At 38.1% G+C, this 144,179-nt stretch overlaps 2 protein-coding genes across 5 annotated transcripts in view; both read right to left on the bottom strand.

Moving 5' to 3' along the window:
- tbc1d1 (TBC1 (tre-2/USP6, BUB2, cdc16) domain family, member 1) overlaps positions 1-31,580 on the bottom strand; it is a 294,800-nt gene extending 263,220 nt beyond the window's left edge. For 2 of the 4 annotated variants that reach the window (XM_039751281.1, XM_039751283.1), the window contains exons 1-2: positions 31,328-31,580; positions 27,426-27,919 (exon numbers count right to left, since the gene is read on the bottom strand). In XM_039751281.1, the coding sequence (XP_039607215.1) occupies positions 27,426-27,890 (465 nt within the window). In that variant the 5' untranslated portion in view covers positions 27,891-27,919; positions 31,328-31,580. Of the gene's footprint in view, positions 1-4,582; positions 4,703-27,425; positions 27,920-31,327 lie in introns of those variants that run through there. The other 2 variants (XM_039751284.1, XM_039751285.1) reach the window with 2 other exon arrangements.
- Positions 31,581-51,204: 19,624 nt separating this feature from the next.
- pgm2 (phosphoglucomutase 2) lies at positions 51,205-86,318 on the bottom strand. Its single transcript, XM_039751280.1, has 14 exons — positions 86,074-86,318; positions 81,778-81,945; positions 77,771-77,877; positions 74,837-74,921; positions 74,470-74,553; positions 72,456-72,649; positions 69,264-69,453; positions 68,462-68,559; positions 66,129-66,309; positions 62,427-62,520; positions 59,861-59,990; positions 57,609-57,798; positions 55,673-55,806; positions 51,205-52,825 (listed from the first exon to the last, which is right to left on the bottom strand). The coding sequence occupies exons 1-14, from the start codon at positions 86,146-86,148 to the stop codon at positions 52,723-52,725; spliced, it is 1,833 nt and encodes a 610-aa protein (XP_039607214.1). The 5' UTR covers positions 86,149-86,318; the 3' UTR covers positions 51,205-52,722.
- Positions 86,319-144,179: the final 57,861 nt, after the last annotated feature.

Genomic DNA, 144,179 nt, shown 5'->3' with positions numbered 1-144,179 from the left:
AGAGTAGAAACTGTTAATTGGTCAGTTTCTTTGTATAGGAGCATGCTTAACGCAGGTTCCTCGTGGTATTCTAGATTAAAATACAGCATATTTGGTGCACATTATTATTAAACTCTGTATAATTCAGTTAATTCGGAGAAATAAAACAAGAAGAAAAAAAGTTTTATTTCATTCAAGGCGTCTGGGTGGTACATTTACTACAAATAACATTTTTAAAAGGAATTAAAGTAATTAATGCATAGCAATAATAAAATTATTTTAAAAAAAAATAATACTGCTAGGCAAAGCTTATACAATGTACGCCAACACGTAGATGTGGAACACAGGAGAAGAACATTAGAAAATCTGTATAAATAGCAGAACAATGTTCAACTCCATGGGCAAGCAGAAAATGGCAGCAAGATTAGTCTTTGTTTAACCTTTTATTTCATATGTCTATACATCTTTTAACACACTTGCTACATCCCTTTCTGACTAATTAGGTCCCAGAGAGTAGCCTTGCACCATTGGGCACAAGAAGGGTACAAGCTGCCAACTACTGACAGGGCAACAATCCATCGCTTGCCATGCTTCACAAACTCATACACACTCAAATGTGTCCAGTTAAATTTACCAAGAAACACAGAAATAAAACTGGAGCAATCTTTACAAAACTTTCAGACAAAATGTGTAAATTCTACACTGAAGGCAACTGGGGCAGGATTCAAACCCAGGAGTCTGGAGTTATAAGGCAACAGTGCTAACCAGTATGCCACAGCACTGCCCTTATTGTTTCATACAGAGAGGGAGAAAAAGATTGAATTATTTAGTGTTTTTCAAATTAAAATTAGATGATAAATACACGGCAATCACAATCTCTATTTTTTAGTTCAAGTAATACGAACTGTTTTAAATGCAAGTAGTTTTATTACTTGAATGCAAGTAGTTTTATTATTACTACAGTAACAAAACACTATAAAATATCACAACTGCAAGTGAGTACTTTCAGTTATAGTACTAGAAAACATGTTTTTACATCTATCAATCTTCTAAAATAAAAAAATGAAAAAATTCAGACTGCAAGGTCCTCAAAGACAGTGCTTTTCAGTCCATCTCATCAAAATATCATACTATTTGCAGGCGTTCCCCACAGGTAACATTTAATAAAGAAAATAATTTACCTTAAAATTACTATTTTGTGCACTAATTATATAACTATTAGAAAATTCTAAGAGTTTGGTAAAAGTTTCAATCCAAAGTAAGCCACTTTCACTGTGTACAAAAATACAAAAAAAATCTAACCCCTTTATTCAGATTTAGTGAAGTCATTCTCTCTTTTTTTGAAATAGCAGCTTTCAAGGACCATGTGCAGCATCCCAAAAATGTTTTGCCAACAACTATTATGCAAAATAATAATAATAATAATAATAATAATTGCAGGCTATACAGAAATACCAACAACTAGTAAGTACTGTATATGAAAAGGGCAGGAGCTAATTTTTGTTTCAGATAAGGAAGATGAGACTGAAAGGAATAAAGGAAAATCTTCAGTTATAACAACCAAAGCCTACATACCCCCAATATATATATTTATTATATGTTATATATATATATATATATAAAATAAATATATATAAAATATATATATAAAATATATATAAAATAAATATATATAAAATATATATATAATATATATGTATATATTTTAATTAATTGATTATGTTTAATTGAACATGCATGGAAAACATTGTTTAAACCCTTTACAATGAAGATCTGTAAAGTTATTTGGATTTTTAAAACATTATTGTTGAAATACACAGTCCTGAAAAAGGGACGTTTCTTTTTTTGCTGAGTATATATATATATATACACACACACACACAAAACACAAACCTACCCCACAATCTGAAGCTGTGGATAAATAATGAGGTATGCCTGCTATTAAAATGTAATGCTGCTTTAAGATCTGGCAGTGCAAAGGCCCTTAGCCCATTCAGAACCAAGTTAAGAAGAGGCATCAGGAGAGCCAAACATGACCACACTTTGAGACAGCATGACTCTTTGATGAACCAGACAAAGGATGATGATAGAAAAAGGGAGGAGGACACAGATTTGTCTCATGTCTCTACTGTCTCCAGATCAATGGTTCAAGTATTAATCTTTTCAGCCAACTAATGTCACAAAGATACCCTCTCATTTTAAGTGATTATGTATAGCTATCATATAGTGTTTACTGTGTAACAGAATTAAGGTGGAGACCTGTTGCACAAAGCGTTGTAGTAACTTTAAATGCCTCAGTGAACAAAAGTGACTATATTAGTTTAGCTCTACAGACTAGTAGAGCCCTTGAAATTCAAATCTGAGAATTGGTAAATAAAAGAAAGAATTAAGTCCAGATATTTATATGCATATGATCTCTAAAAAACTTAAAACCAGAAAAAAATCAGAACATCCTATTGCTTCCCTAAGCAATGTATTCAGTGAAACAGGATTATCCAGAATCTACACTGTGTGTTAGTTCTTTGCAAAATGTAAATGAATAGAAAGAAGCAGAAGGAGTCACAATTTCCTAGGTTCAAATGCCACAGCTTTTTAGTGTCCTTAAAAAAGTTGCTATCACTTTTAATTGTCTGACCTTAAACTGTATTTCTTGAAGAGAGACCTTCAGTCATTTCGAATACTGTAAGGTTCTATATAAAACAGGCGTCTTTAGCATTACTTTCAAGGCATTTTTAATACTTTAAAAATATCTCAAAACAAGCATTTTCTGTTAAAATTAAACTAGGCATTCTTCAATGTAGAACAATATAGACTCTATGCTTAAGAAATGCATTTATATCACAAATAAAACATGACTATATTAAAACAGTTCATTTCAGGCAAGTTTCATGACAATACATCACTAGGTTTCCACAACTGACATGGCAGAAAACATTCAATGTTTACATTCTTGGCAACTTTGAAAAAGCCAGTGTCATTCCCTTTTCAGTTCAGGGACAGAGGAGACTCCCTAATCCAAAACCCAATTCAGTTACTTACGACAATACAGGTACAGATCTGCTATTAGCAATTGAATGAGAATTTTACTTAACAGTGGGGATTGACCTCAAATTAAGAACATTAATGGAACAAACACATACAACTACTAGTGATTCTATATCAACATGTGTACCTACCCTTATTTAGTCTATATGTTGGTAAATTTTTCGCATGATGGCGTAACTGTGCATTTTTGTTTCATGCATTCAGCCATTTGACTGAAAAAACTGGAGATCAGATTTCTTTAAATGCATTACAAATAACCTATAAATGTGAATTATGGCTTTCTACAAAATATCAGACGAGATTTCTATTACTTTTGAAAATCAAGTGCTATACAGTACTGAATCATTTCAATGACATGTATATAACGTATTTGATTAGCTGAGAGCATACCGATTGAAATTTTCCATATTTACACCAGTTTATGCTGATCAAAAATTCACCATTCAGAAAAAAGTAGCCAGCCCCAAAATGGAACATAAAAAAGCATCAAGAAAAACTTACAATATTAAAACTAGGAAATAAATAAATCACAGGTTCAGTGTCATACATACATATATACAAAAGTATAATCTTGCTTCCGATTATAAGATTGACTGGGATGAAACTCTGTGCCTAACTGTAAAATGTAATTGTCAAAGGGTGGTTGGTGAAATGCCATTTAATGCTGTCTATCACCCTGAAATAAAATGTGTATTCCAAGATATGATCTTTTTCACCATCGCAGTATAAAAGTGAACCAGAAAAATTCAGAAAGTGGCCTGTCCACAAGCTAAAAACTAAAATAGACATCTTGTTAATGTCGTTTGTAATGTAGTTTGGATTTTTTTCTCCCAGTAAAAAGGTGGCATGTGACAGAAACGATTCTGGCAATGGTCAATCCTAAATGGATTACCAACATATGACTTGGCATACTTAAACACGCAGTGTCTGGCCAAAGAACAACTCAAGTACTGTGCATGTGAGAAGTACTGATTGATCAATGAAAAGGCAAGATTTGCTTACCCTTTACATTCCTTCTTTCCACTATTCTCGTCAATCGAATGTACATTAACATTAGACTGTACAACTTACACAGCCCCATGACGTAACTCCAGGTTATTCTAAAGATTGATTAATTTTAAAGTAATGCAATTTAAAAATGTATAAGTTACTTAAAACCATCATGAGGGGGGCAAGAACTTTTGCCATGCCACCTTTAATAGAGCGATTACTCTTACAAGCCTGCTGGTTTATTCTGAGAACTTACCAAATGGCAGGAGGGTGTGGACAAGTAGTTTGGGCAGCAAAAAGCTTTGGAGAGGAAAATCGCCTATCATTCTAACAGAGTTAAAAATTTCTACAGCTAGATGATACTGGGTTATGGATGGACGAATAGTATGCAAGTAGAAAAGAAGTAAACAATCCCAAAAGACAAGACATAGCTGGAAAAATGGGCACGTGAGTCCGCAAGTATATAAAGTAGCATATCATAGTCTGTCAACAAATCAGTGCCGGAGGGCGCGAGAATCCAACACCGGCCACAATCGAATGAAAATACAACGTTCCAAATTTGACTTACGGACGACTGCTTCAGTTTCCCACTGTCCAACTTCAAGAAATTAAGTTTCTGCCAGGCAGCTTTCATATCCAAGCTTTCGCGGCTATTCGTCCAAGAACGAAACATTACAAGTTTCCGTGCACCTCCTCACCCCGCGTTCTCTCACGAGCTGTGAACCAATCGTTAAGGAGAGCTGGTTGCATGGGCCAATGAAAAGCAAGTAGACCCCGCCCATTCGGATTCTGCCGTGTTACTCTTTTGACCGGTGTTTGATGTCACATTAGTTCTCCGCCCAGTCTGTGCGTAGTGGGTTTGTGTCCCTCAAAACTTTGTCCAATTTTCTTCAGAAATCTTACTCATAGTAAGTGTTACTGATAAAAGTTAAGCGGAAGCGTAGACGAAATGGATAAAGTATAATGTGATTAAAAAGAAGGAAGACGAAAGCTGTGTTGCCAAACTTAAGGTAGATCGTTATGCTAGCTTATTAGACTCTTTCACTAAAACTATGTAATGGTTATATCCACACGGAAAAAAACAACTTAGAAACATCATCTTTCGATTGCACATTCTCCTTCAAAAGTCTGTGTTTCTATTCTTTTTGCTGTTGTCAGTGTTATTTAATGTGAAAATAACTATTACTTATTTTTTAGTTTTAGGTGAAAACTAAACAATTCTACTTTACAGTCCCAGATAAACATTACTAAAATGATATCACAGAAATAAACGTGGCTTTGTCACTGCACTGCCTCACACCTTTGGAAGTCATTGTTCAAATCGTTGCCATTCACCATGTTTGCCTGGGTTTTTATTTCAGGTTCCCTAGTTTTCCTCTCACACATCAAACGTGTGTCTTAATCTAAAATGGCACAGTATGCATAAATGTGCATTGCAATGAACTGATCCCCTGTCCAGCTTTAGTATCCATCTTTATTCCTGCTTCCTTGAACAGAATAACTGTTTTAAAAAAACTTAAGTTTAGATGGTCAGCAATTCTGCTGGAAGCACTAGTGTAAGTTTTGGTCCAGTCAGTATCATAATCATAAGCAACTTTTCAGCTTTAATTTAATGGCTTGTTTACTTAGTTGGCCTTATTCTGCTTCTGTTCTATAAGCAGAAATACACTACTGTGTATGATTTGAGCTGATCGGACATTTTACAGCTGGAGCAAAGGCAGATTTTATTTTCGATATACAAAATGTGTGCTTAAGAGTTAACTCCTTAAGCTGTTTTCAGCTACTGAAATTATTAAAGGGTACACAGGGATCAGACAAAAAAAACTAAGGATGAGGCACATTAGTACAGTTTCCTCCTGTGTACGCAAATGTAAGTGCTTAGGTCACACTGGACAAGGGAGATTTTACTTCCTGAACACTTTTGGGTTTAACTTATAGTTTTAGTCCACTGATCCCAGAAACCATCTGTAAATTTTCCTATCACATACAATTTTATAGCAGTAACCCATTTTTACTATTTCTGGTAATTATACAGTACATTTGCAGTGCAACACCTACAACAAAAATATCTGTGGAGATTTAAAAACATTGGTGCTGCTACTTGCAGTATGGATATTCTAAGTATTGTTTCATTTGCAAATGCAACAGCCATGCTAAAGAGTTTCATTCCAATAAAAATAACTGCCCACATGATAAGCATTTGGTCCCAGGGCAGAAAATTGTGGCACATAAACCACTTGTCACCCCAACATAGATATTTGTGCCTCCTCTTCATACAAAACTTGGAGTGATGAAAAATTTAATTAAAGTATTGAACAAAGAAGGTGAAGGATTTCAATAATTGAGATATATGTTTCAACACCTAACTGATGACAAGATTAACAATGGCATTTTTGTTGTTGCACAATTCAGACCTGTCATCAGTGATGAGCAGTGGGGCCACATACAGTTGTGCTTGAAAGTTTCTGAACCCTTTAGAATTTTCTATATTTCTGCAGAAATATGACCTAAACTTCATCAAATTTTTACTCGTCCTCAAACTAGATAAAGAGAAACCAGTTAAACAAATGAGACAAAAATATTATACTTGGTCATTTATTTATTAAGCAAAATGATTGAATATTACATATTTGTGAGTGGCAAAATATGTGAACCTTTGCTTTCAGTATCTGGTGTGACCCCCCTTTGCAGCAATAACTGCAACTAAACGTTTCCGGTACTTTTGATCGTCCCTGCACACCGGCTTGGAGGAATTTTAGCCCATTCCTCCGTACAGAACAGCTTCAGCTCTGGGATGTTGGTGGGTTTCCTCACTTTAACTGCTCGCTTCAGGTCCTTCCACAACATTTTGATTGAATTAAGGTCAGGACTTTGACTTGGCCATTCCAAAATATTAACTTTATTCTTCTTTAACCATTCTTTGGTAGAACGACTTGTGTGCTTAGGGTCATTGTCTTGCTGCATGACCCACCTTCTCTTGAGATTCAGTTCATGGACAGATGTCCTGACATTTTCCTTTAGAATTCTCTGATATAATTCAGAATTCATTGTTTCATCAATGAAAGCAAAACAGGGCCAAACCATGATACTACCACCACCATGTTTCACAGATGTCATAAGGTTCTTATGCTGGAATGCAGTGTTTTCCTTTCTCCAAACATAACACTTTTCATTTAAACCAAAAAGTTCTATTTTGGTCTCATCCATCCAGAAAACATTTTTCCAATAGCCTTCTGGTTTGTCCACGTGATCTTTAGCAAACTGCAGATGAGCAGAAATGTTTTTTTTGGAGAACAGTGGCTTTCTCCTTGCAATCCTGCCATGCACACCATTGTAGTTCAGTGTTCTCCCGATGGTGGACTCATGAACATGAACATTAGCCAGTGTGAGAGAGGCCTTCAGTTGCTTAGACGTTACCCTGGGGTCCTTTGTGACCTCGCCGACTATTACACACCTTGTACTTGGAGTGATCTTTGTTGGTCGACCACTCCTGGGGAGGGTAACAATGGTCTTGAATTTCCTCCATTTGCACACAGTCTGTCTGACTGTGGATTGGTGGAGTACAAACTCTTCAGAGATGGTTTTGTGACCTTTTCCAGCATGATGGGCATCAACAACTCTTTTTCTGAGGTCCTCAGAAATCTCCTTTGTTCGTGCCATGATACACTTCCACAAACGTGTTGTGAGGAGCAGACTTTGATAGATCCCTTTCTGTAAATAACACAGGGTGCCCACTCACACCTGATTGTCATCCCATTGATTGAAAACACCTGACTCGAATTTCACCTTCACACTAACTGCTAATCCTAGAGTTTAACATACTTTTGCCACTCACAAATATGTAATATTCAATCATTTTCCTCAATAAATAAATGACCAAGTATAATATTTTTGTCTCAGTTGTTTAACTGGTTTCTCTTTATCTACTTTTAGGACTTGAATGAAAATCTGATGATGTTTTAGGTCATATTTATTCATAAATATATAAAATTTTAAAGGGGTCACAAACTTTCAAGCACAACTGTAAAAGTCATTCAAGGATATTGAGAATTGTCTAGGCAATTACAGTGTACTAAACTATATATAGCGAGTTGACAACATGCTTCATGCATACAAAACCATGAAGTGCAACATATCACTAACTAACTAACACGCAGACTTCCAAACTAATAATCCTGGTGCAGTCAGTGACCCTAAAATGCATAAGCAGAACTCTTAGCTGTGTATGAAAGTAACTACTTAAATTATTATAAACTTAGTAAGTATAGTAAGTAAAACAAAAAGTACTTGATAAATTCCTTTCAAAAGTGAAGAAAATGTTTTCAGTATTTCTGGAGTAACAAGATGGTGGTAGAAAAACTTTAAAATGAAAGCATCATCCTTAATAAAAGGGCAAGTGTCTGTGTATGTGTGTGTCCATCTATTTGCTATGTCTTTGTTATATGCCATTTGGTATAGGGTTCGTAAAAGCAGTGTAATGTTTGTGATGTCCTACCTGTTGGAATGACAAATACAATGTATTTATTACTACAAGTGTTTGCGATGCACCATTTGTTGAAATAACAAATGCAGTGCATTTTATTACTGCAAGCAATTCAAAATACATTGCAGTAGATGGTGCTCTGCAAATGTTAACGCTGAGGTCTGTCTTGATTTACTTACATTTTATCCAGTCTTAGTTTATCCTTTGTTTAATAAAAAGGGAATGGTCTAACTAAATGCAGGAACATGTATTTGATTAGAAAATTAGAAATAAACACAAATCTGAAACTTAGTAAGGGCCCTCAGGACTCAGGAACAGTGGATAAAGGACATTTACATGGTCACCAGAATTATCCATCCTATCATTTTCTAGTCCCATTTTATCCCAGTACAAGGTCTCAGGGAGGCAAAGCCTAACCTAATACAATGAAGAAACTAACCTTTCTCATGATATCAATCCATCTCAGTAAACACACACACACCCAACCACACCTGGCACATTAAGTGTTGCCCATTAGCCTAATTATCCTTACGATATCATTTCTTGTGCATTCCTTATAAAACATTACAGTATTAGCATTAGTTCTACGTTAAATACATCACTTTGTTCATTGTATTCCTGTAATTGTAGCATACCTCTTCAACCAGTACATAAGGAACAGTTCTAAATAGTGCAAGTTGTTTAATGTTTAAACTTCACACTTGTATATATCTTTGTACTTGTATCTTTTTTAAATTTAATTTGGATTATAAAAACTTCTACTAAATAGATGCATATGAAATGAATTAGTATCATTAAGCATGGTCTAATCCTACAGAGGTGATCAAGCTGTGGAAAAAATACAAATTATACAGCACAGTTACAATGGGAACTTGTCTTAGAAATCTTCAGAGTCACAGGTTTTAATTGTAATTCTTTTTTGTAGTTTCACCAGGGCTTTTTCCCTTGTAATGAGTAAACATATTAATCTAGTCTTTGAGCCATAAAAACTGCTGTCTCAGCAGGCTCCTCGATTCCATAAACACAAAACAAAAGGAGACAATTTTACAGGCAGTGAACTGCACTAAACTCAAAGGTCATTTCTTGTTGTCATGGACAGTTCATAAGATGAGTCTTTTTTTGCATTTATTAACTAACAGGATTTTTATATCCATTTAACCATCCACCCAGCAGAGCCCAGTTTCATTAGTTTTAAAATTTCTCATTGATGTGTTTTAATATGCTGTCATATAATGAAAAACATTTTAACAACCACAGATTTTAATTGTAACAGGCACTTTCTGAAATTTGATTGATGTTAATAGGTCTATACAATTTTTAATCGCAAAGCCCATGATAGAAACCATTATATACTTGTGTTCATCGAAATCCAACCTATCTCACTCAAGTGATGGTTGACTTTGTTGACTTTAATTTTGCTCACTTCTTGCAGGCCTTTTGCTACTAGTATGACTCATGCAAATGAGATGATTTTCATTAGCTGTTTGGATAGTCTTGATAATTGCTTTTAGATACAGAGCCATTGCATATTACAGGGTTTTAAATACCCTAAATATTTATTCCAATTTAACCATTTACCTATTGGCTTTTTTAATTAGGCCACAAAAACATCCAGATACTGTAATTCCAAAGTTTCCACCTGACAACACTGTATTTGAAGGACATTAGAGGTAATGCTTCATTTACCTCCTAAAGTCAAATATTTAAAATAATAGAAAACTGTAACAAAAAGCAATATAACTTGACTCTTTATAAACAGTTCTCCTTTGTGTCAACAGATTATATCTTTGAAATAAATATTTAATAAATCTACATTTCAGAAACTTTAAACTTTCTAACTGAACTGTAGATTATGATGTCTTATTTTTGTAAAAAGAATCATTTTGAGGAAGGAGACATATGCAGTTACATTATTACTTTTTGTATTTCTTAAAACTTTATTATAAGATTGGGAAGAATTACATTTATATGTTGCAATACCTTTTGAGTTTAAATTTGTGAATGCTTTAGCAGTGCTATTACATTCACTTTTTTGTTGTAGTTATAGTTTTTTGTCTGCCATTTAAGCCCCAAATAAGCTGTTTTTGACCATTCAGTTCCTTGACTTTATTACATAAAGAAATTACTTGATTTTATATAATGTCTTGCCACAGTACACAGAGGTCTCACTTTTAGTCAATTCAGGGGTCATCTTGTGCCCCGTAGTGCTTGCAGTGTAGCAGTGAATGCATACTTTTAATGTTAAAGGTTAATATCAGTTGTTCACTTTTTCATTTTCTTAAGTGTCATCTGGACTGCAATGCATGCTGACTGGTTGTGTGGGTGGTGTGCTTGGAAATAAGGTCCACCAAAAACTTTTAAACAAAGGCAAGTAAAGGTTTGTAACTTGTTTTTATGAACTTGTGTTTTTACTGATTGCCTGGCACTGCATTTTTGATAAAGACGTCTCCCTGTTGAGCTTCCCAATCAGAGGAGCACATGAAAATAGAACTTTAAGATAGATTTGGCATCTTTTGTCCTCCAGGACATTTCTGACACTCATACACATAGATTCCTGCTGAAATGCTTAAGCACTGAAGCCCAGCACATTTTCAACATGCTCAGACACTGTGTAGGCAGCACATAGTTTTGATGCTTTGGAAACTCGCATTTCAAACTTCTCACAGCATCATGCTAATTCAGTTTCATGGAAGGTCAGCAGTCAAATTTGTTCCAAAAATTTGCTTTTCAGATATGTTCAGGATCGTGCAAGACAACATACAGTAATTATATACCTCATAATAGAATATAAGTAATTTTAAAAAATGAGAGAAGACCATTTTGCCCATCAAGATCTCTAATCCAGAAAAATAAGACCTTTTAGATGGAGATTGATGCCATCACACTAATCAAGCATCCCAAGAGTGTTGTACAGATTGAAACTGTGGCAGACACTGTTGCAAAATGTTTTTTCTTGGCTGTATTTTCAGGCAATGTGGTGTAGTGATTAAGGCATTATACTTTCAACTGTAAAGTTGTTGGTTCATTTCTTGCCTGTTATTCACTGTGTGAACCTGAGCAAGTTTAACCTGCCTTTGCTCCAGCTGTAAAAATAACAGCTGTAATATATCCTGATCTTCTTAGTCACCTTGGATAAAGGCATATGGAATATAATAAATCTCCAATCATTATAGTACTATCAAGTTTAGAGTCTGCTAAATCCTACAGTTGTCTGGGCTTGTTGGAGAGGTCCATCTCCACATTTCAATTTTTAGCATAAGCTTCAAACATAAAGGTCTGGACCAGTGTTTGGGACTTGGTTTCTCCTTGACTTACAGTGTCAGCTCAAATATATTACCTTTTTCCCAGATATAAATGTGGATTGCTGTTTTTTTCATGGCACAGACTTTCTATACATCTTTTATATTTCAGATGCAAGGTGTCTAAAAATTCCGTCTTCTCCAGATGCTACTCCACAGCCTTTCTTCTTTGTGATGAGGTTCTGTGTTATTGAGTTACCCTTGCTGTAAGTGTCAATTCTGAGTGAGAATAAAATGAGTATCTTGCTTGTCTGTGTTTATGCAGCCACAGTTACTGTTTTTCATAATGAGTATAACAGCATCAGGTTCAAAGTGTGTACAAAAATAACTGCTTTCAAAATGCATTTCATGTATGTTATCATGCATTGGAAGTTTTCACTCTTTATTATTGTTCAATATTGAATCACAGTACATTTAATTTGGCTTTTTTGGCACTAATTAACAGAAAAAGACGTTCATGTCAAAGTGATCCCTGCAAAGTGATCTAAATTAACTACAAATGTAAAACACAAAATATTTGATCATTGAATAAGTATTTATATTAATATAACACACCTAAATCATCACTAGTGCAGCCAATTGGTGTTAGAAGTCCCATCATTAGTTAAATGGAGATCACCTGTCTGTAGTCATATGTCAGGGGTTAGATACAAGAAAATATCAAGGTCATTGAATATTCTTTGGAGTGTAGTTAAATCAGTCATTACGAAATGGAAAGAGTATGGTACAGCTGTAAATCTGCCAAGAGCAGGCTATGCACAAAAAATGAGTGGTCATGCAAGAAGACGACTAGTGAGGGAGGTCTACAAGAGACCTAGGACAACTCTGAAGGACTTAGAAGCTACAGCAGCAGAGACTGGTGGGATTGCGCATACAATTGCCTGTGGTACATCAATGTAAGAGTGGCCAAGAGAAAGCTACTATTAAAAAAAACAAAAAAACTGAACAACTCAGAAGGCATATGAGAGACTATAATCATCTGGAAAGATGGTGTAAAATTACAGTGTGCACGTGTGCAAAGCTGACAGAGACCTGTCCAAATAAACCAATGAGTGTAATTGCTGCCAAAGGCACATCTGCTAAATTCTGACTTGAAGGGACAGAATACATACACAATTCATGATTTTCTGTTTCATGTTTGTAATTAATTTAGATCACTTTGAAGAAATATGTTTTCACTTAGAGATAAAAATCTTTTACTGTTAATCAATGACAAAAAAGCCACATTAAATCCACTGTGATTTAATGTTGTATAAAAAGAAAATGTGAAAACTTCCAAGGGGTTGAATACTTTTTATAGTCACTGTATATTCTTCAAAGTTAACATTTTTTTGCCATATGCAACTTGTTAATATCGTTAAAGCATGCTCCACAGTGAAATGATAGTTATTATGTCAGCTTTGAGTTGTGTTATTCTAACATATTCCTGTGTAAATGCCTGTTATATTATAGCCTGTGGTGGCTATACTATTTCTGGGGAAAAAGTGGCATGAATACCTAATTAATAAATCCTCCTAATGTGTGATGCATATGTAAAAAAAACACCTGCATATATAATAATATTTTGCATCTGAAGAATATGTTATTATAGTTTAAGGATGTCTCAGTGCTTGTTATCTTTACATTTCATTATAATTATTATTCCATACAGATTATAATAACAGTGAGGTTAGTTTTGCCTGCCTTTTGTGCTTTTGGTCATAATCAGGGCTAATAGTAATTACTTTCAGGTTGTCATAAAAACCCTGAGTCATTTTATCATGTATTTCTTTGCTCATTCACTTTGCTCTGCAAAACAACATTTCTCCCCATACTTTCACTGGGCAGACTTCTGGGAAAGTCATGTTGGAGGATTGTGAGCTTCATCATGTGAATGAAAAACTCAGGACCTTAGGAAGACAGTTCCAGCAGCTCCTTAAACAACAGTCCGAACTCAGGGAATAGAAAGCTTTCTGGCAAACCATACAATAGGAGTCCTCTAAAGGTTATCGTGCAACACTGACTCTGTGGCATGCCACTTGGACCATAGGCTGAATCAGCTTTACTATCACTTCTATCCAAGAAAGAGTCTGTGATTATCAGCAACATAAACCTATATCACCTTGCCAACAGATCATAGAGAAATCCTTGCTATTGAAACTTCTTTTGTTCACATCTAAGCTTTCTACCGTCTTACAACAAAACCTTGGTACTCTGCTTTCTTTATGCTTGTGTTTTAGATATTAAACTGACAGCTCCTTTGGTCTTTAAGAAACAAAGGAATTGGATTTCCGGGACTTATTTTTGCATGCTTAGGAAAACAGTATTTGCTCCTGCCAGTTGGAGGTACTGAAGATAGATGATGTTTTATTAATTCAAGAGACAAAATTGGATGGAGCCTACAGCAGACCCCAAGCACTGAACAAATGGATGAAATCCTTCTGTAAGAAGCAAAGCATCAACTTTCTGACAGTTTAGGACTGAAACAATCTCACTTTTTATAATGGAGTGGCCTGCACCCTTGTGGATTTGGTGTCAAGGGCATCTCCAGAAACATTACAAAGGTAGCAGAGTTATTTATGACTATATACCTTTATGTATATTTTTGCCACAAACTAGAATTAAAATATGATTCTTTTACAGTGGCTTTATCTAAACAGGTACATTAGATTATCCATATAATAATGAAATATAGATTCACTAAAAATATAAAGAGACTGGTATAAATTCAAATAACCTAACTGGTATCCTTAGTTGTCCTAATCTTTCAGTGCAACCATGTCTTTCTGAGACCCTTAATATGGCTTTAGTTAATATAATATCTTTAACTACTAAGAAGTTTACATAAATAATATTTTCACTGATGGGAAAATATAATTAATTAAATAGCCCTGTTATAATAGTAATGGTGCTGTCATGCTAACTGAAGCAGTCCCTTTAAAATTATAATTTTGTTCATTCTGTCTGTCAGAACAGGTGGTGCCTTGGTAAGCATTTTATCAAGTTTTTTTAATCTGTAAAAATATCACTCTTGGCAGTGTTGCATCTTTTGAATGTCTTGTCATTGTTATTCAAGAGGTTTCACATTCTGTCCTACTTACAATTTATCATCCCCAAAAAATATAATACTTCTTTTAGCATCTGATTTTCAGATTTATTACCTATAATAATACCTAGATATTTCAGGTTTTCTAATAACGGTAGTGAGTAATTTCAGTTTTCATATAGATAATTAGTGCAACTTCAAAGCAAGAAAGTTTTAAACATTTTGCTTTGTTTTGATCTCAGTCAAGATGCCACTTAACTAGTACATAAAGGAAGTGACATAATAGATTTAATTATTTAAAAGGGCTTAGTATTGACGTGATGCATATTCTGGACACTGGCATGTCAGATCATTTATGTATTCTCTTTGGCATAACAATATCTGTAACTAGAACTAAAGAGCAGTGCATTGTTAAAATAAGTTATTTGAATGCTACAGCTGCTTCTAGGTTTTCACAACTTCGTAGTAAGTTAGTTTGAACTTAGTGGTTATTCTGAAACAGCACTTTGTTTTTTAAATCATGTCTTGCATTTTTATTACAACTTTATATTTATTATTTTTACAATTTATGGAAGGCACTTTAAGCTGCATTTTTATGTATGAAAGAAAGAATATAAAGTTATTATTATTACTACTATTATTAACAAGCTTTATATAAGAAGAGCAAAAAGCAGAAAAACTAAAAAGCTGGCATAGCTGTTAGTGCACCATTACACTTAAATTCCACACAAGAATGTATACTGAATTAGTGCAAACCTTTTACTAATAATGATTACCGATACAAATACAAACCAAAAAAAACTATCACAGTAATTAAAGTCCCTTTAGTAACAATGTTCTTCTTGGGGTGATTTGGGGGCTTTCATCTTACTTGTCTATGATGTGGATAATCTCATGGTTCTGTCAGATTGCCCTCTTTGCTCTCCATTTTAAGTTCTTTTTTATGTCTTCTTTGTGTAATTTTATGTATGTTTCATATGTTTATCATGTGTATTTATGTTTTGTTTATAGTATTTCATTATTGTCTAGTTTATTTTCTATATGTGGTCATGTGGTCTGCTATGTCCCTTGTGCTTTGTCATTAGACAGGCAGGGCCACTTCTCTGTCTCAGAGTGGAACCACGCACAGTTCTATATGAGTTTCATTGAATGTGCTTGGTCATTTTGGTAAATTCTCCTGTGATTATTGTTTACTTTTCATTCCTTAAATTTTGAGCATTTGGCTCAGTATTTTGACCTCTCTATTGGATTGTGTTTTGGGACTTTGTTTGCTTTGGGATTGTCTGTTTCAACAACTCTTACTGTGCCTTCTGCACTTCTTGGAGCTTTTGTTAAAAAGAACATTTTTTGAAATAAATATTTTTATTAATAAAGAATCTTCGTCTGCCCTTTATGTTTACAAGCTGAAGGTTGACGGATTCTTCCACTTGTGTGGGTTTTTGCTACAGTTTGTCAACACTTATTGTTAAGATACTCCCAAGTTTATGACACATACTGGCCTGTTTGTTCAATAGAATCTGTCTTTGTCTCACTATCTACCACAATAGTTCAGTTAATTTAAATGTTCAACATTAAAGTATGAATTATAGAGAACTTTGTGTAAACAAATAATATCATAAAACAGTATCAAACAGAAGCTAATGAAAAGAAATGCATTTTGTAAAAACATGGTACAAGCAAAAATCTAGTCTGTTCTGGACCATCTTCAGAAAAGTTGCTAATTCTAGGACAATGGTCCTCTGCTTTTCTCAGAAGAGGTATATTTGTGGAAGAAATTGTGATACAGTGCCATATTGCACAAATCACCGTATAGCTCGTGTCAGCTTTTGTTTACCCACATCACATAGTACACTATTTGACTTATGTATACTAGATGAGAATATTTTTACATGACAACTAACAACACTTCAACCCGAAATAGGCCTACCTTACTTTTAACATGAGAAGTATGCATGTACAGTGGGATGCAAAAGTTTGGGCAACCTTGTTAATAGTCATTATTTTCCTGTATAAATCGTTGGTTGTTATGATAAAAAATGTCAGTTAAATATATCATATAGGAGACACACACAGTGATATTTGAGAAGTGAAATGAAGTTTATTGGATTTACATAAAGTGTGCAATAATTATTCAAACAAAATCAGGCAGGTGCATAAATTTAGGCACCACAAAAAAGAAATGAAATCAATATTTAGTAGATCCGCCTTTTGCAGAAATTACAGCCTCTAAACGCTTCCTGTAGGTTCCAATGAGAGTCTGGATTGTGGTTGAAGGTATTTTGGACCATTCCTCTTTACAAAACATCTCTAGTTCATTCAGGTTTGATGGCTTCCGAGCATAGACAGCTCTCTTTAACTCACACCACAGATTTTCAATTATATTCAGTTCCCGGGACTGAGATGGCCATTCCAGAATGTTGTACTTGTTCCTCTGCATGAATGCCTTAGTGGATTTTGAGCAGTGTTCGGGTCATTGTCTTGTTGAAAGATCCAGCCCCGGCGCAGCTTCAGCTTTGTCACTGATTCCTGGACATTGGTCTCCAGAATCTGCTGATACTGAGTGGAATCCATGCGTCCCTCAACTTTGACAAGATTCCCAGTCCCTACACTGGCCACACAGCCCCACAGCATGATGGAACCACCACCATATTTTACTGTAGGTAGCAGGTGTTTTTCTTGGAATGCTGTGTTCTTTTTCCTCCATGCATAACGCCTCTTGTTATGCCCAAATAACTCAATTTTAGTTTCATCAGTCCACAGCACCTTATTCCAAAATGAAGCTGGCTTGTCCAGATGTGCTTGAGCATACCTCAAGCGGCTCTGTTTGTGCTGTGGGCGGAGAAAAGGCTTCCTCTGCATCACTCTCGCATACAGCATCTCCTTGTGTAAAGTGCGCGAATGGATGAACGATGCACAGTGACTCCATCTGCTGCAAGATGATGTTGTAGGTCTTTGGTGCTGGTCTGTGGGTTGACTCTGACTGTTCTCACCATTCGTCGCTTCTGTCTATCTGAAATCCTTCTTGGTCTGCCACTTCGAGCCTTAACTTGAACTGAGCCTATGGTCTTCCATTTCCTCAATATGTTCCTAACTGTGGAAACAGACAGCTTAAATCTCTGGGACAGCTTTCTGTATCCTTCCCCTAAACCATGATGGTGAACAATCTTTGTCTTCAGGTCATTTGAGAGTTGTTTTGTGACCCCCATGTTGCTACTCTTCAGAGAAAATTAGAAAATTACACTTTCTGTAAATCCAATAAATTTCATTTCACTTCTCAAAAATCACTGTGTGTGTCTCCTATATGATATATTTAACTGACATTTTTTACCGTAACAACCAACGATTTATACAGGAAAATAATGACTATTAACAAGGTTGCCTAAACTTTTGCATCCCACTGTATCTGCTTGTCAACCACTGTAGCATTTCTTGTTGATTAACATATGTATATTGGTTATTTAGTTCCTTTGTTTTGTTTCTAGTATGTTAGAAGAAAATGTGGATTCACAATTTAAATGACAATAAAAGGCATCCCATTTGCACACATTATTAGGAAATTGACTCACAGACTGTGCTCCATAAAAAATCAATACCTGTTCTGAGTGGGAATGCCATCTCATTTGCAGCTTATACATTTGACTTTCCTCCACTGTACACTCAGCATTGTATAACCAAGTGGTGACGGATCAGTAATTACACAGTCACATGAAAATAGTTATAATTGATGCTGAAAAACTCCTTGTACGTCATTATTTTCTGGGAGCTTAATTCAGACTAGCCCTCAGCTACTAGGATGCCTCCACAAATGTATTTTACCTGAAGTGGGTTATTTGTGGTCACTGCACTCAGTTTCAAAAAATTGGGAATGTTCTTTGGGCCAAGTGACACTAAATGTTTAACATAAATATCAGTCTTTGGTGGGACCTTTAGAAGACTGGTGATAGATTTTTAGCTTATACGTGAGAATGCAGAAATGCTGGTACCTTGCAATTGCATTAGCAATTTATCTGGATAATTAATTTGAGACAGGGTCTTTTTTTCCCCATCAAAGCAATATTATGCATAATATTGTCAGCTTGCATAATTAAATGAGGACTATCACTGAAAGACTGGTGAGATGCTCATCTAGTAACACGGCTAATTCACCTCAGTTTAGGTTCACCTGCCAGTTTAAACAACTTTCACTTACATTTTTATTTAAATGATTTATATAAATTAGAAAGAGTAGTGGCCCAATATTTGAAATCATCAAATTCCATGGAGGATCATGGCATCATAACCTATTGTTTTCTGTGATTAACCTAATTCTTGCTGTATTTTCATAATTAAAAGTAACCAATATGTTATATAGTATAGTGGTATACATACACAGTTTCATTCCAAGCAACTTCAGCTAATACATTTAAGATATTTGTAATTTCTTAATCAAAATAAATTCAGCACTGCATTAATTTAATTCGGGAAATTTATTTTTTTATTTCTCTATTTAGTAATTTGTAAAATATGTATTTGCATTTTAATTGTGAACTTGCTCTGCATCTGAATTCAATGCAGAGCAATACACAGAAATAAACTGAATTAAACTGAATTTAAATGGACAAAATGTGACTTTAAAATTGGCATAAAAATTAAGGCGTAAATAAAAAAAATTAACCTCAACTGTTTTTTTAAAGATACAACTTACTATAACTTTATTATCAACAAGTCAACATTAATTAATTTTGGCCACCAGAGGTCAACAAAGCATTTTGTAGTTGCAGTGTGACAGTTGTTATGATACATTATGATTATATTAAGGGCAGAGAATTTTTGGAGACAGGAGGACTTGTGAAGAATTGAAACAAGAATTTACATTATTTTAATGGTTTTACGTTAGTATTTTTCCTATTGTTTCCCATAACGGTTACATGGTTAATGTTTCAGGTTTTCTAAAATGTTAATGTTTTAAAAAATGTAAAAAATTATTTATGTATAAATGACATAATGATGGTTGTAGTCATTTAATTCCATATTGTTTCTGTAGTCTTAGGAATTGCAATGTCAACATGCAGTAGTTTTTGTAAAAATGAATGTAGTAACTTTAAGGTAGCTTTGTGTTATTGTTTTTACAAAGGTAGTGATCCTCTTCTCCTGGGACAGTCCTATTTTTTGCATATGTAAAATAATGCTGTATATAAAGCCTATTTTTGCAACAGTATTATTAATGATATACAGTAAATATGATTGTTTTCCTTTCTAAATGAGTAACTGAATATTTTATTTAAATAATATCTACCACAAGATTATGCATAAGGTTAGTGGCTTTAGAAAACAATGCCGCCACCACCCACTTCCACCTGAGAAAGCATTGATTTTATTTGTGCATCTGCACTTAGTCAGTAATTGTAGTGTTATTCTAGAGTGGTAGCAGAAAAGTGTGGGACCTGAAAACCTGACGTGCTCTTACCATACGTGAAGGAATAAAAATAATAATAATTCATTACATTTATTTAGCGCTTTTCTCATAATATAGAGTTCTGCTGGGTTTACTGAGGTTATTGCTGTGTGTGCCTACTGACATTATGATCTTAAGCCTAATTCAAATTTCTGCTAATATTTTCAAAGGAATCTTGCTCTTGGGATGGGAAATATTACTTTAGTCTTGGAGAGGGAGCCAAAAATTGTGTGAGAGTTCAAAGAGAATAGGCTAGGTATTGTCAGACTCATTTGTGTATGGGACTTTTTTGCATAAGGTATTCATATTTTTACCCATGCACTTTGATTGGTTTTAGGTTATGTCTTATTACTTACATTCTTATTAGTTTCTTTTCCTCCAGATTGTGTGTAATCACTTTATGGAGTCATTGCACAAACTGTAGCTATAGTTCTTTGAAGTCATGTTTGTCACTGAGCTATTTTTGGACAACAAAGTTGCTACTGAACCCTGTGTACACATTTTGCCATTTAAAATGTTTAAATGGCATAGGATGAAACAACTTGCAGTGACTAATACCAACTGTCCTTTTATCTTCTATTCTGAATACTTGCTGATGTTTTCTTTCAGATTTACAGCTTTTGTAACACTGAAGATGAGGCTGTCTTAAAGGTGAAGTAAAACAAAAATATCTGGAATATAAGATTTCAAGATAGTATAGATCTTGAATAGCAATTTGTATTTAGTCTCTGTCAGTATATTTTAGTCAGCAGTTATGATATTTTATAATTGTAATAACAAAAATGTTCTTCTGCATGAAAATACTGTATATTAAAAGAGTTGAAACCCATAGAAATCCACAAAGACACAGGGTACAGATTTTGCATGCAGTGACTGGGATCTCATGTAACTGTGAGGCAGCAGTTCTATCTAGAACTCTTTCTTGACATCCCATAGGTTTGTGACTGGGTAATATTTGGAGGAATTTTGTATAAAATTCTACTCACTATTGTACTATAATATCATTAATTATAAAGATACAGTGCTGGACTAATTAAACTTGGGAAGCTACTGATGATTTCACACAGTTCAGTTTTTATTGTTGGGAAGCATATCTTTAAATGGTACCATTATGACACAGAGGCTGAGCTTTTAATTCTTTTTATTTTGTTGTCACAGGAAAGTAGTAGGATAGTGAGGATCTAGTGAGTCTGCCAGTACTGTGGTTTTTATCAGAAAGACCAATCAAATTTACTTGAATCTAACAAGGAATTTGTGCTTTTATTTTTTTCCTTGAAGAAAATCGATGGAATAAGTGACACAGTTTTAAAACTGTAGTCTAGTGGTTTCCAATTCAGTTAACTGAACATTTCTCCCTTTCAGAACAAGGCACTCTTCCACATTAAAGGAAAGGAGGAAGGAATATAGCTGATAAAGAGAAAGATTAGGTCAGATTCTTTCAGTATTTTAGTAGTAAAAGAACAATCAAGGAAGAGGTGAAGTGCATCAGTAATATTAAAGTGGAATTAAAAAATATATAAAAAAACAATATGGAAAAATATTTTTTGGAGGTATTTACATGTGAGGAAGTAGATAATGTCCCAGCGGTAATAGGAACTACTATGGTAGTACTGAGTGATTTAGAAATTGTAGAGAGGGAGGTACTGCCCAAATTAAATAGGCTGAAATCAAACAAATCACCAGAACCAGATAATATTTATCCTCAAGTTCTTAAAGAGGTTAACGACTACATATGTAACCCCTGCCACATATTTTTCGAAGTCACTGAGCACTGGGGAATTTTCAGAGGACTGGAAAATGGCAAATATTATCACATTATATAAAAACAGTGACCGGGCAGATCCAAACAACTGTAGAGCAGTAAACTTGATGTGCATTACAGGTACATTAATGGAAGGAATTATTAAGGATAAAATTAAGCAACACAAGGCAAGAACAAGAGTTTTACTGAGCAGTCAGCATGGGTTCAGAAGCAACAAAAGGATATGATCAAAGTGCAGCATATCATATTATTTATCTTGACTTTAAGAAAGCATTTGATATGGTGCCAAATTAGAGGTTGGGCATCAGAATTAAAGTTATGAGAGTTCAGAGTGCTGTTTGTAGATGGGGGAAAAATTGGCTGAGACACAGGAAGCAGAGGTCGATGGTGCGAGGAACCTCTTCAGAATTGACTGATATTAAGAGTGATGATTGAAGTGTTTAAAATTATGAAGGGAATTAGTACAGTGGATGGAGACTTTTATTTTAAAATTGAGTTGACCAAGAATATGGGGGCACAGTTGGGAACTTGTTAAGAGTAAATTTTGCACACACACATATGACGTTTTCTTTACATCAGAGAACCATAGGCACATGAAATAAGCTACCAAGCAGTGTGGTAGGCTGTAGGATTTTAGGGACTTTCAAAACTTGACTTGTTATCTTAGAAGAATTAAGTGGATAGGACTGGTGAGTGGCTTGTTCTCATCTAGATTGTAAAAAAAAAAACATATGGCACTGCAGTGGTCATGCCTTGGTTTGAATCCAGGCCTGGCCACTGCCTTTGTGGAGTTTGAATGTTCTCCTCAGGTTTCCTCCTGGTTATCTCAGATTTTCATCTCATCCTGCTGAGGTGTCACCCATTGCACTCGGGTCCCATTCCAGGTGGTTTGTTGTGTGGTGGGCATGTGCAGTGCATTCTCCCAACCTCGCTCTCTATATAGGCAAACTGATTATTCTAAATTAAGCCTGAGTATGGGCATGTACATGTGTGTACCTTGTGATGGTCTGACACCCTTTTGTTTAAGTTACAAACAAGTATGTGTTAGTGTACAAACATTTCTACTTGACAAAATAATTTATCCAGAACTAAATGTTAAGGGTGTTCATCGCCCTCTGTTCTGTGTATCTAAATATCAAAACAAATACTTGCGCGTTCACTTCACACTAACTTATCTTTATATAGAATAGTGACTAAGGTCAGGCGTGGAGCTACTAATCTCTGCAGTCACGCTTGCTGGCTCAGATTGAGATCCCAAATTCATAGCCACACTCTGTCCATTAGTTTGACCTTTAGGAATGTTTCCTTCAGCTCATGCAGCTGTGCTCTGTGATCTGACTGCTTTTGACTTCTTTGCTGGTAGGAGAATGAAGTGATAACTTGATGCTTCAACATTCAGAGTAGCAATAGATAGTTGTTTTTGATTAATACATCATTTACAGTATACCAGAAATCTGCTTTAAAGAGAGAAAGAAATGAATGAACAAATCTAGTGTCCCAGAGTTACAATATGATTAGTAGTTTCAAATACTAGGGAAACAGTACCTCAAGGAAAAGCGTCAAACATTATCACTTTACTGTAATACTCTTAAAATGACTGGAACAATGTGATGGAGGGGAATTTAATAGATAGATAGATAGATAGATAGATAGATAGATAGATAGATAGATAGATAGATAGATAGATAGATAGATAGATAGATAGATAGATAGATAGATAGATAGATAGATAGATAGATAGATAGATAGATAGATAGATAGATAGATAGATACTTTATTAATCCCAAGGGGAAATTCACATAATCCAGCAGCAGTATACTGATACAAAGAAACAATATTAAATTAAATAGTAATAAAAATGAAAAAAATTAAAATAAAATTAATGTTAGCATTTACTCCCCCGGGTGGAATTGAAGAGTCGCATAGTTTGGGGCAGGAATGATCTCCTCAGTCTGTCAGTGGAACAGGACAGTGACAAAAGTCTGTCACTGAAGCTACTCCTCTGTCTGGAGATGATCCTGTTAAGTGGATGCAGTGGATTATTTATGATTGACAGGAGTTTGCTTACTGCCCGTCTCTCTGCCACAGATGTTAAACTGTCCAACTTTAATCCTACAATGGAGCCTGTCTTCTTAACAAGTTTATCCAGGCGTGAGGCGTCTTTCATCTTTATGCTATTTATTTATATATATATTTATAATATATATATTTATTTATATATATGTATTTTTGGGGATAACCAATCAAACTTTATAAACCAGGGTAATATTTGGAAATCTGACAGTGAACACATAATAAAATTAAGTTAGTTATGTTGTTAGTAGGAGGCTGTGAATTGCCACCAGTAGTCTTCTGCTCATTCAAAACAATTGAGAAGAAGAGCGAGAAAGACAAGGAAGAATTTAATTCTGGTAAGTAATTCCAGAATTCATACTATGTGAGTGAAAGAAGGTTGTGTTCAAAGTGTTAATTGCATAGGTCAGTCAGTCAAGAATTAAATGCATTAACATAAGTACATTTTTAATGAGAGAAGTGTTTTCAAACTGATATGAAAAGCTGCTCCATTTCAGTTCACTCAGTGTTTCTAAAATAATGTTGAGTTGTAATTTTAAGGTTCCTGGCATTGTTGTTTCCACCTATACTACTTGGTTTCTTGTTTCAGGCCTTCACTGTATATAATGCCTTGATTCAGACTCCTGAGTGCTTGTATCAAATCCCAGTCCAGAGGGTTAGTTAGTTAGATTTAAAGTGCACCTACTGTATGACCTCATATGTTTGTTGTACATCATGAGTGTTTCTATGGTCATCTGCTCTCCAAGTTGAAAATCATTAAAAATATAGTTTTAGTTGCCCTTCCTACATATCCAAATGCCCACCTCAGGATGACATCCTAGTAATGCCACTTTTATACAGACCCCACACAATGCAGGCTCTATAAAGCTGAAAACATTTTTTTTACTTTGCTTTTGCACTCGATTTGGTCAAGGACAGTAATGAAAACACTCTTACAGGCGATACTTTCTCAACATAAACCCCGCACTGTATAGCAGTGTTTAATTTAGTTACCTCATTTGGAAAAGACTTTACCAACTACTGTATTTTATCCAGTAAAACTTTACTAACTCTGAGTAGTTTGTTAATCCACCTAAATAAGCCAAATAACAAGCTATTCTGCACAGTGCACTGCACTATAACCCTAATGCTATGTGATATTCTATGTGATAGTCAGTCTAGGACTTATGTGACACTCAGATATAATACAGTATAATCGTTGTTTGTACTAGTTTGCATTAATAAACAAAGAAAATGAAAAATGGATTTGGACTGTGTAGTCATTAGTGCTTTAAAGACCTGGGTTCGAATCCCAGGTGTGTGGAGTTTGCATGTTCTCCCTATGTCGGTATTTTTTTAACTCTAGGTACTCCAGTTTTCCTTCCACTTCTCCAATCATGTGTTTGGATATTAGGCATTTCAAAATTGGCCCTGTGTGTTGTCCCTGTGATTGACTGGTACCTTGTCTAGATGTTGATCCCCACCTGCACTTAGTATTGTTGGGAAAGACCCTGAAATCAACAAGCTCTTCAGAAAATAGGATGGATGGATGAGTGGATTATGACAGTCATTACTGCTGAGATGGGTTTTGAAAATATTTAGGTGAATAATACATTTTATTTATATAGCGCCTTTCCCATGCTGAAGTATAGTGTAGAATAGTGCAGAGATCAGCAAAGGCAGATGACTGCTTATCAGTTTTGACATTTGGGACATTGAATGTAGTGGTGTACAGGCTTGGTGGGCTCAAAGTTAAGATGTGCTTTATCACTGTGCTTAGATATAGACAGGAATCTTGTAAATGCAGGAAACACAGAATGTGAAAGAGAAATGGAAGAATTTGTATCAGTAAATGAAAAGCTGGATGTGACAGGTTTTAAGGTCAACATGGAAGAAAGAAAACAACATAAATAAGCAGCCATTTCCAAAGAAAACTGGAAAACAGAAGTTATCACCCATTTCTATTATAGACTGAACTCCATTTCCACTTCACTGATACATACAGTTGTGCATGAAATATGCTGCACCTGAAAACATCACATGGTCACACAAATGTCTGAGCAAGCCGACAATTGCACAGCCGCTCTGATCTTTTGCTTTCTGTCCTCTGTAGTGAAACCACTTCCTTTATGAGAGGTTGCATACTTGCTTTTGTGAAGACAGGGAGTCCAAGGGGAGTGCCACATCTAAGTTGATGTTTCTTGTTTAAGGCCCCTCACTGTATGATTATATCTAATAATTCAGCTTTACATTTATGGACAATAAACGTTATTTGTGACATTTCTGCCTAGAAATTAATTTTGTTCACATTCATCTGTAGGGGCTTTAGGGACAAGATAAGAAATCCCCTTAGTAAATTCTATAGGGTTGTACAACGTGGTACAAGCATGGTTTAGAAAAGATAGCAATATGAGACATGGAGACATATCATAACTTTTTTTAACTCTCTTTATCCAGTTCTGGGTTGTGTGGGTTTAAAGCCTGACCTAGCACCACTGAACCCAGCCTTGTACAAGGCAACAGTCCATTTCAGGGCCCACTCACGTTCATAACCATGCTGACTCTAGGTCAATTTAGAAGGTCCCTTTAGTTTAAAACACAAGGCTTTGAGGTGTGTGAGAAAACCCAAGCAGCAAACTCCACAGAGACAACAACTGGCCATTAGGATTAGAATCCAGGAAATGGGATCTGAGAGTCAGTAGTGCAATGCAGTGCCTCTCAAGAATGCTTTCCAAGGGTAGCTATATCACATAACAATTGTTTTCTTGTTTTGTCAAATGGATTGATGAGATGTTAATTGACACAGCAAGGCTTGCACAGTAAATCACCACTGGAACTAAGTTAACTTTAGGCTTCATAGCTCAACACCTCAATCACTAAGCCACTTTATCTTTTTATTCATCCTTCCATTTTTTTTTCTAATCTGTTTAGATCAATTGCAGAGTCCCAGGAGCTAGAATTTAAGTCAGCAGCACTGGGTATAAGAAAGGAACTAAGTCTGGACTAGCATCTGGATTGTCGCTAGTCAATCTAAACAACATGTCTTTGGCATTAACAATGAAAATGTTAGTACTGAGAGAAACACCAGAGCGACAGTGATTCTGGAGGTGCGCTATCCACGGTGCCTCTTAAGAGAAAACATAAATGTCTCTGTTTTGATCTTGAGCACATCCATCACTATAACAGCAAAGATAGAACATCTGCCAGCCTGACCACAGATGGGTTCTCATGCCATTTGTTAATCAAAGACATCAATATAAGTGAGGCTACCGTCCAGACTGAGAGAGTTGTGAAAAACTGCGGTGAAGGGGAAACCCAAAATCTTTACCATAATGTACATGATATTTAACACTTACTTTGGTCTCCTCCACTGAGCGAAACACATAGCAAATGCTTCTCTTTTCAGGTTGTTTGGGCACCTCTTCTTTGATAAGACAGGCAAAGTAGCTGGGTTCATTGCTGTTGTGAATAAGCTTGTAGATGCTCTGAGGCGAGTGTTCAAAGACAACATTATAGTGCAAGGGGTCCCACTGCTGTTGGCAGCCTGTGTCCAGAACACAACGGACTACTGTCTGCGAAATGTAGAGGTTAACCCAGAAGGGTCTGGTTGCCTCACTTTTGTCCTTAGTGCTTTGGCGGCAAATGTCGGCTACAATCCAAGGCAGCATGGGCATAGTGGTGAGGATGTGTACTGGTAAGGAGCCAACCAGCTGGAGTCTGTACGGGGAAGCACAGAGGTTGTCTTTTTGGGAACTTGCATCTTTTGGGTAGATGTGGTTTGTCTTCCTCTTCACCTCAAAGCAAATGCCTTCAGAATCCATTGTTTTAGGGAGGCTTTAGGGAGAATTTACTGTACAAAAAAGATAAAGGCACACAGTGAACATCTCATGAACTACATTTACTCCTTGGGTGAATAATTGATTAGAATTTGTACTGTGATTTTTGCAAAACCTTGAATAGATTTGATCTATGTGCTCAACACAAGTGTGGTTGTTCTTCAAAAAGACCAAAAGCTTCACAGAAGTAAGTTGATTTACCATCCATATTTTCATCTTATGATCTTTTAATCCACAGTATCATTAGGGCTGGAGTCCATATGATAACAACAACATTTATTTATATAGCACATTTTCATACAAAAAGTAGCTCAAAGTGCTTTACATAATGAAGAATAGAAAAATAAAAGACACAGTAAGAAAATAAAATAAGTCAACATTAATTAACATAGAATAAGAGTAAGGTCCAATGGCCAGGGTGGACAGAAAAAACAAAAAAAAAATCCAGACGGCTGAAGAAAAAAATAAAATCTGTAGGGATTCCAGACCATTAGACTGCCCAGTCCCCTCTGATAATATCTGTTCATGGTAGAATCCGGCCCTAGACAAGTCACTAGCTTGTACACATTTCCCCAGCAAGCTTGGTTCCTGCCATCCATTTTAAATATCTTCAGGCCCATGACCACTGTACTTATTCTGCCTGTTGTGATAGATAGACAGACAGACAGATAGACAGATCGATCGATCTTTATTTGTCTCTGAGGGATCTCAGTAAAACAAGGAGTTCATAGTTCAGTACATTGGTGGTCCTGTGGAGGCCTTGGGGTTATTCATGAGTTAGGTTTACCATTTGAAAAGGTGAGGGAATCTTGTAGTGTAAAACCTTTTACCTCAGACGTGCTTCCATTCATGTCTTTAAGCATTTTAATATTCTGTACTGACTGTCTCAGTAGCAAATGGAGGATACAACACTGAGCGTACAAAAAAGTGTGAGATGGACAAAACATTCAGTTTTAGATCAGATCAATATTGAGATCATCTATAGATTAAACACAAATATTTTTGCCACATCAGGCGATGGCCTACTTGGTGTAAAAAGTAAGATGGCAAAGATGAAGCAGGAAAAAGAAAGAAAAATACATGGATACTGTCATGGAAGGCACTGAAGTGCAGCTCAAGCAATTATCACAAACAAACAAAAAAAAAAGAGAAAGCTATTATATTGCAAAAGGTTCACTCCAGCAAGATGGTCATGTCTGTGAGGTAACTCCCAGAATTGTCTGAAACTGCTTCTCAAACTTGTTAAAAGCATGCCATGGAAATGGCATCCCATCCAGGGTTGGTTCCTGTCTTGGCACTAGTCCCCCAATTATGTGGATAATTAAGGAAACAATGGCAATCAAAATTTCCTGTTGATGATTTTATACAGATGAGCTTGGAGAGTATGCACATTGATAAGGATAAAATTCTCTTCGTCCAATGCAAGCAGTAGGAAACAGTTCTGGGTGGCTGGACCCTCACAGATCCTATACACTGTAGTCTCACCTGTTCACCTAACAGGCCATGTGGGGAGAAAACCAGACTACCTAGAATGAACTAGACTCCCCATATGAACATGAGGATAACATGCAAATTCTACACAAGCAGCAAAGGGATGTGGGATTTGAACCCAGGGTGCTGGATTCCTAAGGCATTAGTAATAAGCCAATGTGCCACCCATGAGGATGAGTGCATCAGGAATAAATGAAAGTATCTGAAACATTGTTTTGAAAAACATCCTGTCGACAGATGATTGAGTAGCCTGGTTTTGGGATGCACCTGTTTGAAATCCCCCTCACAGAGGTTTGAAGACCAGCTCTGAGGATTTGGAGAATGACGATGAGAAGGTTGTCATGTTTAGACTGCTGGGTAAAGAGGCGTCCTTTTCTTACAAGCCTCCCTTTCTTTAAAGGAACAATACCTTAATATGAGGACCATTCAAGGCTGCACTATAATTGCCTCTTTATGAAATATAGATTTCTTGATTTTTTTCTTACATAAACTAATGGCACATGAAAAAAATCACTTTGAGTTCTGATGCTTTGAAATAGAAATATCCCAAAAAAAAAAAATTTTCAATGTAGGAGTTGTTATTCAGTAAAATTGGATGCTTGAATGAGAATTTGAATACGTCTGTAAGTCACTATTTATAAATATGACAAGATTGTTCTAGATTGGGAACAAATCTATAAAATATTGAAAATTACTAATAGATTATTTGTTGTTTTTGCTAGTTTGCACAATGAAAGCCACTGTAAAAAATTAAGTCTGATTGTGAATGAACTGCGTTTAAGGGAGTGGATTTGTTTGTGAGTGTGCTCAATGGTGGACTGGTGTACTATCCAGGATCAGGTCCTGCTTTGTGCACAGTTAGAGACCCTGAATTTGGACTAAGTAGGTTTGATAATGAGTGGATGGATAAGAAATGTAAGATGTATTCGGGTTTTCGTCAAACATGGCGCTATATAATAAGGAGCTTGTTGGATTATTGACTAGAGAATTGTATTAGAAATACTGACTGTTGTAAAGCAATTTGTGATGTTGCTTACGAAGTGTACTTAAAATTTTGCATCTTTTGAGTGTGGGCACACCATGCAGTGGCCTAGTACACTAATAATAATAATGCATTTTTATATAGTGGCTTTCCCAGGCGTAAAACACTTAAAATTGTCCAATGTTGATTCCTGTTGCGGCCAAAATAAACAGCAGACGCTGTAATCCAGAATTGGGCTAAGTAGATTTGAGAATGCTGTGTTATTTACACTGTTTGTAAAGCCTTTGAATGTTACTATATAAAGCAAAGGTTTGAGAAGCAAGTTGGCTGATCTGCTGTTAGTATTGTCTCCTAATGACCCTCACTCATCTACTGCAAGTCATCACTTCAGATTCTTATTGTGGATGTGGGGCTGTAAAATCTGTAAATTTCTTTTTGTTTTGTACTTTTAACCTTCCCACCCCACCCCCCTTAGTCAAATGCTATAGCTGTATTTGCTTGTACTGCTGTGACATTATATTAACTGGGGCAGGAAATGGCCAAATGACAGCACCATCTGCCGGTGCAGGGAGGCCATCTGAGCTTGTGCACGTTTTAATGGAGCCTTGGATTCCTTCCAGTAAAATCTAGGGTCTCCCTCATGCCATTGCCTCTCTCTCTAGCTGCTCATATTGCTGTTTTGACCTTGCTCAGAGCATAAGTGGCAGGGATGGACAAGCGACGACGACTAAAAATAAGATCTTTCTCCAGTCTGCAGAAAGCAGGTACTTTTAAAACAAAGTTGCTTACAGTCATTGCACTACTGATTTCAAAAGTCGGGTATTTTCACTTCTGTATGGTGTGGCCAGTCAGCACAAATAACAACTGAACACACAGAATTACTTGAAAAACTCTAATTGAATTTCTGTTGGTAGTTCAGAGTGTAGAGCAAATGTTGAAAAACACTCACCTGTCACTGGAGGCTCTTGCTCCTTCTAGTAAAGCCCACCATGCACCATAAGCTGACACAGTAATGGGGTTGCCTTCTGAGTTCCCTGCAGCTTTAAGTAAAGAGTTGTTTGTCTTTTAACTTCCTCTCTTTACTCTTGAGAATTCAGGTGAAACATTCTTGTCGCAGCATCCTGCATCTGCTACACCGCAAAGCCAGTGCAGTGTGTATTCAAGGCTCGCCTGCCTAAGCGCAATGAAGCTGTAGAAGTTGCAGAGCCACCCCCACGTGCTGGCAAAGCAGCAGCTCAGTATCAGTTGGAGCTCGTCTATAAATACTGCGAGAATAGCTGAAGCCTCTCACTCTCTGACCACTTCCTGAATAAATGATCTAAAAAGTCAAATCCAAAACTGAACAAAGATACGGTGGCATAGCAAGGTCATAGTGACAGTAGGTTTCAAAAAGTGGGACGAAAGAGAGGGAAGCAAACTTATTTGTTTGTTTTAATTTGTGACATGGCACATTTGTGTGTAAATCTAAAATAAAAAATAAAAATCAAAATGAACGTTCTTATTGTTATATTAGAGAAGATTTAATGGAAGGTTAATTAAAAAGAGGAAACACAATCTATTTAATATTGTATAAACCAATTTCTATCTGTCCAACAGTTACATTCTGATGGTGTATTTAACTTTAAGGTTTGTGATGTGCCATCTGTTAGATTATATATTTTGTCATGCATGTAAGTAATAAAATGCATTGCATTTTTGAGTCCAGCAGATAAGGCATTGTAAACTTCAGCAATACTGTTAAGAATGCTGTATAACAAACAACTGACACAATGGCACTACTGTATACATTAATAAAGGAAAATTTAAATAAAAAAATCTAGTATAGGAAAGAATGATGCAGAGTGTACTAATCTCATTCAAGTCCATTTTGTGTAAAGAAATGCTTCTGGGACTTCTTCATACTTACAGCCAGATACCTATATAGTGCTTCACTATGACTGACTGTTCTTTTCATCTTTAGCCAAGGCAAAAGTTTTTCTTTCTTTTTAGTCATTCTGGTGTGTATTTGTTGTTTTTCATAATATTATCATATTTATTTTTTGAGTTTCTGTAAAAAGTCAAAATTCCCCTGTGGACAAATTAAGTGCTATCTATCTATGAGAGAGAGAGAAAAAAAATTTGGGAGCATGTTCTGATAATGTTGCTGCACCCACCACACGACAAACCAACTCAGGATCCCAGATAGGACCCGAGTGCAGCCAGGCAACAGGTGACACCTCAGCACCACACTAGTTCAGATGGAATGGAACAGTGTGTTTTTCTATGGTGGCTAGAGTGCCAATTCTGCCATCAACCCCCATGTTTTTCCCTGCAGGTTGGAGGGCCTACTTGTCAGGCTGGAAGCAGATTAATGTCATACCCAGGACGGGGCAACTGCAGATTAAGGGCCTTGCTCAAGGGCTAAATGGAGTAGAGTCACTTCTGGTGTTTACAGGATTTGAACCAGCAACCTTCCGATTCCCAGTGCAGATCCCTACCTCAGAGCCACCACTCCACCCAGATTAAATCAAAAAGTAATTTGAAAATTACACAGTAACCACATTGGATTGAAGCTGATGCAATACAACATGGTCACAATGGCTTTTGGGTAGTGCAGCACTCAGCCGTTAGCCTAGTTTAAGCCAAAGTCAGATGAACATGGGCACTCCACTTTGGGATTGCACCATTGTTGGACAAAATGACTTAGGGAGAATTTCTTTGGAAAGAGGAAGTGAAACTTGTTGAAATTTACAGAAGGATGTTAACTCAATTTAGTTTACTGCCTTCCATGACTTTATTAATGTATTTTTCTTTCCTTCTGCTAGCTGCTGCCAGCTAGTGGGCAATATACCATTATACTGTGAAAAATCTTGTTTCTATGTGTTTTATCACTCAAAGGTAAATCATCAAAATTCTTGAGTGGCATGGTGCCTTCAACCAAATCAGAGTGGCGTGTAGGTATGAAACTGTAAAACCAGTTTTAGAACAGAGTGCAAATAAATTATTAGTTGAATCAAGTGATAGTGATGGCAATGTGAATTGGTTGTCAGACACAGATAGCGAAGCTGATATATACAGCACTGTATGATTGAACTGCCGTGATATGCATGGCGAGTGTGGTTCAGTGAAGGTTTAATGTGGTTCAAGTAGCTCCGTGACAAAAAAGGGCACAATGATTGTGATCATGTAGAAGGACAAGAAAGACTTCAGCCTTCTAAGCACTGTTCACAATGCAGCAGCTATTCACTATGGCCTTGCACTGTGGTAGCCTACAATAACACAAGGGCCACGTCGATCGTGCAGATGAGGCACTGATATTCCACCATCTTATGCGCAAACAACAGAAAAAAAAATCTAAGAAAAATGCCGAAAGAAACACACTTCTTCTGTCCCAGTTGCAACATCGAGCTATGCGTGGGTGACTGTTTCATAACATATCACACAAAAGACGTACACTAAACCTGCATCACTACAGCACTGGACACGACATACCTTTTATGCTGACATTTTGTTGTTTACATATTTCTGTTCTTGTTGAAAAAATGTAACATTTTTTGGCTTGTTTTTCCAGGGATAAACATAACAGTAAGGAGGCTACATAGGATCAGGAGATAAATAAAGTCAGGATGGCTAGGAACAGTCAACACCAGGAGGACAATAATCAGTGGCAACAAAACAAAAACAACAAGAATCAAAGTAAAAAACCACAGCAGTAGGTTAGAATGCCTAGAGTACTAACTGAGAGTATCAGCACATGTTTTTTTGGATGGCTTTGGTTGACCCTGATTCTTTGACAATGGATTTAATGCTGTTGTGTTTATGATTGTCTAACCTTTGGGGCCACACTGCTAGCAACAGACAGTTGCCTTATAATAATTTTACAACAAAATAGCTACATAGTAAATATCTAACAAAAAGAAAATAAACCTGGACTTTGTTAAACATACATTTAGACATTGCTAGGTTTCAGATTAAATGTATGTGCTATTGTTATTTTTGAGTTATTATTTGTTATTTTTATCTATTTTCTATTATGTACTGTCTTTTTAAATGTGCCTATGTTCCTTGTGTTTTGTGGCTGGTTCCCCAAGAGGCGGGGCCACCCAGATGTCAGAGTTTGTTTTTCCAGCCAGATGTAGGATTTAGCAGTCAAGCATTTTGTTTTCTGAGTGGAGTATCAGTGGGTATTGTGTTTTCTGTGCTTGATTTTCTGGCTTTTTTGGTTATTTTTGCCCAGTTTAAAGGATTTAGATTTTTGGTAAATGAATCTTTTTATTCATAAAAATTTCTTTGTTTGCCCTATTAATACAAACCAGAGTTTCTAATTATCCTTCCCTTGTGGGGATTTAGTTTTACTTTCTGATTAATATAGTTGTTTATAACAGCTCCCTATTTCTAGGCCAGCTCCGGGTGAAGCCGACAGATAGTAATTGGGGACTGGCTGAGTTTCGGTGAGTCAGTGAAAATCCTGTCCTCACACACTGTGTTGCCATGTATGGAACTCCATGCATATGGAAAAAAGAAGAAAAACAAAATTGAAACTTACATCTCCATAGTCAAAAAATCCAAAAAACACAATTAGAAGTTGAGAGAAAAAAAATTGTACAGAAATACATTCTTAATGTACCTGGAATCATAACAAAACTGTATATTAAGCCAGCTAGTAAATCTATAATAATAAAAGGCAAAGCCCTCACTGACTGACTGACTGACGCACTGACTGACTCACTGACTCACTGACTCATCACTAATTCTCCAACTTCCCATGTCGGTAGAAAGCTGATATTTGGCAGGCTTATTCCTTACAGCTTACTTACAAAAGTTAAGCAGGTTTCATTTCGAAATTCTACACGTAACAGTCATAACGGTCGATAACGGTCAACAACATCTGCCATGTTGAACTTTCTTATTTATGGCCCCATCTTCACAAAATTTGGTAGGCGGCTTCCCTGCGCTAACCGAAACCGATGTACTTACTTATTTCGATGGTATGACGCCACTGTCGGCTGCCATATTGAACTTTCCAACGTCACCAATTTTCAAACTTCCCGTGTAGGTAGAAGGCTGACCCCATCTTCACAAAATTTGGTAGGTGGCTTCCCTGCGCTAACCAAAACCGATGAGCGTACTTATTTCGGTGGTATGACGCCACTGCCGGCCGCCATATTAAATTTTCCAAACATCACTAATTCTCCAACTTCCTGTGTAGGTAGAAGGCTGAAATTTTGTACTTATTTCGTTGGTATGATGCCACTGTCGGCCGCCATATTGAACTTTGAATGGAAACCGATGGCCGTACTGACTTCGTTGGTATAACACCACTGTCGGCTGCCATATTGAACTTTCCAACGTCACTAATTCTCCAACTTCCAGTGTAGGTAGAAGGCTGAAATTTGGCAGGCTCATTCCTTACTGCTTACTTACAACAGTTAAGCAGGTTTCATTTCGAAATTCTACGCATAACGATCATAACGGTCAACAACGTCCGCCATGTTGAACTTTCTTATTTATGGCCCCATCTTCTCAAAATTTGGTAGGCGGCTTCCCTGCACTAACCAAAACCAATGTACGTACTTGTTTCGGTGGTATGATGCCACTGTTGGCTGCCATATTGAACTTTTCAACAGTCTTTGTTACTTGGGCCCATCTTCAAGAAATTTGGTACACGGGTTCCCAACGCTAACTGAATCCTACTTACGTACATATATACGTCCATAGCCTGCACCTCGGTCACCATGTGAGGTGGCGTTGGGTCCCCCATCCCAACGCCTCCCACGTTGTTGGCTGCCTGCCTATATAAGGCCGTCCGTCGCTCCGGTCTCTACATTCCCTTCCTTGCTTCGCCACGGGATTCACGTCTCCCTACTGATAACTACAGCCTTTTTGTTTAATCCATGGCTTCTCCGCTGTTTTATTGTTCATTTATTACGATTATACAGGTAGTTATTGTGTAGGTATTTTAGACTTACTTTACATTGCTCAGGTACCCATTTCCTTTGTCATTCCAACCCCCATTACCATATCTATTGAGGTGATCACTATCGATCAAAGAACTGTCACTTACTGAGTGGTTTCCATGCCCGTAGATAGCACCTACCTTTTCCATTCTTTTTGTTACATATTGCACGGCCATATCAGGCTCACTCTTGATATCCGGAGGAACATTCTGTCTTATGTATTGAATGACAGGTTAAATGTGTGGACTGATGACGGTACAGGAGATAATTAGACTACACAGGAGCACTAGAAGAGTGAAATGCTTAAGCCCTTCACCTATGGTTCTGCATGTGAATTGATGGCTGCCGCTGAATTGTTCGGTTGTCGCTTTCAAGTGTACCGAAATGGCCAAATATTTTACACCTTTCGACACCGCCAATCCCACTTAAACATCATAGATTGACAGGTGACGATTTCAATAGTGGACACTTTGATGTTTATGAATGTTTAAACTCTCAAAAGCTGGATGTGATTTTATCGATGAAACCGGTTGTGTGCTTACAACGCTTGACAGATGCCAAATGTCACTTCAACACAACAAATCCTGCAAATACTGTCGTAATTCAAACAAACCATGAAACTCAAAGCGATTATGACAGCAGCAATCCAAGCTGTGAGATCTGAGACAAGATTACTGTTCACATGGCCATCTGTAAGTTACATGCTCAAGAGTAAGCTCAGCGCACAGCTTGGTCATGTTACAACCGGAGGGCCGAACTGACAACATGGTATACAAAGAGATCCTTAACAAATAATTATTGGTATATTTTCCCTCAGTTTAAAAAGGTTTAATTTTCTTCTTAATAAAAATTTTAATGCAGTACTTCGCCGCTGCAAAGCGCGGGTATTTTGCTAGTAAAATATAAAACAAATCAAAGTCACTCCCTATCTTGTGGGGTGGTTCACCCACATGCCCACCAACCAGTTACAATCCTTCTCTGATTTTCCTACAACCAGGCCAGTCAAATGATTCCCTAAACTGTTCTTCCATGTCCACACTTAGTCAGTCACTTGAAGGGAGTAGCCTTTAGCCCTCAACATGGGGCTACTTTCTGGGCAAACACCAAACATTCTACTCCTTCTAAAGGTCCTGGGCTTGTCTGTCTAAGGCTCCCTGTGGTACTCCCATATACTCATATATCCCTAAATATCAGCAGACAGTTGAAAGGCTAGAGTATCTGATACCATCTGTTCAATGTGCTGCCTAAAACAACCAAAGGGTTCTGGGGAATAGTTTTATCTATCCATACCCAGACACTTGTGCTTTAGTGCCTGCACTGTATTTCCTTCTGTGACATTCTTCAGGTGGATATAGCACAATGTTTTCTGGTTGCTGCTTACCTGCAAGGGCACTTCAAGTGCCTTTCAGTTACAAGTATGGCTTCCTGTTTTGCAATCTGAATTTGGCGTGTGTAGTTTAAACTCTCAACTTGGGCTTTCTTTTAACTAAGGCACATGCTTACCAGGTCCACAATTTTTCATAGATTCTATTCATGTTACAGTACCCTACAAAAATATTCATAGCCTTTACCCGCTCTTTAATATTATTAAATTCCTAAAATGAAATGCTCATCATTGTCATTTTTTACAACAAAGCACAGGAATTCACCATTTTATGTGTCATTTTTTCTATGATAGAAAAAAAAAACTAGTAAAAAGGAAACATATTCAATTATTTATGAAGTTCTAACTTTACACAGGTCTTACGAACAAAGAACATAAGAAATTTGACAAACAAGCATACTTTTTTCAAACTGACTCTTAATATGCAGAATTTATTACCTCCTCTAATCAACTAATGCCACCAGTATTTTCTGACTCATTTTGAGTCTAACTATCTATCTACAGTCATATGAAAAAGTTTGTGAATCCCTCTCAACCTGCATAATAATTTACTCCACTTTCAACAAAAATATAACAGTGGTATGTCTTTCATTTCCTAGGAACATCTGAGTACTGGGGTGTTTTCCGAACAAAGATTTTTAGTGAAGCAGCATTTAGTTGTATGAAATTAAATCAAATGTGAAAAACTGGCTGTGCAAAAATGTGGGTACCCTTGTAATTTTGCTGATTTGAATGCATGTAACTGCTCAATACTGATTACTCGCAACACCAAATTGGTTGGATTAGCTTGTTAAGTCTTGAACTTCATAGACAGATGTGCCCAATCATGAGAAAAGGTATTTAAGGTGGTCAGTTGCAAGTTGTGCTTCCCTTTGACTCTCCTCTGAAGAGTGACAGCATGGGATCCTCAAAGCAACTCTCAATAGATCTGAAAACAAAGATTGTTCAGTATCATGGTTTAGAGCAGTGCTTCTCAATTATTTTCTGTCATGCCCCCCCTAGGAAGAAGAAAACATCTCGCGCCCCCCGCACAACTATAAATAGTATCATTTGTCTATAAAATTGTTATAAGTACACCTCTGCATAACACTGTATCCTTAATAACGTATAAGAGAATAAAAAAAGAAAGAAATATGGACCAATTTACAACAAAGAATAGCTTTATTAAATGTAACAGAAAAGATTAAAAGTGCATTCTAAATTAAAAAAAAATGTAAAAGAAAAATAAAAAAGCATGTTCCCCGAGGTCAAAGGGGCGCGCCCCACTTTTTGAGAAACACTGGTTTAGGGGAAGGCTACAAAAAGATATCTCAGAAGTTTAAGCTGTCAGTTTCAACTGTAAGGAATGTAATCGGGAAATGGAAGGCTGCAGGCACAGTTGCTGGTCAGGCAGGCCAAGAAAAATACAGGAGCGGCATATGCACAGGATTGTGAGAATAGTTACAGACAACCCACAAATCTTTTTTGACCCTTGCATTTCCTGTCAGCCCCTCTTTCCTGTTTCTCGACCAGAACTGTTTATTGCCACATTATTTTAAAGCAATTTGGTAAATATCAGTTTACTGGTAGTGCGAAAGACATGTTTGTTAGACTGCTGAGAATTGTAAGAACACCAGAAAATATTAAAAGGGTAAGACAAGCAATAGACATTCAACACGATGTTAGTCAGTAGAGTTAAACATTTCAAACTGGACTGCTCACTGAATTATTCTGCAAGATTTATCCTATCCCCATATAAAGTACATACAGTGTATTTATTTTTTAGGAATGATTTAGCATTTTTATTCAGTTATTGGAACTGTTAAATGGAAATCCCAATATTTGAAACTACCGTATACTGTATACTCATGTACAAGTTGGGTCTTGAAAACCGAAAAATCTATCATAAAACTAAACCGTGACTTACACCCATTCAAAAATGCAACACTTTTATTTATTTTTTTTTTACATTTTCTTGCCCTCCTCCAAGCTCACACCAGTTTCTCAGACACATCGAAATTTTTGCAGCAGCACAGTTACCAATTTCTAGCGCTACTTCAACAATGTTAAATTTAAAACCAGCCTTATATTTTCTTTTAATCGAATGCTCCATCGTAGATAAGAGATGCTCTCACATAAAGGGGTATGAGGGTGTGAGATATAAAACAGTGCAAACGTCGCTTCGGAATAGTTCGGGTATTTGGGCAAAATAGAGAGATAGAGAGAGGTTAGGAGCATGAGTCGATACAGCGCATTGCTGCACCCACGTAGAAAAAAAGGGGCAGTGTGCTCTGTGGTCACTCTCTCAGGTGGGCATTAGCATATCATAATATCTTGAACCAATGGTGTGAGTTTTCCGCATTTGACTTATACGACCGACATTATAGAAAACCAGAAATTATACGATAAATCAAGTCCCAACTTATCCACGGGAGAACGTATCCGGGAGTATACAAAGTCAATTAGAAAAATGTATTGTTAATAGTGGAGCTCATTTGAAAAACAAGGTAAATTGTTTAAAAGTAACAGTAACAGAGTTAAATGACCTTTATACTGTCAAAACTCATCTCATCCTCATACCACATCCCAAGAAATTCTCTCTCTCTCAACTTTAATGAATTTAAACTAAGCACTTCCACTGGCAGTGATGCCCCTCAGAAATCTTTTCCTGTTTTGAATGATAAAAGCTCTTCTAGGTTGAAGCCCCGGATGTTCGCTGTGTGGAGTTTGCATGTTCTCCCCATGTACATGTGAGTTTCCTCCTGGTGCTCCAGTTTTCTCCCACAGTCCAGACATGCATGTTAAGTGGATTGGTGGTGCTAATTGGGCTTTACTGTGTGTGTGTGTGTGTGTGTGTGTGTGTTCACCCTGTGATGGGATGGCATCCTGTCCAGGGATCATTCCTGCCTTGCACCCTATGGTTGCTGGGATAGACTCCAGCTTCCCCATCATCCTGCACTGAATAAGCATATTTGGAATATGAATAAACAGAGTACTGGTTTAACAATACGTTAGTGTCACATTTTTCTCTTTTAATACTATTCAAGGGAAAAAAGATGCTTGAAAGGAAACAAAAACATTTACTTTAATTATATGGCCATTATTATTTGTCTGTGACTCTGTTGTCATTATGATAATAATCCTCTTCTTGGGTCACATTACGGTCCCGATCTTCTAATTTAGGTCATCTGATTAAAAAGTTTAAGAACCCCTGCTGTATTTGAGTTTATCAACAATTTATACAACTGAAAAACTGATCCAAATAATTTAACTACAGTCATCATTTGGTATTTTTCTCTATAAAAATACATTCATTAACATTTTTAAACAAAGCACAGTATTGCCAACTTTTATAAACATTTAGTGAATAAGCAGTTACCAAGAAAGTCACAAAGGCACAATCATGTGAAATATGCAGCTAGTGACATTTCAAGTAAAATCAAAACTATTTCCCACTCAAGTAAAATTTTAATGAGAATATTGAATATGTAGAAGCTTTTAAAACTGAACTAAGCAACCTTGGGATATTAGCATGGTTATGATATTGATCGGCGACACTGCTCTGGACAAGTGCATTTGGAAACTGGATATTGTAACATAATATTATAACAAATGTATTGACCAACTTTTCTAACTATAGACAAAGGTATCCTCTAGTGCTGATTTTCCAACAATTTGGAAATTTTAAATAATTTGGCCAACAATTATATCCCGCGTACAACTCTGTGAATTATAAGGCTGAGGCGTTTATAGTGCATAGAATATTTCTTGTTTCAGAGCCATGCTGTTGTGGATGCTAAAAACTGCAAAAACAAGTACTGTATCTTGCTATCATGAAATTTGATGCAGTAGAGGAAAATATGCCCGGTCAACGCAGACAAGGACCAGTCGTCATCATGTGCTGCAGTCAAGAGAGCGGTTGTTGCTTTTCATAACAGCAGGGGGTCTCTCAAAGATGACGTAAGATGTGACCAGCCTGCTACATCAAATACAGTAGAAACTGTTGCCTCATTGAATCAAGCGGTCAAAGAGGATGGTGCATGAAACCACAGACAGTTCAGGGTTTAGTTATGGATCGGCAGTCCTTAATGAACAGTTAAACATGAACAGCTTCGGTGCCAGTTGACTCTTAAAAAGAAACATCAATGCAGTATGATTTGGTTTATATTCATATTTTTATTTGCTTTTCTCCATAGTTTCTAGAGACCTGGCACTTGTTTGCAGGATTTTGTTTGGGTTGCACATTTTGACACTGATATTTATTTTTTAATTCCCGTTTATTTTACATGATCTCTCTTTATTTACGGCCATTTTTTTGCTGCCGTTGTCAGGGCAGTGTCACACATTGTGAGTGGTGTGTCCTTGGTGGTTGTGGCCTTTAGGTAATGACACAAAGGGTTAAAAGGTCATCCAAGCTGTCGGTGCAAAACCCTTTTCTAAATGGTCTTTGCTGAAGAACTTTCATTTTAAAAGTGACCTTCTGGTTTAAAATATTTGACCATAATTTTTGAGTCTTGTTTTCACCCTTGATCTCCCAGTTTAAACATCTATCTCCTGATTCTCCCTTAAATCCTTATTCAGTTCAGTGACATAACACAATGTATCTGATGTTTCAAATAGAACCTCAGGTTAGAGAATTTTGACTGGGAGTAATTTAGGAAACATTTCATACAGCACCTGGGGATAACTCTTGGATCTGTTACTATTAGTCTGATATCCATACAATAATTGAAACAACTAAAACATAGAGATCCTCTAACACCAAAGACATTTAAAGTCTGAGTGAGTAATTACAAAATCTATTATCCATTCTCCAACCCACTACAGCCTAACACAGGGTCACGGGGGTCTGCTGGAGCCAATCCCAGCCAACACAGAGCACAAGGGAGGAACAAATCCCTGGGCAGGGCGGCAGCCCACCGCAGGGGGCACACACACCGATACACCAAGCACACACTAGGGACAATTTAAGATCACCAATGCACCTAACCTGCATGTCTTTGGACTGTGGGAGGAAACCGGAGTAAACCCGCGCAGACACAGGGAGAACATGCAAACTCCATGCAGGGAGGACCTGGGAAGTGAACCCGGGTCTCCTAACTGTGAGGCAGCAGTGCTACCCACTGTGCCACCGTGCCAAACGACAAAATCATGCACGCAATTTTTTATGATGTTGAAGATGCCAAAAGCCCTTTATAATCAGTAAATGTTATACCAGTTTGGCCAGTCTGGGAAGATGATAAAGAAATCCGTTGACCATCCACCTTCTACTTCATTATAATGCCTCATTCATAATGCATATGTTGCACAGGTTAGATTAAATAATATAAATATATACATATACAAATACATATACTATACCAGTCAAAAGTGTTAGAACACCTCAGTTTTTCTTCAAATGTAATTATTTGAAATACAAAGAATGACCTAAAGTGGTGAAAAGGTAAGCAGTAAACTGCCAGGGGTTAAATTTAAAGTTTAAGTTGGTAAAAACCGAAAAAAATGAAAGTTCAGAATATTACAAATGAGCCTTCTTCATGGAACAACTAATAGGTTACAACCTACAAGTGTTCAGCAGCTATTAGAATAAATTAAGCCTTGTAAGTTGAAGCAGACTATTTGCACAGGTGTCCCAACTTCTGTTGATCGCTTCAAAACCCTCAGTCTGTCTTAAAGCAGAGTTGGGACAGACTGTGTCACTACATCCTCTGAAGTACTACTTGGACCATGGCACACTGTAGAAAGTTATAAATTCCAGTGGTAATGGCAAGAAAATTGGAATTAAGAAATGAAATGCAACAGAGTATTATTACCCTTAGAAGTGTAGGCTTTTCATTTAGACAAACTGCAGACAAAAAGTGTCTGTGAATACATAGTCCTACTCAATCCAAAGGCAATTAGAAACTGGAGGAAACTCTGATAGGAAGAGATCTGGCAGACTCAAAAGTCCTAATCAGAAGACAAGTTTCTGAGGGTCACCAGCTTGCATAATACGCGCAAAACGAAAAAAGCAAGTCTCAGTTTCTACTGTGAAGAGGAGACTTTGTGCTTCAGGTTTGACAGGGAGAGTGGCAAGAAAAATGCCATTCCTTAAAGGACAAAATGGGGTCTTGAAATACCAGCTGTGGACTACTGCAGACTAGAAGAAAAACATAAACCTGTTTAAACCCACATACATTCATGTTAAAGCACTCCAACATGTGCAGGAGCAATCATTGCTACATATTCATGGGTGTGAATACAACATATTACTTTTAAAATAATACTTACCATAAAGAGTTGAGGGCTCCCGCCTCAAAAATATAGAATTACACAAATTACAGTTTGATGTGAACACCTTGTAATGAGAATTCAAGCAGAGCAACACCTTTTATTGGCTAACTGAAAAGATTACAATATGCAGCCTTTTGAGGCAACTCAGGCCCCTACTTTAGGAAAATGTAATCAAAAAATTCCATGTAGCCATGTGAACACTTTGCAGGTAAACAAAAGACTATTAGTAATGCTCAGAGTCATAATGGTCTTGCTTGCAAAGATGGCACAATTGTATTATGCAATGCAGGAATAAACTGTTTGTGGATAACTTATTAATAAACTATCGTGAATACACTCACTTTCTTAATCTCTGCACATTTCATCCTAAATATAAGTAGAACATCACTTCTTGTTTCCATTGTGTGACTTGTGTATCAAAAAAAGAAAGTCTCTATGTTGTATTTTAGAAAGAGAACCAAATTTAAACTCACCTTTAGTCTGAATAGGAAAACTTGTTACTTTGTCTTTGCACTGTCATGCTATACATGCTTAGAATGAAACCATAACCACATTAAAATAATGGAGTACAGTTGTGCTTGAAAGTTTGTGAACCCTTTAGAATTTTCTATATTTCTGCATAAATATGACCTAAAATATCCACAGATTTTCACTCAAGTCTTAAAAGTAGATAAAGAGAAACCAGTTAAACAAATGAGACAAAAATATTATACTTGGTCATTTATTTATTGAGGAAAATAATCAAATATTACATATTTGTGAGTGGCAAAAGTATGTGAACCTCTAGGATTAGGAGTTAGTTTGAAGGTGAAATTAGAGTCAGGTGTTTTCAATCAATGGGATGACAATCAGGTGTGAGTGGGCACCCTGTGTTATTTAAAGAACAGGGATCTATCAAAGTCGGCTCCTCACAACACATGTTTGTGGAAGTGTATCATGGCAGGAACAAAAGAGATTTCTGAGGACCTCAGAAAAAGAGTTGTTGATGCTCATCAGACTGGAAAAGGTTACAAAACCATCTTTAAAGAATTTGGACTCCAGCAATCCACAGTCAGACAGATTGTGTACAAATGGAAGAAATTCAAGGCCATTGTTACCCTCCCCAGGAGTGTTCGACCAACAAAGATGACTCCAAGAGCAAGGCATGTAATAGTCGGCGAGGTCACAAAGGACCCCAGGGTAACTTCTAAGCAACTGAAGGCCTTTCTCACGTTGGCTAATGTTCATGATCATGAGTCCACCATCAGGAGAACTCTGAACAACAATGGTGTGCATGGCAGGGTTGCAAGGAGAAAGCCACTGCTCTCCAAAAAAAACATTGCTGCTCGTCTGCAGTTTGCTAAAGATCACGTGGATAAACCAGAAGGCCATTGGAAGACTGTTTTGTGGACAGATGAGACCAAAATAGACCTTTTTGGTTTAAATGAAAAGTGTTATGTTTGGAGAAAGTAAAACATTGCATTCCAGCATAAGAACCTTATCCCATCTGTGAAACACGGTGGTGGTAGTATCATGGTTTGGCCCTGTTTAGCTGCATTTGGGCCAGGACGGCTTGCCTTCATTGATGGAACAATGAATTCCGAATTATATCAGAGAATTCTAAAGGAAAATGTCAGGACATCTGTCCATGAACTGAATCTCAAGAGAAGGTGGGTCATGCAGCAAGACAACGACCCTAAGCACACAAGTCGTTCTACCAAAGAATGGTTAAAGAAGAATAAAGTTAATGTTTTGGAATGGCCAAGTCAAAGTCCTGACCTTAATCCAATTGAAATGTTGTGGAAGGACCTGAAGCGAGCAGTTAATGTGAGGAAACCCACCAACATCCCATTTGAAGCTGTTTTGTACGGAGGAATGGGCTAAAATTCCTCCAAGCCGGTGTGCAGGAATGATCAAAAGTTACCGGAAACGTTTAGTTGCAGTTATTCCTGCAAAGGGGGGTCACACCAGATACTGAAAGCAAAAGTTCACATATTTTTGCCACTCACAAATATGTAATATTCAATCATTTTGCTTAATAAATAAATGACCAAGTATAATATTTTTGTCTCATTTGTTTAACTGGTTTCTCTTTATCTTCTTTTAGGATGAGTGAAAATCTGATGATGTTTTAGGTTATATTTATGCAGAAATATAGAAAATTCTAAAGGGTTCACAAACGTTCAAGTACAACTGTAGAACACTGAAACTGAATATACTGACCACACACCCATTCAGCTATGAAGACTACACTGGCTTCTTTTATTTTTAATTCATGTGCAATACTCTAACTCCAGAAAAGAAAATGTAACCCTTTAGTTCAGATATGAACCTGTTGCACATTTACTATTTTGTAGTACTAGCTGTATAAGTCTGTGCTGTAAAAAGCCTGGGGTCCTAGAAACTATTAAAATTATCAGGAAAAAACCTGAAATGTAGAGATGTCAGGTAATTGAAAGGAACAACTCTGGGCATCTCTCTCCTAGGAGGATTCATTTTGAGGATGAGCTTGCTTCGCATGTGTATTAGTGGCGGGAGGACAAGTAAAAGGGATACTGTTTTGTCAATATTAGCGGATAAGCGACTTTGTCTTTCTTCTGAGGTTTTGTTTTGCTGATGTGCTAACCCCACTTGTGTTATTAGCGGCTAAGCGAGTTTTCCATTTCCACGGAGGTAAAGCCCGTACCCTGCCTCCACCTCACACTTCCGGGCCAGACAGGCACACACACTTCCACACATTGATGTTTATATATAAGAAGGTGTTACCAAAATACTTCTTTTGGTCTTCTTAACACTTATAAAGCATCAGTAAAGTGGTCATTCATCTCTGCACCCAGTAAGAAAGCTTCACCTTTGAGTGCTCTAAGGTGACTTAACGGAGACATTTCTTTTGATATTAACAAATCATTTTACCATCTACTGTATATGCCACACTATGGTCTACTGATGTTTTATAAATGTTATGAAAACCAAAAAAGCCTTTTTTATGGTCTTGTTACGTAACAGCTAATGTGTAATAGACACATTTTTGTAGTAATCTAAATTGTTACCAAAAAAAGAAACACAGTAGTACATTGACTGACTAGCCCGACATACCCTTCAGCTTATACTAAAGTAAATATGTTTTGTGGAGGACTCTAATCATCATTTTTATGGTGGTTTTTAAATACTAAGAATTCAGAATACTGTCTATTGATTTAAACCTTATTTATAATCACTGTGTTTTGAATTTCTCCACACCACCATGTTGCTCAAGAGTTGCTAGAGGTCAAATACCAGGAGTCATGGCAGGTGATGTCTTCAGGGGCAAAGATGTAGAAGTCAGCCCCACATATTCTGCTATGTCCAGTATTGTGAATATCCTCATACTGTATGCATATAGTATTAGAACTTTGGCAAAGCAACTTTTTGACTTAGACCTTTTCTCAACCAATAAAACTTATTGATCCCAAATTTTCTCATAGTCTTCCCAGTTTTGCCATTTTTACCTCCCATTCCTTGATGCTTTACATGAGAACAGGTTCCATCTTTTCTGTCCTTATGTTTTTTTCCAAAGTTGGTTAAGTCTTCCCATTCAAATATAAAATGAACAACACTCTCTTGTTAACAGAAAATCAATTAAAGGAGTGGATTGTTGATAGTGAGATCAAGTGGGGTCCCCAACGTACAACAGCAATTAGACCATCAAGACGGCAGGGCTACAGATTGCTGATACTGGTTAAGATTACTGCATAGACCATAAACTGCAATTAGCCAAAATTAATCAGTTTAGATCAGATGAAACCCAACATCACGCTTGGCAAGTGGGGAAATAATGTCTGGGTGGGAAAGGCAGTAATGTTCAAAAAAGTCAAAAATAAAACCAAATCTGAAAATGAACAGATTCAGTCATGGAAGCTGTGTATTCAAAGTTTTGGAACTGAAAGAGGCTATTGACACAAAGACCAGGAGGTCTACTCCCCATTGATATTGCGAGAGAAAACAGGTTTGAGATTATTTTCTGTCAGTATAGTTTACCGAAACCTTTCTGTGCCTCTTTTTATTTCAAGTTCAAACAGTACAGTGAGATTCTTAGTGGCATATCTCCAACAGACGAATAACAGACATACAGCACCATACATTGAATACAAAATCAGACAAGAAACACACATCTTGTACACTCATGTAACATCAGTATAAGCAACTATTGAAGTTGTAGCCTTATGACCTCAGGATAAAAAATGTCTCAGAATGCAAAGATGGGAGCATTAAAGTGACTATTCAGGATGGCAGAGATCTTTAAAATATGTGAGTACCAGTAATATTCTAAGCGAATTTCATCATTCCAAATAAAGCAGGCACCATACCAAGGTTAGGATAGATAGGATGTGCACCTAAGAAAGCTGATGAACATAGATTGAGACATCCAAGCTTTCTAAAGAAGAAGAGGCATTCGCGAGCCATCCCAATTGAAGATGTTTTCTGCCCATTGAAGACCGTACATACTATTGGGCGGAGTGGTGGCTCTGAGGCTAAGGATCTGTCCTGGTATCCCAAAGGTTGCCGGTTCGAATCCCCATCACTACCAAGAGAGATCCTACTCTGCTGGGCCCTTGAGCAAGGCCCTTAACCTTCAATTGCTCCAGGAGTGCTGTACAATGGCTGACCATGTGCTCTGACCGCAAGAAGTATGCAAAAACTAACAAATTCCTAATACGAGAAATTAAGGCGAAATAAAGAACAAAAAAAAAAAAGGATTGACCCCAAGTAACGTAAAGATGCTCACGTTTTGTATAGCTTCTGTCAAATGCAGATGGTAGTGTGGCCTTCCTCCAGAGCGCTTTGGTTTTGTAGACATTAAGACATTAAGTTGTTGTCCTGGCACTACTGAATCAGCATGTGGACCTGTTCTCTACAAGATGTCTCATGATTGTAGTGTCATCATGATGATGGAGTTCAAGCTGTGTCTGGCCACACAGTCAGTGGTGAACAAGAGAACAGAAGAGAGCATGTGCACATTACTCTGTGGAGTGTCTGTGTTAAGGGTTAGCATGGAGGATGTGATGCTGCCAGTCCACACATGTGGAGGTCTGCTGGTTAGGAAGTTCAAAATGCAGTTGCGGAGGGTGGCACTAAACAATAAATCAAGGAGGCTGGTGGTTGACTTTGATGGTACAACAATGTTAAAGGGTGAGCTGTAGTCTATAAAGAAGACTTTGGCATAGCAGTTTTTACTATCCAGATTTTGCAGGTTGGTATGAAGTGCATAATACTATCTGGTTTAATGTGTCCCAGTACCAGTTTCTCAAAGCTCTTTATCACAACTGGTGAGTAGCATCGGTCAGAAAATCAAATTATTATGGATAGTTTTAGTCCACTACCTGTATTTAGCTCACTTTAGATGAGAATACATTATATAAAAAGGTAACTCACAATGTTAAAGCATTAACTCTAAAATGCAGAAGGAGGCGGCAGGACACTATTAACTAGTTCGGAGCAGTTTGCCATTATGTTTTCCTCCATAGGAGATATCCAGAATTACAAAGTAAGAAGTGCCTTCTGTAAATATGATTCTATATTTTTAGTATTCAGTGTAACGTATTTGAAAGGATTATGTTGAATCCAAAAGTAAAGGCTGTGTTATCTATCATTCTGTAAGATCTTAAAGAGGAGAAAAGAAGTGGACAATTACATAGCTAAAGGAGGCAAATAAGACAATTAAAGTCCATTTTATGTAGCTTGTGCTAAGGAAATGTTCAAATCCAGCATGAAGGCACACAACTCCAGAGTCCTATGTTCCAAACTTGGCCTGTCTGTGTGAAGCAGGCCTGACTGTCCTACTGGTTCACTCGAGATACTTGGGTTGTCCTCCCCAAACCCACAGATGGCCAGGTTGGGTTGGCTGGCATCTGCAGGTGTGTACAAATGTGCCTGGCCATAGTACAGATACAACACTAACAAGTGCACAAATGACCTTTTGTTACCAATAATTTATATTAGCATCACTTACAGGACTGACTGTATATATGCCTAGTGTCACAGATGGCTGGGGTTCTTACCCAGCCGGGATGCCTGGAAGGACCGGAAGGTGGCATTTGTATCTTCCGGGCCACAAGGGGGCAAACGCGCTGGATCAGGAGAGGACCACGGGAGAGGAGTAAAGAAGTTCCAACCCGTTGGGACCCGTGGCCACCGCCAGGGCGCCTCAAGCCTCGTGGAACCCAGGAAACATTTACTTCCGCGATACTCGGGAAGATGGAGGAAGATCCTACTGGAGACGCCCGGAGTGCTTCCAGTGTAAAGGGCAGCACTTCCGCCACACCAGGAAGTGCTGCTGGAAGAACATCATCAGGCACCTGGAGCACATCTCTGTGGAAATAAAAGGGGCCGCCTCCCTACAATCAGGGAGCTTGAGTTGGGAGTGGGAGCAGGACGAAGCTCCCATAAGGAGAGGAAAGGAGGTCACGGACATCGAGTTTAAAACCTGGAAAAGGAGTGATTGGTGCTGGAAGCACTGTGCGTTGTGTTTGGGACGGTGTTTTTGTGCATAATAAAATGTGTACTTTTATAAAGATGTGGTTTCCGACTGGTGGTGTCTGGGCATGTCTCACACTAGATATGTATATTTACAGCAACATAACTCTTATGGTATAGAAGTCTTAAATATATATTTATGTGCTCCAAGTCTGCATGTGTTACACAAGAAAAATAATGTATGCCTTGTAACTGATAATGCCAATAATGCCTCTGGCTCACTCTACAATCGTTATATTAGAAGAAGCAGGTCTCGGAAATGACTGACCAATGCTAACACACAAGCTTCAGGTCACTTTGTAACTAATCCCTTTGCTGAATGTCTTCTTTCCCACCCTCTATGATATTTTCCTGTAATTCAGCATTCACTGTTCTTCCCTGTAGTAACGCTTGTGTAGGTGTTAACAATTTAACAGGAGCTTTGTTGATATTTCAGCCAAAATTCTCAGATTTCAACATTCCTTCACATATTCTGGATGCCACCAGTAGCCTCCCTTCTGTTGTTCACTATTAATGACAGTCCTTTCTAATCTACAGCTGCCTCTTTCTGGTTGGTTGTCAGCTATGGTTTTCATTTCCTTTAGAAACAATGTTTCTCGTTCTGCTTCTCCAAATGAACTTTATACATAGGCTCTCTTTTTATTTTATTTGACCGAATAGTGGAAATGCATACTGGCATAACTTGTGCTCATCTCTGACTGTTACTTTTACCATAAACTATACAATTTAAATAACAAAAAGAAGAAACACACAAATACACACTAGTATATAATTGTAGCATTTTATGGACAGAATGTGAATATATTAAAATATGTCATATACAGCATTCACGTAAAGTTTCAATGAATGATAAAGGTATGAGCTACTGTAGTTTAAAAGAATTCTAAAAAATATATGCTTGTATAATTTACCAGTGCATTTTGAATTATTGGGTAAAATTAGCAGCAAAAAGTATTTAATAAATAAAATTTCTAAAGATGAATTCACATAGCTAGTCAATAAACATAAATGCTATATAAAACATATAAACATATCTTGTGTTTGCACTGGAAATCAAATATCTCATCAAAGGCTACACCAAAGGAGAGTTTTCATCATCAAAATGAATGCAAAATCCACATGCAGTTCAAAGGAGCAACTATCAGTCAGAAACCATATGGGGGTCTTAACATGGTGGCAGAGGGCTAAGTTTGTATATTCTCCCTGTGCCTACATCAGTTTGCCTCTCACATCCCCTAAAATGTGTGCTAGTTTGACCCTGGTATGTGATGGACTGGCTTCCTGTCCTGTGGCCAGTACTGCTGGAAGGTTTTGGTCCAAGTGATCCTGCCTTGGATTAGACAGGTTTTGGAATGACCATTATTGGGGATGAAGCGCTGTACATTGTACAGCACATACCCAGTTCTATTTTAGAAAACAAACAGCAAATTCCAAAAAAGCCCCAGGACAAAAACTATTTTCTTAGTACTACACTCTACTCAAGAAAAACAGTTTATCTAATTTATCTCAGTTCTACTTGTGGTAGAATGTGATTATTTCAGACACCGAAAATAACCACCATATCATCTAGCAAATAAAATATATCAGGAGCTCTGAAATACTGTTATCATGTACATGGTTTTAAGAACTGTGGTTCAGTCACTGAAGAAAACTAAACTTCTCATAAAAACAAGATGTCGGTGATATTACTTAAATTGGTTAAAAGATTTAGAGTACTCTGTTTGAGTACATTGACTCTTTTGGTTATTTCAAGGTCCACAATATGAATACAGACATCGATAACTTAAATAGTCCATGACGTAATTAAATTATGTGTTTGAAGAACTGAATGGAGCAAAAATAGAAAATCAGAATGCCTACAACAAAGGAGTAATAAATTAAAATTTGGACATATTATTCAAATTAAGTGACAAGACTAAAAATATTTTATATCAATTGTGATATTACTACACTGAAACCTTTTTTAAAATAAAAATAATTATGTTAACAATTTCATTTTATAGTGCATATTTAGATAAAACTAATAGACAACTTAGTTAAATGGTTACAGTTCTGAATCTATAATAGACTAAAAGGAAATTCATATTGCCAGTTAGAGCCATAAATGTATAACATTTTCAACAGCTCTGGGTCCATGTGTTGTATACGACTATTCTTGATGTAAATATAAAAACAAAAGCATCCATACTATTATACCTAAATAATTATTCACTGCCTTGAATTTGTTCAAAATACAACCATTTAAGTAAACTCAAATGATAAACTTCAAGTAATGGTGCTCTACTGTGGCTGAGGTGTTAGATTATTTTTCTCTGGTTCAAAGAAATCCTCCACAATGGCATCCACCAAGTTCTTAAGCTCTGTTTTTAGCTGCTCGGGGTCACTGTGAAAAAAAAAAAAGAAAGAAATTAAAAAGTAAAAAAAAGAAAAATGTATGTGTAATTACTTTATGTATTGATTACTTCTGGGAAAAAAAGCACATAATCGAAAAGTTTCAAAACTTCAGGCAGGCAACTATTTAAGGAAGACACTACAATTAATGTCACACGATTGATATTATATATTTTTTTCTCTCTTTATCTCCAATTTATTTTCCTTCACCACCATTTTGGTTGAAAATGTCATTATGGCCAGTGCTGTTTCTGATAGGCCAATTGCTGGGACTGTTTAATTTTTTCATACAACAGCAAGTTATGTTTAGGGTTTTAAGGTGGGGAGTGTCAGACATAGGTTTCTTTACACTGAACAGACCAAAAAAATAAATAAAAAACAATGGAAACAAAAAAATCTTTTAAGCAAAAAACAGGCAAAAAAGCCAAAACTAACAGTCAGAAAAGAATTTGCTTAAGAAACTAGCATTTTTATCTTAACAAGTCTTTCTGTGATTTCAAAGTTCAGATGACTTTCAAAATTAAAGTTAAATAAGTTGGTGGCCATGATGTTGTGTGCTATGTGAGAAACTCATGTGCCTGGGAACCACTACTAAATAGTGATGCTGATGACATAAAATACAGCAACAAGCACCATAAGAACATAAAAAATACAAAAAAAAAGAAAATTTAAATCCTGACACCAATACATGGTATCAAGATAAAAAAAATGTCTAACTTTTATATATTTATCTTATGTACATCTTGAATTAGGCCAAATAACAGTGGCAGTTGTTATGCCATGCATGTTGGCATGCTGTGCCTGCAGAAATAATCCTGAATATTGACACAAAGGAAGCTAACAGCAGTTTCTCTATAGAGCAACTTATGGACGCTTCAATAGGAAAAATGCATCACAGTATAAATCAGGTGTGTCAAACTCAATTTCATTGAGAGACAAAAATAACACTTTATATAACTGACACAGACAAGGATGTATCAACTACTGCCATGTTTTATTTACAAACGATACACAGTCACAATCATACATTCTGCCTCACATCTCTCTTGAAATGATTTTCTATCTTTTTCATCTTTTCTTTTTTTGGACATTTTAGCAGGTTAGGAAATCTAAAATCAGCTCTGAGTGAAAAAAGTCTGTTGGTGCATGAAATCAAGTGAGCATGGCAGTCTGGACACAGACAATAACTTGTAGGTAAAGCAAAGTTAACATATTTACACCTTCATTAGCATGCATCATGATTGGATGGCACATGACTATCTGGTGATGGATCACACCGGCCACATTTGGAGTTGGCTAGAAATGTGTAGCTATTGTATTTAACATAAGTGGAAATGCAAATGCATGTTATGCCCACATACAACAATCAAGTCATCAGGAAGACAAAGTAATCGTATAGGGCAGTGATAGCAGTCGGATAAGTTGTGGAGGGGTGGCCAGCCTGTGCAGCTTTAAAAAGGTGAGTGCAGTGGATGAAGCCAAGCTGCCATCTTCTTCAGGAGAATATCACATGTTTGGTGTCATGCTAAAATAGTAATGTTCTTTCTGACAGTGTGGCATGTTACTTTCTTTTCACTTCTTCCAGTTACATCAGTTTCCATTCTAACTATAGGTTAGTAGCTGTGGTGCATCATGTCATGGTAAAAATGGGCCTGTGCTGTTTCTGTGTGTGTGTGTTGTCTGCTGGGGTGGAACTCACACGTTTTGACTTGTGGACACTCAGCAAAAGTAAATGAAACAAAAAGAAAGGAAGCAAATGCTTTTATACTTTTACACCACTTCATGATGTAAGGCCACTGAACTCTGAGTATAACAAGTGGCAAAACAATATTTTGATTATACATTTATTATAATATGACAGAAACCTATTTTAGGAAATGTGTTTTAAATATTTTAGATGGTGAAGAACATATCATTATTTGTATTTATAACAAAAAAAAAGTTTATAGGAGACATTATTTCAAAACATATTCACAAATAAACTTTTCATACTTTTATACTGCATTTTGTACAATATGCACAATACTAATATGATAATAAATGAATGAAGTCTTCATTCAGAGTTGCTTACATCATTTTTTAATTATTACTAACACAAATGCAATGTCAAATGTAAAAAATGTACAATTTAATAAATTTAAAAATATACAAGACTAAAACAAAATGCTGCTACTGAGATGAAATGTTTAGGAGACCTTTTCTGTTGTACAGTATGCAGTCTATACTCTGTGTCCGTGTTTTCTATGATGTGATGTGATGGGCAGGAGCTGCCAGCATCTTCGTCATATCTAACTCTGCGTACTGTTAAAGGTTTGCAAAGGACAGTGTGGAGTTTATAAACAGATGGCCAAATAAAGAGAGTGCAGTTTGTCACTTTATAGTATAAAAAAATAGAATATTATCTATTTATAGATAGTAACTTCTATTTTTGGTGTTAATGTCAATCAAATATAGTAATTGTTACATTTATGTCATACATATATATTCATAATATTGTATAACACAGTAGAAGGCACATTGCTACACTGTTTTTTACTTTGAATAATAAAACAGAAATTGTTAGACATCCTAAAATACATAGATAATTTAGTAATTTATTATCATCTTTAAAACATGTTTATGTAAAATTCCTTCAGTCCATCTTTATACATACTACATTTGCCACTCTAAATCATTTGTAGCACCACTTTACTGTATTTATTTATGTGGATTACCAGCATACTATATTGTTACTCAATGTTTTCCCAAGCCAATGAAGATGTATTAGTACATTCTGATTAAGTAACATTACATTCTATACACTTCATAATTTTGATAGAACTGTTAAAGTTAGAGTCACCTGTTCCCAGGAGGGGCGCATATCTCAGCGTAATATTTGATTTTTGGTTCTGTCCCACTTGTCCTCATTGTGGCCACACCTCCATTCGAGAAAGTGAATGTTAACATTTCACTGCTTTTACTGGTAGGAAGAATCTGTTAGGAAAAAATAAATCTAACTCATTTCAGTTTTATCTTATTAATGACCAATTTTGCTAGAAAACACTCTGGATCCCCACAACCCTTACAGATAAAAGTGAGTGATAAAAGTACAGGTTTTACTTACTTGCCAACAACAGCAAGCACACTTATGCTACATTTTAACTTTAGAGCCAGCTTTAACTTTGACTCTAATTAAATAAAAATCCCCTGTTAAGAATTTGCTTCAATTGTAGTTCTTATGTGTACATTAGTGGACTCTGCTTTGGACTGCTGCCCTGTTCCAAATGCTAGGTTATTCTCCAGCTCTTTGTGACAGTGAACTGTATTTAGTGGATTTTAGAGTGTTGGGTTATGATATACAATAGAACTAACTGATAATCATGCCATCACAGGGCACAGTCATGCCACACTCACAGTCATTCACAGAGTTTGTCACCCTAGCAAGCATGTCTTTAGGATATACGAGTTACAAGCTGGAGAGAACCCCACTTGGACACAGGAAGAATTTGTTGGTTGGTATGAAGCAGCACCCTTAACATAAATTAAATGGTAACCATTTACTGGATGCCCTTACCTCGGCAGAACTGGCTGCTAAACAGGAACCACCTTTAGATGTGATGCCCTTGGCTGAAAGGCACACTCTTAGACAGACACATCCACACTGATACCCTTTGAGCTTAGAATTGCCAGGCTAACTGACATGTGCATCTTTTGGATTGGGGAGAGAAACTCGTGAATCTTTCATTGATTCCCTTAAAATATATTAATACTTTCAAAACAATTTAAAGGATAAATTAAAAAAAAACAATTAAACACTGGAAGAAGTATAGAACCACCAGTGAATGTTAATTCCATATAGCACTCTACCTGGCGAATATTGTCTCAAAGTGCCTTTTAATAGGATTAAAATATAACTCACAAACAAGAATATTCTTACATTTGGCACAAATCAAGTTTAAAACTCTTACTCCAGAAGTAATGATTTGCGCCGAGTGAGTTATTAATCAAGTTTCACAGCTTTAAAAGGTCCTGCTCCTATACAACACTACCCACATTTATCACTGTCAACAAAACTACAAAATGAATTATATACTAGGTCAGCAATACTTGACAGCTCTTATTTGTCCAGACTTGAACAGATATTTTATAATTTACTTACAGGCTGACAGGACAGAAATACATTTTTGCCACCAATAAGCAGAATTTTTTATTGTTAAAAAGCTGCTGAAGGGGGTTCTAGGTTATGTACATAAGGAAGGGACAGCTGGGTCTAAAATATAGTCTCTGGCAGATGGGGAACACGTATTAACAAAAAAGGAGCCAAAGGATTTTCAACAATTTAACGTGCAGTAGATATGTGGAGGGTATAATAAATCACTGGGTTTAGCTGTGAAAGGTTTAGATAAAGTTATTCTTTTAAGAACTGGACATGTCCTTTAAAAGAGTGTTAGTGGCTGTTACAAGAGAAGATTCTAGTGACAAAGTGGCTAAGTAGCATTTGTTAACACAACACTTCTTATACTTTTTAACAGCATTTCAATAGATCTGTTAAACTAAGATAATACTGTAGTATATGATACTTTTAACAGTTTATGCTGAGCAGTCTAGTAAAGGTACAGTAAATCCTGCCTTAATTATTATTCATACACCCATTCAGCATTTTGGTCGGGACAGTGTTAACAGTTGGAGTAACAAGTAAAAGCTGGACAAATGTATTTTTAACTGTAACTGTTAACTTCATGAAGCTTTATCATATGTATTAAAGACATGGAAAAATGACAAGATATTGAACTTACAGCTTTCTTGTCTGATTCATTGCTGTCATAACCCGTGGTGAGATCTCGAACTCCAGAAACTGTAAAACTGCCACAGGTTTTTGGATATGTGCCTTCACCTTCAAAGTTTCTTAGTCTGTTAAATAACTTCCTGATTGTCTCTGAATCATAGCAGATAAAGTAAGAGGCCTTAGTAATGTGGTAACCGTACCTAGAAAAGAAAAATCAAAATAAGTTTTGTTTTTTTATCCTGGTAGTACATTTTTATTTTTTTTTCTGGAGCTGATACAGGTATAAGCTATCTACGGTCATAGACATCATATAACAGGAATTGAATTAACTTTGTTTTGCAAAGTTTTTCCCTTCTAGCAGCACAGCAGTTAAAACTGCTCCCTTGCAGATCCATATTCCTAGGTTGGAATCCCAGTCTAAGATTTCTCTGTATGTCGACATGGATATTTTTCTCCAGGTAGTCAGGTTTGCCTCCTGTCTTATATGCAAATGTTTGTTAGATTTATTCACAACTCTAAACAGGCCGTTTCTAGGTGGGTGTGGGTGTATTTGTTAAGTGGTGCCCTATGATAAAGACACATCCCATGCATAGTTGGTGCCAGCCTTGTGCTTAATACTGTTGGGATAAGATGTGAGCCCCCTTTACTTAGAAGTAGAATAAGTAGCATTTTTCCCCTCCAATTTTACTTCAAACTGGTAGGTGTAGTTACTGCTCACAATTTTGTTTTCTGGACTTGGTTACAATCAAATAGGGCAAAAAAAGTAAGCATTGAGACAGGTATTTTAAGCAAATGGCACTTTATTATTTGAGGAGTTTTATCAAAATTACAGAAAGCTAAAGTAATCCTGTTGAAGTTGACGAAATGTGGTATAGCAATAGCATCAAGGGGTTTATTCTGTATTTCTACCTTGTATTGTCTCCTTATGTAAATGTCTTATTTTAGTATGCTGTACTTTTCTCAGAATTGCTACAGTAGCTGTTATCGATTTAATAACTACAACAATTATTTTGATTCGTTCTATTAACTCATTTCTTTATCTCTGTCTTCTTGGTGTTACTGCTATGTCCTGATGGAGGATCGCAGGAATCATGGGAAAGAGGGGTCCTTTCATCGGATTAGTGCTATTTCAGCTGTGGAATGGCCTAATGGGGGAGGCAGCTTGATGGATGAGGTCTCCAGGACTCTAAACAAATCCAAATCATATTATGTGATATCATCCATCCATCCATTATCCAACCTGCTATATCCTAACTACAGGGTCACGGGGGTCTGCTGAAGCCAATCCCAGCCAACACAGGGCACAAGGCAGGAAACAAACCCCAGGCAGGGTGCCAATCCACCAAAGTATGTGATATCATATACTGTTAAATTCTACTCCGTACTTTTAAAATTTTTATTTTTATACTGTAATGAGGATTTGTTCTGTTCTGTGTATTGTATTGTATTGACCCCCTTCTTTTTGACACCCACTGCATGCTCAACCTACCTGGAAAGGGGTCTCTCTTTGAACTGCCTTTCCCAAGGTTTCTTCCTTTTTTCCCCATAAAATGTTTTTTTTTGGGAGTTTTTTCTTGTCTTCTTAGAAAGTCAAGGCTGGGGGCTCTGTTGAGAGTCAGGGCCTGTTAAAGCCCATTGCGGCACTTCTTGTGTGATTTTGGGCTATACAAAAATAAATTGTATTGTATTGTATGAAGTTCTCTCTCTTGGAATTGATGTATGTTATTACCAGTTACAGCCCCATTATCAGACCTTCATGGCATTTTGCTGTTATCATTTACCTGTCTGGGTAGCTGGCTGACCGAGGGCTGTAGATGCACTATAAGAATGGTTACTCTAAATCTGTCCAGTATACAGTGGATGTTTGTGTGAATGTGCTGTGAAATTGGCTAGTATCCAGTCTGGATTTGTCTTGTGTCCAGTGTTACTGGGAAAAGCCCCAGCTACTGTGACTGTGAACTGAATAGTTTTATGCTACATAGCTTGTTCAGATTATATGAAGAAATACATTGAAGTGAATTGCTTTCAAGAAGTGACAATTAACTGTGGAAATATATACTGCACAGGAAAGACAAGGGGGAAACTGGAAGATTGGTTACAGCAACTGATCAAACAGACTAATCAAGTTTATTAAACAAACGTGTCAACATTTTTCTTTTTGTTATTTTTCATACAGTACAGCAAAATAACAGGTCCCTATATGATATCTATATGTCATTCCAATAGGTTATTAAGAGTGGTCTTTGAAACAAAAGCACTTACTCTTCATAGATATGCTTCAGTTGCTGAGACAGTGATGTGCCTTTCGTTGCAAGGTAGCAGGCCATTTCTGCAGCGATAGCAGCTGCACTCACTCCATCTTTATCAAGAACTACAGGACTACACATATAACCTTAAAAAAAAAGGAAATTAATTTTTTAACTTACAATTTTACTTCAACAATTGCTCATATTCTGATTATCATTATTCTTCCCAAGGTTTGTGCTAAAGGCACCTGCAGTGTTTCCTCATATATAGTATTATAATAGTAAGCAATTCCAACAATGCTTTGCAAGGCCTATTTTTTAAAACAGTTATCAACACAAAATAGGATAGTAAGGAGTGGTGTAAAGTATGCAGCCAAAAGGGAATTTGCTCCAGTTAAATGTTTTGCTTAATGCGGAGTCAACCATGGCTTGAAAGGAGTTATCAAAACATTTACAGGATCTTGTTGTTGAAACGTACAATTCAGGAAGAGGATATAGAAGAATGTCAAAGTATTACATATGTTACTGAACACCATGAACACTACCATTAAAAAGCTGAGGAAGACACTTGGCTCAAGACGCTCTTCCAAAACTAATAACAGGGTAAAGGGAAAGCTCAAAAGAAAGGCTACCAATAGGTTTAAAAAACATATGGAAATGTAAAACAATAGCTGGCCTCTTCCTGCATAGTAAAATGACTGAGCACATTTTTTACAAGTATGAGTTGTCTGGTAGGGTGGCAAGACAGAAGCAATATCTCACAAAAAATAATATCCAAAATCATAAACACATTGTAAGAACACGCTTTCTGTCTCTTAAAGGCAACTAGGAAGATAGCTTCTGGCTCGAGGAGACCAAGACAGACCATTAAACATTAATTCCAAAAGACATGTTAAGCTCAAAATGAATCTAGCTCAGCAAATATCTTTCTCTCTCTCTCTCTTTTTTTTTTTTAAAATACAACTGTTAATGTATTAATTACTATTGTTAAGATTTGCCCTCTGGTTTGTTAGTTGGTACTACAAATGTTTGAAAGGATTTTTCTCATTTCTGAATGGAGAGTTGTCCTGTCTAAAATGCCTTTCTGACAAGCTCCATACTAGGATCTGATGGCTACCTTATATCTACAACATCTGAGAATATAAGAGACTCAATGGAATATTAAGTGGGATATATTAAATGTTCCTGTACTCAGCAGGTATCACTGTGATCTCGGCTGCCTAGGGTGCTCTCTTTCACTTTACTGGAGGAGCTACTTGTCCAAATATGGAAAAGGCAAAGATCCAGAGCGAGGATAAAAGTAAGGTGGAAAAGATTCAGAAGTGGCCAGCCTTCACATAACAAGGAATGCTTGATCACTTTTAAATAAGTTGAATCAACTGTCACATCTCATGGCAAGTCACATTGCGTTTAGGTACTAGGCTATTTTGGGCACTGTGGAAAACCGATATAACATCTTATTTCCAATGCTATTTTAATGTTGGAAGGGTTTCATTTGATATGATCAAACAGAATGGAAAGAACAGGCAGGAAGTGGAGATTTAGGTTAATGAGCAATGGTTAAAAAGTCAACACATAATTAAAATTAAACGTGTTAAGGCAAATACTGAAATGCTGACTGAATTAGTCCACGTTACTGCCCAGGGACATAAGATACATCATCCTGGCTACATCAGCAACAGAAATGATTCACTCTGCTACTAATATTTTACTGATGAATAATCTGACCCTAGAATGCTGGTGACAACAGACTTCAATCAGCATGTTCTATTTGTAGATACAACATGTTAATGCTTTTAAATATAAACCTGTGGTACAACTGGGTAGGTCTGACCTCATCTTATTGACACCTTCAAGCCTGTTGTTCACAGCAGCAGCTTTCTTATTATACATGCCATAAGTTCTTATGCGTGTTTCTGGGGTTGTTTATTATAATATTTATATTTTGCTTGATGTTCTGTAAATTTTTAATTTCCTCTTGGGAACAAGTAAAATATTAATCTAAACAAGGAAGAACCAAGTGTATAATATCAGGCAAGGTGATGACAGCATCATGCTGTATTGGTGCCTCCCTTCAGAACATATTAAGGGTAAAATGGGTTCAGGTATGGATGGTCTTGGTTTCAATCCCTTCCGTCAAGTGAGTTAGTATTTTAACAAAGGTGGATGAACCACTCACATCAAGTGTACATTGACAGGTTTTGTTTCACTTGCAGTAGTCTAAAATATTAAGTACATTAATGAAAATACAGCACCTATTCCAATGGTTGGATATCAAACCAACTTCACTTCCTTCTGAATTACCAAGGTGCAGGAGAGCAGCTACATGTTGCTTGTTTGTCAGCCATTCAAGTTAAAAATTCACTGTACCCTGTACACCTGACAAAACTATTGCTACTATAGCATATCCACATGATTTTTTATCTACTCTAGTTTGAAAAAAAGAGGTAAGATCGAAATTACATTTATGTATCTTGCTACACAAAACAGTACAGACAGATTTTTTCAGTCTAGAAATTTCTTGTGAGAATTACTTTAAAGAAGACAGTATCTCATTGTCATCCTTTTGCATGAAAACCTACCAATGGCTTCTTCAAAAGCAAACAAAACCTTTTTTCCTTGTTCTAGCAGCTGGTGGCTTCTGTTTCCCATCCATTTGAATCCCGTCAGTGTTTCCTAATAAAAAATACAAAAATGTATTAGCCAACATGCACACATCTAACAGTTAAACTACTAATTTACACTTTTATAACACCATAGTCAGTAGAAAAGGAGACACAGAATATGTTATATATAGATTGCATATATTGTATAGATTGCTCTACAGTATGTAACAATTTCTATACATATGTAATGTAAAGGAAGGTGCACTTGTGCAGATGATTGGTGAGGACTAAATGCTCACCTGATACGTTAGGTGGTAGTATCCCCGGGCAGCGCTACCAGCTGTCTTCCCTGGTCCTTCTATCACCCTGGCCTCCTGGCCGGGTATTGTTCCTTGATCCCACCCTTCTGGGACGTTAGCGTACTCAGTTCCAAACTGGCATTTTCTGCCGTATTCCTGACTAAACCAAGGAAAATTCTGCCTTTCTTGTTGTGCTTCCAACGGGTTGGCCTCCCGTCCAGGTAAGGAACTTTGCCTCATCCTGGCTGGGCCACCCACCTATGCAGGCTGTCCTTTACTATATTATATATACTATATTTACATATATTTACACACATATATATGTGTGTGTGTGTGTGTATATATATATATATATATATATATATATATATATATATATATACACACATATATTTACACATATATATATATAATAATTTGATACTATCCGTATATATGGTGTTCGCGTCAATACCTCGACTCAATACAAGTTAGAACCATGCAATGGGACTCTGCCTCTGTAGTTAGAACATAACGTGGCAAATGTGGATGCAGTATTGCATGATTGGCTAAGAATGTTCGAATGCTTCAGTGACGCCGCTGGACGGCCTAGTATAGTAAGTCGGTGTTGGTTCGAGCAGATAACAGTAAGTTCGGTTGGTTTTTGGAACGTTGGTTTGGTGGGGCGTACTCTCCAGGACTAACATTGTCGTCTGACTTAAACCCTTTGACAGCTCCGGAACAGTAAGCAATTTAGAACGTATCACCATTTGCTTGGTACGTCAAAATCTATCTTTGGGCAGTTCAGTTTTGGCATCCAGCCTTCTGACATCTATTGGCAAACTGAGTAATGACGGCTGGGTATTAACAACGGTCATTGTTAAAATTTTATCCAATCTCAGATCTAAAATGATCACACCAACACAATTATTAATCCGACTCTAATTACAGTCGTAAAATACGGTTTGTTTTGAAAATTTGTTGGCCAGAAAAAATCAAATGAGGTGTGTCGAAAAGCTGAGTTCACGTCTCGCAGCCCCGTTTAAACAGGAAACTCTTCATTACATTGGCCGAAAACGTCCATTTTAACCACAAATCAGTGCCAAGTATACAACTCAAAATTATATATCGAGCACATCTGTCTCGAATAAAACTCTCCAAAATGTTTCCAGGACATGATCCAACCTGCGCACGTTGCAACCAGGACATGTTCTGGGCCTGCACCAAATTAACATTATTCTGGACAAAAATTTTTAATTACCTGTCAAACAGCCTTAGACTCACAATCCCTCCTAACCCATTAACAGCTGTGTTTGGGGTTCTTCCAGAGGGGTTTAAAGTGGAGAAAGACAAACAAATTGTGATTGCATTCACTACACTGTTGGCACGCAGACTTATTCTGATAAACTGGAAGAATCCAAACTCTCCTCTTTTAAGTCAGTGGGAAACTGATGTGTTATATTATTTAAAATTGGAAAAAATCAAATACTCAGTTAGAGGATCTGTGCAGACTTTTTTCAAAACATGACAGGATCTAATCAGTAATATTTTAAAATAAGTTCATAAAGCACAGAGAATTTTTTTTTAAATTAGGTATGTTTACAAGCCTTAAATTTAACGTTATTTGGCTTGCTCTCTCTCTCAGTGGTGGGGATCGATCTGTTCTTAACTCAATATTTCTTTTTGTAAAATCTTGATTGCTTTGTATGGATTGCAATAAAATTAATAAAAATAAAAAATAAATAAATAAATAAACAGGAAACTCTTCATTACATTGGCCGAAAACATCCATTTTAACCACAAATCAGTGCCATGATAAAAAAAAATAATTTCAAGGACTTAAAAAAACACATAATTCTTTGCAGATAAAGTATGGATTTCACAAACGTAGAATTTGTAGCCCGATTCGGTCGGGCTCCCATTCGCTAGTATATATATATATATATATATAAAATCCAAAGTCTGTCTGCTTTTCATGAGAGGTTTATTTATGCAAGTCCAAGAGACAGGCTGGGGACTGAGGGGGAGGCGGGACCTCAGGAGTAGGGAGCCGGGTGGGACCATCCTCACTGATACTCCAGCCTCCGTTCAAATCGCTCTACCACTCGCCACGTGTTGGAGTGTACCCTGCTTCCACTTGGCTAGCGATACCTGTTTCTTTAGCGGACATTATCATCTAGAGATTGTTAAAGAGTAACATTTTGACATTTTTGAGAGAGAGAGAGAGAGAAAGATCACAGTTATGTGTGTTTTAGAGGGTACCTGCTCATTGGCAGAGATACCATGGCCATTGGCTCTTCTCCCCACATGGTGGATGCTCTCCTGTCAGAGCTGAACACGATCAAATATAGTGGCAACGTTGGACATTGGAGCATACCTTCCTTTCACTTGGCCAGAGATACCTTGCCAACGTTTTACATTTTTGGCAACGCGATCACAGCTACATTCTCATCCCTGATAGCAAAACCAAAAATATTGTATTTCATGAGGCCCTCAGATTCGAAAGCTATCAATATAAATTCTTCTCAATACAAATTATTAAATTTTTTTATTGATATTTAAAGTTTGCCTTGTATCACTACTATTATTACTATATTTTTTTATATATTTATATCTATATAGATAAATAGTCAAGGTGAATGGAATCATGAATATCTCCAAGTATCTATTTTGGCACAAAACCTTCAAACATCTGGTAGGAAACTGAAGATGAAGAGGAACTTCACCTTTCAGAATGATGACTAAAAGCATACATTAAAATCAATAAAGCAATAGCTTCAGCAAAGGAGGATTAATGTTCTGGAATGGCCAGAGCTCACACCATAATCCAAGCGAAAATCTGTGGGGTGACCTGAAGAGAACTGCTCATAGGAGATGCCAAAAAATTGCCAAGTCCAGATGTGTCAAACTGATAGACTCTTACCCAAAGTACTGTAATAAACTCAAAAGGCACTTGAACTAAGTATTAGTTTAGGGGGTGTGCAAACAGGTTTTTGTAGGATTTTTGGTTTTTTTTTTCACTACACAATTTCTATTTGTTTTCACCTTCTTTTTATAGATTGCAGTTTTGCAATAAAGATGGAATAAGTTCTTACAGGATTTATCTTGGTTCCATTTTTTATTACACAAAATCTGCGATTTTGAAAGTGTAGAATAAAAGTGTGTAGACTTTTTATATACACTGTATACACATGCAGTATATATAGTATTTACACACACATACACTAAGAAAAGAGATAATCTAACAGATAAAAAAGGTTTACTTTTATTTTACTTTAGTCAAAATAATAAACTAGAGTGTGTACACAGAATCCCAGGCTGAACAAAGGAAATGAAACATTTGATATTTTTCCACATTTGTATAACAAGAATATTAGGGAAACTCCCAAGTTGACAGTACCTCAAAGTGGAAGCCCTCTTTAACAGCGATAGCACGTAGAATTTTTGATGAGACTGTGCTGGCCAACATATACACATCCTTGACAGCAGCCGGATCTTTATTTTGTTCTTTCCAGCAGGTAAACATCCACCAGCCTAGTAAGGCCCCAAGCTCATTTCCTGAAAATACTTTCCATTCCCCACTAAAATAAGTGGAGATGAGAAATGGTCAGTTAAGAAATCAACACTTTGTGTTATACTAAAGTTTCATTATGTATGTTACAAATTATAAATAAAAGTTTACACTGTGCAGTAGGGATTCAAAAATTCTCAGAAACTAAAATAAGCAAAGGAAAAATGAAATGAGTTAAGGACTGCACAAAGTGCTCTTTTCTGAAATATTGTTTGTTAATATCTTGCTGTTATGTAGTTATAACCTCTAGCATTGTTATAATTGTATGTTATAATTTATGGATAAGTTCAGTTTGAAATCATAATTTAAAAAAAAAAAACAAAAACAGTTTTCTGACAAGTTAATTTATATTCTAAGTGAAAAGTTTAAAAACAGGCATTTTTTCAGAACTGATAAGAACGGCTGTGTTTCTTTAATGTTTACTTACCCCAAGTCTTTAGGGGATTCTGCTAAGTGCTAATTCAGAATGCAAAATTTGTAGGTAGTACTGGCTTTGAAAATGGAGTATGCTTTTATAATTTATTGGTGACATCCGAAGAATGGATTTAGTTGTACAAGTTGTGAATATATCAGATGCAGGGAAACTTTAAATTTTATACATGCTTCTTCCAAATCCAGGAAGATAGTTTAGGGGGATGATTTTTAGATTTATGAGCCTCAGTGATAAAAAGACAATAAAAAGTCAGAGACAGAGAGAACTGGCTAGAAATCACTCCAGTCAATTATCTAGCTACACAGAGAACTAACTAAAAAGATGTGGCTTGAGAGGACAACCTGACCAGATACTTTGTGTAGTTACTAAGATTATGGACCACATGGAATCAACATATCTAAATTGAAGGTGTTGCTGATCCTTGTCTGCTTTCAGAACTATAGGACACTCCAGGCTATACTAGTATGAAAGAACAAACTCTTTTTGCTTTTACAATAGTCACAACATTTATAGCTCAAAACATAAAGCCAGCTTTCCTACTTATACATTTGGTCCTATTTGTTCTGCCAAGAGAACCTGAAGCTAGTGGACATGATAAAACACACAGCTAGGGCATATCTGCAAGAAAGAACAAGTAAATATTGTTCTGTAATAATAGGCAAAGTGAAAAAAGGCTTATTCATGAGGTATATTTGCTGTTAAAGTGAAGAGACATGTTGAGCAACATACTGATCCTGAAATATGATTACCTAAAATGATGACATTTACTATTTTTTAACTTCTGTTATTATTTTCTTTATATTATGGCTATAACCTGTGAAGAAGAATATGTGACTGAAATAAAACTGTTGAATCCGACTTTATATATGAAAGGTGTGAAAAAGAACGTTGGTGACTAATACTCTTTGAAGGCTTTGTATATTTTTTAAATTTAATGTACTTCCTACTTTTTTGAGTCAGTCTTCACCAGGTTTTATTTTTATTCATTTAATTATTTTTTTATTTTGTAGCTGTAGAACAAAGCACTGCAATGAATATACGTAACAGTGCATGCAGGGACAAAAAGCTTGATGAGAGTGAATGCCTCTCAGATTGGAGTGCAAATATTGCATTTCTGATTAAGCACTATTTGATCTGTAAACATATTCATTATGTCCACCTTGACAAAAATGAAAAGTAAAGATAGGCAATGCAATGCAAAAACAATGAATGGACATACAGCATTTAAGTTCTGCACTTATGCTAGTCATTGGATCTGCTCCACCAATACCTATAACACATTTCTTTAAAGCACAATTATACTCTTAAATCACCAGCAAAAACATGTTTATACATGCAATAAATGTTTATCTTTTTGAATTGGTTAGATGTATTGTGCATATCAGAGAAGCCTTTGAAGTTATTATAAATATCAACCGTTTAATGTGATCAGATAATGTTTTTATGCAGGGTGATTCACACCATAATGGCTAAAAGTGTATCAGATTTCTGATTATTACCCTAAATAGTTTAGGAAAATATACTTTTTACAGATTTTGCAGCATTACACCACATGGGTACAGAATCACTTGGCCGATAACATATGAAAAGAAATATGTCTCCGGTACCAAATGGCCACCTAATGTTAAGGGAAGTATTCAAGAGTAAAAGACTTCCACAGCCAACCCTATAGGCTTGAAGATCTAACAAACTTACATTTTTTTCAAAAGAGACTGTGCTTTAGCTGTACCTTTCTTGTTTTTCAGCAACAGCCAATCGATCAGCATCTGGATCATTTGCCAATATGATGCTTGCTCCTTCTTTGGCTGCCAATGCAAATGACAATGTCTGCAAAATAATAAAGACACATAAATGCTTCTTTTCAGTGGAAGAGCATCAATAAATGCATTGCAGATAAACAAAAGTATTTAAGATAAATTAAAAGTAAGTCAGAGTATCTAATGCAGGAAACAATATGAGAGTGTACAACAACTGAGAACAAAATGTCTGAGAATAAGATGTCCGAGAACAACTGTTGCTGTAGGCTAGATCTGAATAACTCACTGAAAGGCTGTTAAGGTATTTTTTATGTACATATTATATAGTACTGTATAAAAGTCACAGGCTTTCTCAAGAAAATTCTTTCAAGCTAGTTATCTGGGCAGTAAGTGTTATATTTGCTCTTGAAAATACTATAAACATTAAAATAAACATACATTTATAAAATAAAATATGACAAAAATCAGTATTTTCTGTGGTCTACATTAGAATTGAAAACTGAAGTAATTTACTTTGGCACCCTGCTGTATAATGTTTTTAAGTAGACCTAGTTTCTTGCAGAGTTCTCTGCAGTATAACTCTTTTGATTTTTGCTGCTGTTTGTTCTTTTTCTCAGTCCAAGTCATTACACATTTCTTCAGTTGTGTTAAGATCAGGACTCTGAGGTGTCTTTTGCTACATGTAGGTCTTATTTGTCTTCAACCTTAATTTGGCCAATTCAATGTCTTGAGCACACAAAGTACTTTTACTTAGACAGTAACGCGGATGCATACCAGTACACCTTTTCCTTCTTCTGGGTTAGGATACTTCACAGTGGAGAACTCAGGATCAGGGTCCTTCTGCTCAGGTACTGCATAAGGCTGAGCAAGGTCAAAGGCCTTAAAGGATGACTTGACAAATTCATGTCCTACTCCATGAACAGATGTATGCACAAACTTTACCTTGGAAGTCTTATTGATTTTTCTGTGTATGTAAAAGTAAAAAATGTTATGATAAGTATGACATAAAAAATATGTGTTTAGTCTAGGTTAAAGAAAGTTAAGTATACATAAAAATATATCAGCAATCAGGACAAACAGAAAAAGTAATGCACTGCCACAAACAGATAAATCATTCACTATCTTCTAACTGTAGGGACAATAAGGCAGGCTTCCAGTCCTAATGTTATTTTCACAGTCATAGCTCACTTGGCAGAGAACTGCAAGCCTTCCACAGCATCCTCAGAGTCAAAAGTGCTTCTAATGCAGAAACCTAATTCAAAGGTTTAGACATGGTTTGGACTGACAACAAACAAGATCTAAAACTGCAGGCAAGATCAGGTAAATTCAATGGCCCTACACACTTTTAAACATGGAAAAGGCACTATAAAATGTACCATTATTAAATATGGACTCCAATTACATTGATGGAAATTATCATTTCCAGACAAAATAAAGCAACACTCTCCAAGTAGTCGTATTAGTAGTATTGTACACACATGACAGTACATAATGCACATAGCAGAAAGCAGTTCATAACCCTTAAACATATTTTTGTTTATAGCATAGAATACTTTTTTTCAGGGTACATTATTAACAGTTGATGTAGGGTAGTAGCTAGTGTTAACAGTTCTGACTGAGCTCTGGTTTACTAATCTGTGTCTTGGTTTCCTCAATTACACTGTGTTGGCCTTGATGGTGCAATAAAAGATTTTGAAGACTGAACTGGTGATGTATTTGAGAAAATATTTGGTCATAGAAAATAACTCTTATCTGGCAAAAGAATTTACCAAGCTGATTTACTAAATCAGGATATATTTAATAAATGCACTGATTAGCAAATTAAGTTTGTGGTCAATTGAGAATTTGAGTCTTTTGAGCTACATTTACCACAAGAATTAGATGGTAAAGGAGCAATACAGTATGTGCTTTAAGTGGTAAGAATATTAGAGTACACAGCATAGAACACTTAAGTGATGCGGTTGATCCTTAAATTATATTTTTGAGCGATTACAGCACATTACATACAGATTTACATTTGTAAATGTAAAGGGAGCTAACTCTACAGATAGGTCCAAGACATTTTAATGATCTACACTGATCAGCACATCTACATGTGGGATTAAGTAGAAGCAGGAAGGAGCTGCTGCAGAGGAAAATCTGTAAAAGAAAGAAATAGAAGTTAGTAGATAAGGGGTACAGCCATGCGGAAAGTTGTAAGGTAGACCATGAGATGTACTGGATTTTAACCAAAATGAAAAGCCAAAAGATGACATGAAAAATAGGAGTAATGTAAGGGGCAAAATACTGCATGAAGACAGCATCTTTCTGCATAAATTGGAAAGGTCACATAGTAGATGTAGTAAATTCCACTTGGAAAGGTACAGTAGACTAATCCAGAGAGAAAAGCTGCCTGAAAAAGAAGTTGAGACAGATATTTTGTATTTTTCATGAAAAAAGAAGTGACAGGGCTAAAACAGGAAAAATATATAAATGTAAGCCAGAGAAGTACATAGGGTCACACAGAGTTGACTTTGTTGACAAAGCCACTGAGAAGATAAGATAAACTTTACAAAGAAAAGCTGAAGTCAAGTATAAAATACTGCACTTGGAGAGGCTGAGTTTAAGGTGGTGGACATTCACCCATAGGAAGAGAAAGAGAAATAAAACCACAATAGTGGAACTGCCATTACAGTGAAAGCTGGGGATCCCTTTTGATGTATCTGTATTCTTGCATGAATTTGACCCCTAAAATTAGCCAATTTTTATTCAATTCCTGATGTTTAAAATCTCTATTCTGTAATACATAAACATTTTATATATTCGTGTTCTCAGTTACAAAACCTTTACATATATGTTCTCAATTAATCCATTAATGTGGCCCATTACAAGTACAAAATTTCACCTAAAGAGATCATATACAGTAGATGTGAGGATAGAGGGTCATAAAAAAAAACACCAAAAAAGAAGTGTCTAAAACACTTAGGTAATAAATTCAGATATACTATACAGAAAACAGTACACACTGTTAATGTATTAAACAACCTTTCAAACACTTCTAAAAAAAAGATGTGATTATTAGCTTAATTACTGCCTAAAGATAAAATAACAACAGCCAGAACCTCATGTAATGAAAAACGTGCAAATTCAAAACAATGTTACATAGGCAGTAAAGGGCCAACATACCATCAAGCTAACATATTTTTCGTAATAGACTGTAAATGCTAATGTATGTTAATGAGCTCAAAGAAAATTCAACTGTGCCATTCTTAGTTCAAATTTTCTCATTTATAAAGATGTCCCTATAGTTCCATTTTCAGTGGACCAAAATAATGATAGTTATTTTTTTTTGCCTAATATAGTTACCACCATACATCTGTGAAGTTTGTCAGGCATGATCTCCTTCTACCAAATACATTTTATTACAGCACATTGTTCAGCAATGGTGCATTCAGGAAGTGGAGCACCAAAGTTTACACACAAGAAACTGATGGCTGAGATCCAACACTACAAATACAGACACGTCAGTTTTCCCAGCTTTAATTACCACCTAATCTATACATGTAAAAGATAAGTTGCCTCTACTTTTTTTCACTTTTGGATACCTACCTCTTGGGTAATGCACTCCTGCATTAGAATAACACAAAAACATTACAAAAGCCACATCCAGACAGACTTAAATGAAAACAACAGACACACAGAGAATGCTCAAAAGTATGAGAGGTAAGCAATGGAGTCCGGGAGGAGGCCAGTGGAGTTTTTTCATTTCAGCAGGTAGCAGGAAATGATCCCAAGATTAAAGAATTCACTGGCTACTCCCTGCCAGAACCTATAAGTGCTCTCTAGAGGTGGTTTTGGCAAATGCTTGACTAGCTGGATGGTATTACAGCCGGAGACTTAATATTTATAGACAGTTAGAGAGAGGGACAGACATACAGACAGACATAATTTCGCAACTTTTTAAGAAAGAGAAAACAAATCCCTTGCCTGTGAAAGCAGTGCTGCTGAATATCCTGGAAATAGTGCTGATTGATTTCTGCATAAGGATCCTTAAGTAGGGGACTGTCCTTTATAAGCATTTCATCCCAAGACTGAGGCCAAGGCTCCAGATTTTCTTCTATGGCAGATGCTATACCTGCATCATGTGGAGGGATAATCTGAGAACCATTGCTCCAATACACCTTGGGAGAAAAGGGAAAGGAAAATAAACACCTTAGGCAAAGAACAAACACAAGATGCATTACCCTTTTAAATGGAAAATAAATTATTTTCTAATTCATTTCACTGTTAAATAATAAACAAAAAAAATCCTGTTAGCCACCTTTCTCCTTTACTGTAAGAAGCTGGATATATTTCTCTTAACATTACAAATGCAAATCAAATATTGGATCAATATAACATTAAATAATACAAATGTATAAATGCACACATGGTTACACTTAGCATTGTAGGCAATACTACCTATTTTCACTTCTTTAGCATTGCCTTTTTAATTTTATAGATCAAAGCATCCGTAGAATCAGCTTTCTTTCAAATTGACTTACTCGCTTCTTGGAAGCCCCCCTGGAGGTGTTGGGTACAAGAGGACTGTGTTTATAATTTATACTTTTTGTCACATCACAATAAATTTTTGAAATGAAGGGATTGTGTTAAAAAAATGCTTTCGTTGCCTCACATTTTTTATGTAATCATTTTGTTCAACCCACTGAATTAAAGCTGAAAGTCTTCACTTCAACTGCATCTGAGTTGTTTCATTTAAAATTCATTGTGGTAATGTACAGAACCAAAATTAGAAAAAAGTTGTCTCTGTCCAAATATTTATGAACCTAACTGTAGATCTTTACCTACTTTTGACATCAACTAGTATTTTTGGTTTGGTTTATTTTGTTTTCAGGCGGAGGTTTTTCTTTGTTTTATTTACTTCTTTTTGAGAGTGTATGATTTGCTATTGCTACAGCACTTAATAGTCCCCTAACATACTTTATTCCTTCGTAATTAAAATATTTTTTTTTGTTTTTATGTCTGTGGGTATTATGAAATTATTATTGTTATTAAGGGGTATATTGAATGGTATGAAATTTACATTTAAATCTGAATCAGTTATATTAACACTATTTTTGGTCTAAAACTGAAAACTGTTATTGGCCTTAGGAAATCTACAGCACTGCATCTCTATTAGGATCCTTTTGCGTATGTGTTTGTTTGTTATCAATTCTTCTTTTTTAAAAGATAAAAAGCTAAAAATGAAACATTCAACATGCTCCAAATTCTGTTTATCTTATTCCTTGAATTGTAACCATTCAACTGATGTTCTTGCTTGGAGTTTCATTGTTATTTGATTATAACCACTTTGCTGTCCTTCTATGTGTTGGTATGTTCTTTCATAAAAATACCCACACTGAAGATTTCATTGTCCAAAATCAAAGATTGTGGTTATTAGTAATGAACAGGATTTGGGGTGCAATTAGAGTGAATGGCGAGCTACTCATCTTAATTTTTTTTTTTTTTGTAGGGAAAATAAGTACAGTATTCCTCCCCAGTCTACATCTGGCTTTCCACCTTTTGGCTTACATTCCTCAGGTTTTGCTTATCATAGCAAGCGCAGGCACTGTAGCTTTAGTAGAAGGAATAGTCAGAGAGAAGAACAGTAATATCACTGAATATAAATCTATTGTGCCATCTGTTAAAGAGTACACATTCTACTGTAGGTATAAAAAGAGTTTTGGTTTTTTTTTTGTTTTTAAAAAAGAACAATTTAAAGTACCCATAAACTTAATAATGCATGGCTGTGATATAATTACAAAGTGCCAACTTACCTGTTAGTCATGTGATTTAAGGTATACATTTTAATTACACGTCCTCCAAAAAAAAAAATTCTCAAGTTCTGAAATTCTGTTACAAAAAATCCTATTAAGCTTATTTTACCAAAGGGCACTTCACTACCAAATGTCACAACATAATTGTTTTTCAGAGGGCAAATGGAATATTAGAAATGCTGTACCTTGTAACCATTGTCCTGCTTGGGGTTGTGAGACGCAGTCACCATTATTCCTGCACATAGCTTCTTGTAAGTTACTGTATATGGCTGAAATATAAAATATAATTTTAAAAAAGCCACAATATTTCATTGTAATAAGGCTATGTTTTAATTAAACACATTCCACATATAATACAATACATAATAAATACCCAATTAATATTAAATGCATTCAAATGAGTTTGTTTACTATATCATCATATAAGTATACATAATATATGCACTATATTCATATTGATTTTATAAAATTGACATATTTTGAAACTCTTAACTGCATCTTCCCTGATTTGTTAAAATAATCATATTTTACAAAAAGTGTGTGACACAGTACCACAAAAGGAGTTGGGGTGATACTGGAGAAGAGAAACACTGGAACTCCATGACTCACAAAGACAGTAGCAGCCAGTGTTGCAAACCTACACAAAAAGAAAAATGTGATGACAGTATGAAGTTTCCATTTCTTCTGAAAATAACACTAGCTTTTCTTTCGGATCTCACACAATGAAAATCAGACATGATTTTGTTTTAAGATTTGGTAAAAAGACTTTTCCATTAATTCATTTTCTGTAGCTAATTCTAATAACAGAGGGCCTTTGCTAGCTGGGACCTATCTCGAAGGCAGAAAAGCCAAGCATAGCAGAGCTCAATCCAGCACAAACACCTCCATTCTCAAACTGAACCAATTTAACATCACCAGTTAACCAAAGCTGTTATGTCTTTACGAAAGTAGGGGGAAGCAGAAAACCTAGAAAAACAGAAAAGAACTGCCAGCTACACACAGACATTTGGTAGGCTATGACCTGAATGTAGGACTTTAGAGTTAACTATTGTTGCTACCATGATACCCTTTTGCCTGCTGAAACTTAATCTGTTATCACGTTTTCTGTTGTTTTAAGTTTATAAAGCAAAAATGTCATACAACCAAATACTTCCTCGCCCAATATGCTCAATACTAGAAGCACCATGGTCAACATCAATTGGCAATGTATTTTTAAATGTTTAATTATTTCATGAGTGTTTCATACTCCTTTGTCCTTTCCTTGACTTTTCCTAAGTTACTGCACTGCAAATGCCCATGCTGTTGAGCTCTGAAATTCTATTCAGGAAAAGTGAGTGATGATTTTTTTATATGTTTTTCACACAAAAAACCCTATTATCATCAGAAGCAGAATAAACAGTTGGATTTCTTTGTTAAAATGGAAGGACCGATGCAATGGGGTACTTGGCTGTGAATAAGGCGTATTTTAAAAGGAAAAAATATGATCTGAGTGCAGCTATTTTGAAATGCTGGTGCATTTACTGAATCACATACAGTCATACTTGCATGTATTGAATCACATATATGGAGCCTGTTTCATGACTAAGTGCTAATCTGCATTTTACTTTCTAAAGGTATTGCTTCATGTTTTTCAGGAAATACTTGGCAAATTACTTTATCAAAAATATTATTTTTATAACTACAGTATGCATAAAATATGAATATAATTACAGTACTTCACATTCCAAAGTGACCACAATTTCAAAAAGAGATAATGACTATGTTCAAGAAAGCTGAACACACATCATAGTGTGTTGTATGATGATTTAGTTAAAAAGGAGTTTTATTCTCAGAGGATTCCTTAACTCAGGTATTACTATACTGAGAACTAACTGATTGCACCTTTTCAAAATATCTGGCAATGAATGTGCCCAGTGTCTAAGAACATGATAGTGCTCAAAAAATAAAACCTTAAAGGGTAATTGTGAAGTTGAGGTTATTTTTTCACAACTGCGTACATTAATTTTATCCAAAAAAAAAAAAAACTCTCATTGCAGCTAATCTCTACTTCCAATAAGGCAGAATTCCAAACATAAAACAAAAGCCTTAAAAACCTTCTGAATATGTTAATTATGAATTGGGCTCCTGATTTCACAAAACATTAATTCTGCTTTTAGTAGGTATGTCTGTATCAAGAAAATAAAATATGCATTACTCTCCAATATTTGCCACTGTTTTTCCTGAAGGAAGAATACCAGTGCCTTTTCATTTTCATGGCATGGTAGAACACATACATTAATATTTAATAATTGGGTAATTAAAATGGTTTGCAGAAATTCACAAACTCATGATGTAAAAACAAAATAAAAAAATGTGCCTACATTTCCCATCAGTCCTTTCATTAAAACTAACACATTGAAGATATGATACCCATACCAATATACACTATATTCCAATAACAGTAAATGGGACAGTATTGAAGACTGTGCATTGTTAAAACAGTGACAAGCCAGAAATGCTGCTTCATGGATCCAATATCCGGGCTTTGAATCCCAGAACCAATCAGTTCAAGGAAAACTAGTGTTTCCAAGTTGGTTATGTGTGAGGGTAGCCTTGTGCACAATTGAGCTCTGTGGTAGACTGGCACTATATCCTATGCGGTTTCCTGCTTTGCACACAGTGCTGCCAGCGTAGGCCCTAGTCTCTTGCAATCCAAAATTGGATTAAGTGGCTTTGAGAATACTATGTTATATCACAAAATGAGGACAATATTCTGCTCTTTGAAATGGTAGCATTCCATAATTTTTGCAGCATTTTTGGGCAGTTTCCTAATTGCCTGTGATTATTTGATTAACATTTTTTGACTAATATAAGTAGACACCGTACAATGTCATGTGAAAAGAAAATACTCATTAAGCAACAGAATGGACATTTCACCATTAAATTCAAGAATAATGTGAAATAAATTAAGATAAAAGCCTCATAGTATCATTTTCTAGTATAATGAAAATTATTGCAAGAAGTTAAATTCAATTGTATTATAACAATTTTAAAATTCATCATTTGTTTTTATTATTGCAAAATTGAATGTTTCAGCCTCTAAAATAAAACTTACTTTTTTAAAATATACCTTTTTCATATTAATGACTAGCTTGTTAGGCTCTCTACTTCTTAATTTGATGATATTATTTCTCCTCACCTGGATTTTAAGTTAAACCGTAAATATTCTGACTTGACCTAACAAAATTAAAGACCTTGCACACTCCATGCCTTAATTTACAATTATTGTCCTACTTAGTGTTTTTCATAGTTATCAACCGAGATCAATTCAATGGTAAAAATGTATTCTCGTTTGGGCTTTGCAAATTTTTTCTCTCTGGTTTCTACAAGGTCACTGTTATCCTCTCTTCAAAATATATTTTGGCCAATTCTCCTTCAGGCAGCAATAATAATCACAACCAAGGAGTTTACCAAACAAAAACAAAAAGTGCCAGTTGGATGCTGTACCTCTTACTGTTCCCACCACTGGCAGGATGAGCTCTTGCATCAAATCCAATCACTACTCCTCTTTCTTTGAGATTGATGAAATGTTGTTCAAGATATCTGCAGAATCCCTACAGAAACAAACAAAGAATATGTTACATATATTGTGAATATGCGGTTAAAAAAAATACTAACTGAAAAGTAGACAGTATAGTATATTCTGAGTCAAGAGATAACAATGGGGAAACATAATGGATTTTTTTTTGTTCAGCTAGGAAACAATGATTGTTTACTTGTTCTGTGCAGAAGAAATAATTAAATTAAATAAAAAAGCCTTCTTAATTCTTTTTTGTTTTGGAATCTGTTCCACATGTGCATATATGGGTGTACATTCATATCTTTCTCTTTTTTAAACACTTGACCAGAAGTAAAAATCTCAAAATGTTGCTAAAAAAAGTAACTCAAAAGTTCTATCCAAGAAAAAAATTGCTAAAAGTTTAAACATTTTGCAAAAGTATTTCCAGGACTCATTACCACTGCCACTAATTACAAATTCAGGAAAATATCTAAAATATTTCCCCAACAATATACCATTTGAGAAACATTATATATGCTTTACTTCTTTCCAACAAATACAGATAATTTCATGTACTTGTTTAACTGATGTATCAGTGAGCTCAGTGAGACAGGTGAGTTTGTAGTTATTCAGAATTATTTGCTTCAGAACCATTCTGGTACTGATACTGAGGACCAAAAACTAGTATTGATAACAAAGTCAACATTTTAGCACCCTTGCAGCCCCTGAAGACACAAATACAAAGTCTATCGTCAACCTTTGGTCCAAGATGTTCAGGGAACAGGTAGGCTTGTGAGCCTCTTTGTATTTGAATATGGTGTTTGCTTTGGGTAATCCATGACTAGCACAGAAATCCAATAACAGCTCTCCCTTCTGGTAAAGATACAGCAGACCATTCCTTCCAATTACGCCCCTCCAAGTATCTCTATCATTTCAAACATGAGCATTAAAGTCATTCACGAAGATCGAGTCAGTGGGTGGCACCCTTTCAAGCATCTTACCTACCTTCCCTATGATGGCTGAATATACCAAACAGCTACTTGATGCATTAGCACAAATAGCAGTTAGGAGTTTTCCTCACTGCAACTCGTAGCCACATTGACACAACCTTCTTGTCTTATGGACAAAGCTAGAAATTCCACAGTCCTCTGCTGGGAGCTGATGTGTATCCCCACATCATCAGAATGGGTACACCATTCTTTGTGAACCATTCTTTGTCTGACCTTTTAGCCCAAGCCTGCTTGGCAAGGTAGAACCACCCAGTAGCAAAAAAGCTCCAGATGACCCAAATCTGTGCATTCTTAAAGCAGAAGAACCCCACCACCACTAATGCAAGGTGAGGGTCCAGGGTGGGGAACAGGATTATCATAATTGGTTATATAGTTAATGCATGTTCAGGACACAGTCAGACAAACATCTAGGCTGACTTATGGCTGGAGGTTCTCTCTTTCAAAAAGTGCTGAAGGGGAAATTATGAAAACAATCTTCACAAGTAATAATCTGATCATGGGTTAATATGCCACCATTTTGTGTTCAAATGTAGTGTAACTAAAAACAAAGAGCATAACAGACAATTTACACAGATTAATATAAATTGCAATCAAAAATAGCGTATAGCAGTGTAGTCAACACACACAAACAGAAAAATATGTAAAATAGCTTCTGGAAGGCTACCGTGTTAATATGTTTATTGAAAAGGAGGAAAACACTTCAGAATCCTGACAGAAAACTTAAATATTTCACATTACTGTAGTTAATGATTACCAGCAATCCTCTTTTGTAGCTTTTGTATAAAATTGGTATTAAGGTAGGCTACAAATGGTGCAACCAAAGTTTTGTCCACTTCTGTAAGTAACAGATCGTGACAGATGTTTGCAGTACCACCATTATTAGGGTCTTTAATTGCTAAATAGCACTCATAATGCTACATGAACAGCTGCATGGAAAAGTCACCCTATATCAAAGTAAATGTACAGTGCAAAACTAAGATTTCTTTAATATACTTCCAGAATTTTTGATAAACTAGCGTTCACTAAGTTTTCATTATATGCAAAGATAGATAAGATAGATAGATATTTTAATGAAAGTGGGACCATAGCCTTTACAAAATGTAAAGAGAAAATCTCATGGTGTAATAAAAACAATAATAATTTATTAAAATGGAATTTTAAAAGGACACTGCTTTCATAGATAAGAAGTTCCCCACAATGTCTACCCAAGAGTTCAATCTGACTCAGGTGGCCAAACAATGTATGTATTCGATAGTGTTTTTATTTTTATCACTGCTCAAAAACACACAAACTGCTTACTACTTCCTTTTCCACAGTTTTTTGAAGTCTCGCTTAATGACAGTATGTCCCTCAAAAGCTTGTACTGATAAGCCAACTGCCAGCACTGATGAGCATTTTCTCTTTTTTATATCTGTTCCCTCCATTAATCATTTACTTTGCATCTTTCCCCTTCTGCAGTTTTTTGATCCTTACAGGCAAAATATGCATGACAATAGAAAATATTAGTAATCATAGTAATCAAACCAACTGTGTCATCTCCATTTGCGACTGCTTATAAGTTCATTACCAAATTAAATTTTATAAGGGAGAAAGAAATTTACTGGTCCAAATACTATCTGTTTTTGCTTAATTGTGGAATATGAGCTTATTTTAAATTAACAGTGTCACGCATGTGCGAGGAGAAGTTTGTATGGACCAAATGAAGGTAATTCCACACCAGGCCACTGAACTATCTGTCTAACCCATCTTTGAAAATGTCACTTCTGATTCTGGCGCCTGAGAAGATGTCACTTCCAGTTCTGGGCCCTATGGTGACGTCAGAAGAAGGTCACTTCCAGTTACCCCACATCACTTCTGGTCTTCCCACTTAAAACTGCCACCTTCCTAAACTTCAATCAGTTCATGTCTGGACTCCAACCAAGACACTTCTGTCAATCAAATCAACCCATTGCAGCCAGTGATAATATATGGGTGGCTTCCCCAAACCATTTTAGGTGAGTCGAGTCTGATCTTTCACAACAGATAATGCAGCACACAGCAGTTCTGTTGAATAAACCAACTTAAACAAAAGAGGGTCTCTCAAGGAATGGAGAAATCTTTGGTTTGGCTAGGTCAGGCACTGTATTAAAAATGCATTTCAGGTACAAGACAATACAGAATAAGATATGCATTAGCAGACAATGAGATAGATAATGTAGGCATCCTTGATGTCAATATACTACAGGAATGGCAAGAAATACCCAATGACACAGTGAACGGTGGCTTTAGGAATTGGAAGTAAGGAATAATGGAAGGAAACATGAAAGTGCTAACAACTGAAAACAGGACATTTGAGAGAAACCATGACTACATAGTACATCATTTTATAAAAAAATACTTATTGCCAGATTTTTGTCCAAATGGCAGATGTTGTTGTTATTAAATCATAAACTGAAGCCAAATAATTAGACTAAACTAAAGCTTTCAATTATTTTTGAGACTTTATTTTCATTTAAAATTCAGATAAATCATATTCACAACCCCTCACTCTTAATAAAATGGCACCTGCCTTATCATCAATTGATGCATGCACACTGAATGGAAAAGTGTTATTGAAATCCAGTGTGATACTAACAAGAATATTGTCAACAAAAATGTAACACAAATAATGGAAAATATAAATAACCAGCAGGTCCTGAAAGAAACTAGGAGAAAAACTGCTGAGGGGTAAAATGGTATTTTGCATTTCTGGAACCATTTTTATTCAACTCATAGTTTGCAATAAGGAAACAACCAAATGCATAAACATATGTATAATGATGAGAGGTTTTGGAGACACAACACCTTGTATACTTAAAATTACAATTAGCAGTCATTCCAAACATTTAGATTCTCATGTGGATGGGCAGGCACTTATTAACCATTACAATAAACTGTGCACCACAAAACCAGTTCTGGCTCCGTACCTGAGTTGTCTGGATGACAGTCAGATCATTCATACGGGAGGTTCCAGCTCCCATTGCAGAACGAAGACCGGCAGTTCCAAACTCCATCCGTGAACCAAAGCAGGCATTTAATTCCTCAATGTTGTTATCAGTGACGAGTTTCTTAACTATTTCCAATGTCTGAGGATTCTAGGAAAGCAAAAAACAAACATTAACAATGAAATTAAACAAGTGAATAAACTCCAAAATAATACAGTATACTGACAATTATCTAGATTGATCAGTCTGATTTGCAAATTGAAAAAAATGTTCATCATGCTACCGAATCAAATTTGCTGTGATATTTTACATTGGGGTCCTCAATCATGGTTTTGTAATTAGAAGTCATTCCTTACTGATATTAATCGTGGTATTTAAATATGCGGCTAGTTAGTGCTTTCATTCTGCCAGAACAAATCTCTCTTCATCACTAAATATTCCTTTTCTGAGAACATTATCCATAAGTTTTGCGGACAAGAACATGTTTGTACTACTTTGTCCATGCCTCTTCTCTTTCATTTACTTCTAAACATTTCTATTAACACAAATACTTTTATGGTGTACATAGAGGTTTAAATCGGATCAAGTTAGCAGCAGAACTGGTGTTTTTTGTTCTTAATTTTTCATACCCTTCTCTTAGAAATTTTCTCCTCTTTAATCTTTCCAAATATTTGGTTGTTTTTTGCGCTAAAATTGCATGTAACATTGTTGAAAACATTTAGTGCCATTCTATGCCATTTTGTTTAGAATTTTATGAAGTCACCGTCAAGCCATGGTTTCAGGTCTCAGAGGTTGCAACCTCATCAGTTACTGGCAGGTTTTAAAATAGACATGGGCATTCATTTTTTATCTAAGTTTACAGATAACTTTCTAAAAGACTAGTGTGATTCTTTCTTCTCTTTCTCTCAGATGCAAGTCTGTTTAGGAACTTTTTTTAAGCACAATTTTCAGATTTAGTTTTTGTGGCTTGTTGGTATTGCAGTTAGATCTTTGGTTTTGGTCTGTGGGCATTTCTTATATCACATCTCATTCTTTGGTCCTTCTCTTTCAAAAATAATGTCTCTCCATTGGAGACAGTACAGTTTTACAGGCAGAACAAATTTTAAGTGACTGCTAGACCACATGATTGCTGGTACATTCATTGTAATTAGACTTAAATGAAGTAGACACTAAGGTGTATCAATCTATCAATCGTAGCAGCAGACAGTGGTGATAAGTTGCATGTTCTTTAGATATGCAAGTAAGACTTAAATTGTACCCTGAAAATGTGACAATACCAAAACTATTACAACTTCTAGTAACAGTACAAAGAGGATTTTGAGTGCAATTTCATTTCCATGGCTAGCAAAGAAGTTGTGGTTTCATTGAATTCTGCATTCTTACAAATGCTTATTGTGTATTTGTTTTAAGCCCAATACTAGAACAAACTGAGGAACGCCATGCAGCATTTTCTTTGTCTCTGAAAAGTAGTGTTTTTAATAGTTATTTTGAAATACAAATAAACACATTTACAACAGAGTCTAATTTACATAATATAGAAGTATATCTAATAGAGCATTGATCGTGTAAATGCCAAGATTGATGTTCTGGCACAGCTGGATGAACAGGCGGCCGGCCGGGTTTAACTGCAATACCTTTATTGGTCGGGAGGAAATGGAGAGACAAGGAAGGATTGTCTCTGGGCGCTATTATCCCTGCCACTAGGTGGCAGCCTCCCTCAGGTGGCGCTCTGATTCACACTCCCACAGGGCACCTGGAGAAATGTACTCTGGGTGAGCATCCCTGTCAAAGTGTGTGGGTTTGCACCAGAGGGGGCTGTAAAAAAAGTAGATAAGAGGTTCCGCCTGACCCAGAAGTGATCCAGACTGTAGTCATTTGACAATGGAAGTACTCCTGGATCTACCATAAAAGAAGCTGCCTGGCCTGATACAGGTGAGCTGAGTTGGGAGGAGGTGGACAAAGCTTGCCTGGAGGAAAGAAGAAGGATTTATTGTGGGGAGAAAGGCTGTGTTTGAAGGATCATGACCTGTATATGGTAGTTTGGGCAAAGAAAACAACACTTATTAAAGCTTTTGACTGTGTATTGGCACTTGTGTCTGGGACGCCCTCTAGTGTTCACAATGGCAGCGTCTAAACAACTAAGTCAGATTTAAGGATATCCATAACAGGTATATTTAAAAATCATATGACTGTTTACTATTAATAATGGTCTCTATTAATATTTTTTCTTTAATCAGAGGAGCTGAATCATTGCTTGCAGAGATGACGCCCAGGAAGGCCGCCAGTCCTGATGGTATGACAGGAAAGGTCATAAAGCAATGTGCTGACCGGCTCTCTGTGATCCACACAAAGATCTTCAATCTATCCCTGTCCAGATCCACCATCCCACCCTGCATAGAGGGGCGGCACGGTGGCGCAGTGGTAGCGCTGCTGCCTCGCAGTTAGGAGACCCAGGTTCACTTCCCTGCGTGGAGTTTGCATGTTCTCCCCGTGTCTGCATGGGATTCCTCTGGGTGCTCCGGTTTCCTCCCACAGTCCAAAGACATGCAGGTTATTAGGTGGATTGGCGATTCTAAATTGGCCCTAGTGTGTGTTTGTGTGTGTCCTGCGGTGGGTTGGCTGGGATTGGCTCCAGCAGACCCTCGTGACCCTGTGTTCGGATTCAGCGGGTTAGAAAATGGATGGATGGAGATTCATAGACTACAGGTAATGCCTCTCTAATTAATTGGTGACTGTGGCTAGTGCTGATACCAGACAGCCCTAGGTTCTTGTGTTCAAGTCATACATTGTGTGTGTCTTTCCACGTTACTGTGGTTTATTCCAGTAGCCAAACCACACTATTGGTCCATTAAGAGAAATTAATTAGTATCCTTGAAGGTCTTAAATTTACATTCCAGTAAATGTACATCCTTGATCAATGTCTCAAGGTTCCATTAGACTGCTGCATGGTATGATTCATATGACCTAGCCAAAAACAAACATCAGATAACAAACACCACCTTAAATCACATTTAGTGAGCCCTATCTTCAATGTGCTTTTGGGTGCTATCCTCATTTCTTTCTATAGTTTTACAAACACGTATAGCATTATGTCATTTTTCTAAAAGATGATAAACTTAAAAGGTTAGAAATGTCTGCCCTCCTGTCCTACTTTATACGTGGCATGACTTTCGCATTCATGTAATAAAATACAATTGCAAAAATCATTTCCTGTTAATCTTCAAGAGTGCACGAAACCTTTCCTTCTTTTATGGCAACAAAACTTGTGCAAGTCCAATGACTAGTTACAAAAATGTGAAACATAGCCAGGGTGCTCAAAGCATGAAACTTGTCACTTTTCTTGTATTATGTTATGCAGCAAGTGCTTTATTTCTGGCTTTAATTGTAACCTTATGCCTCACCTATTCTACTGATTATTTCATGAACAAAATTATAGATGTACAAAATAAGATTTTTAAAATACATCATATGTAACAGCATAATTAGTATCCCATGACTGCTGTCACAAGGAATGTTTGTCAGGTTACATAGGATCTTACACATTAAACATCATGCACCAAACGTTTATGGAAAGTATTCTGAACAGCTACAAATTATTTCATTGGGCATTATGTGTTACAGCAAATAAAACGATCAGCATCCAGACCGTTCATTTTAAAAATGTTCTGTGCCACGAATGGCAAGAAAGTATTTTGTCCGTTTTATGCTTATCAACTCACTGACTTTAAGCTTTTTTGCTGTTAAATCTACCTGATGCTTGCCATGTCCGATCGATTATTTGCATAAAAACGGCTCGCATATACTCATTTTGCAGACTCACATATACAGACTTTGCCCTGGCGTGCTTAAGTAAAACAAATCACACTTGATCCAACCGTGTCAGTGACCCTACATACAGCAACAAAAGGTACATACTGGAGATCGTTTAAATACTGACATGACATAGCATTCTGCACCCAGCCTAAATCAAGCTCGGGGTCAGGGCAGCCGTTTCTAAATCATACTAGTCTGCGTATACACGAATTCACTTAATGAGAAAGCATTTCCAATGATATTATGTCAACCACCAGCCCATCCCTCAAGTGAGCGCATCACACAAGTCGGCACTAGTCAGCTAGCTCTGTAATACAAAATGCACTTTTAGAATATTAATTGAATGTTGTTTTCCTTTGATGTATGATTTTGTGACTCATCATAAATGAAATCTGAAATCAAAAACTGCAACAAATCTAAACTGACAGAGCTTGTCAATAATCGAGTAAAAGCGCCGCCACTTACTTTATCGTACTGAAGCCACTTAGTAATGGCTTCATCCAGTTGCTTATTTCCAGTGTTTGGGGTGCATTTAGCCATTATCGTAATTTCTGACCTCTCTTAATACACAGCAAGTATTTCGACGTTAGACGTTTCTTTAGTTAGGGAGTAAATGGTCAATGACAGGAGGAGGGTGCACACGCTTCCGCCAATATCACAGCAAAAAAAAGAAAGAAACTCGGAAAGCAAGGAGGGGCAAAACTACAGATTTCGAGAAGGTGGAGCTATGCCGTGAACTTGCGCAGTAACCCGCCTTTGCTTACCGTAATGCTCACAATATATGTTATTTCTTTTAGTACGTCTACTAAACTATATATTCTGGGAACTTAGATTAAAAATGGGAATTATTGAAAATGATGAATTTTAAAATAGCGATAGTATAACAAATCACATAATTTATAACTCGTTTCTTACTACATAAAATTTACGTTTTTCTTCTACTTCACTAATTGCGGTAAAGTAACGTTTATTTGATTGGACGGACCGCTTCTTAGTTTCTGCGCCTGCGTTTAATCAACCCATTCATCAGATCTGTAGCTGATTTCATGATGTGTGTAGTGTGTGTCAACGAGCTCAGATTATTTGTTAGGAAAAGTTCATTTTATCGTTACAACTTTTGTTACTTTTGTCCTGGCAAGTGTTCGTAGTCGGTAGAAAACCATGGCGTTCAAGCTAAAAGCGTCCGTGACTAGAAAGTTACTAAAAACTGCACTTTCTACATTAAGGTACGGTGTTATTATTTAAAGGAACTGATAACATTTTTAGTCAAGAATGTCATTGTTAACAAGAACAAATATAATACATGATATTTTATATGAGCATTAAAATGCACATTGAGTACATCACCAGGTTTCAAGTTGAAATTTATTGTCACATGTGTAAACAAGGAATTAAAAGATCACACACAGACATTCGCTCGTTGACGGTAACATTTCTGATGGTGGCTAGTGCTGTTGCCTCTAACTTCCAGACTCCTAGGTTCAAATTCTAGTTACATCATTTTTTAATTACATTTGCATTTTTTTCCCAGTTCATGCGGGTTTTAACAGATTACCAACCCTCAACCCCGTGCTCTCCACAAACATACACTAGGGATTTATAAGCAAACTCCATTAAAACAGACTGCATTAAGTTATTAAAATGTGAGATTTCTTTACATCATTGGAAATACATAAACAGGATTACCTGTATCAATGTTGCTATAATGAATTGCATATTTAAAATGTTTTGTTCTCTATGTGCTCCAGAGACACTTAGGTCAGGTTGTGACAGTAAGGACATCATGCCCTGGAAGCATTTAATTGGTGTGACTAAATTTGTATTTCAACATACAGTACTAGAAAAACAGGAGGAAAAAAAAAAGCCTGAAATAAAAAAAAATGTATAACCTAGTACATTTACAACAGAAAGCTTTGAATTCTGTAGGAAATGTGGGTGATTGGTGTTTAATGGAGAGCCATTGGTCAATGAGGGGGCTGGACATCGGGGGGAGGGGGCACTGGTCCATGAGCACATGACACTGGCATGTGAGAGTCAAACATAACAATACAGTACTGTACACTCAATGCTTGAACCCCTGTCTCTGCTCCATGATCCCAATATGCTGCAAAATGTGAAGACATTTACTTTTTCTGCAGTCATTAAACACTCACCTTTACTCACACACAAAGTGAAAAAGTGAGCAAAAACACTTTGAAATAGGATGGAATTGTTGCAAAAATGTCCTACACAGCACCTTAGGGACAAAAGAAAGAAAGATTTCAAGTAAAAGTTACAATTTAATTAACTGCCATGCAGAACTAACACACTACACACAGAACTGTTTATAATTCACCAGGCAAAGAAAACTGTCAAGTGTCAGCTCATTAGCAAGCGATTCAGCAATTTTCTACAGCTATCTATCTACAGTATACTGCTGAAACCCTCTTTATTTTTCTTTGATTCTATCTTACATCCTATTTAATTGCAAACATTACATGTTGTAATGCTGTTTGAATTCAGGAGAAAAAAGTTATGTGTTATAATGGAAAATGCACTTCTGTAGGTGGCCCCTGGATGTTGTGATGAGCATCCTGTGTCATTAGTGTGCCCTGTAATGGACAATACACATGGACTGGCATCCCAACCTGGATTGAACAATGGAAGGTCTGGGGGAGATGAGCACTGATAAATATATTCACCCCCAATACACTAGGTGGTAGCCTCTTTAGATTAGGATTCCCACACGGACATCCACAGAGCATGCTGGGACCTGTAGTCATGTGGGGCAACCCTGTTGGGTTCCATGTAGACCTGAATGAATTCCCAATCCCTGCTTTTTGGAACTTCCAGGTGACCCGGAAATACTTCCATCAGGCTGTGCCCTACACAATGAAGTTCACAGTAAGACTTTCTGATTAAGGATCAGGTGGGAGTCACCATAGTATACCTCTGCAAGCCATGAAGTGTTAGAAGGAGCAAAATATCAACAGCAGACAGTTTCCTTGACTTTTATTGCTTACTGACTGCTGCAAAGGCCAGTGCAAATCAGTGTAACATTAACTGGTTATACAAATTGAACACATAATCTTGCTATCTTACTACACTGGATTGAACCTTAGATGTCTTTGATGTTAGAGAATCGCCATTCTCTGGTTTGTTGAATTGTTGTTTGGACTCTAGGTCAAGGTAATTGTAACCAGAATTGAAAAAGTAACTATGAAATACTGTTATTTGTGACCCTGATATAGTTATGTTTACCATACATGCATACATTTGCTAACTGAAGCCAAGCAGGCAGATCTTACAGACAGGGACCTTAATGATAGAATGAGCTATATTGAGGTTTTTGAGTGCCTAACCCATACAGAACATTGGCCAGTAGAACTTGCAAATAGCTCTCTTAATGTGCATAATTAGACACTAATCCGTGTGTAGTATTGGTCAGTGTAAAGTATGGGTATAAAAGTCTGTCAGAGGTTTAAAGAGCCAGTTTAATAATTGTTAAATTCGAAAACCAATATAAAAATTAAATTCTCCATTCCTCAAAGGTCCAAAATGTCAGAGAAAAAACACAATTTATATTAAGTAAAATTTTTAAAACGGAATTAACTAATAATACTTACCCAAAAAAGGTCTGCCAGTGGCAGCTTTGGCCACTTAGCCTGTGGCATGATTTAATTGCACAATAATTCACTCTGTTTCTTAGGTAGGTTGCATCAAAGGCTAAATGGCTATATCTGAATCTGGCTGATGGGCGTGTCTTTTAGTGCAGCAGTGAAGATGCTGGCTTTGATCCCAGTGAGCCATGTTTGTATTTCACCTCTTAACCATTTATAGGTGTATGACTGGACAGAAAACACAATATACAGTATGAAAAGCTTCATTTCAGGAGTCGGCATTCTGATCATCCAATGTGAATACCCAGAATCTTGTTGATAGATGCCTGTAAGACATTGAAGATTGTCCTTATTTTTTTTACATTTGGCATCTTGTGGCTGTGGATGCAACAGGGTGTGATCTGTGATTCTGAAACAGTTCTGCTACAAAAGAAATCACGTTATCAGATAACCTGTTATACTAAAGATTCCAACTAAACTCTTAGGTTCTTTTCTAGATGAGGAATAGAAAGAAATCAACTTTGTAACTGCATTTGTCTAACTGTCCATGCTGTGCTACACTTATTTCACCCTAGGAAACTCTATGGCAGGCTGCTTGCTGTTCTGGGACTGTCTTTCCTTTCAAACCTTCATTTCAACCCACTTTACCACTAATAGAGGGCTTCACAAGTATATTACCTTGTGCCTTTATGGGACTGCAGTTAGACATGAAATTAATAATTTCACCCTCGGCCCGCTAGTAAATTAGGCAGTGACACTGGCATTAAGCTTTTCAAGGCCAATAAAAGCAAGTACAAAGTGATCCATAGGGTTATACAAGCTGGAGGTGTTAAATTTTAATTTCCATTAGCAAGAGCAAGGTGGTGGTAAACATTCCAAAGTGACTACTTGTCTTAGTCGCAGATTATGTGTCCTCGATCAAAACAAAGAAAGAGAGAGATTTCTTTCTATGGAAGAGAGACAAGGCTAACTGAAAGTGTCATTTTTTAAAAGACAGCAGCTCCCCATCCCTTCTTGTCCAATGTGCACATAACCAAGACACAGTGGGTCATTGAGCAGAAGGTTCTCATCACTGATAGTAGGACGCGCTGGAATTTTTCTGTTTCTAAAAATCTATCAAACACGTGTACAAAAATGAACTATTTTACAGGATATAGTTATCGCTCAGTCCACAAATCTGACACACAGCTCAAGGTTAGGGACACAAAACACAGAAGCAGCCTAACTATGCAAAACATTAGCATTCCTTCTCTCCCAGTATGCACTGCATTCCTGTTCATCTTGACCAAACTTAGCATCCCCTATACAGAAGGCAATCTGCATTGCAAAGCATTTAAGCTTAGACTAGAGGGTGAAGACGTTTGTGGGAGACTTGGATTCCAGGCAAATAAAAGAACCAAACTTGTCAGGAGCAGGTTACATGGCATTAAATATTGTTTGTTTTGATTTCCAGTTTTCCCAGTAATGTGGTTATGAGCTCTTTTATGCCTTCTGAGCAGTGGGCATATTCCATGTTTGTTGTATTCTTGAAAAAATGGGAGCCATGAAAAAGCAGAAATAAAACTCATTACACCTTGTCACACATGTGTGAATAGGAGGGAGCTGTATGGACCAAAGTAAGGTAATTCCATGCCAGGCCAGGGGCTGGCAGGATGCGCTAAACCTTCTTCTGTTGTCTCTGCAGACCAAAAATGGGACCACCAGTCTGATTCAACCCTGAAGACAACACTTCCGGTTCCGGCGCCCGGATATACGTCACTTCCTCCTTTAGCATTTAAGGCCGCTCTTTTTCCAAGAACCATCATGGACACATCTGTCTTGATTTTCAAAACCCATTGCAGCCAGGGAAATTATACAGGTGGCTGCCCCAAACCTTTTTTTATGTGTGTTGAGTCTGATCATTTCACAACCTATAAATATTAGGACTAAATTAGATTAGTGAATGTGAATAATTTATGTGCTCTACCTCACATATACATATTCTTTGTTTCTGTATATGCATAGTACTACACGTTATGTCATGCACAACATACCTTCTATACTTGCTTACATGTAGTCTATATGCTTTACTTCCAGGCGTACATATGTTCTTCGCTTCTACTGAAATTTTTGGATATATTTAGCTAGAATGACACAAGGAAGAATAAATTATGGTATGACTTTTCTGACTCTGTAATTTTTAATAGTAGCTGTAGAGCAATATAAATAGCCACAAAGGCTTGACAAGGGATGGACGGTAAACAGAACAAGGCTTGAAGAGAGATAATTTTGTCCAGTATCTTGTAGGGATGTAGACCTTCTAGCCTTGTTGCCATTTCTGAAACTGAAGACCGCTGCACAATTATAAATGATATCTTGCTCATAAATCAATGTACAGGTAGGTGGTATAACCTGCTTGGCATTGCTGCCTGTTGCACCTCCTCCGGTGCCCATGGGTCAGCTGCAGGGTCTTCAGCTAGGAACCACCATTCACCAACGTTTCGCTCCTTTAATCGCTAGAACGTCTCCTGGTGGCAGAGCAGTGACAGGGACGTCTCCCTGTCACCCCCTGCAGCTGTTATTGGTGTTATTTGTTCTTTCCCCAGCTCCTGTCCTTTCTCCTCAACCAGAGCCAAAAGCTGCCTTTCTCTGCCTCTTCTGCCAGATCTTTAATGGCCTTTCTTAGATTCCTTCCAGTCACCCCTGCGTCCCTCAGGAGGCATGTAGCTGACAGCCCCACATACCCTCAGCATCCCACCTCCACTGGGTAGATGGTGGTCTTCCAGCCAGCCTCCCTGCACTCCTCAGCCAGCTCGGAGTACTTGGCCTTCTTACGCTCGAAGGCGGCCTCTATCTCCCCTTCAGATGGAACGGTCAGCTCAATGAGGTGAACCGATCTTACTTTGGTGGACCACACCACAATGTCAGGGTGGAGAGATGTAGTTGTTATCTCCGTGGGGAACCTCAGCTGTTTGTTGAGGTCAACCCTCATGTTCCACTCTATAAAAAGAAAATATCAGATAAAATGGGAACTCTGGTTGTAATAAAAGAATCGGTGCCCTCTCTCATGGAGCAGTATATTCAGTCTGTCATGACTAAGCACACATACAGAATAATAAGCATTAGGTAACAAAAAGAACAAAGGTGAAAATGGCACTTCACCATGAAGGATGCCATCTTAAACCATTATATTCTTTTGGGTGATTTGTTCAATTGTATTTTCTGTGACAACTATTTTTTATTTGATACAGTATGTTACTCAGAATACACATGTAAATTAAAATTCTGGGGTAGGAGTTACCTGTAGTCCAGCATGGAGGCCAGTAGTTATTACTGCTGTCTCACAGCTCCAGATATCTAGGTTTGCATCCTGGCCTGACCCCCATCTCTGTGTATTTCAGTTTTCTCAAATATTAATAAGACCTACGTATAGGTTAATTGGTAAATCAAAATGGACCTAGTGTTAGTGTGTTTGTCAATGTGCATACCCTGTGAATTGTTTGGATCTTATTGTTAAAAGGTACAAAATAGGAGATTCATATAAATGTTTGTTTAAGGCATTATACTTATCGGACAGTGTGATGACCACCATTAACAAGTGGAAAAAATCTCCAGAAAACTGCAAACATCAAGGTGTTTCTTTAACCAGGAAGGACATCAAGATGTTTCTTTATCAAGGAAGGCTTCCAAGGTGCCAAATACAACCCTAAAAACCTGCAGAAATGTACTTATTTAAAGTGGCCATTCCTTGCATGCTGCAGTGATTTAGCATATTTTTCACAATTTTTGTTGTGGGGTAGAATGGTAAGACCAAAGCATTTTTTCACAAAACATGACATCTGAACCCATAAACATTTTAGAATAAGACACAATTATTCTTTCAAACTAAGCTTTTAAATGTTTGTGGTCTGATGAGCCTGAATGTTATGTTTAACTTTCAATTCCAAAATATATGTGTGGAATCTATTAATAAAGTGGAAAAGCTCTCTGGGATTTTAAACAGAAGATTTCATTTTTGTATTTGTACCGTGATAATCATTTTGTTTTCAAGGCGTTACAAAAGTTCAGAGGTACTTTTCATTCATTGGCCATTTTGGTTGTGGGTCAACCAGCCATTTTGGATGAAGACTTGAGGTGTCATTGCTGTCTCAAATGGGTTGGCATCCCAGCTTGGATGGATGATATTCCTGTACCTGGCCAGGAGGTCAGGATAAAGGAAAAAGGAATAAGGGAGCATCCTGATGAAGCTGCTTGATGTTCTTTACCACAGCCAGGAGACTCATGTTGTCAGTCAATATAAAGAATGGATAGGCATTCTGTCCAGGTTGCATACTGCTCCCTTGATTGACCTGAAAGAGATAGTAAAGGTTTCAGAACAAGAGAGATGGATGGGTGTCCCAACCAGGATGGTTGCTGTTCTCCGCTTCAATTAGGAGGTGGGATGGATGAACATGAAGAGACATTCTCCAGAGAATTATAGTTTGGGGGGCTGCCTGGGGGTTCTGTCGGGAGAGGACCCACTTGTTTTGTGATAGCTTTGCCTGACTTCCTGGGAGAAATGCTCTGGCACCAGAAATACTCCTGGGTCAGTTATAAAAGCAGCCACTCTGCCCTCCTCAGGCTGTCAGAGGAGGAGGAAGAAAAAACTCATCTGGGGGAAGTGGAAGAGAATTTAAATTGTGGCAATTGTAATAATAAAAAATCTGTTTTTTTACTGTAAAATGAAAGGTGTTTTGAACCTAAGACTTATGTTATGGACAGTTGTATAGAATTGCTTGAAGTGGGCTAGTACTCAACGTTGTGCAGTACCGACACGTTATGGCGGATCCATTTGATATTCTACGATTGACTATCACTGTACCCCAGAATGAAAGTTTCAAATACTGGCAGCTTTTCTTAGTGGGCCACTGAGCACCAGAACATCATTGCAAAATATTGCGGTGCTAAGCATGTGTGCTTAAGTATTTTATTGTTAAGACTTCAGCATAGTATTTGATTTTACTTTTGTTTTACATGGCATATCTTTATTGTTTTTGTTGATTAATCTGTGAAAAGCAGCTTGACTTGCATGTAAATGTGTAATAAGGTGCTATATACATAAAAGTATTATTATTATTATATATTAAAACTCAGTAGTTTTGGGTTTGCTTTGATCTCCCCGTTCTTTGACCCGTACAAAACACCTTTTGACGTTTGTTTTGTCCTTTCCATCTCCTGATCCTTCATAAAACATTCCAATTGCCTTTTCTTTTTTGATGAAACCAAACTTATCTTGATTACAGTCTTTAGATCAACAATAGTCAAAACTTCAATATAGGCATGTATACTTTTGATATCAACTGTATAGTATATTGCATTCACAGAGAGACAATCAGTGAAAATGAGCCTTTTCTAGGTACCAGTAGTTCAGATTAGCCTTGGGATACTTGTTGAACTGGCCACACTCACTTGCATTATATTTTGACAGCCCAAAGCCACATGAGTAAGATTTCCTTCCCATTGACTTGCAATTAACTGTCAACTTGCATTTCCTTCCTCGTGTACTGGGAGTGCTAGTGTTTCTCCTTTAGCAGTAGTACTTAAGGTTTGTCTTATACATGACCTTCCAAGTCCACATTCCAATATTCACTTATCTTATTATATATTCAGTGGATTCTTTGCTGCAGCACATTTACTGCCTTTAGACACACTGAGATATCCAGCCATTATGTAATTTGAGCTTGGAGTGCAGTTGTTTAAGGAATCTGTTTGAAAAACATTAGTCATACATTTTTTCTATCTACCAAATCTTAATCTTGCCTCACGTACTGGAAAAAGAATAGGAGCAAAAAGTTCAATTTCCTCAGGCAATGAGACTACTTAGTTTTGTCTTACTTGTTTATTTCTTCTCAATGTGGAGGAACAGATTTTATACACTAAGACTATACTGTTTGTGTGTTTGTAGTCAGTCATATTATGGAAGGTTAAGCCTAGCAGCTCACTGAATTAACCCATTTTTCCCCAGGTCAGAGTCACTCTGCCTATTGCACAAGCTAAAATAAATATAATTCCATGGAGGGTTGGGGGTTTTACTTTGAAAACTACCTAGCAATTCATAAACATTATCAGATCACATCTCCTTACATTTTAGATTATATGTGCCATACACTCTTGTCTTAGTGACCCAGACAGGGTTGAACAGGGTCCACCTTGTGTCTGAGTACAATTCTGCCACAGTTGTGAAACCTTCTCAGCCTCTTTTGTGATGTTCTTGATGGCTCTTCTCGTAAGGGCTTCTGTTATGTCCTGCCAACTAAGGGCCGTGTAGCAGAATTGCCCAGCAAACCCTCTGCATCTACCTCTGCGTCCACCACCTTTTCCTGTGGGCACTCCTCAACCAAGCCATGATACTTGGCTAACTTCCTTTCATATGCCTCCTTCATCTGGTCTTCCCAGGTAACTGTCAGTTCAAGCATGACCATTTGCCTGGATGACACTGATAGCAGAACTATGTCTGGCCTAAAGATAATATATAGAAATCTGAGTTTTTTTCCCCAGGTTGACCACCAGCTGCCAGTCCCTGGTTGTGGTTTCCAGAATGCCTGACTGCTGTTGTTAGAGATTACATGGCTTCTCATCTGCTTTAACAAAGGACATGGTTGTTCTGCTCAGGGTGGGGATTGCTTGCTCTGGATTATAGCTTTATATATGGTGTCAGCTACTGTTCTGAACACCTTGGTTATGGTGTCAATGATAACACCCTTCTCTCAGCATTTTCAAATAGCTAAGAATGTCTTCGAGTGACCCTCTCTCTTTGGCAAGATGATGATTCAGTCTTTCCCTAGCAAAATAGACCCACTGGACTTGGAAGGATGTCATACACTGATTATCAGGAATTTTAGGCACTGGGGGTTCAGCGTTTCACATCCTGCCTCAGGAGAAGTTGTGGTCCCCTACCCTGCCCCATTTGGTCTTGGACACCCTGCTGACACATATCCACAGCCTTACTGGCATGCAGTTATTCAACTCCAGCTCTTACCTCATGCTTGCCTCTTGATCTATTCAATTGGATCATCTATAAACTGCTCAAGCCTTCCCACCACCTGGAATCATCTTGTTTAAGTGCAGCCTGTGCTGTCCATTTTCTTCTTGTCCTCAACACAGTTCCCACCTGACAGGCCTTGGGATCGGTGGACACATCCCTGGACTGGGAGACCATAAACTAACAACCTTCCTTGTTATTTACAATGTAACTAATGTATTAATTAAATTAATTTGTTACAAGGTGTCATGGTGGCACAGTGGTAGCACTGCTGCCTTGCAGTGAGTAGACGGGGATTCATGTACTGGGTGCTCCCTGCATGTTCTCACAGTCCACATGGGTTTCCTTCTGGTGTTCCAGTTGTCTCTCACAGTCCAAAGACATGCAGACTAGGTCGACATGTGATGCTAAATTGGCCCTAGAGTGTGTGTATGTGTGTGAGTGAGCACCCTGCAATTTGCTGGTGCCCTGACCAGAGATTGTTCTTGCCTTGCCCCCTGTTGTTCACTCTAGATAAGCAGGTTTAAAATATGGATTGATGGATAGATCTGTTGCAGTGTTTGATTCCAGATTTTTTATGATTAGTCATAAATACATTGAAGGAAAACAACATTCAACTAATATTCTGAAACTGAAGTTTGAACATGGTCTACCCTGGCAGCACACTCTTGTATATGCTCATATTAGACCAATTCAGAGTTGTCACTTAACCTAACATGTATATCTTTTAGTACAGTATGTAAGACGGCAGCAGAGTACCTATAAAAATCCCTGTAAACATGTACAGATCATGCCAACTAAACCTAATACAAATCCTGACAATATAAAGTGTTAGGAAAAAAACAGGCGATGTCAACTGAATAATATGTTCTTATGCAAGAATGGCAAGAATAAATACCTGCCTGGGGCAGTTTTAGAAGTTTGTGAGTCATCAACATCTCCTTTAGCATACAAGTGAATGGACATCAGGGGAGACCCAACCCAGCAGAAGGTTGCACAAGTGTTTTTACTATTGGCAGGGTTGGGGGTGGAGCTAAGGGATGCCACTGGGAAAAAAAGTTCAGGAGAATCTGAAGCAATCAGGTGTTCTTCACAGCATATAGTGGTCTCAGGTTAGGTCTATAATACTACCCCTTTTCTGAAAGTCAGTTTTTAAAAAGTAAGTATGGATTGTTATTAGTCAGATTCATACTGTTAAAATGTGTGCTGCATGCCATCTAGTGATGAGTTAAACAATTTGCACTAAACTGACTTACCAGCGAATGCCCACCTATAATTAAAGTCTCAACAATATGATATTGATGTAAGTTTGTGGTGTTTTCGGTGCAGAAATTCAAGTGTTACTGCCTTTTCCAATAAAATATTGTGGTAAGGCATCATATTTGCTGATAAAATCAGAATACAGGATCACATATAACTGGAAAACAATTTGGAGAGCTGCATATCATCCATGTTTTCCAGTGACGAATGATAAGCTCCTTTCAGCATAATAAACACATTCTCTCCCTGCGACGTGGTGTTTTTGATAAGAGCATATTCTAGTGATATGGGTCTTCCATCCATCCATCCATCCTCTTCCGCTTATCCGAGGTTGGGTCGCGGGGGCAGCAGCTTAAGCAGAGAGGCCCAGACTTCCCTCCCCGGCCACTTCTTCCAGCTCTTCTGGGAGAATCCCATGCTCCCCAGGCCAGCCGGAGACATAGTCCCTCCAGCGTGTCCTGGTCTTCCCGGGCCTCCTCCCGTTGGACGTGCCGGAACACCTCACCAGGAGGCGTCCAGGAGGCATCCTGATCAGATGCCCGAGCCACCTCATCTGACTCCTCTCGATGCGGAGGAGCAGCGGCTCTACTCTGAGCCCCTCCCGGATGACTATCTCCTCCTTGAACCGTCACCTTATCGTGGTGGAGGGGTTTGCGTGTCCCAATGATCCTAGGAGCTATGTTGTCCGGGGCTTTATGCCCCTGGTAGGGCCACCCAAGGCAAACTGGTCCTAGGTGAGGGATGAGACAAAGAGCGGTTCAACAAACCTCCAATGAAGAAAAAACTTTGGACGACGCTTTCCCTTGCCCGACGCTGGTCACCGGGGCCCCCCTCTGGAGCCAGGCCTGGAGGTGGGGCTCGATGGCGAGCGCCTGGTGGCCGGGCCTGCACCCATGGGGCTCGGCCGGGCACAGCCCGAAGAGGTAACGTGGGTCCTCCTCCCCATGGGCTCACCACCTATGGGAGGGGCCAAGGAGGTTGGGTGCAGTGTGAGTTGGGTGGTGGCCGAAGGCGGGACCTTGGCGGTCTGATCCTCGGCTACAGAAACTGGCTCTTGGGACGTGGAATGTCACCTCTCTGAAGGGGAAGGAGCCTGAGCTAGTGCGCGAGGTCGAGAGGTTCCGCTAGATATAGTCGGACTCACCTCGACGCACAGCTTGGACTCTGGAACCAATCTCCTTGAGAGGGGCTGGACTCTCTACCACTCTGGAGTTGCCCCCGGTGAGAGGCGCCGAGCAGGTGTGGGCATACTTATTGCCCCCCGACTTGGAGCCTGTGCATTGGGGTTTACCCCGGTGGACGAGAGGGTGGCCTCCCTCCGCCTTCGGGTGGGGAAGGGTCCTGACTGTTGTTTGTGCATATGCGCTGAACAGCAGTTTGGAGTATCCACCCTTTTTGGAGTCTCTGGAGGGGTTGCTAGAGGGCATACCTTCTGGGATTCCCTCGTTTTGCTGGGAGACTTCAATGCTCACGGGCAATGACAGTGAGACCTGGAAGGGCGTGATTGGGAGGAATGGCCCCCCCGATCTGAACCCGAGCGGTGTTTTGTTATTGGACTTCTGTGCTCGTCATGGATTGTCCATAACGAACACCATGTTCAAGCATAAGGGTGTTCATATGTGCACTTGGCACCAGGACACCCTAGGCCTCAGGTCGATGATCGACTTTGTGGTCGTGTCGCCGGACTTGCGCCATATGTCTTGGACACTCGGGTGAAGAGAGGGGCGGAGCTGTCAACTGATCACCACCTGGTGGTGAGTTGGCTTCGATGGTGGGGGAAGATGCCGGTCAGACCTGGTAGGCCCAAACGTGTTGTGAGGGTCTGCTGGGAACGGCTGGCAGAGTCCCCTGTCAGAAGTAGCTTCAACTCCCACCTCCGCAGAACTTCAACCACGCCCCGAGGGAGGTGGGGACATTGAGTCCAATGGGCCATGTTCCGTGCCTCTATTGTTGAGGCGGCTGACCGGAGCTGTGGCCGCAAGGTGGTCGGTGCCTGTTGTGGTGGCAATCTCCGAACCCGTTGGTGGACACCGCGGTGAGGGATGCCGTCAAGCTGAAGAAGGAGTCCTATAGGACTTTTTTGTCCTGTGGGTCTCTGGAGGCAGCTGATAGGTACCGCAGGCCAAGCGAACGGCTTCGTTGTTGCTGAGGCAAAACTCGGGCATGGGAGGAGTTTGGAGAGGCCATGGAGAACACTTTGGACGGCTTCGAGGAGATTCTGGTCCACCGTCCGCGCCTCAGGAGGGGAAGCAGTGCAGTGTCAACACCGTATATGGTGGGATGGTGCGCTGCTGACCTCACTTCGACGCTAGGGTCGGTGGGAGGAGTACTTCAAGACCTCCTCAATCCCACTAACATGCCTTCCACGAGGAAGCAGAGCCTGGGGACTCTGAGGTGGGCTCTCCCATCTCTGGGACTGAAGTCACCGAGGTGGTCTAAAAACTCCTTGGTGGCAGGGCCCCGGGTGGATGAGATACCGAGTTCCTTAAGGCTCTGGATGTTGTAGGACTGTCTTGGTTGACACGCCTCTGCAACATCGCATGGACATCGGGACAGTGCCTCTGGATTGGCAGACCGGGGTGGTGGTCCCCTCTTTAAAAGGGGACCGGAGGGTGTGTTCCAACTATAGAGGGATCACACCCTCAGCCTCCCTGGAAAAGTCTATTCGGGGTTCTGGAGAGGAGGGTCCGTCGGATAGTCGAACCTCGGATTCAGGAGGAACAGTGTGGTTTTCGCCCTGGTCGCGAACAGTGGACCAGCTCTTCACCCTAAGCAGAGTCCTGGAGGGTGCATGGGAGTTTGCCCGACCGGTCTACATGTGTTTTGTGGACTTGGAAAAGGCATTCGACCGTGTCCCTCGGGGAATCCTGTGGGGGTGCTCCGGGGGTATGGGGTACCGGACCCCCTGATAAGAGCTGTTCGGTCTCTGTATAACCGTGTCAGAGCTTGGTCCGCATTGCCGCAGTAAGTCGAGCCCATTTCCAGTGAGAGTTGGACTCCGCCAGGGCTGCCCTTTGTCACCGATTCTGTTCATAACTTTTATGGACAGAATTTCTAGGCGCAGCCAGGGTGTTGAAGGGGTCCGGTTTGGTGGACTCAGGATTGGGTCGCTGCTTTTTGCAGATGATGTTGTCCTGTTTGCTTCGTCAGGCCGTGGTCTTCAGCTCTCTCTGGATCGGTTCGCAGCTGAGTGTGAAGCGGCTGGGATGAGAATCAGCACCTCCAAATCCAAGAGCATGGTCCTCAGCCGGAAAAGGGTGGAGTGCCCTCTCAGGGTTGGGGGAGAGATCCTGACCCAAGTGGATGGGTCTTCCTCAAATGGGTCTTCCATTGCCACCAAATTCAAAACTCTGATTTACATTTACAAAATTTTTGCACTGTGCCTTTCTTAGGATTATATCTTGTTTTATAGTGTTTTAAATTTTTTATGAGTGTTCTCATTTTTCTTACAAACTTGTTCTTTGTTCACTTTTTGTGTTACTTGACCTCTTTCCTCACTTCTGTGCAATTGGGACCTTAAGATTTAACTATACTGTATATATAAACTGCTCAAAAAAATTAAAGGAACACTTTGAAAACACATCAGATCTCAATGGGAAAAAGAAATCCTCCTGGATATCTATACTGATATAGACTGGGTAATGTGTTAGGAACGAAAGGATGCCACATCGTTTGATGGAAATGAAAATGATCAACCTACAGAGCCCTGAATTCAAAGACGCCCCAAAAATCAGAGTGAAAAAATTATGTGGCAGGCTAGTCCATTTTGCCAAAATTAAATTGCAGCAACTCAAAATTGTACGCAGCACTTTGTATGGCCCCTGTGTTCTTGTATACATGCCTGACAACATCGGTGCATGCTTCTAATGAGATGACAGATGGTGTTGTGGGGGATCTCCTCCCAGATCTGGACCAGGGCATCACTGAGCTCCTGGACAGTCTGAGGTGCAACCTGGTGGCATTGGATGGACCAAAACATAATGTCCCAGAGGTGTTCTATTGGATTTAAGTCAGGAAAGTGTGGTGGCCAGTCAATGATATCAATTCCTTCATCCTCCAGGAACTGCCTGCATACTCTCACCACATGAGGCCAGGAATTGTCGTGCACCAGGAGCCACTGTACCAGCATAGGGTCTGACAATGGGTCCAAGGATTTCATCCTGATACCTAATGGCAGCCAAGGTGCTGTAGCGGTCTGTGTGACCCACCATGGATATGCCTCCCCAGACAATCATTAACCCACCACCAAACTGCTCATGCTGAATGATGTTACAGGCAGCATAATGTTCTCCATGGCTTCTCCAGACCCTTTCACTTCTGTCACGTGCTCAGGGTGAACCTGCTCTCATCTGTAAAAGCACAGGGCACCAGTGGTGCATCTGCCAATTCTGGTATTCTATGGCGAATGCCAATCGAGCTGCATGCTGCTGGGCAGTGAGCTCAGGGCCCATTAGAGGACATGGGGCCCTTGGGTCACCCTCATGAAGTCTTTCTGGTTGTTTGGTCAGAGACATTCACACCAGTGGCCTGCTGGAGGTCATTTTGTAGGGCTCTGGCAGTGCTCATCCTGTTCCTCCTTGCCCAAAGGAGCAGATACTGGTCCTGCTGATGGGTTATGGACCTTCTATGGCCCTCTCCAGCTCTATATATATATATATATATATATATATATATATATAGAGAGAGAGAGAGAGAGAGAGAGAGAGAGAGAGAGAGAGTATAGTATAGTTTAGTTATATAAACATATATACTTACTTATATACACCAATCAGCCATATCATTAAAACCACCTGTCTAATACTGTGTAAACCCCAGTGGTGCCAAAACAGCTCTGACTTGTGAAGTTCTCCTGTGGTATCTGGCACGAAGGTGTTAACAGCAGATCCTTAAAGTCCTGTAAGTTGTAAGGTGAGACTTCCATGGATTGGACTTGCTTTTCCAACGCATCCTACAGATGATCAATTGGATAAGCTGTTTGTCATGTTCCTCAAAACAAACCTGAACAGTTTTTGTGGGGTGGTAGGACACATTAACCTGCTGAAAGAGGCCACTGCCATCAGGGAATACTATTTCCATGAAGGGGTGCATGTGGTCTGCATTGTCTTTAGTTAGGTGGACATGGAAATGTAACATCCACATGACTTCCAGAAACCAAGGTTTCTCAGTAGCATATTGGCCAGAGCTTTGCATTTGCCTTGTTCCCATAGTGTATCCTGCTGTCATCTCTTCTCTAGGAAAATGATGCACACATAATCTAAACGAAAATGTGGTTCATTAGACCATGCCACCATCTTCCATTGCTCCATGGTCCAGTTTTGACACTCATGTGCCAATTGTAGGCACTTTTGGCAAGAGACAGGGGTCAGTACTCTGGCCAGTTTGTGACTACAGAGCCCCATATGCAGCAAGCTGCAATATTCTGACACCATTCTTTCCTGGTCAACATTTGGTTTTTCAAACTCCTCTGTTGGATCGGACCAGACAGGTTAGCCTTTGCTCCACACGTCCATTGATGAGACTTGGGTGGGCATCACTGGTTCATTGGTTGTCCTTCCTTGGACCACTTTTTGCAGGTTTTAACCCCTGCATTCTGAGATCACCCCATAGCACAAGCAATTTTGGAGATGCTCTGACCTAGTCATCTAACCATCACAATTTGTCCCTTGTCAAATTTGCTTAAATCCTTACACTTGCTTGTTTTTCCTGCTTCAAACACATCACCTTCAACAACTGACTGTTCACTTGCTGCCTAATATATCTCATCCCTTAACAGGCACCACTGTAATGAGATAATCTATGTTATTCACTTTACCTGTCAGTAGTTTTAATGTTATTCTGAATATTTTGTAAGTGTCACAGAGAAAGAATAGGCATCCCGGTCTAAATGGAGGATGATTTCTTGCCCAGCCGGAGCATCTTACATTCTTCATTCCTGGGGAAAGAGAAGTATAATGGATGGACTGGGCGAACTTGGATGCCAGGAGCAGCTCATTCACCAACACAAAATAGGTGGCAGTGTTCCTGTGGACTGAATCCAATTAGGACATCTGCAGGGTGGCATGGGAGGTGGAGTGCAGACATGCAGCTTTGTCGGGATCCTGGGGTGCCTCCTCTGTGTTCTGCCAGGGAAGGCCTACCCTGAATTCCACATGATCTGAAAGTGCTCTGGATGACCAATACCATGACAACGGAAGCAGTCCATTGTCCAATTTAAAAGAAGCCTGCAGCCTCATCCCATAGTGTCAGAGGCAGAAGGCAGTGGGTGACATTCCCAACAGGAGAGAAAAGAATCTTATGATTCTGTGATTATTGGTTGTGTTCATTGTTGGAAGTTGTTGCCGAAAAATGAGTCTTTTATATGAACCCAGGGTTGTGTTGGGTGTGTAAATGCCACATGGGTTAAACAGGCAAAAGAAGGGATGGTTCCTTACCCAGACAGGAGGCTCCAAGCAGGGAAACAAGCATCCCGGCCAGGGGAGAGAAAGGTTCCAGACCCAGAAGTGATGGCCAGAGGTGATGGATGGATAGTCCACCAGAAGATGTCTCTGGGGACTTTTTATTGCCCCAGGATGCACAATGGCAGTGGCCCTAGATATCGGTACACAGTAGGGCATGCTGGGGATGTAGTCAATGAGAAAAACACTGTCAGGATCCATGGGTGCCACAAGAGGGTGCTGCAGGGAAATGTGCTCCCTGTTATATTAGACTTCCATATGACCCGGGTAGCAGCCCTGGCACCAAAAGTACTCCTGGGTCCACATAAAAGGGACCACATTCCCTTATCAAGGAGTGTCGGAGCTTGGAGAATGGAGAGTAACACTTGACTGGAGGAGGGTAGTGCAGTAGTGTATTGTAGAGAGAGAGAGAGAACTTGTGTCAACCTTGGAGGTATTGTGTTTAATAAACACCCATTATTTGAACCCAGACTCTGTGTGTATCCGTGTTTGAGGCTCACTGGTGCCTGATTCCATCACAGGTGACATTGTGAATGTATTTTGTTGTGGTTACATTATATACATGCCCACATGCACACCTCTTGGTTCTCTGCAGAGGACTGACCTCTAGCTTATGAAGTCCACCTCCCTTTTTATTTTCCCTTGATGTTACAAGTGTTTGTATCCTGTTTGGAATCTCACTGTCTTTAGTCTTTTTTTTTGATTTTGTTATGGTTTTGCATCTTTGCATTTTTTTTCTGAATGTTATACAGTGGGATGCAAAAGTTTGGGCAACCTTGTTAATAGTCATTATTTTCCTGTATAAATCGTTGGTTGTTACGATAAAAAATGTCAGTTAAATATATCATATAGGAGACACACACAGTGATATTTGAAAAGAGAAATGAAGTTTATTGGATTTACAGAAAGTGTGCAATAATTGGTCAAACAAAATCAGGCAGGTGAATAAATTTGGGCACCACAAAAAAGAAATGAAATCAATATTTAGTAGATTCGCCTTTTGCAGAAATTATAGCCTCTAGACGCTTCCTGTAGGTTCCAATGAGAGTCTGGATTGTGGTTGAAGGTATTTTGGACCATTCCTCTTTACAAAACATCTCTAGTTCATTCAGGTTTGATGGCTTCCGAGCATGGACAGTTCTCTTTAACTCACACCACAGATTTTCAATTATATTCAGGTCTGGGGACTGAGATGGCCATTCCAGAACGTTGTACTTGTTCCTCTGCATGAATGCCTTAGTGGATTTTGAGCAGTGTTTTGGGTCGTTGTCTTGTTGAAAGATCCAGCCCCGGCGCAGCTTCAGCTTTGTCACTGATTCCTGGACATTGGTCTCCAGAATCTGCTGATACTGAGTGGAATCCATGCGTCCCTCAACTTTGACAAAATTCCCAGTCCCTGCACTGGCCACACAGCCCCACAGCATGATGGAACCACCACCATATTTTACTGTAGGTAGCAGGTGTTTTTCTTGGAATGCTGTGTTCTTTTTCCTCCATGCATAACGCCCTTGTTATGCCCAAATAACTCAATTTTAGTTTCATCAGTCCACAGCACCTTATTCCAAAATGAAGCTGGCTTGTCCAAATGTGCTTGAGCATACCTCAAGCGGCTCTGTTTGTGCTGTGGGTGGAGAAAAGGCTTCCTCTGCATCACTCTCGCATACAGCATCTCCTTGTGTAAAGTGCTACGAATGGTTGAACGATGCACAGTGACTCCATCTGCTGCAAGATGATGTTGTAGGTCTTTGGTGCTGGTCTGTGGGTTGACACTGACTGTTTTCACCATTCGTCGCTTCTGTCTATCCGAAATCTTTCTTGGTCTGCCACTTCGAGCCTTAACTTGAACTGAGCCTGTGGTCTTCCATTTCCTCAATATGTTCCTAACTGTGGAAACAGACAGCTTAAATCTCTGGGACAGCTTTCTGTATCCTTCCCCTAAACCATGAAGGTGAACAATCTTTGTCTTCAGGTCATTTGAGAGTTGTTTTGTGACCCCAATTTTGCTACTCAGAGAAAATTAAACTTTAGACTTAGTTTACTGTTCAGGTACCCATTTCCTTTACCGTTCCAACCGTACCCCATTAATATGTCTATCGAGGTGATCACCATCGATCAAAGAACTATCACTTACCGAAACTCAAACCGATTATGACAGCAGCAATCCAAGCTGTGAGAAAACAGTAAAAAGGAGGCGTGTCAGACGTCGGGGTACATTTTCTGATGCAGCTAGATGGAAACAACTTCATGACGCTGCCGCCAAATACTCGCAGAAAAATCCACAAGTTCATAGAGACGCTGTCACTAAATACTCGCAGGCAAATCCACAAGTTAATAGACACGCTGACTCTAAATACTCGCAGGTAAATCCACAAGTTCATAGACACGCTGCCGCTAAATACTCGCAGGCAAATCCACAAGTTCATAGACACGCTGCCGCTAAATACTCGCAGGCAATTCCACAAGTTCATAGAGACGCTGCCGCTAAATACTCGCAGGCAATTCCACAAGTTCATAGACACGCTGCCGCTAAATATTCTCAGGCAAATCCACAACTTAATAACGGGAATGCCTGTTAAACATCTTAGATTCACGAGTAGCGATTGAATGATGATTCAATCTTTGATGAATGAAACCTGTTATCTTTACAACGGTTGACAAACACGGAATGTAACTTGAACACAACACATCCTCCAAATATAAACCTGAAAATAAGAAATAATGATAATCAAATCCTTGATGACAGCAACACTCATAACAGTCACAAAACAATTACATTGACAATAATGTTACGTTATTTTTTAAATATTTCCTTTTCTTTTTCATAACTTCTTTAACACTCTACTTCTCTGCTGCGAAGCGCTGGTATTTTGCTAGTTGACAATAAAACTTGGCCAAGGTATTTAGCATTGGTATTTAGATTCTATAAAAGTACTTACTGTGTGGTATTTACCCCAGCAAGTCTCCTAGTTATTGTTTAGTCTGCTCTTAAATTTTCCTTTGGGTCTGCCAGTTTTCTGTGGCAGATCAAATTTCACTTTTTGTTTTTGATTTTGCTTTCTTCATTTGAATTATTTAGAGTTTTTATTAAATAAACTTTATTATGAACATTATTGGTTTAAGGTTTTATTAGGGCCAAGGGTTTTATGGTTGCCCTCTCCCCTTTAAAAACTAATTGACTTGACTTTAAGGGTACAGGCTATAAGCCTGAATTTGAGTTCAAGAGGGAGTCCTTTTGAATTGAGGTCTTTTTTGAGTTTCATGGGCCAGAATCCATTAACAGCCATGGTATTATTCCTGATATGTCATTACAAATATTTCTCAAAATTCACGTCTATTCAAATCTAAGTCAATCTACTTATTACCATTCATTCATAATTACCCTCTCAAATTAATAGCCTACTCGAAAAGCAGTGGAAATAAAATAATTGTACCAGTTCCAGTTGTACTAGTCTGTAATTCTATTATGTGTGCACTTTTGTTTTTAATAATAGACATGTCTTGGAATAAGACACTGTCACACATTTGAAAACGTTAAAACAGATCAATGTCAAGACTCAAGTTTTGTAATTTGAAACACACAGTGAGTTAACAGTTATATAAAGGGCCAGATTATTAAAGTATTCTGTAGATGTCACTGTAAACTATGTAGACTTATAACTTTTATACATTTTGACCTTCCAGGTAACATTTCAAAACAAGAACAGCTTAAAAAAATACTAAAAATACTTCCTGATATTTCCTACAGAGTGAATCTTCTGCAAGAGTAAGTTATTTTATTTTCAATCACTTGTAAAGCACAGGGATTTTCAAAGTAATAAAGCCGCTAATGCAGTTCCTCTCACAATGCCAGATCGACAGATGAAGCAATGAGCACCCAGCCACCTGCTTGACAGCTCCTCTTATAAAGTGTTGTATCAATGTGCTACAGGCTTAGTTCCCTATTATAGGTAATTCTTTTTTTTCCGCTTTGCAGCTTGCTGACCTCTTCTTGTTACTCTTCAGACATTTTTGTCCAGTTAAGTATTGACCCACCCAGTGAATGTTAATAGATTTGTCACCATGTTAAAATCAATTGTTACAGCAGAAACCGTATTCAAGCTGCCCTTCAATAACCACTTTGAATGCCTTAAATGAAGGTTCGATAATCATAATCCTGACGAGCTCCAAAATTTTGAAGCCCTCAGCATGATGACATAGTGATAAAGTGACTAGGGTCGCTGCCTCTCAGCTCTAGGGCACTAGAACACTAGGTTCAAATCCTAGCCTACACATTATTTCTGGGTACTCTCGTCCCTAAGATGTATAGCTTAGGCAGACTGTTGACTACAAAAAATGGATGTATAATGGACTTCTGCCCTGTTCCTGATGTACTCTCTTTGCTGCCAGGATAGGCCCCAGCTCACTGCAATCCTAAATTGGATTAACTGTGTTCTAGAAATCAGTAAAGGAATGAGAGAGCTCTGAGCATGCGAGGATGGCTTGGCTGAGTATAGAAGACTTAGCTACTATTAAAAAAAAAAGCAGTGGACAACAGTAAATGTGTTGTGCAGTGGTTTTCAACCAAAGTGCCACAAAAATAGTTCAGTGGTGCTGCAGAACCACATGTTAATAAATTAAGCCAGTGTTGTTGTTTCTTTTTTACTTTTTTCTATGAATGGTATTTGGTGCACAAGACTGTGTTTGGGAGCGAGCTGGAAGAGGGCAAAGCAAAAACAAAGTTGAGGCAAGATTAGAAAGATAATATGTCTGTTATTATGGCATGTTGGGAGCTGGAGGTTACTGGTCAGCTGTGGTGTGGGTATTATTTTGTGCTTTACTTTTGGAAAACAGTATTTCACTTGATACTCAGTGAAATTTAATCTATTAACTGTATAATAAAGGTGTTTTAGTTACTATCTGGAAGTCTGGCTTATAAGCAGAATGGGATCCCAAATCTACTCCCAGCATCCAATCAGCGAGGTGGAGGTGCTGCTGCATACCCACTTCTGTTTGTGTCAGTGCCAATACACAGCTCTGCATCCGTGTGTGGGAATTTATACATCAATGCTTGGTTTAGTGAAAGGATATGTCTCTTTATTGGAGAAAGAAAATAGTCACATCATAACAACATACAGTAATCCCTCCTCGATCGCGGGGGTTGCGTTCCAGAACCCCCCGCGATAGATGAAAATCCGCGAAGTAGAAACCATATGTTTGTATGGTTATTTTTATATATTTTAAGCCCTTACAACTCTCCCACACTGTCAACATTATTAGAGCCCTCTAGACATGAAATAACACCCTTTAGTCAAAAGTTTAAACTGTGCTCCATGACAAGACAGAGATGACAGTTCTTTCTCACAATTAAAAGAATGCAAATATATCTTCTCTTCAAAAGAATGCATGTCAGGAGCAGAGAATGTCAGGGAGAGAGCGAGAGAGCGCGAGAGAAAAGCAAACAATCAAAAAATCAATACGTGCTTTTGGGCTTTTAAGTATGCCGAAGCACCGCGATAAAGCAGCATTTTTTAGAAGAGCGTCCGTATCCTCTAGGCAAACAGCCTCTGTGCAAACAGTCCCTCTGCTCACACCCCCTCCGTCAGGCGCAGAGAATGTCAGAGAGAGTGAGAGAGACAGAGAAAAGCAAACAATCAAGCACCGCGCGGGAAGCATATTGTATATCTTGGGGTTAATAAAGTATCTATCTATCTATCTATCTATCTATCTATCTATCTATCTATCTATCTATCTATCTATCTATCTATCTATCTATCTATCTATCTATCTATCTATCATTGAGGAGTTTTAGTTAATATGTAATACGTGCTCTAAGCTTCTAAGCCATATTTTAAAAATAATTAAGTACAGTATATAAAAATTATACCTCTCAAGTCACAGCTCTTTGCCAAGACATTAGGACAAAGCATCTTAATCTTCTTCTTCACCAGGAAGCAAGATGGGTATCTAAAAAAGACAAATTGTTGCCATGAGTCTTTGAACTGAAGGAAGCTGAAGGAACCTTGCAGATGATACTTGGATTGCAACAATTTCTTACTTAGTTGATATATTTAAATATTTAAACAAGATTAATTCCAACTATAATTGTTGGGGTGTATGGACAGGCATCCAGAGAGGGAATGAGGCCATAACAAAAGATGTGAAAGGACAGACATCCAAGTCAGGTTGGTTGCTGGTACCATTCCTGGTCAAAAGGACATACTGGAAGGAGAGAGGCAGGTAGCTTCCTTGGGCCACATATTCCCCTTATACAGAGGGTGGCAGCATGTCTCTGGTGAAACTCCCATTGGAACACCTGCAGGACATATTGGGAGCTGTAGTCCTGAGATGCAGCCCCCTTGGGGTACATGGATAACACCAGGGGAGCTGTAGGGGAATGATATTTCTACTTTGACGGACTTCCACCTGGGCCAGAAGTGCTTCCGATGTGCAATGCTTTGGTACCAGTAGTACCCCTGTGTCAGGCATAAAATACTCAGCTTATAATACTGTCATGCAGAGGAGGTGGATGACACTAGATGAGGAGTGGTGCAAGGGGATGTAAGGAGACCAATTGTGCTGGACTGATTTAACTTTGCAAAAGAATTAATGTACATTAAACATTGTATTTTACCTGAAATTGTGTTTGGCTGAGTTAGGCCTGGTGTTTGGGGCTCTGGGCAACTTCCTGGTGGCAAAATGGGAAGAAAAATATCTTTATACTACATATACTTAAAGTGAATATCTACAGCCACATGCAAGTTTAAAATTTTAAACCTGTATTTGGACACATTTTTTGGTACCCTTAGAGCTGATTGAAAAAGTGATTAAATTAAAAGCAATTGTTCCATGTACACCTGAATGCTTTTGATATGTCATCAAGTAAAACAAAGCAAGTGTGAAAAGAGATAAAGTATTGCTTATTCTACAAAAACATTCTAAAATGGCCTGGAGTCTTTTGTTGGTACGCCTAGAAATTATTGACAAGTATGTTGTAAGACCATCTCAAAGCAGCTTGATGTTTCTGTGACAAGAGTTGCAAATATCAATAAGAGGTTTAAGGTCCATAGGACTGTAGTCAACCTCCCTAGACACAGTTGCAAGAGGAATATCGATCCAAGAAAGGACAGATGTATAGAGGGAATGGTAGACAAAAAGCCAAGGACAACTTCCAAAGAGATACAAGCATAACTCCAAGGTGAAGGTCCATCAGTGTCTGATCCATCCATCCATTTTCCAACCCGCTGAATCCAAATACAGGGTCACGGGGGTCTGCTGGAGCCAATTCCAGCCAACACAGGGCACAAGGCAGGAACCAATCCTGGGCAGGGTCCCAACCCACTGCAGGACACACACAAACACCAAGCACACACTAGGGCCAATTTAGAATCGCCAATCCACCTAACCTGCATGTCTTTGGATTGTGGGAGGAAACCGGAGCGCCCGGAGGAAACCCACGCAGGGAGGACCCGGGAAGCGAACACGGGTCTCCTAACTGCGAGGCAGCAGCACTACCACTGCGCCACCGTGCCACCTGTGTCTGATCTTACCTTCTATCATTTTTTGAGTGACAGTGGGCTCAATGGAAGATCCAGGAAGACTCCACTTTTGAAAGAAAAAACATAAAAAAGCTAGACTGGAACTGAATTTGCTAAAATACATATTGATACAATGCTTCTGTCAGAATGTCCTGTGGACAGATAACACAAAACTGGAGGCCTTTGGCAAGTCACATCAGCTCTGAAAAAATAGCTTTCAAAGAAAAGAACACTATGCCTACAGTGAAACATGGAGGAGGATTGGTTATGTTTTGGAGTTGCTCTGGTGCATCTGACACGGGGTGCCTTGAGTCTCTGCAAAGAACAATAAAATCTCAAGACTATCAAGATATTGTGAAGCAAAATGTACTGATCGGTGTCAGAAAGCTCTGTCTCAGTTGCAGGTCATGGATCCTCCAAAAGGATAATGACCCAAAACACCAGTTAAAAGTACCCAAGAATGGCCAAGAAAAAAACATTGAGTTATTCTGAAGTGGCCTTTTATGATTCTTGATTTGAATCCTATCAAACATTTATGGAAAGAACTGAAACATTCAGTCTGAACACAGCAAGAGCAGTTTGCTCAGGAAGAGTGGGCCAAACTACCTGCTGACAGGTGCAAAATCCTCATTGAGAGCTACAGGAAGTGCTGATTTGCAGTGGTGACCACTAAAGGTCATGCAACAAAATATTAGGTTAAGGGTCCCATCATTTTTGTCCATTCCATTTTCATTTGTATTAATATTTGAAATTGTCTGTTGAATCAAAACTAAAAAGTGTGCCTTTTGTTAAATATAGAATAAACAAGGATGACTGCCAATTATTTTTTTCAGTTTTAAGTTATTTCTGAGACAATTGTGGGTTCTTCATTTTTCATGGAGATGTATCAACAAATTTGTCTACATCTGTGCATTATTATACACTTGAAGTTATCTAAATGGCATGGCTGTTGAGCTTTTCATAAATTGAAATATTTCTGATTGGCCTATCAGTAGTACTGCTTTTTTAGAGAAAATGTCAAAGCTGTTTTTTTAAAAATCACTTACTGGTATTTACAATTCAATTGGAGTAATCAACGCACAGGTATTTAATAGCAAATTCCATATTGTGATTTCTGTTTATTTGTAAAATGCTATAATGATGCCCTGTGGTGGGTTGGTGCCCTGCCCGAAGTTTGTTTCCTGCCTTGTGCCCTGTGTTGGCTGGGAATGGCTCCAGCAGACCCCTGTGACATTGTAGTTATAGCGGGTTGGATAATGGATGGATGGATGCTATAATGAAAACCTGAATTTAAGGCGGAAATAAGCTTGACGTTTGATTTTAATACAGTTGTGTTATTATTGCCTTGTACTGTACTGTAAACTGTGTATACCCAGGCTAAATAAGAAAAATAATGTATTGTTCTGTATATACAGTATTTGTATTCTCACTCAGACAAGTACAAGAAACGTAAATTAAATTTTAAGAAACATGTTGGGCCAGTGCCAGAAATTCCTGCCTTTCCACATCACACAGAAAGGCTGCCTTGTGGAAATATTTTGTTACGCTTTTGTTACCTGTTGCAATTCATATCACTATTATTATTCAGCACAAAGTATCAAGGGATTACTACAGGCTTAAAATGAGATCCCTGTCTTACAGTAAATGCATCAAGCTACGTCACTCCTTAACTTGCTCAATTACACCATTTTCCTACCTGATAACAAATCATCTTCAGAACTTACAGTAGGTACAAACTAAACAAATCTGAAAACCGAGTCATCATAGATTTCCTGCTGTCTACTTACATACACACTGTAAAATGAAAATAAAAAGAAAATAAATAGGCTTGGTGTTCCAGCAAGGAATGTCTGTGTGATGATAGTTTAAATGGAACAATCCTGCTCACAAAATATTCTTGTGAATAATTTAGGTCCATTGTTTTTAATGGAAGAATCAATGAAGTCAACACCACAATATGCCCTTGTCTGATTCCTGGTCAAGCCTGTAGTCTACTTCCTGGAGACATGCTCTTTTAAGATCCAGGGGCCAGAGGGCTGGAATCGGGTTAGAGCAGAGATGAAGTGAGTTTGTCTTTAGGGGAGACTCCTTTGTGCCTGAGAACTGGAGCAGATTGATCTTCAAAAGACACTCCACATTCTTGTGTCCTTCACATCTGTTAGACATCAGGGACCTTCCAAAACTGGCATTTTTTGCTATCTTAATGTCCAAATAATTACAGTTGTGCTTGAAAGTTTGTGAACCCTTTAGAAATGTCTATATTTCTGCATAAATATGGCCTAAAACATCATCAGATTTTCAGTCAAGTGAAACAAATGAGACAAAATATTATACTTGGTTGTTTATTTATTGAGGAAAATGATTGAATAGTACATATTTGTGAGTGGCAAAAGTATGTGAACCTCTAGGATTAGCAGTTAGTTTGAAGTTGAAATTCGAGTCAGGTGTTTTCAATCAATGGGATGACAATCAGGTGTGAGTGGGCACCCTGTGTTATTTAAAGAACAGGGATCTATCAAAGTCTGCTCTTCACAACACATGTTTGTGGATGTGTATAATGGCACGAACAAAAGAGATTTCTGAGGACCTCAGAAAAAGAGTTGTTGATGCTAATCAGGCTGGAAAAGAAAAGGTTACAAAACCATCTCTGAAGAGTTTGGACTCCAGCAATCCACAGTCAGACAGATTGTGTACAAATGGAGGAAATTCAAGAACAATGTTACCCTCCCCAGGAGTGGTCGACCAAAGATCACTCCAAGAGCAAGGCATGTAATAGTCGGTGAGGTCACAAAGGACCCCAGGGTAACTTCTAAGCAACAGAAGCCCTCTCTCACATTAGCTAATGTTCATGTTCATGAGTCCACCATCAGGAGAACACTGAACAACAATGGTGTGCATGGCAGGGTTGCAAGGAGAAAGCTACTGCTCTCCAAAAAAGACATTGCTGCTCATCTGCAGTTTGCTAAAGATCACGTGGATAAACCAGAAGGCTATTGGAAGAATGTTTTGTGGACGGATGAGACCAAAATAGAACTTTTTGGTTTTAATGAAAAGTGTTATGTTTGGAGAAAGGAAAACACTGCATTCCAGCATAAGAACCTTATCCCATCTGTGAAACATGGTGGTGGTAGTATCATGGTTTGGCCGTGTTTTGCTGCATCTGGGCCAGGACGGCTTGCCTTTATTGATGGAACAATGAATTCTGAATTATATCAGAGAATTCTAAAGGAAAATGTCAGGACATCTGTCCATGAACTGAATCTCAAGAGAAGGTGGGTCATGCAGCAAGACAACGACCCTAAGCACACAAGTCGTTCTACCAAAGAATGGTTAAAGAAGAATAAAGTTAATGTTTTGGAATGGCCAACTCAAAGTCCTGACCTTAATCCAATCAAAATGTTGTGGAAGGACCTGAAGCGAGCAGTTAAAGTGAGGAAACCCACCAACATCCCAGAGCTGAAGCTGTTCTGTACGGAGGAATGGGCTAAAATTACTCCTCCTCCTGTGCAGGAATGATCAAAAGTTGCAGTTATTGCTGCAAAGGGGGTTCACACCAGATACTGAAAGCAAAGGTTCACATACTTTTGCCACTTACAAATATGTAATATTCAATCATTTTCCTTAATAAATAAATGACAAAGTATAACATTTCTGTCTCATTTGTTTAACTGGTTTCTCTTTATCTACTTTTAGGACTTCAGTGAAAATCTGATGATGTTTTAGGTCATATTTATGCAGAAATATGGAAAATTCTAAAGGGTTCACAAACTTTCAAGCACAACTGTAACACTCTGTGAACATTCACTCATGTTAGTCATCTACTGTGGAACTCTTAAATGCACTTCAATCACAAGATTTAAATCATATCTGAAGACGTGCCTCATCTATCTTTCAATTTTAGGTGTCCTTTCTGTAATCCATTGTTTTATAACTTGACACTGCTATAATAATGAAGACCTGCTGTTAATTATTAAGTCTCGGGGATGCTATCAATTTATACTGTAGATTGACTCCTATATCTCAAAATAAGGTGTTGTTTTATTTGATTTGATTCCAGAATAAAAAAAAATACCTTGAACTGAACACTTGCCTATGACTTATCATGCATTAAATTAATCTATTAATCTAAAAATCTTGTTGAAAAACACTGGATCGTGTAAAACACCCACAAAAGAGGATGTTTTGGGGTTGATTCAGCTATTATGGCATTGGTTGCTTGCACCCAGTCAAGGGCATGATGCATTCACCACAGTACATTGAACTACTCTGCAGAAAAGTTGTTCTAGAACTTAATAAGGTTATTTCCTGATGGATCCGGCGTTTTTAAACAAGATCTGGTACCGTGTCACAAAGTGAAACAAGTGAAAAAACTTTTCAGTGAGAATCAAATGAACATACTGGAGAGGCCTGGAAACTCTCCTGATATGAACCCAATTGATAATTTTTGGTCTATTTGTAAGCATTGACTTCATGGATTGGACTGCAAAACCATGGAAAAGATGATTCAGGTCCTAATTCAAGTTTGGCACAGAGACCCCAAAATCCTCCATGACTGTTCAAAATTGGTGGATTCCATGGCAGATCGCATCGAGATGCTTCTCAATAGTCAAGGAGGTTATATCATGTACTGATGTAAGTATATTATTTATAATAAACAAATTGAGCAAAACTTATTTTTGTTGTTTTCACAGTTTGCTTCAATTAATTTGCAAAAGGGTGTATCTGCTCTTTGAAGATCCAAATACCATCTTTTTTCCTATCTGCACACAGTGCTCCTGCTCTAATCACTCACTGCCTTTGTTTGAAGTGATTAAAGGCCTGCTTTAATCAATTTAGATCCTGCCTAAAAGAACTGGCTTGTATGTATGCTTACCCAATTTGACTAACAAATAACAATTGTCAAATTCTAGTTACACTGGCAAAGACTAGAAGACTTTAAAAATTGTACTGATCTTGAAAATGTAAGAGACCTGGTACACAACGACGGATTGTCCTCTATTTGGACTTCATTAATTGAAGCACATATAATAGAAGATTATACATTAATAGATCTACACTATGATTTGAAGAGTCCTGACTTTCCAAACCTGGGATCTCATAGAATTTCACACAAACATAAACTGGTATGTCACAGCCAAGTTCAACTTGCTTCTAAAGACATAGTTTGTGTGTTGTTTCATAGTAAAAAACTAAAAAGAAAATATATCATTCAGGAGAAAGAAGCCTCCTTTACCACCATTTTATTTAAGTTATTCCATTCTTCTGTTATTAGCTGTTGGTCTTTCTCTTGTGACATCTAGATATATTGGACATCAAAAACTTGGTAATTCCCACATACTACAAGATTTAGAGTTGTAAATATTAAACGTGCAGATATTTACTATTTGAAGTTGCCGTGGCTCCAGCTGGCTTTGAGTCAATAGGGGAGGTTAAGGTTACTCAGTATGTAGCTCATATTATGGGATATTCCTGAAGGATTAAAACTTGAGATGCTCCTGAAATCAGGATATTTTTTTGTGTTTGCCAAAATCTGCCTCAGATTGGGTGAATTACCCTGTAATGTGTGCCTAGCATGACTGGTATCTCATGCCACTTTATATTTTATTCTTGTTTGCTTGAATTATTTGCTCTTTATGTGAATTATTGGATGCTAGTTGTTCACTCACATGGCTAGCCAGACCTTTTTCCCTTCCTGCCATCAGAATGACAAGAGTAATCTTACTGTCACAGATCATCCTTTTTCACATATCAAGATGAATTGATTTTCTTTTCCCCTTCTACAAAAGTCCACACTTTCCTATTGCATTACTATGTTACACAGATAAATTAAGATAGAGGTTTGTGGCTTGGCATGTGTGGAAAGACTTCCTCAAAATTATAATTGCCATAACACTAGATTTAATTATTTTCTGAGTGATGTTGGTCATTTCAGGATGTCCTCATTTGCTAAGTACTTATTCCTTCAGTTTTCATTTCCTATTCATGGCTACATTTTCATTCTCAAAGCTATGCTGCCTACAGTTAAATTATATTTTATGTACTACCACATAACTCTCTCTGTCTACCTATGACATTTACATTTCTAAGAATCCATTAAGGCTTTTTTACAGCATATTCATCTCCAGGAGACTGGGTTCAGTTCTTGGCTAGGTTATTGTCGGTGTGGGGTTTGGACGTTCTCCCCACGTAAATGTGGATTTTGTTCCTGAATCTCAAAGATGGGGGATTTTTATTCATTTGACACTCTAAGCCAGTGTTTTTCAACCTTTTCGCTGGAGTGGAACCCTGCGCGAATGGTTACCTTGCTCACGGAACCCTGTGCAATTATCCACCAGTATGTCCTATATCATTAGAACTTTTTCGGCAGAACCCTTGGGTTCCCAGGAACCTCGGTTGAAAAACACTGCTCTAAGCTGACTCAGTATGAGTGACTGTGTGGTAGTATACAAATGTGCTCTACGATGGTCTGCCTTCCCAGTTAGTGGCGGCTCATACTCTATGCTTGATGCTGTAGGGTTACCCTCAAGGGTTCATAACCCGGTGATAATGAATGGATAGATAGAAGTTCTTGTTGCCAACACTGACTCCTGACCACATGCCCTGAACTAGATTAAGCAAGTTTGATAATGGGTAGAACTTCTTATTGCTTGACTATTCTGTATCATGTACATAAGGCAATATATATCCATCCATTTTCTAACCCGCTGAATCCGAATACAGGGTCACGGGAGCCAATCCCAGCCAACACAGGGCACAAGGCAAGAACCAATCCTGGGCAGGGTGCCAACCCACCGCAGGACACACACAAACACATTCACACACCAAGCACACACTAGGGCCAATTGAGAATCGCCAATCCACCTAACCTGCATGTCTTTGGATTGTGGGAGGAAACCGGAGCTCCCGGAGGAAACCCACGCAGACACGGGGAGAACATGCAAACTCCACGCAGGGAAGACCCGGGAAGCGAACCCGGGTCACCTAACTGCGAGGCAACAGCGCTACCACTGCGCCACCGTGCCGCCCGCAATATATATTAATATATTAATTTCTGTCTTTCTCACTAAATTACACTCTAAATGAAAAGTGAATTAACTCTTTGAGGGCTAAATATTTTTTCCAAAAAGCAATGGTTTCACTCAGAAGTCAACATTAAATGTCTGTTGCTGCATGCTGTGGCTGTCAGTTTGCCAAGAATGTGCGGCTTGCTTGCTGCCAGGCTGTCTTTGCGTGGCTGGGACGCATTCGCAGTGCATTGCAATCTGGTTTCTACCTCTTATCATTGTTAAGTGGCAGTCCTCCCTGGTGAACATTGTCAGTACCACGACTAGCTGGGGACCGATCAGCTGAAGCTGCAACCTCACATTCATCTTCGATCACTTGTATCAAAAACCTGAGTCCGACAAGTCATAGTCCAGTTCAGAGATAATAGACAACATGGAGTATTTTGCTTTACACATTCGCTTTGATCTCTCGCCAGACGTCAGTGCAATTTTTGCCGTTGTGTGCGCCTTGCTACTCACAAGAGTGCAGGGAATCTCGGTCAAACCAATGAACTTTCCTTCTAGCATTGAGAGTCCAACTAAAATGTAATGGTAGGTTTTGTCACAGTTTACAGTTGATTACCATCATCAACTCCTCCTTTTGACAAAAGTCAACATCAGCCCTGAAAGAGTTAAATACCTATATATTGACAGATGTAAGTGTAAAAAGTGTGGAAAATTAATCTCTTGTTCTTTAAAATAAACCGACAAGTTTGAGAGTCAAAGCCAATTCAAAGTACTTGACAGATACTGAGTTGTAGATGAAATTATTTGTAAATTTTATAAAAACATGCAGCTTCAGGGTCACGCAGTGATCCAATAATGGGGACTAATCTGAGGACCAGATAGTTCAATAGACTCCAAGCCTTCTCAGATTCAGTGCTGGTGGCCTGTTGTGGCTGCAGGTTTTTGTTCCTACTAGTTTCACACTCTGTATGTCATTTTGATCTCATTGTTCAGATTGCTTGTCTGTTTTTTTCTTCTCTTTTTCTGCACAGCAGTGCAAGATTTACTTTTCTATGAATTTTACAAATATTTGTTTTGCTATAGCTTTAAATGTTGAACACTCTTTGGTATTATTTACTGTTAATTCTAGTTTTTCTATGGAGTTTGCCCCCTTAATAATAACAATGAAGAGGAGAGCAGACACAGAAACAAATGACACTGAGTGCTTAAGGGCTTCAGCTACTTCAGTATTATTCCCATTGCCACTGGGAAATAACAGCTTGAATAACCTGCACAGCTGGTAGAGCAAAATGAAATATCACAGTGATTATTATGAAAAGTAAAAAAAAAAATACAAAATATCAAATTATTCCTACTGTACCCCAATAACAAAACAAGCTATGGAGGCTTTGATCAGGGCTCTCAAGAAATTGAGCAAGGAGTCTGAGTGTCTGGGCTTGCGAGTGCCCTGGATAAAAACCAACATCCAGGCCTTTACTGACCCTTTGGGCACAGCCATCAGCAGTGTGTCTGTCTGCGGAGGGAATGTCGACCTCATTGAGAGATTTACTTACCTCGGCAGCGACATTCATGTCTCGGTGACTCTACCTATGAAGTCAGTACACTGCGTGGTCATGAGGTTTCTGGAGCGGGGTGTGTGGTGCTCCTGATATTTCTGCAAAAGGATGACGGTCCAAATGTTTAGAATCCCGGTGCTTCCTGCTTTGCTGTATGGTTGTGAGAAATGGACACTATTTGTGGACTCCTTCAGTACTGTGTCTCTTAGTTGAATCCTTGGGTACCACTGGTTTGACATTGTGTCGAACGAGCGGTTACTCACAGAGTCCCAAATGAGGCACATTACCTGCATTGTGAGGGAGCATCAGTTACGGCACTATGGTCATAGGGTGCGGTTCCCCAAAGGTGATCAGGCTCAAAGGATCCTTATTGTTTAGGACATAAACAGCCGGACCAGGCCAATGGGATGCCCAAGTAACACTTGGCTGTGGCAGATAGAGGGTAACCTCTGTGGTTGGACTGGACCATGTGTCTGCCTGGGGGGTTGCCAACTGGGATCCTGAGCTGTTTCATCGTGTGGTGGGTGCGGCAACTCACTGTACCAGTTCAGGCTCCCCAACCTCACCTGACATGACCTAAATGTAATTTCTGTGTTTATACCAACATATAGAAACTGGGAAACAATATCCTACTAAATGGAGCTAAGAGTCTAGAAGGTGTTTGGAAAGAAAACCTGCAGCCACAGTGAGCCTTGAGAACTACTGCAAGATCATGTTAACATTAACTTTTATATTCAGAATTATGAAAAAATAAAAAAAACAACTTTCAGAATGATGGCATAGAGCATGATGGCACTGCACCGAGCGCTGTTCCTTACAAAGCCACTTGGGGTCACAGTAGCTTCAGCTCTGAATACTAAATATGCAGACATTCTGGAAATGTTTTTTGTGACTTGATAACTACTGTGTTTTAAAATGTTGCATAGAGAGAATATATGAGAGAATCTGACATTTTATGACAAGCTACTTTGCAGTCTCTTGCAATTGGTGTTTGATATTCCTGTAATGAACATACAAAAGGTAAAGTTCATATGTTTAGCTGTTTATGTCATAATCCAATAAAATAGTTAACCATGTGATTTCATTTTTATTAAATTTACTCATTTTGAAAAAGCAAGAAGTTTAAATCTCTCTGTTTGGCAATATCATGTAAATTAGATTACTTTGCCTCAATCATCATATGCAAGTAGTTTTGCTCCGGTCATAGGACCCTTCTGTAAAGTGGAAGTACATGACCGCAGTCTTCTTGCTGTTCTCACTTGGCTAAGCAGTTAATTAGTCCACATGCAGATGTGAGGTTTTACAGTTGGCAGGGTTAACCAAGTGCTTTGTAACTTTTATTGATTCAATTGTTTAATTATTTATTATTAGAATTGTGTGCTACTGACAGTTGCCTTTTGTCTCCTTTATCATCACTGCCCTGGTCTTCAGCTCTGTGAGCTCCTCAGCAGCCGATTAGATAGTAAGGAGGGATAATTTAGAGTAACAAAATTGTTTGCTTTTCTTGATTTTTCTTTTTTACTTTTTTGGAAATTCTTCACACGGTGTCTTTGACCATCTTTGCTGTTAGATTCTGAAGATATTATTGTTCTTGCTAGTGTCTCCTGCTTATCCTTTGCTTTCTGGTTACCACATTTTTGATTGAGATACACCCTTCCATGTTTATTTCTTTTTTGTATATTTTTGTATATATGAAGCAGTGAAAGGTCATCTCGTATGATGAAGGTCACTTCCTATGGCTCTTATTAGTTTTTCTCCTATAAAGCTTAGAGCCAGGAATGCTTAGGGCATCATAACATAATCTGTAGCTTACCTACTCACTATAAGCAAATATGGTACAACAACACCATTTTTGTTTTTAATACCAATTGATTGATTTTTTTTTTTTTTTGGGTAGGGTACATTTAACTTTTTTTTTGTTCATGTTCCTTTATATTACAAACATTTATTCTGAGAAATGTATTTGAGATTAAAACACATACATTCTAAAAAAAAAGGACAGAGTAGTGGTAGCACTGCTGCTTTGAAGTAATGAGGCCTGGATACGCGTCTTGGGCCCTCCTTGATTAGAGCTGGCATGTTCTCAGTTTCCTAACACTGTCCAGAGAAACACAGGTTAGGTGAATTGGTGATGCTAAATATATCATTGTGTGTATTCACCCTGCGATGGACTGGGGCCCTGTCCAGGTCTGATCCTGCCTTGTGCTCTGTGCTAGCTGGGAAAGGCTTCAGCAACCCTTGTAACCCAGGTCTGTATTAAGCAGGTTAGAAAATGACATGACATTCTAATAAACATATAAAGACATTTTATTGCACTGTTATGTATTATCAAAATCTTATTAATTGCTTTGTAAAGCACTGATTTGATTGGACCTACTCTTAAAAGGCACCATATTATAGTAAGATATATTGGATGACACAGAAATATAAAGTTTAAACAGGAACACAAACTAAAATATTAATCCTAAATTTTACAAAAATAACAAAGTACTGTACATTTAAAACCCCCATACAAGAATTGTGTAAGTTAAAAATTATAGAGGATTTAGAAATAGCGTGGGCAACTACATCTGTCAAAAAAAAAGCAAGTATTTTTAGTACATCAACTGCAACATATGAAAAACCCTTCATATTGCTAAATGAAACACTTTTGAAAAAACAAGGAATCACACCTAATACACGCTTGCATTTGAGCTGTCAACATACTGAAGAACAAATCTAAGAGTTGGGTGTGCATTGCTGTAACAAACCTACATATTAAAAGGACATGAGGACTTCACACAGATTTATTTTATACATTCAGATGGTTTCAGCAACACCCTTGGCAGGCTTGTTTTAACACACCTTTGTTAGCCATTTCATAGGACAAAAGTGTGAAATGTGTGGCAAGACTTTGTAATTTATCAGGTATACGAAAATGACATTCATCTTCTGAATGTGATACTTCAGGTAACCTTTGAGTGCACAGTCTCAAAGATGTTTTTCCACCATGAGGTGTCAAAAGAAAATATAGTGAAAGCCAAACTCCTGGCCTAGTGATGGCAGGTCGAGCGTTATTTTATTCTGAATCGGGCAGCTTACATAGATGTGTTAATAGTCAGGCTAAGATGGCTTGTGCTACCATTTTTTTCTCACAGAAGCAGATTCTGCCATTCTGATGAATGTTGCAAAGGTTTTCCCTGCCATTTTATATAAACATATATATATATATTTAGCAGAGGTCCACCCATCCATCCATTGTCTAAACTCGCTCAATTTAGTTACAGTGTTGTGGAAAGCTGGATCCTTTCCAAGCAGCAAGTAACTATGGAAGTTATGCCAGCCATCACAATGTACACTCTAACTGGTCCAATTTAGAGTTATCAGTCAAACTTATTAGGACATCTGTGGACTGGAAGTGAGAAATGCCCACACAAATGGGGAGAATGGGCAAACTCTAGATAAAAATGATGTTACTGGGACTTGAACTTGGCCATCTGGAGCTGCAAGGTAACAGCACTGACAACTGGCTCTGAGGCTAGGGATCTGCACCGCCAATCGGAAGGTTGCCAGTTCGAATCCCATAAATGCCAAAAGAGACTCTGCTCTGTTGGGCCCTTGAGCAAGGCCCTTAACCTGCAATTGCTGAGTGCTTTGAGTAGTGAGAAATGCGCTGTACAAATGCAAAGAATTATTATTATTAACTGTGCTGCCCTTTAGCTGAGTTATGTAAATATTTTAAAGATTAAAACCAACAAGGTCGTTTACATTCATATCTAAAACTTTCATTGTAAACTGTCTGTCTCCGAAAACTGGAGCTAAGCACTAACTAGTAAGGTTTGTGAGTGTACACAGTGTACTCTTCAACACTAATTGTCATGGACAAGTTTCTCTGTTTTTCATAAAGTTCACTTTGCAGAACAGTGTTGAATCTACAAACAACTGCAGAAGCAGAACAGAAACAATTAATAAATTAGTGGGATGACAAGAATTAACATTTGATTTAAATGCTTACTCAAGATGTACATGCAGGCATTTTGGTCCTCAGGAACAGTTTTCATATTATTAAACACTGGCTGAATGTCTCATAGGATAGATTTGATTTCAGAAAGAATCAAGTATTTTTTCCTTAGCAGTTTACAAGAAATGGCCAAATGCTAAAACAGCATCTACAACTTATAATAAAAGAGAACAACTAAAACAGCCATGACATCTTTCTTTGCTTCTTTCATTTGATTTTTCTGTTAAAGCCTGTAGGTGAGACACTGCTAACAGAATAAGTCTATGCCTTACAATATCATCCTTCCCTTCCATGCAGCACATCAGACTGCACAACTTCCCAAAGCTTGCTGTTTGTTTGTCATCTTGCCAAGCTGCTATAATTGTTTTGTTTCTCCTCAGAACTGTATGCTAACTGGCAGCATGGGCTTCTTTCCTGGAGCAATCCTCCATGACACTTTCCCCTGCCTTCTGACAGCTTACTGCCAGTAACACCACACACATTTCCCGAGTCACTTTGATACTTTAGCCTAAGGGTTGTTTACCATGAACTAGTTAACAGCAGGAATCTCAAGTACTATCCTTCCTTGCCTGTGTATTGCAAAAAGGTGACAAATGGGAAGAGGGAATTTCCTTGAAACTGGTTCATTAGGACAGTGTTAGTCTCACTTGTCAAGCTGTTTTACAGAGACAAACTATATTTAGATGAAATAGGACCACATCTTTTCCTGCTTCATTCCTGTTTCTTCTCCAAACCAGATGGACACATTTTACACAAATCCCCCTAAGATAAAGAAAATATAACAACTAAGTAACATATTGTGAACCCCAGACACAGACAGTCACGGACACCAAATGTCCAAACCACACACTATTTATCTTCATTTCTTCTTTAGCACAACACACAATGCTCGAACCACCACAATAAACCCAGCTCACAGTCCTTCTCTTTCTGTTCCTTTACTTTCCTTCTGCCACCTTCACTCCTCCAGTTGCAAGCTACTTCCTCTGCCTCCCGACTCTGGCTCGACTAATGGAGTGAGGCGGCCCCTTTTATAGCGCACCTGGAAGTGCTCCAGGTGCTTCCCGATTAACCTCCGGCAGCACTTCCAGGTGTGGCAGAAGTGCTGCAGATCTTGATTCCGGAGCTGTCCAGGTGCCCACTGGCAGTGGCCACGGATTCCAACAAAGCCCCTAGCCCATGGCCCAGATGCAACCCAGGAGGGCTGCTCTCTCATGTCCCGGGGTATAAATTGCCCACCTCCTGGTTCTCTGCTCCTCCAGATCTCCCAGTAGGGCACAATCCCCGGCCATCCATCACAATATAAATAACCATGTATATATATATATATATATATATATATATATATACACACACATACATACACACACACTAGGGGGCTCTGCCCACTGCTCGCTTCACTCACCAACCCCCGTGCAGGCCCTGCGTGCTAGTCATTTCCAGGATCTACAGCTTGCAAAGAATTGTGCTGTGCTTTTGCATAAATACGAATGTCAATTCTGTCTTTGATATCTCCGTCTTTCGAAACTATTGGTGCTGACAGTTCGTTACATGTTGGTTTATTATATATGCAAGCATGATCTTTTGGATTCATGTAGAAATCCAAGAAAACTTCTTTACCCATGTTTATCATATAAATTTTGTGTAAAGTGCGATACTTTTGGACGTATGGATTTGTATCCATTATTGGCTGTAGAATTTCTAATTCGTCCGATCGTTTAACTCTTTCGATTCTATGTTGCATCACTTCTCCATGATCATAAATATATACCTGACACGAATTTTGGTTTCTTTGAAATTAAACTTGTAGTAGCTTTAATTGTTGCGGGACCACAGATTCTCAAAGCATATGGTTCTGAATCGTGTAAATCTATGTTTTGTGCATTGAATGATGCAAATGCGAACAGATTATTGAAGATTTGGTTTATTTTGCCTTTTATTTCTCGCAGATATGCCTCTTCATTGGGAAGAAACACTACTTTTCCTTGACGGTAACAAGAATTAATGATCTACAAGTCTCGGACTTAAACTTTGAACTTCTGTTATATCACCTATGTCCATATATTCAATTATATATATATATATATATATATATATATATATATATATATACATACTAGCCATAAAGCCCATTACAATAACGGCCGCTAGAACGGTAGTGCATAAACATTAGTAGGAACAGTCTATATTTAATGGCAAAGGACCTTGTATGTGTCTGTAATATGCGTCACTGTATTGTGTGCCTTTAATTTTCTCTCTCAGTAATACTGGTTTGTATTTCCGTAAAATGCCTGTAATTTTGTCTGACATTATTACAGTGGAACCTCGGTTCAGGACTAAATTCGCTCCAAAACTCTGTTTGTAACCTGATTTAGTTGTTAACCGAAGTAATTTCCCCCATAGGATTGTATGTAAATACAATTAATCCTATCCAGACCATATGAACTGTATGTAAATATATATTTTTTTAAGTTTTTAAGCACAAATATAGTTAATTAAACCATTGAATGCACAGCGTAATAGTAAACTAAATGTAAAAACATTAAATAACACTAAGAAAACCTTAAACAACAGAGAAAACTAACACTGCAAGAGTTTGCGCTATAGCCTTACGACCCGCTCTCTAAAAACACTTTTTTTTAATGAGTTTTAAGCACAGGGAAAAAAATGAACATTTGAAAAATCTGTAATTTAATAAACAACCAAGAAAAGTAACATTGCAACAATGCACGCGTGCCTATGTGTGTGTGTGTGTCTCTCGCGGGCCTGCGTGTATGTGTGTATGTCTTTCTCTTAAGTGTGTGTGTCTCTCTTAAGCACGCGCCTCTGTGTCTGTGTGTGTGTGCCTCTCTCGCCTGTGTGTGTGTGTGTGTGTGTGTCTGTCTGTCTGTCTGTCTTGCGCGTACCTGTGTGTGTGTGTATGTGTGTGTGTGTGTCTGTCTCATGCGCGCCTGTGTGTGTCTGTCTTGCACGCACCTGTGTGTGTGTGTGTGTGTGTGTGTCTGTCTCTCGCGCGCCTGTGTCTGTGTCTGTCTTTCTCTCTGCACAGGGAATGCACAGGAAAAGACTGAATACGTGCTGTTTGGCACTGCGCATGCGCACTTCACCAGAAGACACACACACGGACACCTGGACGCACACAGGGGTTTTATTAAAGAGGATATATATATATATACAGTAATCCCTTGCTATATCGCTCTTTGACTTTCGCGGTTTCACTCTATCGCGGATTTTAAATGTAAGCACATCTAAACATATATCACAGATTTTTCACTGGTTCGCCGCTTTCTGCGGACAATGGGTCTTTTAATTTAGGTTACATGCTTCCTCAGTTTGATTGCCCAGTTGATTTCATACAAGGGACGCTATTGGCGGATGGCTTAGAAGCTACCCAATCAGAGCATGTATTATATATTAACTAAAACTCCTCAATGCTATAAGATATGCTTCCCGCGCTGTGCTTGTTTGCTTCTCTCTATCTTTCTTGCTCTCTCTGCATGACGGATTGGGTGTGAGCAGAGGGGCTGTTTGCACAGAGGACACGGACGCTCCTCTACAAAATGCCGCTTTATCGCGGTGCTTCTGTATACTTAAAAGTACGTATTGATTTTTTGATAGTTTGCTTTTCTTTGCGAGCGCTCTCTCTGACATTCTCTGCTCCTGACGCTCCTTTATGACGGCGCCCTTTGAAGATAAGATATGTTTGCTTTCTTTTAATTGTGAGAAAGAACTGTCATCTCTGTCTTGTCATGGAGCACAGTTTAAACGTTTGACTAAAGGGTGTTATTTCATGTCTAGAGGGCTCTAATAATGTTAACAGGGTGGGAGAGTTTATAAGGGCTTAAAATATATAAAAATAACCACACAAACATATGGTTTCTACTCATGATTTTCACCTATCGCTGGGGGTCTGGAACGCAACCCCTGATCGAGGAGGGATTACTGTATATATATATATATATATATAAAATATATATATATATATAATTTTCAGACACATATGATTAAGCACAGTGTTCAGGGCTCTACAAAAGTAAGAAAGTAAGGTAAAAAGTAAAAGTCCTCAGATCTGAAGAAAACACCCAGGCCAGATACTGACGTCACTTCCTCCTTACAGTTATGTTCTTTTGCCCCAACGAGTATATAAGTTTTCATGAGACCAGAAATCTCCATTCATTTTCAAAACTGTATATGGAAGAGATAGAACCCATCCTCAGAAACACCTCGCAAAGAAAGAAACTTAAACCTGGACATCACATGTCCGAATACTTGTTCTCATTGTTCTATTTTTTTTAACTTTTAATTTTTCATTGTCACCAACCGAGGGAACGCACACCTCTACCAAAGAAATATTTGGGAATCAGCTGGGCTGCCCTTTTTTATATCTAATAAGTCTTAGAAAATAAACACGTACATGGTGGCACAAATCACAGAAACAAAAAGGCAAAATCACCTGCTAAGGCTTGATATAGATTCAAGGCTCTGTACAGTGGTCTCAGTATCTGGTTGAATCTCCGTCTGGTAGTCTGCTCTTCCTGGAATGAGATGATCCCAGCTTTTTATAGTCGCTGGGCTGGAAGGGGCAGAGTCATTTGCTCTCATTGGCCGGTTTCTTTGAGCTGTGGTGGAAAAAGAGACAATAATGTCAGTGACAGTGCCTCTTTGTGTCCTGGAGTGGTAATGCTTACCTCTGTTGAGCTCAGATGGTGACCCTCCAATGCACTGCATGTCAATATAAAACAGGCATACAGTGATCCCCTGCTATATCGCGGTTCAGCTATCGTACCCTGCTACATCGCGGATTTATTATTAATTTTATTGTTATTTCTAGGGGACTTCGCCCCCTGCTCACTTCCCACCCCTGGGTTTGGTTTATCGGATAAACAATTTAAAGAGATTGTTATTTTCATGGGATTTGTTACATATGCATTATTTTTATTTTTACTTTAAAACTTTTGTAAAAACAGTATTTGTCCTTTATTTCCTGCCCCGGATATGGTTAAATTTTTCTTGCGGGACTTAAAACGCTGCTCACGTTGTGAAGGGGGGGAACCTGAACGCATGCTGGGGGAAGCAGATGGTTCAGCTACTGGCTTTGTGCTGCTTCTGCCAAGATGCCTGTTCTTCTTGTCGCTCTGCACATCGATCATTTAAAAGCCTGCACAGCAGCTGTCCTTCTTTCTCAATGCCTTGTCTTGCGTGACATTAAAATGTCTCTCGCGGGATGTCAAATTGTCTTCTGAGAAGATCAACCCTCGTCTCCCTGGTCTCCCTGCCAAGATTTTTTTTTATAATAAAGAGATGTTACTCATATCCTTAGCCTGACATCCACATATCATATGTGTTTACAAATAAGTTTACATGTGTTTGAAGCGTGTGGCAGGGGTATTTTAAGGCTTAAACTACAGGTGTCGGTCATAAAATTAGAATATCATGACAAAGTTGATTTATTTCTGCAATTCCATTCAAAAAGTGAAACTTGTATATTAGATTCATTCATTACACACAGACTGATGTATTTCAAATGTTTATTTCTTTTAATTTTGATGATTAAAACTGACAACTAATGAAAGTCCCAAATTCAGTATCTCGGAAAAGTAGAATATTGTGAAAAGGTTCAATATTGAAGACACCTGGTGCCACACTCTAATCAGCTAATTAACTCAAAACACCTGCAAAAGCCTTTAAATGGTCTCTCAGTCTAGTTCTGTAGGCTACACAATCATGGGGAAGACTGCTGACTTGACAGTTGTCCAAAAGATGACCATTGACACCTTGCACAAGGAGGGCAAGACAGAAAAGGTCATTGCTAAAGAGGCTGGCAGAAGCTCTGTGTCCAAGCACATTAATAGAGAGGCGAAGGGAAGGACAAGATGTGGTAGAAAAAAGTGTACAAGCAATAAGGATAACCGCACCCAGGAGAGGATTGTGAAACAAAACCCATTCAAAACTGTGGGGGAGATTCACAAAGAGTGGACTGCAGCTGGAGTCAGTGCTTCAAGAACCACCACGCACAGACGTATGCAAGACGTGGGTTTCAGCTGTCGCATTCCTTGTGTCAAGCAACTCTTGAACAAGAGACAGCGTCAGAAGCATCTCGCCTGGGCTAAAGACAAAAAGGACTGGACTGCTGCTGAGTGGTCCAAAGTTATGTTCTCTGATGAAAGTAAATTTTGCATTTCCTTTGGAAATCAAGGTCCCAGAGTCTGGAGGAAGAGAGGAGAGGCACAGAATCCATGTTGCTTGAGGTCCAGTGTAAAGTTTCCACAGTCAGTGATGGTTTGGGGTGCCATGTCATCTGCTGGTGTTGGTCCATTGTGTTTTCTGAGGTCCAAGGTCAACGCAGCCGTCTACCAGGAAGTTTTAGAGCACTTCATGCTTCCTGCTGCTGACGAACTTTATGGAGATGCAGATTTCATTTTCCAACAGGACCTGGCACCTGCACAAAGTGCCAAAACTACCAGTACCTGGTTTAAGGACCATGGTATCCCTGTTCTTGATTGGCCAGCAAACTCGCTTGACCTTAACCCCATAGAAAATCTATGGGGTATTGTGAAGAGGAAGATGCAATACGCCAGACCCAACAATTCAGAAGAGCTGAAGGCCACTATCAGAGCAACATGGGCTCTCATAACACCTGAGCAGTGCCACAGACTGATCGACTCCATGCCACGCCGCATTGCTGCAGTAATCCAGGCCAAAGGAGCCCCAACTAAATATTGAGTGCTGTACATGCTCATACTTTTCATGTTCATACCTTTCAGTTGGCCAACATTTCTAAAAATCCTTTTTGCATTGTTCTAAATTTATATTCTAATTTTCCGAGATACAGAATTTGGGACTTTCATTAGTTGTCAGTTATAATCATCAAAATTAAAAGAAATAAACATTTGAAATACATCAGTCTGTGTGTAATGAATGAATCTAATATACAAGTTTCACTTTTTGAATGGAATTACTGAAATAAATCAACTTTGTCATGATATTCTAATTTTATGACCGGCACCTGTATATAAAAAATGTTTATTTTTATGGTCTTTCTATATCGCGGATTTTCATCTATCACTGATGGGTTTGGAACGTAACTACCGCGATAGGCAGCGGATCACTGTAAACATTTATTTTTTAGCTACCCCTGAAGAGAAATTAAACATTCCAGTTCCTCTTTAGTTACTTTAGATAATCCTAATCGAGCTCAGCCCGAAACCTTTTCTGATATTTTTTGGACCAAGGTACAACCTAGTCTTTTGATTTTGTTGCAGAAATTAGGATCCATTCAGTCTCCTAGTTATTAAGGTAATTAAAACAAATATACTCATCTATGACTGGTCCTCTACGCTCTCTCTTTCGGTATAGTAGGTATTTTCAAATAATTGAAAATTAAAAAGTTGAAGTAGTCAGCTATCCATTCTTGTTTTTAGAAAACAGAAAACTCCACCTGATTCGAATACAATTTACTTGTGAGAACTTTGATCTGGTAGACATTTTAAAAGCCATGTTGATTCATTTGAATTTGTCACTGTATTCGCATTAATCTTATTCTCCCATGCCCAAACACTTGATAGGAAACAGTACACAACAGTACAAAAGAAGCTGAAATATTGTCAAGAGTAAATCAACTTTTTCTTGTTTCTTTTCCACTCTCTGCCTCAATCTCCCAGTTTGTTTTAACCCTCACAATGTCTTCAAGTCCTGATTCAATTACGTGTCTTCTGGGTCTCTTTTGACATGATTGTGACACCCCTTTATAGGTGACCCGGACATCAGATTTTTCAATACATTGATTGACCATGTTAACCTCTTCTTATATATAAACGTCTACGCGTGGAAGTGTGTGTGTCTGTCCGGCGCGGAAGTGAGAGGTGGAGTCAGGCTAAGGGCTCAACTTCCGAGGACATGCAAGCGAGGCCAGCAAGATGGCAAAATGAAACATCCGACGAGAGAGTCACTCGCTTATCTGCTATTACAGAAGCATGGTGAGCACATTGGCAAAATGGTATCTCTTTTACTTTTCCTCCCGCCGTTAATACACAAGCGAGGCGAGTACGTCTGCAAAACGAAACCTTCTAGGAGAGAGATGCCCAGAGTAAATACTTTCAATTACCAGACATCTCTACATTTCAGTTTTTTTTTCTGACGATTTCAATAGTTTCTAGGACCCTAGTGTTTTATAACAGATGACATTTAGGAATTTTTTATAGGATGTAAACACAAAGTACCCTAAATGGATTAGAAAATGAATCTAAAAATGAACAGTACAATCTACTATAGATAGATAAGTTAGATAGATAGATAAATAGATAAATAGTACTTTATTTGTCACAAGAGGAAATTTAGATTTCACAGAAGCTCAAGAAACATAAATATGGTGCGTCAAAATTGACCTGAAGGACATGGCAGTGTTTACTCGCTGTAGCAGCAGTGGGGATTTCTGACATTTGTAATCTTTTTTGCTTTTTTAAAAGTTATGGTACTTTATTAAAAGTCTTAACACCTCTGTGCTGAAAACATGTCATTTAAATAGATTTCATGGGTTGTGAATAAACAACCCTGAATACAGTGGTAAAACGATTAAATTCAATAGTGTTTAAACACGTTAGTGTTTAAGATGTGTCGTAGCTATACAAAAATATGACATTTGCAAATCTTTTTAATTTTTGTAAAGTTAGGGCATTTTAGTAAAAGCCTTTACAATAATGAACTGAAAAGCTGACATTTAGGATGTTTTTATGAATCAGGAATACCCTACCCTAAATGCAGTGGAGAATCCATTAAATTTAATAGTGGGCCAAAACTGACCCAAAAGACATGGCAAGGTAAAAACATTTTAGAAGCTGTACAAACGATATGTTTAACTTTTGTTTTTTAACTTTTCATTAATTTGGGGAAATGTAGAAAAATGTCACAAAATGTTATCCTGAACAGATGAAATTTAAAGTGCTTTTACTGATTTCAAGCACAAAACTGGGTCAAATTTGACCCGTAGTTGTTGTAAGGGTTAATAAGAAAATGCTGTCGCAGTCACAGGGAGTTTCTGCAACAAGTAAGTGAGCAGCCTCTGCTCCTTCTCTCTGTACATACACTATCTTAATTCTAAAGTCTTTTCCAGTACAGTTCTTCTACAGCAATTCCTGACACTTGAGGGAGTGTTTCTTCTCTTCTTTAGTAACACTTTGAGATTCAACAAATTACCTGTTGATTTATCACATTGCATCATACTTGAATTATAAACTTTATGGTTAGTCTCCTTCTATCAGTAATTGTTGGGCCAGCAGCAGAGTAAATGGGATTTTTCATTCTATTTGAATAGAGTGAAATAGTAAGCTGTTAATATGGATCATTTCAAGATAGTCATATAGTCTAGACCAGCAGAGAAGTAGTTACTACTCTAGCAGCTATTTTCACTTTGAAAGTTAAACACTCCCTCTAGTTTCGAAATACTTGGATAAATGCCACGTAAGTGTGTTCATTATTCAAAAACACATACAGGAGATATGAACAAAGGGAGTATTCAGAGTAACAAAGGATAATTAGACAACAGGAAAAGTACCTTTGGGCCTTCCTGAATTGGTGGTTTCCTGGCTGTTGGGTGAGATACGGTGGCCTAAACCTTGCCTAGCACTGCCCAGCCCTTTACCACTTACCTCCCAACCACATACACTGGTCTCTCCAGTCTCCAGTAAGCCTTCACTTTTATTTTCTCTTGACACTAACCTCAATAATTCTGACCTGCCTTTAAAAAGACAGTTGCTGTTTTTCTGTGGCAGTATAGCCTAGGCAGGGTATTGCTCCTTCTGCCACTATGATCATCTCCTGCTATTACTTTCTGAATAAACATAACTGAAAGCCAAACCTCTAAAACTCAGAGTACTTCAGCTCTGAAACAACTTGGAGGAATGCACAAGTCTCCAGCCAGAATGCTGCACTCTCTTGCTTGCTCTAATAACAGCACCCCTGGCACGCTGTAATGTTCCTAGGAGACCCCCTCTGTCAACCCAGTGCAGACCTCCATGTTGCTCATAGAGTCCCTTGTAGGGACTGTCTGTGTGCCTGGTGCCAGCTTGCTGGTAAAAACTCACTGGGTTGTTACTGATTGTCAAAACTGGTGTTTGGTTTATATGCTAAAGGTCTAGTTTATAATCAATTTTATAATATATTTATCTTTCTGGAATTTATATTAACTCACAGACTGTTTTCTTTAGACCTCACACTATTTTCAAGGTCCTTCATAATACAGAGTAGGCAGTGAAATGTAAGTCTTTCATCAGATAGGACGCGACCTTGTTGTCAACTAGGGTTAATATCTTAAAACTTTCAACTACCTCTCTTAATGATTCATACTGTAGTTTTAAGAGAATTCTTGAATAATTCTAAAAATATGTACATTGGTTAATGCCAAAACTACATGTCAGAAATACAGACAATGAAAAATCTTTTTAAAGTGAACATAGTTGGCAGACAATGTCTCCAATGGTGTAACCTTTAATGTACATATCAGGCCACAGCATGTGCCTAATTCCCTAAAACCTGCTTAATCTTCTTAGCCCTCTTGGATTCCATGTAATCTCATACTTGTGTGGCCCCCGGCCGGGGCTGGAGCCCGGCCGGGACGCCCAGGAGGACGTGAGGAGGGCTTGTGCCTCCTCCAGACCGCGAGGGGGCGTCCGTCCTGGTTCTGTTGGGGGCCACGGGTTGAGGGCATGGAAGCCCTTCCCTGTAGGGACCCGTGGCCACCGCCAGGCGGCGCTCCGATGCCGGTTTATCCCGTGCGGTTGCCGGTCGGGGCAGGAGCCCGGCCGGACGCTTGAGGACCGGAGGAGGGCGAGTGCCTCCTCCAGACAGAGTGGGGCGCCCGTCCTGGTTAGGCAGGCCTCAGGTAGAGGGCTTTGAAGCCCAGCCCTGTAGGGACCCGTGGCCACCGCCAGGCGGCGCCCCGGTGCCTGATTATCCGGAACTCGACACTCCCGCCACACCAGGAAGTGCCGGGGGGAAGACTTTGTGTGGCACCCGGAGAGCTGCCAGGAAGACAGCCGATACTTCCGCCACGCTTGGGCGTGGCTAGAGACGGAAACACCTGGGGCTCATCCGGGGCCTTATTTAAGGGGCCGCCTCCCTCCAGTCATTGGTGGAAGTCGGGAGGAAGAAGGACTGAGCTGGAGAACGTGGACAGGAGGCGGCCAGGAAGCAAGGCACAGGACTGTGGGCCCTGGACTTGGGGGAATCGGTGCAGAAGGCACTGGGGTTGTGAGTGCACGTGACTTTTATATATATTGTAAATAAACAGTGTGTTGGGTGCAAAAATGTTGTCCGTCTGTCTGTGCCGGGGCCAGCGTTCACACTTGGTAACACTTTCTGAGGTGCTGTGTCATGTTTCTGCAGGTCAGGCTCTGCCACTGGCAATTGCTCACTTACCAGGCAGCCTCTCAGACATTAGCTTTCCATACACAGATCAGCTTGCCGCAATGTTGGCTTTTTCAAGACATTGATATTCTTGTTGTTCATGACATATCAGCCAAGATAAAAACAAGTTTACACCAGCACTTTTAAATGTTCATGGTCTAATGTGCATTGTCTGTCTTTTGTCTTTTGTTTGCATCAGTTTTCTTATTTGTGTAAGGCCTTTCATCTCATATTATATAGTATCTGCTAGGCAAATGTCATAAGTGATATTTAAATATTTCTGCTTCTTGGAACTAGTCCAGGCGGCACGGTGGCGCAGTGGGTAGCGCTGCTGCCTTGCAGTTAGGAGACCCGAATTTTCTTCCCTGGTCCTCCCTGCGTGGAGTTTGCATGTTCTCCCCGTGTCTGCGTGGGTTTCCTCTGGGCGCTCTGGTTTCCTCCCACAATCCAAAGACATGCAGGTTAGGTGCATTGGCAATTCTACACTGTCCCTAGTGTGGGTGTGTGTGTGTGTGTGTATGTATGTGCCCTGCCCAGGGTTTGTTTCCTGCCTTGCACCCTGTGTTGGCTGGGATTGGCTCCAGCAGACCCCCATGACCCTGCGTTAGGATATATAGCGGGTTGGATAATGGATGCATGGATGGAACTAGTCCACTGCAGATCTAAAGCAGAATCTGCTGGTGTTCTGTGTTTAATAAAATTAATAACTAATAGCAAACAGAAATGGAGACAGGATTCAGCCCCACAATACATGGGAAAACTACTTGAACTAGTTACCCATTTTGCCTTTTTTTTTATAATACTTGAATAATACAACTAATGCCTTAGGTTTGAGTGATTGTCAAATAAAGACAACAAAGTCTAAATAATGGGTAGACATTTTCCAGGCAGTATTACCTGCAATATGAATATTTGTTCACAGCAAACATTACTCTATTTTCAACCCATAGTTTACAGATTTAAATAGATAGGTGTGCTTATGTGATAATGTAAAAGTTGTTGCATGGTTATGTTCTCTTCTGATGCTGCATTTAATTTTAAATCTATGTAATGTGTTAAGTAATTGTACTGTTTATTACCATATGATCAAAAATTCTAAGCAGACTTCTATAAGGTTTGCAGGGTAATTATAAGATGGGCCAACCTAGGCCACATCGTACTAAAACGTTTTTGTTTACCATATAACATAGTGGCTGTGAATACAGTGAACCTGAAGTGGCAGGTTGATTTTAACTATTAATGAAATTTAAATGTAAACCACTTAGCTGAACTTTCAAATAAATAAAAGACTGGAAGAAAAAGCTAAGCAATACTCTACGTATATAAAATGCTAAGGTATACTCACCCTTCATGTGTGATGGACGGCTGGCAACTCAACCTGGCCGACACACCCAGGACGCTAGATGGTAACTTCCCTGCAGCTTAGAGGTGCCCTGGATTCCCGAAGGGCACTATGGGAGATGGAGTTTGGCTTCACAGCCCCGCTGGGTACCATGGGTGCCGCCAGGTGATGCGGCAGGGAGACACAAGGGTTTTTGTTTCCCATATAGCCCGGAAGTACTCCCAAGTCATGAGGACAGAAGGACAGAAGTACTTCCGGGCTGAAGAAAATACAAGTCTCCATCTGACCCGGGTCAAGGACTATATATGGACTAGTAGAGACCCAGCAAGAGAGAAGGAGTTGGGAGGGAGTAGGACAGAGCTTGCTGGGAGGAGTAGAGGAAAATAATTGTGTTTTGGTTGTGATTTAATTGTATTTATAGTGGTGGAGGTGCTTTGGGGCACTATAAAAGAAAATGAAACAACTTTTTGATGTTTTACCCAGTGTCCTATGTCTGTCTGTTGGGAAAAGGTGAGCAGCTGTGGCACCAAGCGGCCACTCATTTACACATGTGATTACTCATGAACTACTTGGACTACTTGACATTCTTAAAATTCAAAAAATTTCAGGTAGCAGCATCATGACCTGTGGTCAGGGGTTCATAACACCAAAGTCATTGGAAAGCAAAATGCAACAACATCTGCTGAGAGTCAAGCAAATCACAGAGGCCAGTCTTGTGATGAAGAACACCATAATAGAAAGAAGAGGAGTAACAGTGAGTCAAGTTCAGGATGCAACGTGCAAGAATGGTAAAGAGAGAGAAATGCATGGCGACAATTGTGTGGAAAATCAACTGTTGTTTATAAGTCAGCTTTTCACATAGCCCCCTCACATTAGAAGACAAGATGTTGAACCATATTGACAAACAAGAACTAATCCTGAATAAAGAGCAATTGAGCAGTAGACAAACACAAAATTCCAGCATACAGAACACAAACCGTGCTCAGAGACAGAAATGCACAGTGGCAATCGAGAAAATCATCAGTTAGATTAAACTTCCAACAAAATGAAAGCATTGTTTTTTCATTCTTACACTGAGTTTTTTTTAAAGACCACTACTTGTCCAATTTACATCAGCAATATAATGAATGACAAGCTGCATTTTTTCATGTTGTAAACAAAATAAAGTGTTACCAAAATAGAAATGTTCTACTTGCTCTAGATGAGCCACCAGCAGTATTAAAACACATAATGAATAACTTCCAGAGGAAATGAAAGAATTAGATACTTATAAACATAAGAAGTATCAACAGCTCTTTATCTTTAACTTGGTTTTTATGTGTATTTTATTTAGGACCGTGGGTCTGCTTATTGTTACTGTACGTCATTGGCATAGGGAACCACACTGATGCATGACTCAGCCTTTCTTCACTTTCTCTGTTGTTAACTGATTGTCCTCTGATTATTTGACATAATAACACACAGTGCTGTGAAAAAGTATTTGCTCCTTGATAAAAAGAAAAAGAAATAAAAAGAAAAGAAATATAACCAATTGTATCTCAAATGTTGTAAGTCACCTTACATACAGTTATCAGCCAAATAAGTAAATAACAATAAAAAGTCTTTCTAAATTATTTGAAATACAATTTTAAAATAGAATTTACAAAAGCACCACATTTTTTTAAAAAGTTACCTTGGTCTGTAATACATGAGTATATTTAGGTCTAATCAGATTACTTTAACACAAGACTGGCAATGGCTAATTTAACACATCAGGAGCATTAAAATGTCCCTTTATTTATTCTACTTTCATGCTGTAATGTTCTGCTGTACTGTACGAATACACTTGACTCGAGTATTCCTAGTTTTCATCCTCTTTCTCTGTACGTTTAACATTCGTTTGCTCAGAGTTTGAAGTGCTTACTGCTTCCTGTGCAGCTCTTCTTTTCTCCACCCTAGTGGTCTGCTTCTTCTCTTCTTTCGTTGGCATCTAAAAACTGATTAAAATGTTTGTGTTACAATTACTTTAATTGTTTTTTTACTAAAGCTGGCACTTGACTTTGATGAAGTTCCAAATTCCATATTACATGTTGGCAGTAAGGGCGGCACGGTGGCGCAGTGGTAGCGCTGCAGCCTCACAGTTAGGAGACCCGGGTTTGCTTCCCGGGTCCTCCCTGCGTGGAGTTTGCATGTTCTCCCCGTGTCTGCGTGGTTTTCCTCTGGGCGCTCCTGTTTCCTCCCACAATCCAAAGACATGCAGGTTAGGTGGATTGGCAATTCTAAATTGGCCCTAGTGTGTGCTTGGTGTGTGGGTGTATTTGTGTGTGTCCTGCGGTGGGTTGGCACCCTGCCCAGGATTGGTTCCTGGCTTGTGCCCTGTGTTGGTTGGGATTGGCTCCAGCAGACCCCTGTGACCCTGTGTTCGGATTCAGCGGGTTAGAAAATGGATGGATGGATGTTGGCAGTAATGTCATATAAAGGTAATATAATCTGTAATGGGCTGCTCTCCTTACACTGTTGGATATACAACTGAACTGCATGTAACGTGCAGTGAATACACTTGACTTGGGCATTCATAGTTTTTAGACTCTTTCTCTGTACGTTTAGCATTCATTTGCTCAGAGGTTGATGCCCTTGTTGCCTCAAGAGCAGCTCTTCTTTTTTCCATCCTTGTGGCTTTTTCTTCTCTTCCTTCGTCAGCATCTTTTCGTGTTAAAACTGATTGTCAGTGTTTGTGTTGCAATACTTAGTACGATTTCCTTAATTTTTCACTTAAGCTGGCACTTACGTCTTCAATCTGCCTCAAGAATGAGTTAAGATATGACAGGAAGTGACAGCGAAGGTGGTAGGAATGACAATGGCGCCCGTATGCATGCTTTGCACAGCCACCCTGCTGGCTGCTGCCAAGAGTTGATTCCACAATAAAATAAAATAATAATAAGAGGAATAACCTTGGCAGTTGCCTCGAAAGTAAACGTCACGTAGTATATGTGTACCAAATTTCAGGTTAATAGGTCAAACAGTTTGCATGTTACAGGTGATTTAAAATCCTGGACAGACAAAACGAACAGCTATGGTAGTGTATTATATATAAAGATATATACCTTAATTTATAAAAACTAGATAAATGAAAACCTCAAATAAAGAACTAGATCATTCAGATTAAAGCATTCTAAGGGGTTGTCTATCAAACATTTCTTCACTGCGAAAATAAAATTATTCTACTTAACCACATCATTTGAGTAAAATGTCCAATATCTGTTTCTTTTGTGAAACTGGCTTATAAATACAGATATGACTCATAAATTCAAACTTTTCCTTGCAATTTTACTCAACTCCATAAATCAGCAATTTGACATGACTTGTATTGTAATTGGCAGACAATACTACATCCTTTGATGCACTAATGTTAGTGATTAAAACTGAATTAAGTATACCTCCTAATCCGTATTCCATATTCTTAGGTCAGTTCAGTGATCTTTTATCAGAATTAGCTGTTCATTATGTTAAAGTAATCATATTGGGAGACTTTAATATTGACACATATGTGGAAAATGCCTTAAGAAATGTTCCTCCTTTGTTGATTTTGTAGGGTTTATCCAAATCCTGAAGGGTCCTACACAGTCTTATTAATATAACATTGATTCAGTTATTATTATTATTATAACACATTTTATTTATATAGTGTTTTTATTACCAATGACAATAATTTTTAGAATATAATCTGTGTTAATAACAAACCACTTCTTATCAGTACATGGGTGTTTTCAAAATGCTTCTTTCCATATTTATACAGGATTACATTAGAACCACAACTATTTAAACAATATTTAAAGATTTATTAAAATTGTGAAAGCCACATACCTCCAAATTGTAACTAGTTATATAAATCAACAAGCAAACAACTATTACTGATATATTAAAGAGGCATTAGATAAACACGTGAATCTCAACATACAGTATAGGTGATTAAAAGTGAAAAAAATGAGAAAATAATCTTAAGATTAGTGATAATGATTCAGTAACATTTTCTGTGTTTTGAGAAGCCATAAGCTCTTCTAACAAGATAAAAACAAGTAAGTCAGAAGCTTGTTTATATTTGCTGGTGTTGGCTTTGATGCAAATAAATATAATTTCTACTGTGAAAGCTTAAATAACAGCATGTATTTAATAAATCATTATTAAATACCATTGCACCTGATCCTTTCAAAGTAGCCTGGTTAGCTGGTTCTTAAAGAGTCAGATTTTTATTTAATGTTCTTCAGAATTACAAACTAAGCCAATTGTCAATCTCAGACCTTATTTAATTGTATGGCTTGTTATTCTGTATTGCAAGGCTCTTATATCGTAGATTTTTTCCTTTCCAAAGATATCATCCAAATGATCTGAAGCCTTAAAGGGATAATTTTCAGTCTGTCACATTTTTCTATTAAGTGTTTGATTAAATCAAACAGTGCATGATGAACACACACAGATGTAATTGGAAAAAAGCTAGATGGAGAACTGCTGGTTGCTTTGTCTTTTACATCTTATTGCTAATAAGGAGCCATTAAAACACGGAATGCAGCTGTTTAAGATTGACATAAGCAATTAAGGTTGGGGACCCTTAACAAGCAAGACAACTAAAATGAAGAATCAAAATGTCACTTAAGCAATAAGTGCTTCATCAGCAATAATTGACTTTTCATTAAGAAACTGGGCTGGAACAAAACCTCCAGCCACTACGGCTCTCCAGGACTGACATTACCCAAGTTTGCTCTAGACTATTGCTGCTTTTGATGCTACTTATTATAGCATTTTACTTATTCAGGCTTGAGAATTTAGATAACCTTTCAGACGTTGTTCTCAGTTAGATTATTTTGTTATAAAACCAATTTTAATTTGTGCAGACGAATGAATGTAGTAAACTCTTGTTCCTGTGTGCAGTTAGACATGGCATCCCTCTGTGTTCTGTGCCAAGACTAACTGTTTTTTTTTTCTATATATATTCACATTTGTAGATCCATTTATTCATTAGTTTTCTAAACCTGCTTTTTCCTGAGCAGGGTTGCAGAGGAGCTGGTACCCTATCCAGCAAGCATTGGGTGCAAGGCAGGAACAATCTATGGACTGGGTGCCAGTTGAACACACACACACTCCACAATGTTAACTTTAACATGTATACTGATAAAACTCACCTATTTTTTAAGATTTAATCCAAATAATACTTCTACAATTAATTAAATTCTTTATTGGTATAATACAGTAGGTGAATGCTAATTACATGTTTTTAAAATCAAAGAAAACAAATTCTGCAAGTCTGTGAATAGTAAGACAATAATAAATATCATAAATCAAAATGATAGTCAGTTTTTAAAACCAGCTTTTTCAGCTTAGAGATGCTACAAAATTCAGACAGTTTCTTAAAATGGAGGATCTAAAATGTGTATTTCATTCACTTGCTTAAAGCCAAATTGAGCATGACTGGCCAAGATTTTGGAACTATTTGCTTGCTGCTCCACAGTTAATTCAAAACATGACAGAAAGGATCATAACTAGATCTAAGAAGTGTGACCATATAACTCCTGTTCTTAAATCACTTAAATGGCTTCCAATAAATTTTATAGCTAATTTTAAAATCTAACTTTTCACATTTAAAGTTGTAAATGTTGTGAACTAGGAGTCCCAATGCACCTAAATCTCGAACGTTTCAAAAGCATTTGCAATAACGCCCACTGGGGTGTGAGGTTTTATTGTCAAAATCCCAGCCTAAACACAAAAGGGCCTTGTAGAATCTTCAGGAAATAAAAGATTCCAATTACACAGAAGCACAAAGGCAAATTGGAGTTACCACACCAGGCAATCCAAAGGAAACAAAGTCCAAATACAGTGATCCAGAAATGTACTCAAGCACAGAGCGCAAAGGTAAAAATCGCAATAATTCTCAAAAGTACAGAAAAAGGCACAAGAACTCATCAAACCCCCAGAGTGCATTTACAATAAACTGTTAGGAACTGTGGGAGAACCTCCAGATTTATAGGGTGGAGGGCAGTTCTTGGAGGTGATTGGCAGGTGGCCTCGCCTCTTTGGGGACCACCTACAAAATACATGGAACATAACCAAGGCATAGTACACAATGCAGATAGGCAACAAAAGAAACATTAACATAAATAAATTATTCGAAAATGAACAAAAAGGACATAAAACAAGGTTTTGAGCCCCATCCTGTCTGAAATATAACAGTAAATCCCATCCTTACAGAACTTATTAGTATGTAAACTCCAGGAGCATGCATTGCGATCTAAAAAGCTAGCCTCCTTATAATTCAGAATTAGAGTCACTTTTATTCGCCAGTACTTAATGTACAGGAATTTGACTTGGTAGATTTGGAGCTGCTTAGAAGATAACACAGTGTCACATACAAATACAAAATTTTGGTGTTTGAGGTAGCCCTTGGTCTGTGGAATGGATACATCATTTCACACAATGGAATCTTTTTCTATCTAAATGTAATTGTTGTCATTTGTCATTTCATCCTTTTTAGAATGTGTTTGTCCTAAATATACTGTATAACAAACACATTAGTTAGTGGTTGTTTGAAATTTGCAAGCATTGTTGTTTATTTGATTACTGATATTGATAATCCAGAGAAACATCAAGGCCAAGATCTTAAAAGTAGCATTCTAGTTTTAATATTTTTTATTCTTTCCATAATGATTTCCATAAGGGGCAACTTGAGAATGAAACCCGTAATACTTGTGCACTTGATACTGATCAAATATGCAGTTACATCACACGCACATCATTGCTGGGAGCACATGTTATAAATCAACCCTACCTGGAGCCAAAAAGAGAGCTCCCATTTCATATGTTATGTATTTCCTTAAAACTATCAGTTTGTGTAATTAGGTCAGAAACATTAATCTTTCACTGGTTGCATAGTTCCTGTTGTTTTAATGCACCTACCCTTGCTAAAGAAGAGATTTTTCAAACTTTCTGGAATCAAACAAAAGACACTGGAGTCACTGGAAACACTATTAAACTGTTCATAAAGTACATAACATTAAATATATGAACATGGTGGACATTTTGCAGGGTCAAGTTTTAGGGAGCAGAGTGGAAGAGAACACAGAGGTCATCAAATGTATGCCCCCATCCTTAGAATGGATAAGCATGTTTTTTAGGTACTGCAAGATACAGGAAAGAATGAGATCAGAAGAGGCTGTCATTAACTGGGCCACCTCACTAGATTACAGATCTGTCTAAAAGCAGAAACACCCATCTTGTTCTTTTCTTTTTTTTTTTCCATCGAACATCCCAGTCTAAGGCAAATTAAGCACAGTTTGTTCCCCATCTGGGACCCTAGCACTCTGGTGTGCTTTCTTTGTATCATTTATAACATCTGCAGCATTCCATTATTTTGCTTTGATATTATCAATAGTTTTCCAAATACACCATCTGAAACCTTTTAAAGTGC

The sequence above is a fragment of the Polypterus senegalus genome, chromosome 4 (genome assembly GCF_016835505.1).
Source record: "Polypterus senegalus isolate Bchr_013 chromosome 4, ASM1683550v1, whole genome shotgun sequence".
Lineage (NCBI taxonomy): Eukaryota > Metazoa > Chordata > Cladistia > Polypteriformes > Polypteridae > Polypterus > Polypterus senegalus.
The sequence above is the reverse complement of the archived record's forward strand: the minus strand, read 5'-3'. Positions and strand labels throughout refer to the sequence as shown.

Excerpts from the sequence above, each read along its gene's own strand:
- pgm2 (XM_039751280.1), bottom strand. The coding sequence starts at position 86,148 with ATGGCTAAATGCACCCCAAACACTGGAAATAAGCAACTGGATGAAGCC. Across the intron at positions 66,310-68,461 it reads GTTGCTGAAAAACAAGAAAG|TGGGGAATGGAAAGTATTTT; the intron begins GTACAGCTAAAG and ends CACTTATTTTAG. Across the intron at positions 57,799-59,860 it reads CTGAAGCATATCTATGAAGA|GTACGGTTACCACATTACTA; the intron begins GTAAGTGCTTTT and ends TTTCTTTTCTAG.